The sequence below is a fragment of the Pieris napi genome, chromosome 21 (genome assembly GCF_905475465.1).
Source record: "Pieris napi chromosome 21, ilPieNapi1.2, whole genome shotgun sequence".
NCBI classification, from domain to species: domain Eukaryota; kingdom Metazoa; phylum Arthropoda; class Insecta; order Lepidoptera; family Pieridae; genus Pieris; species Pieris napi.
In genome coordinates, this window is record NC_062254.1 from 8,694,411 (window position 1) to 8,838,589 (window position 144,179).

At 34.1% G+C, this 144,179-nt stretch overlaps 5 protein-coding genes, 1 long non-coding RNA gene and 1 pseudogene across 6 annotated transcripts; 6 read left to right on the forward strand and 1 right to left on the reverse strand.

Annotated features, from left to right (window-relative positions):
• Positions 1–7,810: 7,810 nt before the first annotated feature.
• LOC125060413 (4-coumarate--CoA ligase 2-like) lies at positions 7,811–34,573 on the forward strand. Its single transcript, XM_047665314.1, has 9 exons — positions 7,811–8,056; positions 18,995–19,205; positions 20,024–20,386; positions 22,614–22,799; positions 25,690–25,811; positions 27,448–27,618; positions 30,045–30,215; positions 31,270–31,351; positions 34,248–34,573. Exons 1-9 carry the CDS (start codon positions 7,871–7,873, stop codon positions 34,454–34,456), a joined length of 1,701 nt encoding a protein of 566 aa, XP_047521270.1. The 5' UTR covers positions 7,811–7,870; the 3' UTR covers positions 34,457–34,573.
• LOC125060563 lies at positions 24,345–24,463 on the reverse strand (annotated as a pseudogene).
• Positions 34,574–35,083: 510 nt separating the features above from the next.
• Positions 35,084–45,253, forward strand: LOC125060417. Its single transcript, XR_007118855.1, has 2 exons — positions 35,084–35,244; positions 44,754–45,253. It is a non-coding gene; the product is annotated as an uncharacterized LOC125060417 (long non-coding RNA).
• Positions 39,557–44,121, forward strand: LOC125060416 (4-coumarate--CoA ligase-like 4). Its single transcript, XM_047665317.1, has 4 exons — positions 39,557–39,751; positions 40,469–40,639; positions 41,216–41,297; positions 43,764–44,121. The coding sequence occupies exons 1-4, from the start codon at positions 39,689–39,691 to the stop codon at positions 43,970–43,972; spliced, it is 525 nt and encodes a 174-aa protein (XP_047521273.1). The 5' UTR covers positions 39,557–39,688; the 3' UTR covers positions 43,973–44,121.
• Positions 45,254–50,042: 4,789 nt separating the features above from the next.
• Positions 50,043–71,764, forward strand: LOC125060414 (4-coumarate--CoA ligase 1-like). The gene is made up of 9 exons (XM_047665315.1): positions 50,043–50,203; positions 53,080–53,367; positions 58,994–59,204; positions 61,089–61,451; positions 63,472–63,657; positions 65,777–65,898; positions 66,983–67,144; positions 68,371–68,538; positions 71,182–71,764. Exons 2-9 carry the CDS (start codon positions 53,176–53,178, stop codon positions 71,467–71,469), a joined length of 1,692 nt encoding a protein of 563 aa, XP_047521271.1. The 5' UTR covers positions 50,043–50,203; positions 53,080–53,175; the 3' UTR covers positions 71,470–71,764.
• A 4,449-nt stretch (positions 71,765–76,213) lies between these two features.
• LOC125060443 (4-coumarate--CoA ligase 3-like) lies at positions 76,214–96,822 on the forward strand. Its single transcript, XM_047665349.1, has 8 exons — positions 76,214–76,445; positions 81,928–82,138; positions 83,655–84,011; positions 85,580–85,765; positions 88,884–89,005; positions 91,192–91,353; positions 94,160–94,330; positions 95,043–96,822. The coding sequence occupies exons 1-8, from the start codon at positions 76,263–76,265 to the stop codon at positions 95,334–95,336; spliced, it is 1,686 nt and encodes a 561-aa protein (XP_047521305.1). The 5' UTR covers positions 76,214–76,262; the 3' UTR covers positions 95,337–96,822.
• A 14,632-nt stretch (positions 96,823–111,454) lies between these two features.
• On the forward strand, positions 111,455–118,288 carry LOC125060435. The gene is made up of 3 exons (XM_047665340.1): positions 111,455–111,648; positions 116,212–116,332; positions 117,034–118,288. Exons 1-3 carry the CDS (start codon positions 111,555–111,557, stop codon positions 117,152–117,154), a joined length of 336 nt encoding a protein of 111 aa, XP_047521296.1. The 5' UTR covers positions 111,455–111,554; the 3' UTR covers positions 117,155–118,288.
• The last annotated feature ends 25,891 nt before the right edge of the window (positions 118,289–144,179 follow it).

Sequence of the window (144,179 nt, forward strand, 5' to 3'; positions counted from 1 at the left end):
AGCCGATTCTCAGACTTACTGAATATGCATAAAAAAATTTCATAAGAATCGGTCGAGCCGTTTCGGAGGAGTATGGGAACGGTTATTTAGACACGAGAATTTTATATATTAGACTAGCAGACCGGCCAAGCGTTGCTGTGGCTAAGGTTTTAGTTATATTACATAGTAGTAACCTATCCAATGGAAACGGTAGGAGAACACCAGTCATGGGGACCACCATGCTTTTTTGGTGGTAATGCCATTAAATTTTAGCTTATTTCAAACGTTGGTACTTTCAACACAGCGCCATCTGTTAGAATTATGACTATCAAATAATAAAGAAATATTTTGCAATAAAATAATATAAATTGAGATGTAAGCTATCCTATCTTTTAAGTTAGATCAAACTGCACGGTGTGCAAATTTGATTGAAATCGGATTGGTAGTTTAGGAGTCCATAGCGGACAAACAACGTGACTCGTAATTTATAATATATTAAGATAATAATACACTGTATAGGTGATATAATTTTGATATCTGTTCTGTGTGTGATTGGTGAGTTAATACAAGTTTTTATTGATTTATAAGCTTTCACGCTAATTCGAATAACAACTTATTTTTTGACGTGATAACTTATAAATCGATGAACGCAAGCTGCACGCACGTAAAAACATGACTCATTGTCACGTTCCGCCTGGGCCACACATAAAGAAAATTAAATCAAATTTTAAAAGTTTGGTCCCTGTGGCAGTGTTTAATGCTTTTCCTCGCTGTATTGCAATACTTATTCGTTGAGCGAGGAAAGCACCAGCTCTGGGCTCACCGGTACTACAAGGCGCCAAATTAAATCTTTAAATAGCGCTTGTATATAAACCGACTCAAAAGACGAAGAACCTTGGAGCTCAGCAGCATTGACTGAGCTAATATTATTATTGAGGATTATTATTCCTAATGAGGAATATCTCCACCCGCAAACCATCCTACAACTCATCTGCTCATAGTCAGAAGACTGATTGCACGATGCGCTCCATTAAAAAAAAAAAAAAAAAATAGCGCTTGAACCCCACGCCCCAAGAGGGAACAAAATTCAAGTTGGAGGAAAGACTCTTATATATGTGCCGTTTATTATTAGAAATGTTCCGTTGGCTTATTATTGTATTTGTTATCGAAAATCGTATTTATAAATCCCAAAATCGGAGTTTTTAAAGTTTCAATTTATTTATCTGCGGAGTAAATTTTTAGAGAATTTTAAGTCAAAGACAAAATTGTAACAAGAATTCTAAAACTTTTAAAATAATGCCTATTCTAAGATAAACTAAATATTGGTGTTTTAAATAAGAATTTGTATGTTTTTATTTTTTGTAAAGGAAAATATATTCTTGACTATTCGTTTGTTTTCTCTTACGTCCTTATTTTAAGGAAATATATAGAATTTATACGAAAAAATCTTAATTTTATAACTTAATAGCTTACTTGGCAAACTTTGTTTTGCCCTGTATAGTGTATATTATATCTAGGAAACATTTTTTATCAATAATAAAAAATGTAATAATCGTAGAGGGGCGAAAATTAAGGGTTTTATGTATTTTTGTATAATGTATCGTAAAGAAATAAAAACAATTTTTTTTAAGGTGGTGGTTTATCACTTAGGGGGTGTGAAAGATAGATAATAGCCGATCCTCAGACTTACTGAATATACATAAATTAAATACCGGTCGAGCCATTTCGGAGGAGTATGGGAACGAACATTGTGACACGAGAATTTTATATATTAGAAGATATAGCACGACTAACACTAGTAAATTAAAAACAGATATCATGGACAGTCCAGCTCAGTCGAGTGCGTTCCTGACAACAAGACGCATTTCAACTTTGGTAGGGTGACCAAGATATTTGATTGGAAAAAAATATATATTTATATATTTTCCTATATATATATTGTCCTAAATTATATTTCATTATTTAGGAATATTTTTTTTGTTTTATGTTTCTTTAATTAAAAAAAAATAAAACCTGCTCTGCTGCAGATATTTGGTACATTTGTTTAGTTCGTTTTACCTTTATTAATGGCATGTTAAGTATTATTGCTCAACCTAAGTATAAACTAGATACTAGCTAGAACCTATTCCACAAAAATTGTATGGGCGAGACATGGCATACAAAAAGGAACTATAAAATATCTTCAAAAAAACAAAATTAAAATCAACGATACAAATGAAAAATATGCTTACTAACACAATTAAAATTACCAATTACCAATAACACAATTAAACCTAACATATCCTAACCATTTAAAACGCTAGCGACTTTATTAAATATCGATCTTTAATTTACTGTGTAGAGATTCAATTAAAACTCTGATTTAAATACTTCACTGCGACATATCTATTGTATGAATGTGGGAATCACTAGTGTACTTACCCAATAAAACCTAAAGATCCCAATAACATTTGACCGAGGCGGGATGTGGCAACAGGAACCTTGTCTGCACTCTTCCACTCCATTGCCATTAATGTCTTATGTAACTTGGTATAGCATTCCCTTATCGGCCCATTTGTCCTGGTTACTTAAGGTTTAGATCTGGTCCAGTGCTTATAGGGATAAATATTAAAAAATCATGCAGGAATAGCACCACGCAAAATCTTTCCCAGTAATGTGCCGAGACAAATCTATATACGTATATAAAATTATGTTGGTTTGTGTACGCTTCAAAAAACTCAAAAAGTTCTGAAATATCGCTTGCCTAAGGAAACAAAGAGACATCCTCGTGTTTTTTCATAGCAAAATGTTTGCAAAAATTCTGAAATAATTACAGTTGTATAGTACATCACACAAGGAAGTGTAAAATGAGAAAACATTAAAACAGTTGTAATAGTTTGATAAAATAAAGGTTCAAAACTGAAGGGGTGGTTATCAATTGGACGTATTTATTTAAAGGCTCTAAAATTAGTACGTTTAGCGTTTCAAGGTAGTTTTTTATTGATATAGGACACCCATGTGCATGAGCAGTGTTGGCCTAGTGGCTTCAGTGTGCGACTCTTATCCCTGAGGTCGTAGGTTCGATCCCCGGCTGTGCACCAATGGACTTTCTTTCTAAGTGCGCATTTAACATACGCTCGAACGGTGGAGGAAAACATCGTGAGGAAACCGACATGTCTAAGACCCAAAAAGTCGACGGCGTGTGTCAGGCACTAGATGATGATCACCTACTTGCCTATTAGATTTAAAAATGATCATGAGACAGATTCAGAAATCTGACGCCCAGACCTAAAGAGGTTGTAGCGCCACTGATTTATTTATTTTTTATTGGCCCAAGGTCTGACTTGACACGTGATCATTCCAAAGGTACAAAATAGCAGGATAGCTTCATCATTGACTGTAATATATAGAGTATTATCACTAAATAAATTCAAAGACCTCGTTAAACGGAAATTAATCAATAAAGCGTTTTATAAATTTGAGGAATACTTAAATGATCCTAATCCTTGGGATTGATTTGCTCCAGTTCAAACAATTTGTATGACAATACTTGTCGATTAAAAAGAGTGGCGGAAAGTTTCTTGCCTAGAACTGGTAGTAAATGTAAATTTACAATTAATTTAACTTGACAATTCAAAAGTGTACTTGGTTACCCACTTGAATAAAGATATTTTGAGTTTGAGTTTGAAATAAAAAAATATTGAAGGTGTGACTGCATAATTAAAAACGTAGATTACAAAGATATACTAAACTTAATCAATCATAAGTTTTCACTGTAAAATATCGCAATGACTTTGCTAATTACTATAATCTAAAAGTGTGTAGAAGATTTGTTATCTTATCAACTCCGAAGGTGGAATCGTCTTATCAAGGGGGCAATGTCTTACTTGGTGTATCCGGGTCGGATTTGATAAAAAACTCGCAAACATTTCTCTATATTTATAATACAAGTTTATTGGTATTTTCAATCCACTTCATCCATCCCACTTTAGGTCGACAACGCACTCGCTAGCTCTCTGCCTTGCGATTCTGTAACTCACTTTTCGAACTCACACAGCGGTTTTCGCAGCGGCGGTCGCGCTCAAATCAGTCGTGTGAGTGCCGCTGTGTGAGTTCGAAAAGTGAGCTACAGAATCGCAAGGCTGGCATTGTGTATGTCCATGCACGGCGGTATCACCGTGCATTGCCCTTTCTATAAAAAAAACATATGGTTTGAGTATCAAATGCCCATTAACGTAAATTAATTTTATTGTATAATAAATAGTAATAAGGGCGAGGTTTGGATATGGCCATTGGGTGAGACGCAGAAAGAGGATATTAATCGGGAGTCACTAATTCGAATTGGAGTCATAGTGTCTGGGCATCGATTTAGATTTCCCTTCGGAGCGCAAATTAAATGGGCGTCACAATATTTCTTCGCAATCAAATCTCATAATAACGCTAACATTGAATCACAAACACTTAAATTAGCAGTGTGTGCAGTTAATGTTTCTTTATTGTTTATGGACATATTGTCTGCCCCAAATTACTTAAAATATTAAACTTAAATTAAATAAAGCTCGTCATACTGAACTGTTTCATATCCCCAATCTTGGAACAAACTATGTTTGAAATATACCTACTTAGGTACACGTATTTAAAATTAATGCAGTACCTACTCGTACCATATTATCTCCGAACGCGTTTTTGTCGAAGAATTAAGCAATTCGAAATTCGAATAGATTTTTAACACATAAAAACACACTCACACACTTACACACTTACACACCTTTACAAATTCTCACACCCACCTCAGCCAATAAAATTGCAAATTGCCTTGGTTAGTACATACTTCCTATATCCTGTAAGCCGTTTTTGCTATATTTTTATCTTGGAACAAACTATGCTTGAAATATACCTACTTAGGTACACGTATTTAAAATTAAAGGAGTACCTACTCGTACCTTATTATCTCCGAACGCGTCTTTTCGAAGAATTAAGCAATTCGAATAGATTTTTAACACATAAAAACACACTCACACATTCCCACACCCACCTCAGCCAATAAAATTGCAAATTGCCTTGGTTAGTACCTACATACTTCCTATATCCTGTAAGCCGTTTTTGCTATATTTTTATCTTGGAACAAACTATGCTTGAAATATACCTATTTAGGTACACGTATTTAAAATTAAAGGAGTACCTACTCGTACCTTATTATCTCCGAACGCGTCTTTTCGAAGAATTAAGCAATTCGAATAGATTTTTAACACATAAAAACACACTCACACATTCCCACACCCACCTCAGCCAATAAAATTGCAAATTGCCTTGGTTAGTACCTACATACTTCCTATATCCTGTAAGCCGTTTTTGCTATATTTTTATCTTGGAACAAACTATGCTTGAAATATACCTACTTAGGTACACGTATTTAAAATTAAAGGAGTACCTACTCGTACCATATTATCTCCGAACGCGTCTTTTCGAAGAATTAAGCAATTCCAATAGATTTTTAACACATAAAAACACATTCACACACTTACTCACCTTCACAGATTCCCACACCCACCTCAGCCAATAAAATTGCAAATTGTCTTGGTTAGTACATACTTCGTAAGGTGTAATCAGTGTAAAAAAAAGTGTATAAAGATGTGGATTATTATCAATAAACTGTTAAAAAATTGTTAACAACGCTATTGATAGTATTCAATATTTGATATGCTTCCTCTTCATGGAACGTAATCGTCATGAAGGTTACGCTAAAACGTATCAAAATTGTTGTTTTATTGTTTGATTCAAATAATTTCCTTATACTTATCGTTAATACCGCATGTAATTTTTTCCTGGTGGGAAAAAGATTGCATTTATATCATCAGCTGAGCACGTTCGGATGTCGAGGATCAATACGAAATCCAAGAATTCCCAACTAGCTCGAATTATTTTCGATATCTAAGTATTTTCGGATCAATGTTCTAGAAAAGAGCGTACCAACTATTATAAGGAATTTAACTTTCTACAGCTGGTACCAGCCGCGAGCTAGGGAGTTACCTTACCACCTAGCGTTAGGTCCTTTCTCCACTGCTCCGGTCCGGCGTCGGATATCGGAATGAATCATGGGAAAAATATCGCAACGCCGGATTGCGCTTCTCCACTATATCCGATCCGACAATAATCGATACTTGTGTATTATCATGCAACACTTATATTAACTAAAACCCATATACTTCGTTCTAAATTCTGAATATTTTATTGCCGTGGCAAGTTTATTACTTTTTTTATATTGTCTATCTTGAAATTTTCGGATCGTTAAAAACCGGATGCCGGAGTAGTGGAGAAGCACGTAAGTACTGTTGTGAGTTTCTAAATCGGATCGGTAATTAACGTTTGCCGGATCGGAGCAGTGGAGAAACGGCCTTAGTATCCGGATTCCGATTTAAATATAGACTTGTAATTCTAAGTTTGCGACGGTTACCGCTAGATGTCGTTATCAAGGTTTTTTTGTTCTCAGTGCTAAGCAATAATTTAAGTTACGTGGTAAGCTTGCAGCGATCTTAACCAAAATTAGATTTTCTCCGGTTCGAACAATTTGTGTGACTCGAAACTTAGCGATTAAAAAGAGTGGCGGAAAGTTTCTTGCCAGTTCTTCTGCGACTTGCGAACTGGTAGTAAATGTAAGTTAAGAATTAATTTAACTTCTTTTCTGACGTTCATTTTGACTTTGACTTTGAAAAGTAATTAAAGTTATAATAATAGTTAAAATACAAATCAGTCGTCATTCGTTAACTGTATAAGTTTAAGTATCAAGTTTCTTCAATTTCTTCAATGCCGTGTTTCACCTTTTAACGGCATTATATATTATAAATTAGCTAGTACATTATTCATTGATCTGAATATATTTTATGCGTGTTACAGAAAGCATAGTACAATTATCATAATACAATAACTAATTAAAAGAAAATTAACTAATTAAACTCACGGTTTGGTTTGTTAGAAATTGTAACCGAAAATAGACCAAAAGTAGAATCTAATAGGGCATGTATAGTATGAAGTTTCTGAATACCTCGTAGCTTTATACCAGAATTTGTTTATCAGAAACCGTTCTTTCATCAGGATCTGAATACTTCAATATGTTCCAAACCAAAAAAGTTGTGAGACAGGGTAGCATATTTTCACCTACTCTATTTAACATACATGGAGAGTATATTATTCGGAAGACCATTGACCATTGGGAGGGTTTTCCAGTCGCCGGAAATAGAATAGCAAACTTACACAGTTCTTCTGGCAACATCCGTGGAAGATATGGAAGAACTGTACCAGAGAACCGAGCTAGAAAGTAGAAACTAGAAGATAGAAAGACCCATCATCCTCAAAACTATAAACCGTCGTAAGAGGCGCTGAACAGAAACCGGTGGCAACAAATAGTCCGCTCCAGGTGCTTCCCAGCTGACCACGACACTCAGATATGAGCTGCCGATTAAAGAGAGGGAGTATTGACCTATATAATGTAAAAAACAATAACAATTTAAACTTTAGACTGCCAATCTTCAACCACTATAAAACGATATTTTTAAATAAACAAAGTCCCCAGAAATAAGCTTGGAGTCACTGACCTTTCCAAGGTCGTGATCTGAACCTGACGTATCGTTTTATTTTTATGTTTCACTGAGCGTGCGTTACATCTATGTCACCTACTTTTTATAGGGAAAAGTTAATCCATTTGAAAAGGCGCAAACTGTTTTTCAAGTTTCTAATACATAATAACATTGATTACGATTTTATCTATGATGATATCAAGTTGTTTTTTATAAATACATTAGTACTTACCTCATCATTTTACGGATTAAATTAGCGCGTTTTGTGTGCGTAAATTACACACGCCCGCTCAGTCGCTAGTTGCTTGTTGCGAATAGCGCGCGCGAATTGTTAAAAAATGGCGCGTAAATTGTTTTTACGTGAACTAAAAGAATTGAAAACTATTAGGAAGTTATCAGCTAGTGCTGTAAAGAAAGATGTTTTAATTAAATCATCTATACCAGATCTAGTTATTCCTGAAGTGAATTTTTTGGATCAGCTCTGGGAGAATTCACATCGTTGGGATAGCGCTCATGTTGCTCTGGTAAGATATATTTACTTTTTAATGTCGCTTCCGTGCGTCACCCGTATATTAACAAATAGAAATTTTTAAGCCAATGAAAATCGATTATAAGTACGTATAGTTTCAGAAAAAATCAAGCATGTGGTGGTACAAGTTTTTGTAATAAAACGCGAGATATAAAACATCAATATTTCACACTTTATTTTATACTATTTGTTAAAGATTTGCACTACAAGGCTAATTTTGATTTCCGTATGTCAAAAATGTATGTATTGGGTCTGACATACGGCTGGTCTCGATTCTTAATCTTACTCTATTTACCTTCTACTGCTTATCACCGTAAACGCGGAATAGTTTGATAACGTGCGGGCATTTGTGGTATTTCTTACACATGTAAAACTATGAAGTATGATTGTTTAATATACATACAGGCTTTATATTAAGTATTTGTACACCCGTCTCACACACGTTAAATTTTAAACTGGATGAAAAAGAAATATCGAGATTAAACCACAAAACAGCTGTTGAGGTTAGATGTATAAGGTAAAACACAAGAGTATTTCGTAATTCTACAGCTAACATAAATTATATATAACAAAGAACAATTATACTAATGATATAGCCAAAGATGGAATACATAATATATTATACAAAAAGGTTCAAACATTTACGAAAGGAAACAAACAATAAAAAATATTGAATACATTTAACTAAGTAATACCTAATACGGCTGTGTTGTTTGATGTTGTCAAAGTAAGAGAATGTACGTGATTTATCGTTATGGATATTCTTAGTACTTCATTCAAGCATATTCAATAAACAAGTGAAGGCTTAAAAAGTGGTCGTTGTATGTCCAACTATACAAAACTGAGTTTTTTGTATAGTTGGTGTTGACGTGAGAAACGTAAGGGTAGGATAAACTAGCGAATATTTTGAACTTTAGCTATTATATTAAATAAATGTAATAACATTTTAAAGTCAAGGTATTTAACAAGGAAAATTATTTAGAAATGTTGACTGCGTAGATAGAGTAGATGATCTTCTAAAATAATAATAATAACTAACGAGAGAAGGTATTAACGTGAAATACTTAAGTGCGAGCGAAACAGAGTATAAGTTTTTCTGTCTCTTTTTGACTAACGAGTTTTATTTGTTTACCACCGAGCCCTTGGTGGTAAACAAGTTTTCACCGCTTACTAATAAATCTGTGAAACCCAAGTCAAACCCATATTTTAAGACTTTATCCTTATAAGAGGTGTATTTAAAGAGTCAGTCATGGTGAATTGTTGCATAATTGACTGTAAAAGCTATAGTGAACGTAAAGAACCAAACATAACCTTTCATCGGTAAGTAGCCTATTTTGTCACGACTCAGTAACTTTGTTCAAGAATTATTCATTCGAATGTGTATTTTGGTCAATAATAAGGAATCTTCAATGAATTAAAACTGTAAATACGACATATGTCAATCATTCGCTATCTCACACGCTGTACGCTGATGCCTGGTCTATACCATAGTCCGTCTACGGTTGACTGCAATTATAAATAACTTAACTTTTCTTATGACAATTAATACGACATTTGCATGCCTATTTTTATATGGCTGATTGTGCGGTTTGTTTGTGATAAATCAATCTGAACGTGCCACGTTCTTTGTCAATAAACGGTTTATTAAATTTATAACTAGTTATTAATAATTACAGCACGTCATTGGAATTTTAATGGACCTATAAACACTATTGGTGCTACCTTTGGCTAAGGTCTGGGTCTAGATGTCTATGTCTGCTTCGTATTTAATAGATACTTATAGAACTTCTTGATTCAACAGGCACAAGACGCGTAAAAAGAACTAAACCTTAAGGCCGATTTACATTATCTTAGTGTTTAGGAGAGTGCTTTAGGATAGTACTTTAGTTGAAACATGTAAACGCTACTTGCTTTAGTAAACGCTACGCTAAAGAACTTGCCTTTCAAGTTGTACTAAAGCACTCTCCTAAACACTAAGATAATGTAAATCGGCCATTATGGGTTACTAAAACTCGTGTAGTGAATATAAGTGCAAGTGCGGTATCACGGACACACGAACATAGTGTCAAAACATTCTAGAACACTATGACTGTTGACATTACCTTAGTTTAAGCTATTCACTTGTTTATTAGAAAATGAAGTCAACATAATATTACTTATTAGAAATAATTATTGTATAGCCTAGATTGTAATGCATGTAAAGTCGCACTCTCTTTTGTGAACTTTATTCTAGGAAAATAATTGATATAAATGATAACAATAATAAAGACAATAAAACCCACATAGTAATAATAATTATAAATAAATAAACTATATAAATATAAATTTTATTCAAAGTATATAAATGGTTTGACTTTGACTACTGTTAAACTTAACATAAACTAAAATATATCATTAAAAGGAGTCCCTGTAGGCAAGGTTCCGAAGATACTGGCAGCGTTCCCCCTTTGAATTGCTAAAAAATGTATATTAATATGTAATTATAAACTCTCACAACAAAGTATAGTACCCAATTTAACCGTACGTAATTATTAATTAGTTACAAATACAATAATTAAACAAAAACATATTGTAATCATATAGAAAACAATATATACAATATATAAATTAATATATATATATATATATATATATATTTATATATTTTTAAAACAGCTGGTTTATAAAAATTTGTAAAACATTACAGGAAACTATATACAAAAACATCGAAATGACGCCGTCATGTTAACATTTATGTTAATTATCACTCGACACAAGGAAGTAGACATAACAGTCAAAAAACAAAATAAGCCGCATCTCGACCTTGTTCGATCGCCAAACATCATTTTAGAATATTTGTTTTATATCCTAACACGTTTGATAGAAGTTTTTTACTATTTGGCCTGTAGTGTGCAGTGCAGTCGTAGGTTCGGTAATATATATATATATATATATATATATTAATTTATATATTGTATATATTGTTTTCTATATGATTACAATATGTTTTTGTTTAATTATTGTATTTGTAACTAATTAATAATTACGTACGGTTAAATTGGGTACTATACTTTGTTGTGAGAGTTTATAATTACATATTAATATACATTTTTTAGCAATTCAAAGGGGGAACGCTGCCAGTATCTTCGGAACCTTGCCTAAAGGGACTCCTTTTAATGATATATTTTAGTTTATGTTAAGTTTAGTTATTTATTTCAATGTATATTATTTTATTATTAGTTTTATGTATAATTATTTCCTATATTTTAAACGTCTACCTCACGTTTGTGCTCATTTAATGGTCCTGTTAACAGATTGTGTCGGATTTACATTAAAACTTGTTAGAAAAATGACTCGGTGGCAATTTTCAGCAACTTCATAAAGACTTTTCGCCGAGTAGTTTTAGCAGCCTAGATGTGTTATTTATTTGCTATTATTATTATTTTCTTTTGCATAATCAGTGTTGGCATAGTGGCTTCAGCGTGCGACTCTCATCCCTAAGGTTGTAGGTTCGATCCTCGGCGCATTTAACATTCGCTCGAGCGGTGAAGGTAAACATCGTGAGAAAACAGGCTTAAACCCAAAAAGTCGACGGTGTATCAGGAACGAATACGAATCACTTACTTGCCTATAAGATTGACAAATAACCATGTAACAGATACAGAAATCTGAGGCCCAGACCTAAAGAGGTTGTAGACCCACTGATTACTTATGTACATACTATTTACATTGTATATTCACGGATGTTTGGCGGACCCATGCGATTTCAATACAAAGAGTCCCCTCGTGAGTTGTGGTGCATTGCGGGCTACACGATTGTGAGGAAGTTGCATGGATCTGGTTAGAGCTGTGCCTTCGTAAGTTCTCATGTAATTTTAACACGTGTATATCACTTCTATAACATATTATCAGAAGTCCTCATATTAATATGTGCGATATTTCAGAGCAAAAATAAAATAAAACACTATATAACTTATATAGTATTTATTTTTACACTATGCGTGCGTGGTGTTTCACTTATTTAATTTTAGAGAATTATAGATAATATTTAAAAAATTTGGTACTGCCTACTCATTATTTTTTGATAAAAAATCCAGTAAATAATAAATTATACGCATATTTGATTAATTTAAATGATTTTATCATTTCGGTTACCGCGGCTTTTTTAAAACATTTTTGCATTTGATGTAATTTAGATAATGATGTTGATAATAACAAAATGATACCTAGAATATTTTATCTTAAGATAAGAAGAATTTTCACAATTACTTTCAAGGAGAAATTGCTTTGTTGACAAACTTGAAGAACGTCGTAATGCATGTTTATCGCTACATGAGGGCACATCAATGCCAAGTCGCAAGCAAATATGCGACACAACCGAACCATCTATTTCTCGAAGCAGTTCAGACTGCTATAGTTATACAACAAAGTTTTGTTGTTGCTAAAATTAGAAGCTTACATTTTAATGGCCAAGTCAATGTTTTTAAAACATAAAAGATTTGTTATATTGATAAGGCCAGTGAAATTTTGTTAGGTTAGCCACTTACGTAAATATGAAATACAGAAAAAGGCTAGAAATGCATCCTAATAAGCTTGCCACGCAACTAACCATACCGGACCTAATATAAATAGGCTTAAAAGGCGACAAATCCTAAGTCTTGATAGACACGGTTGAAAGAGAGGAGCAGTCTCGATGGAGATTTTGCTCTGAAAAAGCTAATTACGTAATAACTGACAGAAGGACCCTTAACAGACAGAATTATGACATGAATCTCACAACTTTTTACGGTAGTTTTTTACAATTTATGTTTTTGAGGGCATTTTCAGATTACATTTCGGAATTATGGACCCTATAAGCGAGGCTGGCCTCTGTGTAAATTTTCTTAGCTCCAGACTGGACGAACCAGTAACCTGACACGCCCCTTTCGCGCCCATGATTATGCGTAATCTATCGGCTTTTATTTCGGTATATCTGCGAAAGGCGGAAACTGATAAAAATAAATTAAAATCCTTGAATTATAGTTAATTAAAAGATAAGTTTATGTTAAAAATGTTCACTCATTTAATACGATGTTTTTAATTTCGTGACAAAAAATCCAACCGTCAATTTTTTCGGCAAACAGATGTAGAATTGTATTGAATACATATTGTGTACCTGTCTTATCCAGTCTTACCAGTATTCCCTATCTTCCTGTGTGGAATAGAAACGTTGACTATCTTGGCTCAATAATGGCAAAGGAGTAATGCCTTTGATATGTGGTGTTGGAGGCAAATGCTAAGAATACCACGGACTGCGAAGCGCACTAATACATCGATCCTGACCCAACTCCGCATACGGACAGTCTACCATATGCCGACAGCGAATTGTATCTTATTTCGGCCATACAATGCGCTGGGGCGTTGAGAACTTGGAGGAACTGATCGTGGTTGGTAACACAGAAGGTAAAAGATCACGTGGTCGTTCACTAACCAGATGGAGCGATCAATTGATAGAGTCATCGTCCTCAAAACTACACGCTATTATGAGAGAGACGCTGGACATAAACCGGTGGAATTAGATAGTCCGCTCCTTGCTGACCACGACGCTCAGATATGAGCTAACGACTGAAGAGAGAGAGACCAGCATCTACCTAAATATCTTACTAGTATGACGAGTGGGTGATTTAAATGTTTTCACCGCGAATCTCCTAAACTGCTGTACAACTTTTACAGATCTAGTTTAGCGAGGAAATGCTGCTAGAAGAGATTTTTTTTTTTAAAGACAATTCACACCAATTGACCTAGTCCCATGCTAAGCTGGTGAAGCTTGTGTTATGGGTACTAGGCAACGGTTATACATACATAGATATTACAGATAGATAGACATATAAATACATATTTCAAACTCACAAGACCTAAGCACAACACCAAATGCTCATCACATCGATGTTCGTCTCAGCCGGGGATCGAACCCGGGACCCATGGATTCGCAGTCAGGGGTACCACTAGACCAATGAGTCGTCAAAGAGAATTTTCTAAAATTAACTTACATATTAATAATAATAATAAAAACTGATAAATATAGAATTAAAACAAATTTAAAAAGTTTGGCCCCTGTGGCAGTGACCTTTGCAACATTGCGATACTTATTCGTTGAGCGAGGAAAGCACCAGCTCTGGCGTCACCGGTAGTATCAGGCGCCTTGAATCTTTAATTAGCGCCTGTGCACTTGAACCCCATGACCCAAGAGTCTCTACTCCAAAGGAAACAAAATTTAAGTAGAAGACTCTAATATTGAGAGAATTACATCGGAATTGCATACAAAAACGTCACGATTGATATCGCTACTGGAATTTAAATGGGTGTGTTCTGTTATCGAATCACTTGTTCTGGCCTTTTAGAAGTTGCTAGGCTGCGTAATAAAAATTGTCAGACTGTATTATTATCTTTATATATATAAATTACGTGTAACGTTGTTTGTCCGCTATGGACTCTTAAACTACCGAACCAATTTCATTCAAATTTGCACACCGTGTGCAGTTTAATCTAACTCAAAAGATAGGATAGCTTACATCTCAATTTATACGCGCAATGTTATTTAATAGCATAACCACCAATAAAGCATGGTGGTCCCCATCACTGGTGTTCTCCTACCGTTTCCCTTGAATAGGTTACTACTATGTAATATAACTAAAACCTTAGCCACAGCAACGTTTGGCCGGTCTGCTAGTTTATAACAGACTGTTATTACTAATGATGTAGACTAACAACTATAGACCACAAGAATTTTTATACTTTACAGATATATGTGAGAATTAATTTTAATTGCCGCATAATTTTCTTGGCCGGTAAGAGTGTCGCTGTCATCGATTTGGTTTTGCCAGTGAATAAATATTATCCATTATAAGGGGAATAACTTGAATTCATGCAGGGTTCTTTTTTTTTTCTTTTTTTTTTCCTTTTTTTAAAGACAATTCACACCAATTAACCTAGTCCCATGCGAAGCTGGTGAAGCTTGTGTTATGGGTACTAGGCAACGGATATACATACATATTATAGATAGATAGACATATAAATACATATTTAAACACCCAAGACCTAAGTACAACACCAAATGCACATCACATCGATGTACGTCTCAGCCGGGGATCGAACCACCCATGGATTCGCAGTCAGGGGTACTAACCACTAGACCAATGAGTCGTCAAACTTGGGTTACTTTATAATTTATTGACTAGACTTAATAAAACAATGTATACTAGTATCTAGAAAATACAGTTTAGGCTTAAATAAATGTGACACAAACTTAGGAACAACAGCCCTGCGATTCTGTATTCTGATTTGAGAGAGACCGCCGATGCGAAAACCGCGGTGTGAGTTCGTGAAGTGAGTTACAGAATCGCAGGGCAGATATGATAGGTTTTGTTACTCATACTATTAATATAATATCTTTTAAGATACCTAGCAATTCTAGCACCGTTTGAAAATTAACATTTTGCCATTATAATTATGCGAGGAATAAAAATAAATACATTTTAGTTGGATATTTCTTAGGTGATGATGGATGATGATACCAAAATGGTGACGGTAGTAACAATTTTAGCCACAATTTTAGCCACAATTTTAGTGGCACTTTCCGGTGCATTATTTTTGAGGCACAGCTTGAGTTAAAATTCTTTTGTCTGTTATTATCTGTTATAGCAAGACAATTGAAGCTAAATTAATTGCCCTTGGTTTTTAACATAAATTAGCATCTGTTGGCACGTGTTAGCGGGATCTAGTAAACAATTAGTCCAAATGTGAATAAAACTTGTCATGTTTACGAGTAATATAACTTTATTCTCTGAATGGATTTTTTAAATACTTGTTGATTTTAAAACTTTGGACTTTGAAGTATTAAGTAAAAAATAAATACTGATAAATTTCCAGATAAGATGTTTCATTCTAGATTATAGGCGACATGATTCACACATTATCGTGTTTTGCAAATTTCAGTTCATTGACGTTGGGATAAATGCTTCTCTTATTATTAATACCGGATGTTGTGTCTAAGGAGTTAGGTTATCGGAATAATTATATTGTCTTTGGTATAATTAAGTAAAAATAAATAAATCTGTGGCGCTCAAATTTTTGGGTCTATCGGTTTCATGATCATTTGTATATTAGATTGAATATAGACAAGTAAGTGATCAACCTCCTGTTCTTGACACACGTCGTCGACTTTTTGGGCTAGCCGGTTTCCTCACGATGTTTTCCTTCGCCGTACGAGTGAATTTTAAAAGCGCACATAGAAGGCCATTTCTGCACAGCCAGGGATCGAACCTATGACCTCAGGGATATCAGTCGGACGCTAAGGCCACTGGGCCAACACGGCTCTAATTAATGTAAATAATTGGATAAATCTTAAGCGGTTTTTGCGAGTAAGGATATATGTATAGCGTCATATTTTTATTGGCGCTGAAAATTTGATGTTTATTAATAATATGTTGGTTAATTAAAGGAAATCGTTACTAAGATAATATCTTTAGCAATTTTGCGTTTATTTTTAGTTTAATTTACTTTTTACTATTTATACTTTATAATATTTTTTATAGTAGGTATATAAGTTTAAAAATTAATGATCCTTAATGGTAATTAAGAATTATTATAAATTTTAAAGAATGTCCAATAAAAATTTAAATATGAATACTTTTCGAAAACATCTTACATCGTCGAAAATAGCCTTTATCAATTTCTTTACCCAAATCTTATGCTTGATGATAATTCTTTAATGAAAAATAAATAAACTGAAACATAAGTAATATTTAAGAATTATCTTGTAATAGATATGTAAATATAGAAGTCAGAAATGCTTAAAATAAAAACAGGTCATCGCACACATGATGAATGACAACAATGAATGGCCTTAGCGTGTTAATAGAATTACAAAAATCTACTAAATTCTAACAAACCGAATAATCTTAACAATTAAAAAAGTATTGTTTCATGTGGCGTTAAATTTGAATTAAGAACTCGAAATCAAAGATGACGTATTTCGTACACTATTAAAGTGCTTAAAATATGATTTTATGATATAGTTTGTAACTTTTTTCACAAATAAAGACTAGTCAGTCATCTAACAAGATGTACTAGGTACTAAAATAGCACAATACTAGACTAGACTATGTCTATGGTTTGTTTATGCTTGTCTATGGTAAAACCGCGTCGTCGTGCTACGTTTTGGCGCGAATTTGGCATTTTATTGTTACGTTGTATTGTTTCTATCTTAAAATGTGATGAGACTTTAATTGCTGCTGTTATTTAGAAGAATTGACGGAAATGACTATCCAAGCCGAGAAAATTATGCAACATTCCATGACTTGCAAGTGTAGAGGATAATAAAAATAGTATAGTCGGTTTGTTTGAATTTACGATTTAAAATTGTGTTCTAAAATACATAATCGTGCTGAAATTGTTACATGACGGGTAATTCTCTTACATTATGTTTTTATATTCTTAGACAAATAACCTTATTTCACAAGTAGTTGAAGAGTTATTTATCTGTGTGATTACTGTGTATTATTTTCATAAGTGTCGAAGTATGATCTTTAATGATAACAGCTAAACGCATCTCTATCGTATTTTCATACAATAATGGACGGTAGTGCAAGATTCGCACCAAGCTTTTATATATGTCACCGTAAAATTGTAAAAACCGTTAGATTGTAATCTATCTCGCGAGATTGTAAACTGTCGAAAGATTGTGAACCTCAACGAACTGCTTACAAATTAACGTATTATTATTCGGTAGTTATATGAAATTGTTGGGAAGTAAAATTAATCTGTAATTGACCTAAGAAGTTTGAATGATAACTAAGTTAGTGTAGTACAATCTACCGAATACCGATAACCGATAGATTACAATCTAACGGTTTTTACAATTTTACGTTAACATATATATTCTCAATAGATATTTAGAAGACCTTCAGTGCAAGTCGATTTTTCGAAGATATGTCGTTTTCGTAATCATGGTTAATTGCCCGAGCAAGTCCAGATAGAGAAATAAGAAGATAGATAAAATATAGATTTTCCGTAGTAAGGAAGCGTTCAAGTATTACGTCACGCAATTTTTGGAGATTATTGACCCCCCCCCCCCATGTAACGCACCGTAACGTCTTCTGTACCCAAGTATAGTAAAACGTTTCGTGACCACCTAGTGACTCTTTATACCTAACATTATGTGGTGTAAAGTACTGGAAAGTCGAAAATAATATTAACAGTAACGCGTAATTCAATCCCCGCCCCGCATCGTAACGTTTTATAAAAGGACCCCCCCAAAATTCGTTACGTAATACTTGAACGCTCCCTAATTACATACATAAGTATCGAGGAAATGCTGCCGGGTTTTCTATTAATTAATGTATAATTATTATTACTATTACTATACGCACAACGGACCAACCACGAGTCTAATTGCGGAAAAAGGAGTCCTTCTACCCTTCTACCCTATTACTATTACTATGATTGGTTATGGTATGGTTGGCGGACTCAGTTTCCGCATTTAGACTCGTACTCGATCCGTTGTGCGTAAAGTCCTGGCTAAGCCAGCCTAGCTCCTTCTAGAACCACAGAAGTCTCCTGGGCACTTTGTAGGCTTGCTCCGAGGACTTCTGCACGTTGTTTAGCCAGAGCCTCGCATTCCAGGACTACGTGGGTGGGTGATTCTTCTGCGCTGATACATCCTCTGCACATGGGGCTGTCTGTCGCGCCTAGGACAAAAATATGTTTATTAGGAGTGGCCCGTGGCCCTACTATGATAGGTTAAGAATATATATATAATAGTATTTATATATTACAGATTATTGTTAGTATATCAAAATAGTAATAGTTTAAAATACAAAAAATTACGTAAAGAATACTCTCTCGACTCGAGTCTTGCAAACCCTTGACACACTCATACTCTGATAGCTTTGACTCATAAAATTATTTTTTGCAGAAATGCGCAGAAACACACAAAAGCTATACCTATGCTGAACTATGGAAGAACATTGCGATATTTGGGACATCGCTAAAAAAGAAATTCGGACTTCAACCTAATGACATAGTTGCGGCAATGTTGCCCAACTGTCCGGAATATCCCGTGGCAGCTTTTGGCACACTCAAAGCTGGCGGTGTGATGACAACCATCAATCCAATTTATAAAGAATGTAAGGTATTTTTACGATGTAGTGTAATTTTTTTTTTTTTTTTTAAAGTCAATTCACACCAATTGACCTAGTCCCATGCTAAGCTGGTGAAGCTTGTGTTATGGGTACTAGGCAACGGATATACGTACATATTATAGATAGATAGACATATAAATACATATTTAAACACCCAAGACCTAAGCACAACACCAAATGCTCATCACATCGATGCTCGTCTCAGCCGGGGATCGAACCCGGGACCCATGGTTTCGCAGTCAGGGGTACTAACCACTAGACCAATGAGTCGTCAATTAAATGATGCCTGGTCCCCATTAGTGTAATAAAAAACCAGTAGCGCAACAAGATTTTTCGGTCTTGGCCTCAGATTTCTGTATCTGTTTCATGATCATTTTTCAAACTTATAGGCAAGTAGATGATCAGCCTCCTGTGCCTGACACACGCCGTCCACTATTTGGGTCTAAGGCAAGCCGGTTTCCTCACGATGTTTTCCTTTCACGCCGTTTGAGCGAATATTAAATGCGCACATAGACAGAAAGTCCATTGGTGCACAGTCAGGGATCGAATCTACGACTTGAGGGACACTGCTGAATTAGTGTCTATACTCAAATGAAATATTATCAAAATAGATTCAGCCTTTAAGCGTATAGACACTCTCACAGATATGTAACTTGCACATAAGGAGATTTTATCAGCATATGAAGATTTTAGCGGACCCCCAACATATATTGTTACTTCATAGAACTTCACCGTCTATCAACCCATTTTAATATACCTAAGTTTTGCTTTAAATAAACTTTGAAATGGTATTTCCGTTTCAGTTGAAATAACTCACCAAATCTCCCTAACGAATCCAAAAATTGTGATAACAATACCAGAATGTTACGAAACAGTTAGACGGGGACTTCAAAATGCAAAAAATGACGCGAAAGTAATAATACTAGATAGAACAAACAAACCTATACCAGAAGGAACTATACGTTTCTCTGAAGTTGCTGAAAATGGAGAGGCTGATTATGCTCTTCTTGATAAAGTTGAGAGGAAATTGGATGACGTGGCTTTTATTCCATTCTCCAGTGGAACAACAGGATTGCCGAAGGGCGTAGAAGTGACCCACAGAAACCTGGTTGCAGCTAATCTTATAATGCATCATGAGAGAGTTGATGACTCTGTTATTGCTAATGGTAAGTAATTTAAAGTCATTGATAATGGAAATGACGGGAAAGATTTTAAAATAGCGATTTTGTCTTTAATGTTTAGTAAAAAAGGGTATAAATTTCGACGCATGTTTTAAAGTTTGGTGGTCTAAGAAGTGTTCGGTCTTTAGTCAAACAAACATAAACTCTTACATCGAAGTGAAACGAATTAATGTTGTGCCGGATACCGAATATTCGGCCAACCATGAAGCCGGATATCCGGATGAACATAGTCAATTGGTCACTAATGCTGTACACTACCCAAAGGAGGTTTACTAATAAGCTGGACTAATAACTTTTGGAAGCTGGCCTTGTATATGAAGACAAGCAAATTGGTTTATATTCATCATAATTTGCCCTTAGTGCAGTTAAAGTATTTAATTTGGATCTGTTTTTAAAAATTCATGTTAAATATAGTGCCTTCTTCAATCTTTATTTCGTATTTTATGAAATCCGGTAACCGGCCGAAACTCGCTTCGTATTATTATGCCGGATTTAAAATTTGAGCCGGTTACCGGATAGTTACCGCATATCCGTTTCATCTCTACTCTTAGAGTTAGATACATGTAAATCTCGAGGTTTTATTTTCAAAGGAACTTAAATAATGTCGCAGAATTCAGTGTAATATATAATTCTAGTTATAAATAGAAAATTGTGTACTCCAAGGAGGCTAAATACGGAAAATTGCAACTGACCCAAATACACGAGCGATACAAACTTGTTTCTATGATCTAACTTATAATTACATAAGTCAATCATATAATACGTCGTATTTAACTAATACAATTTAGCGGTAAAATGGAATAGATGGGCTTTAATCGTTTATTAAAACCTATTAATTAATTCGTGCATGCGGTGATGTTAATTATTTCGACTATGTGTTTGCGTGTTGTTCCCACGAGAGAAGTGCGTGCTCCTATTTCACCATGCCTCCTGCTGATAGAGGACAAGTCATTGTATTTTAAATTTATGTTATTATTATTAATTACTTAAGATGTCATGTGGTACATGGTATAATGGTTGCAGCTCTTTACAAACGTTGTGTAAAAAAATTGGCGATTAAAAAGTGTGGCGGAGAGTTTATTGCCAGTTCTTCTCTTCCGTTCTACGCCCTTGATTTGAGAACTGGCACTAAATGTAAAATTAGAAGCATTAATGTGTATTTCTTTACTGACAAGTCATAAGTGTACAATGTGTTACCTATATGATAACATTATTTTTTAAACATTACAATAAAATATACAGTTTTTTTTAAATTTTCTTCATCTAGAATCTAGATAGTAATAATAAAAATTAATAAAAAGAAAATAAAACAAATGTAAAAAAATATTGGTTGTTTGTAAAGTAGGTTTACGATCGAGATGTTTACGTGATTTTTTTCAAATTTTAAATTACATCTATCGTTTTATTCACACTTTTGATGATAAATTTCGGGTGTAAAATGACAAGTTTACTTATTCGACTATGATATACATTTTTCTTCATACATTCACGGAATGACTGGCAGCGCTCGAGATGAGACGGGAGATCGGTCCGTCTCTCTCTCGTTATACCTGCGATCGCGCTCGTGAGGTTTTGGTGTGACACAAGTTTCTGAACATGTCACCCGACTAAAACGATTTTAAAGACGTTATCACGTCAAAAGTTTGGTCCCTGTGGCAGTGTACTTTAATGCATAATTTCTTCGCTGTATTGCGATACTTATTCGTTGAAAGACCAGCACCAGCAAATAAGCATTCCCTTCGTATCCTTGTCACCGTTCTATCTTAATATATATAAATTACGTGTCACGTTGTTTGTCCGCTATGGACTCCTAAACTACTTAACCGATATCAATCAAATTTGCCCAGCGTGTGTAGTTTGATCCAACTTAAAAGATAGGATAGCTTACATCTCAATTTATACCCGCAATATTATTTTATTGCAAAATATTTGTTTATTATTTGATAGTCACAATTCTAACAGATGGCGCTGTGTTGAAAGTACCAACGTTTCACATAAGCTACAATTTAATGGCATAACCACCAAAAAAGCATAGTTCTCATGGGTCCCCATGACTGGTGTTCTCCTACCGTTTCCCTTGAATAGGTTACTACTATGTAATATAACAAAAACCTTAGCCAGAGCAACGCTTGGCCGGTCTGCTAGTTACTTATAATTATTGCATTTATAATATATTAATTATTATTGTCTCTAAACATTTTATACATTACAGGATCGTACCAAGAAGTCCTGCCTTGCTTCTTGCCTTTCTTCCACATTTACGGCTTAGTAATCAATTTGATTGGTCACGTGGCTAAAGGATGCAAACTCGTTACAATGCCTAAATTCTCTGCATCAACATTTTTCAATATTTTGAAGAATGAGAACCCAACAGTCATGTACGTGGTGCCGCCTATAGGTAAGTTTTTTTAGGTTGATGCTATTAAATTTACTTACATATGAATCAGTGTTGTGTATTTTAAGTATATTCTACCAAAATGACATAGACATAGACATAGACATAACATTTATTACAAACGAAAACACACACACATAAACACACAAAATAACAATACTTAAAGAAAAAAAAAAGACATCAAAAACAATAAAAATTAAAAATAAAAATAAAAAATTCCCTTTTGCCATTCAGCTTCCAGTATGTGGTTGTCATTGCTAGTAAAGTAAGTTAAAATGCTAGTTAATTGTTATATAGGTGAGTTAACTTACAAAGTAACCTTGGAGTTCAGGCACCTCTCATTCGAATTCACGAAGAATAACTACTAATCCAGAGTTTGACATATTCGGTAGTGGGCTGTTAAATTTAATACAAGTACATTGTTAAGTGCCTATTTGATACCTAATCCGCAGTTTTGTGAAAACTAATTAATTACTTGATATGTCATGTGGAACATGGTGTAATGGTTGCAGCTCCTTACAAACGTTGTGTAAAAAAATGGCGATTAAAAAGTGTGGCGGAGAGTGTGTTGCCAGTTCTTCTCTTCCGTTCTACGCCCTTGATTTGAGAACTGGCAGTTAATGTAAATTTAGAAGCATTAATATATATTTCTTTACTAATGAGTCTAAAGTGTTCATTATGTTACCTACATGATTAAATGATTTTTACGTAAAAAGAAACTAAAATTAGACGTTTATATTTTTTGTAACATTTATTGATACCATAATTGTCATCTATTTTAGAAAATATAGCTTGTAACATATACATTAGATATAGCATTATATATGATGAGTTGAACTTTAGTAAATAAACTTACATTAAAATAATAATGTTCACCGAAATTACCTACTATATATTTCACTGTTTCGTTTAAAAGACATAATTAAAACGCCTGTTTAAAGAATAAATCACAGAAATTCAAATAATGAAGTAATCTAGTTCATTAATCTTTAATTAATGATGACATTACAGTTTAAACGTAAATTCTACTAGAGTCTTTGTGAAAAGAGAACCGGCGTGGTGTTCATTTCATTTATACACAAATATTACATACTTTTAATTTTTTCATACTCTTAAGATGTTTACTGTCGAACTACGTAACTGACCTCGGCCTCCAAAAGTGATGCAGACTCCTACAGATTCCCCTAGAATCTAGATTATTGAGAATTAGAGCCTAGATTCTAGAACCAACTTCAAATACTCCTATATCGATAAAAACCCCTAAAGTTTTTGTTGTACACTCGGTTTTAGAGGTAATTTTAAATATGCATTAAACATATATTCAAGTAGTATAAAATACCTTTAATCCTTTTGATATTTCAGTTATATTCTCGCTTGGAGTTTATATTTCCTTTAGTTTGTTCGTGCGTTTTTAAAAGAAATAAAAACTTTAGAGGTGTCAAGGGACACCCGGATGGAACGAAATTCCTTTCGATTAATTTATATGTTAATTGGTATCATAACAGTATGATAGATTTTCTCGACACCAATCTTACGACGAAAAAAAAAAGCCAACATCACGAGGTGTTCCCAGGCGGTCACCCATCCAAGTACTGACCTCGCCCGACGTTGCTTAACTTCGGTGATCGGACGAGAACCGGTGTATTACAATAGCAAATAACAAAAAAGTGTCGTGACAACTTTTCGTAAGAATTTTTTCCGTCTAGCCCCCTATCACAACGCGCGATAAGGAACTTCGTTCCAAAACTGATATTAAAGAAACACTGGCCTCAAGTCCCACATTTTTTTTCTTCTGCACACACTTAATATGTGTATAAAGAAATTACCATATTTTCGTGTTCGAAATGTGTAATTTCTATAGTCTATGGAAAAAACCATTTTACTAATCTGTATCTGTGCTCGTGTCGCGCGTTTAGTTTTATTACATTGACCTATTAATGTCGTTCAATCCCAATTTATGAGATTAGATAAAGTAGGTACTAAACAATCATTTGATATTAAAACCTAGGTATTAAAACTAATATTTCAAAAATTATACGTGTTTTTCCGTTTTTATAGTTTTTTATTTGCACTGGTTTAACTTACGCATTCTTCATTACGATAACAGGAAACGGATCATTGCTTTTCTTTCTTTATATATTTGGGTGGCTTTAGTTTAAAAGTTTAGAAATATTTCGATTAATTATTATATTTATTTATATAGTGACAACTTCTCAAATGTATAATATTAAAAGAATGACGTCATGAACGGCCTATGGTAGTGAAATGTTATGTTAATATTGTGTTTGTAAAAGTGCGACTAAATATATGCGGCCGTTTTCGCAATTTCTTTATGCTGATTTATCGACTGTAATGCTTCTGGCAAGCAAACATTTGTCCATACAGAAACAATACAAATAATATTAGATTTTGTATCTTAGGCTAGCATCTACTTGCAACTCGAAAAAAAGATTGGCGTCCGCCATTTTGTTACTTTGTACAAGTTCCAATTTAAACATCAAAAGTTTTGCTGAAATACGTATTTCAAGAAAAAACATTTAGAGTTTGTTATTTTACTTGAAAAATATTTTTCCTATTTCTTTTATAATCCAAAATGTTCTAACAAAAAAATCTTTCAGTTAAAATTTAAATGACAGACCAAAACTAGCGTCTTTTCCACAGACTAACAAAGAAATTAATGATACATCAGTTAACACATAATAGATAATTAATAATCTAAAGAATCTAATCTAGGAAATATCATTATTTCATTACATTTCTTAATATTTTATTATATGAATAATTTTATAGATGTTATAAAAACTTTGTTTAAAAAACGTTTTGTTGTTTATTATATTTGTATAAATAACGCGTTAGTTTCTTCTGCATATTATTAAGAAAGTATTAATTCCAGTACTTCTGTTGGGAAAGCACCCGGACGTAACAAAAGATCATTTAAAGTCTTTAAGACGAATTATTTGTGGAGCAGCGCCCCTTTCTAGTACTGACGTTGAAGGTGTTCTTGAAAAGACTGAGGTAAGGTTCTTTAAATCTCTAAGTAAAACTTATTAAAAAAATCCAATGGCGCTACAAATTCTTCGTTATCGGATTTCTGTATATTTTTCTTCAATTTGTTATAGGACACACACAGTCTATTTTTAGGTCTAAGGCCGGTTTCCTAAAGATGTTTTCCTTCACCGTACGACGAGTGTTAAACACGCACATGACACTAAGTTCATATGTGCTCGGCCGTGATTCGAACGCAGGACCTAAGGGTGGAAGTCGCTAAACTATTAGGAAATATAAAAAATAGAACGCTGTTAAAAGAAATCAATGGCCCTACAACCTTTTTAGGTCTGGGCCTCAGATTTCTGTATCTGCTTCATGATCATTTGTTAATCTAATAGGCAAGTAGATGAGCCTTCTGTGCCTGATACACGCCGTCGACTTTTTGGGTCTAAAGCATCTTTTCCTTCACCGTTCGAGCGAATGTTAAATGCGCGCAGCGAGAAAATCCATTGGTGCACAGCCGGGGATCGAACCTACGACCTCAGGGATGAGGGTCGCACGCTGAAGCCACTAGGCCAGCACTGCTCTAGGAACTTGGGGTGGCGTTGGTCAAAAAGTGTACCTAACAACTCTTTCTTATGAAAGACACTAATTTTATTACATAAAAAATATTTAATAAAAACCCACAACAACTTTATGGGTTTTAGCCTCAGATTGAATGCGTTTCTTTTTGATCATTGTTATTTCATAGAACATAGACTGTCTGAGACATGTCGGTATTTGTATATGAGACAGCCGGTTTTCTCACGTTTTCCTTTTTGTTAATTGTATATATATACAAAGTCCATCGATAAGTAACCTCAGAGTTGAAAGACGCACGCTAAAGCCACTAGTAACACTGCTACTCCATTATTTATAATTGTTTAATCTTCAATTATTTCCATACATTAAATGCTTTAACAAAAACAAAAGGCGTCTTAATTCATTAATTCCTAAGTCTTAACAATTACGCATAAGACGCTTATTATAGCCCTCCTCCTCTTTTTGAATTTTTAGCCAATTGCTTTAATATCGTCTTCCCATATTGTATTTTCCATATTGCTAACGACTGAAAGTCCTATAGCCCCTAGAGGGGGCAAGGGGCGTCCAGAGCGAGATCTCGTTCGGTCATGAGTCTCGTATCTGTCTCTCTCTCTCACTCCAAGTGTTTCCGGCTCTCTTTGCATCATGTACGACGCCAAGTTTGCTTGGGACGTCCATGCTTCCGCTTTCCTTGCCGGTTCCAATCAAGAACCTGCTTGGGGATAACCCCAATTATAAAATTGAAATCTCTTCGGAGCGTATTGCCTATTCAATTCCACTTGCGTCGCTTGAGCTGCTGGCTAATCGGGGTTTCTCGGCAGCGCTCCCAAAGTTGCTCGTTAGAGATCTTCTTGTACCCAGAATAATTTGACGTTGGATCCGAATATTTTAACCGGATTTTATTGCTAACTGATGATATGAACCAATTCGACTTAGGGTCCTTCAAGCGTACAAATTCTTAAAAGGCCGGTAACGCATGAGCCCTTTGGCATTTAGAGTGTCCAAGGGCGGCGGTATCACTTAACATCAGGTGGGCCGTTTGCCCACTGTTGTATAAAATAAAATGTTCTTTTAATTTCAGGGTAAATTAGTATTTGGTCAAGGTTACGGTGCGACTGAGACGTGTGCGCTGGCGTCAACTACGTTCATAGGTCGGACGGTCCTAGACAATTCGTCTTGCGGCGAAGTAATGGCTAACACTGAGATGAAGTTTGTTGAACCTACGACGGGTGAAGACTTAGCGATTGGTGATGTGAGTATATCAAATTTACTGGAAATATCTTTAAGAATTCCATTGAGACTTGCTTTGAGATTTTCACAAGTGTTACACATACATATATCGTCATAGTCGTAGAATAGTGACGGATCTGACAAATAGTAAACAGGGCAGCCATTTCAAAATTATATAATCATGTTAGATTGTATGTTAGTTTTTGTGATAACATTTTTAATTGATATTCTGTAATTATGAAAATTGGCATACAAGCGAACAAAAGTGTTTGTTTTGAAATAAAATAAAAATAAAAACATTAAATTACACAGTTTTCTAGCAAAATCACATGCTTCTATGAGCGTACCTATCAAATCCGTCACTTTATCGACTGATTAATTTGAAATTTAAAACACATGGAATTTTTTTCATTTAGTCATTGTAAAGGGTTTTTCAACAAGAACTTTGTTTTCTAAAACAAAATAAAACAAAGAATTTAGAGGAAAATGAATAAAATTTTTATTGTATTACAAAGAGAAAAGTTTGGCAATTATGAATGAAAAATGATATCTGGCAAATGTCCACCACGACCACGCTGACAGATGTTGATTCTTTCATCAAAATTTTTAATCACTTTTTGGCAAAATGGAGGGTCTATTTCGTTAATGACATCACGGATTTTGAGTTTTAAGGCTGCAATCGATTCGATTGGCTCCGTATAGACTCTGTCTTTAACATAGCCCCACAAAAAATAATCCAGTGGTGTTAAATCATACGATCTGGCTGGCCACTTAACAGCTGAATTTCGCGAAATTATGCGCTCGGGAAATTTGGTTTGCAATAAATTGATCGTTTCATTGGCTGTGTGACATGTGGCACCGTCCTGTTGAAACCACATTTCAGTGATATCCATGTCATCAATAATAGGCCAAAATTTAGTGGTTAACATCTCGCGATACCGTGATCCATTGACTGTTACCGCATTTCCAGCCTCATCTTCGAAAAAAAACGGCCCAATCACGCCTCCAGACCACGTAGTGCACCACACAGTAACACGTTGAGTATGCAAAGCCTTCTCATTAATTGCTTTAGGATTTTCAGAAGCCCAAATGCGACAATTTTGCTTGTTGACGTACCCTGACAAATGAAAATGGGCTTCGTCTGAAAAAATGATTTTTTCAGAAAAACCAGCAGGTTGTTCCTGAATGAACTGAGCGAATCTGCGGCGATTTGAATGGTCGATCAGCTTTAATTCCTGCACCAGTTGAATCTTGTAAGGCTTCAAAGCCAAATCCTTTCGCAAAATTCGCCATGTTGTGCTTTTGGATAACCCCAATTGTTGAGAACGTCGTGAAATTGACAAATTTTGATCTTCTTCAACACTGTGGCTCACGGCGGCGATGTTTTCTGTTGAACGACCCGGTCGAACACGTGTTGGTGTTGGCACATTTTGTACCGAGCCTGTCGACTCAAATTTCGCGACCAAATTCTTAACAGCGGTATCAGAAGGACGATTATGCTGGCCGAAAATATCGCGAATTTTACGAAATGTAACTTTAACAGAACCACCATTTTTATAGTGGATTTGAATTATTTTAATGCGATTTTCGAGCGAAATTGAATTCATTGTAATAATTGCCAAAGCACCTGCTACGAATACCGCCAAAAACTAAATGTCAAAACTATCACGTTCTCGGTGTTGCCACAATTGAAAAACAAACTTCTTGTTGAAATACCCTTTAGTATCCAAGTATGATAAAAAGTGGATTTTGGATTTTTTTCAAATCCGACATTGTTCTACGATCATACGATATGTCATTTAATAGATGACAATAAGTATAAGAATTTATAACACCAGTGTCTGACATACCCGCTGTTAGCTGTATCATGAGAATATCTCCTTGTCACGGAGGTGTTTGAATACCGGCAACTTCCAAATTTAGTGCTATTCAAATTTTCTTTGCATCTAGCATATTGGACCTTACGATCTGATCACTTAGGAAACAGATACAGACTTCAAACCCTTTCTTTTTATATCCGAGGTGGAATTTCATTAGCGCATCCCCTGCCTTCAAAAGTTGACTGTGGGACTTGACCCACGCCAAAATCTTTGCTATTCAGAGACTAAGTGAGCAACACCCACTAAACCACTTAGAGTTGTTCCTACAAAGCCGCATTACAGAAGCTCCGGGGTCGCTGTCGCATTCTACCGGGACCTCAACGGCATGTTACACTCAAAAACCTCCCGTGCAGTATACACTACATAGGGTAGGAGATATATATCTTCTCCTATTTACTCCCCGTCTTCTACCCCTAGAATTCGTCCTAAAGCGCTCCCTCTCTCGTTCTGCTGTCTCCTTCTGTAAGACTTCGAACCCTGGTAGAGCACCAATTTCAAAGAATTCTCCTCATACTAGTTTTATTAATAGGTACTTTTTAGTGAATGTGAATTGAATGTCTTTTTATAGCAAGGTGAGCTGCTTATTAGAAGTCCGACGGTGATGAAAGGCTACTACAAGAATGAAAAGGCCACGAAGGACTCAATAACTGAAGATGGTTTCTTTAGAACTGGGGATTTAGGATATTATAAACCGAATGTCGGTCTGTACATCACAGACAGGATCAAGGAACTTATAAAGGTAATTTTTTACGTAAAGTTGTGCAATTTGACACTTAGTGTAAGAGTCAGAGGACTTACGGACCTGGCTTATGTCAAAATGCAATGTGGTTTTGACAGTTTGGGGTGTTTTTTTAATGTTTTTTAGTCTAGATCTTCCATGATGTCTTTGTATAATATTTGGTAGAATATTGTAACTAACACAATAATATATGGGATTTATGGTTGTCTGATTGATTTTTTATATTTAATTTCAATCAATTAGGATTCTAATTTTAATATAGAATTTTCTTATCACGTACTTGTCACACGTAACTACAATTATGAAAAAATTGTGCTTTGTTATATGATACCATAATTGTTCGAATTTACACTTTGTTTCAAACAACCAATTATTAAAGAACGCAATGATTTATTTATTTATACTTCATTGCCATAATACACTTATAGAAAAAAATACAAAAAGTAAGTAGGTTACAAGTTATTAGGCAACGGGCGGCCTTATCGCTAACAAGCGAATTCTTCCAGGCAACCCTAAAATGGAACAATAGAAAAAAAAATAAACACCTACAGAGGGTAAAGTACAAGAGATGCATAATTAAATAACTAAAATAAAATAAAATCTAAATCTACAGAAAAAGTATAAATAGTAAAAGTATAAATAGGTTAATTGACTCACAATTAATATATAAAAGTAGTAGCTAATCACGAAAAAGAAAAAAGATGATCAAAAAGGAGATTTTTAAATAAATTTAAAGACTGAGCTCGTCTGATATGAATAGGTAAGGAATTCGATAGCAGGATACTTAGCACGGTGAAGGAGGAGTGATACAACTCAGTTATATGAATATATGTAAATCATATAAAATTATATGAATTACGTGAAAAAACATAGTAAGCAAAATTTTTAACCTTATACTAAGTTAGTTATTCCCAAAATATTTACCATTGTAAATGTATCAATCAGTAAACAATCATTGTGTCGAATACAATGGCACTGTGATGAGAAAATTCATTCAAGTGTCATTGGAGTAGGATTTCACTACGCAGCTTCAAATAATAAATATTATTTTTAGGTAAAAGGTATGCAAGTGGCGCCAGCTGAACTGGAGAGTTTACTTCGGACTCACCCTGCCGTACAAGACGCGGCTGTTATTGGTAAGTGGACTTTGAGATCTCGTATTGTAGACTCACGAAAATATATAGTATTTGGAATATTCTTAACATAATACATAGCCATGAAACGAGAGTAGGGAGGAAGCAAGTGAGAAAGATCGAGAGAGAGAGTAAGATTGAGCGAACGTCGCATCACGCACAGTGCCATGGAGTGAGAGGTGGGAGAGAGCTATAATGAGAAAGATTGAGAGAGAGAGAGAGAGAGTGATAGATATAGAGCTAACGTCGCTTCACACACAGGGCCATGGAGCGAGAGGTGGGAGAGAGCTATAGTGAGAAGGATTGAGAGAAAGAGTGATAGATATAGAGCGAACGTCGCATCACACACAGTGCCATGGAGCGAGAGGTGGGAGAGAGCTATAGTGAGAAAGATTGAGACAGAGAGAGTGATAGATATAGAGCGAACGTCGCATCACGCACAGTGCCATGGAGCGAGAGGTGGGAGAGAGCTATAGTGAGAAAGATTGAGAGAGAGAGAGAGTGATAGATATAAAGCGAACGTCGCATCACGCACAGTGCCATGGAGCGAGAGGTGGGAGAGAGCTGTAGTGAGAAAGATCGAGAGAGAGAGAGAGTGATAGATATAAAGCGAACGTCGCATCACGCACAGTGCCATGGAGCGAGAGGTGGGAGAGAGCTGTAGTGAGAAAGATCGAGAGAGAGAGAGAGTGATAGATATAAAGCGAACGTCGCATCACGCACAGTGCCATGGAGCGAGAGGTGGGAGAGAGCTGTAGTGAGAAAGATCGAGAGAGAGAGAGAGTGATAGATATAAAGCGAACGTCGCATCACGCACAGTGCCATGGAGCGAGAGGTGGGAGAGAGCTGTAGTGAGAAAGATTGAGAGAGAGAGAGAGTGATAGATATAAAGCGAACGTCGCATCACGCACAGTGCCATGGAGCGAGAGGTGGGAGAGAGCTGTAGTGAGAAAGATCGAGAGAGAGAGAGAGTGATAGATATAAAGCGAACGTCGCATCACGCACAGTGCCATGGAGCGAGAGGTGGGAGAGAGCTGTAGTGAGAAAGATCGAGAGAGAGAGAGTGATAGATATAGAGCGAACGTCACATCAAGTTTAGTAGTTACATATTTTTATCATCTTTAGATGGCAATTCTATCGCATAACGTCTTGTGCAGTAAACGCAGATTTTTTATTTATTTATATTATCATTAGCACGTCGTATACAGTGTGAATATAGATATACAAATACAAGGAGTGATCATATACTTATGATTATTTTTTGGGGCTTTTACTTTAGTAATGATTAATTTACAAAGACGTTTCACTTCTGACATGTGTAGTGTGTACTTTGTACGCACGCACTTTTTTATTATTAACATTAATTGAAATTTTAAGTATTTGGTCCCTCTGTATCTTTGATGCAGCATTTTCTCGCTATATTTCGATACTTATTCGTTGAGTTAGAAAAGCACCAGCTCTGGGGTCACCGGTGCAACCATGTGCCAACTTGAATCTTTAATTCGCTTGTACACTTCAACCCCACAGCCCATGAGTATCTACTCCAAAGGGGAAATAGAAAGATGTTTTATTTTCTTGATCTCTAAAACAAACTAATAAATATTTAATTGGCTTCATCAGTGAAGTATCCAATAGCTTTTTTAACAGCCTATATTTAGATTTCATTTTAATATAAACAACGTCACGCGGATGGTCAATATTTTGTACAGATGTTGTGCGCGGAAAATTTTATGATTATTAAAAATCCTCCTAAAGACTACGGCTTTTACCTGGATTGAATTTTAACTTAGCTTTTTTGGACTCGATAATACAAAATGTTTATGTATTTAACTAAATATAATTGCTGTTCTCATTTAAGTTAGTAATTCTTTTTTGGGGAAAGGGATACTCTTCTTTAATAAAATCCCAGAGGCTCTTTTATCACTGCCTTTCAATAAATTTAAGAAATGTATTAAAGAAAAGCTGTGTAAAAAGGCTTACTATAAAGTCAACGATTATCTAGTTGATAAAAGGGCCTGGGACTAGTGCTAGACAGGCTACTTCTAATTAATTTGCGATATTTGTTTTAAATAAGTGTTGTTTGATGATTTGCTGTTTTAAAAGAGTACCGAGAGTTTTTTACGCCGGCTTTTTCTCTCGGCCTACACCCTCTGTCTTCTTTGCCGATGAGTAGGGATGCCTTCAAATTTAATGACGTGGAATAAGTGATACATGTATCTTATGTTCCATAATCAACATATTTTATTTTTATTTTTTTTATTTTATTTTATTTATTATTTTTATGACATTATTTAATTACAATAATTGATTAAACGTGTGAAGAGAAGCAGGAAGTAATGGTTGTTTGCATTTAGTAAAAAACCTTGGCAGTTTCTCTCGTCCCTTCTTTGCCCTTGACTTGAAAACTGGCAGTAAATTTATAAGTATTAATTTTGTTTACTGACATTCGTAAGAAAGCAGTGTTGGCCTAGTGGCTTCAGCGTGCGCCTCTCATACCTGAGGTCGTAGGTTCGATCCCCGGCTGTGCACCAATGCACTTTATTTCCATGTGCGCATTTAACATTTGTTCAAACGGTGAAGGAAAACATCGTGAGGAAACCGACGTGTCTTAGACCCAAAAAGTCGACGGCGTGTGTCAGGCACAGGAGGCTGATCACCTACTTGCCTATTAGATTTAAAAATGATCATGAAACAGATTCAGAAATCTGAGGCCAAGACCTAAAAGGTTGTAGCGCCACTGTTTTTTTTTACATTTAGATTTGACTAAAATTAACAAAAATCGACTAATAACCCTGCTACATTTACTAACAATGTCAAAAATATCTAGTCTGTAAAGCACCATAGATAACAAAATGAAAATAAGCTGTCCAGATTATACTTAGCAGTAATTTACTTTCAGGCGTACCTCACGAATACCACGGTGAGGTGCCAAAAGCGTTTATAATAAAGAAATCGGGCCAAGACACGACCCCTGAACAACTCCAAGACTTTGTAGCAAGACAAGTAGCTGCGTTTAAGAAAATAGAGGAAGTGGTTTTTGTTAATGATATTCCTAAAACTAACACTGGGAAGATATTGAGAAAGGATTTGAAGAAAATGTACGCTTAGAATATAATGTTTAGTCTAAAAGTTATCTAATTATAAATGAAACTTGTGTGTACTAATGTACATGCGTTAGAAGTTATACTTCTTTGGCGTAACAAGATAAAAAATCTTTTCAAAAATTTTATACTACGTTTGTTGAAAAAACTACACTAATAGAAAAAAGGTATTTAATACATTGAAAGTATATAACGCATTATCTAGTTAAATAAAGTTTATATAATTATCACAAAATAAAATGTTGACTATAGCTAACTTTAGGGTGTCGGTTTTTTGTGACGGTGTGCGCATCGTAAAAATTTACGCTCATCATCATTTAACGCGCCAAAAGAAGTATAACTTTAGTAAAAAATTTGATTATCCTTAATAGTGATTATGACTGAATTAGATTTTTTTTTTGTCTTTGAATTTGTGTAATATGCAGTAACGTTTATTACATTGCATCTAAGTGAAATTTTGCAGTATAAATATAGATTACCAAGCGGAAAAAAGTGACGTCATACAAAAAATGTCTAGAAGCTAGAAGTCAATAGTGCGGTTGATATTTTGTATGAAGTATGATTAACAGTGTCAAAAGCCTTACCAAAATCGTTTTAACAGACTTAGTTCCATACAAAGAAGACTTTACTTTACTTTAAATGATTGTGATTATTAATATCCTAATTAGATTATATTTTATTTGTAAATTGTTGGAGTGATGTTAGATATATTATGGTTTTATAAAATTAGTATGTAAAGGTGTTTTATGTGTATTTTGGACATTATTTAAAAATAAAAAAGATGATCGATGCCAGGTTATCATTTACCAGTCTAAGGTTCGATTCCCTACATAATAACTATGTAATGGATGTGAATGTGTTTCCAATGTGAATAATACAATACATATTATAACATATTTGATTAATAAATAAAAAAATGAAATAAAAAAAAATATTTATATAGTCTATCATTATTCTACAAAAATCAAATAAATTCAATTGCACCGTTTCGACTATCCTGTCTCTTTCCACCAAAACGTAAAGACAATTTGATAGTAAGAGAGAGAAGAGAGAGAGAGAAGAATGCAATTAGAATGATTTAGTTTTTATAGTATGTATATTGTAATTTTATATTCTGATTACAAGAAGCTATATATTGTCACCGAAGAGTGTTGGCAACTCTAGCCATAAACAAAAAAGACCTTTTTAAATATATTTTTCTTTGTTATTATCTTGTAAATAATGGAAATGTTTTGTTATATTAAAATTTACTGTTGATTATGTGTTTGATTTCATAAATTAATGTCCCAAAACTATACTAAGTAATAAAGCAAATCCAATCAAAATCGATTTAATCATATTGGTAAGTACACTTGTGAACGTCAATATTATAGAAAAGAAGGAACTTTATTTCGACAGCACAAAGTCAACAAAAATATTTTTTTTTCTAGTCTGCAATAATTCTAGTGTAGTATAAATTAAGCAATAAACTTTAGTGTAAATTAATACGTAGTGGTAGACAGTTTTTTTACGCTTGTAACTAGTACACTACAGTGTGGCCTAGTGGCTTCAGCGTGCGACTCTCATCCCTGATGTCGCAGGTTCGATCCCCGGCTGTGCACCAATGTACTTTCTATGTGCACATTTAACATTCCCTCGAACGGTGAAGGAAAACATCGTGAGCAAACCGACATGTCTTAGACCCAAAAAATCGAAGGCGAGTGTCATCACAGGCTGATCACCTACTTGCCTAATCGGCTATTAGGTGATCAGCAATTGAAAAGTTATCATGAAACAGATTCAGAAGTCTAGCCAGACCAAAAGAGGATGTAGCGCCACTGATTATTTTTTTAACTACTACACTAGCGTCTATTAGAGAGACCTGACAACTTATCATAATCATGTCGATGCCCCAATGAATTTTTCTTTATGCGCATGCGCCTCAGTCCTAAACAGCGACAGTGTGTGTCAGGCACAGGTGACTGCTCCACTTCTTAACAAAAATAATCACGATACAGATACAAAAATCTGAGTTTTTACGACTGACGAATAACAATGCTAAAATATTCTTCAAGGCGTTTAGGAATGTACAATAATATGTCTCTGATCTCAAATATGAATAAGGAAAAAGCACTGTTGGCCTAGTGGCTTCAGCGTGCCTAGTCTACAGTATACTCATTAGTGAGGTCGTGGGTTTTATTCCCGGCTGTGCACCAAAGGTGCACTGGTCCGACTGGTCGTACTTGAATTCGTGTATGCGGTGATGTTAATTATTTCGACTATGTGTTTGCGTGTTGTTCCCATGAGAATGTAAGTGCGTGCTCCTATTTCACCATGCCTCCTGCTGATAGAGGACAACTCTTTGTTTTTAATTTATGTTATTATTATTAATTACTTAAGATGTCATGTGGAACATGGTTTAATGGTTGCAGCTCCTTACAAACGTTGTGTAAAACTAAAAACTTGGCGATTAAAAAGAGTGCCGGAGAGTTTATTGCCAGTTCTTCTCTTCCGTTCTACGCCCTTGATTTGAGAACTGGCACTAAATGTAAAATTAGAAGCATTTATATGTATTTCTTTACAGACAAGTCATAAGTGTACAAAGTGTTACCAATATGATTAAATGATATTTGAATTTGAAAGGACTGTCTGTCTGCGCACCTTAAACCTGCTCGTACGGTGAAGGAAAACATTGTGAGAAAACCGGCGTATCTCAAATAAAAAAAATTACTTTATAAAATTATCAGAGAAACGCTTGCAATCGGAGGCCAAGACCTGAGAAGATATGTTGACTATTACGTAAGCACAATAGGGGGGAGGGGGGGTCTTTGTTTTTCTTATTTGGTGATTACGTCAACAGTAATTATTTAGGTACTTTTTACACATATTACCCAGACATTGTCTATGCTTGAAAACGAAATGCATTTTCGAGGATTCCTACAAAAAATTAATATCTACGTTTATGTATTTACTTTTGTTTGGGGTGTTATAAATTGCAGTAAATCTGCTTACGTAATACTTGAACGGCCCCTTAGTGCCACTGGATTATTATTATTTATTATCGAATCATCATCTGAGAGAACGCATAAAGTTTACGCATATAAGTAATCCAGTGGCGCTACAATTTCTTCGTTATCGGATTTCTGTATATTTTTCTTCAATTTGTTATAGGACACACACAGTCTAATTTTAGGTTTAAGGCCGGTTTCCTCACGTTGTTTTCCTTCATCGTACGACGATTGTTAAACACGCACATAGACACAAAGTTCATATGTGCTCGGCCGTGATTCAAACGCAGGACCTAAGGGTGGAAGTCGCTAAACTATTAGAAAATATAAAAAATAGAACGCTGTAAAAAAATCAATGGCGCTATAACTGTTTTAGGTCTGGGTCTCAGATCTCTGTATCTGCTTCATGATCATTTGTTAATCTAATAGGCAAGTGGATGATCAGCCTTCTGTGCCTGACGCACGCCATCGACTTTTTGGGTCTAAGGCAAGCCGGTTTCACGAAGTTTTCCTTAACCGTTCGATGAACGGTAAATGCGCACATAGAAAGAAAATCCATTGGTGCACAGCCGGGGATCGAACCTACGACCTCAGGGATGAGGGTCGCACGCTGAAGCCAGGCCAGCACTGCTCTAGGAACTTGGGGTGGCCTTGGTCAAAAAGTGTACCTAACAGCTCTTTCTTATTAAAGACACTTATTTTATTACATAAAAAAATATGTAATAAAAACCCACAACAACAACTTTATGGGTTTTAGCCTCAGATTGAATGCGTTTCTTTTTGATCATTGTTATTTCATAGAACATAGACTGTCTGAGACATGTCGGTATTTGTATATGAGACAGCCGGTTTTCTCACGTTTTCCTTTTTGTTAATTGTATATATATACAAAGTCCATCGATAAGTAACCTCAGAGTTGAAAGACGCACGCTAAAGCCACTAGTAACACTGCTACTCCATTATTTATAATTGTTTAATCTTCAATTGTTTCCATACATTAAATGCTTTAACAAAACAAAAGGCGTCTAAATTCAATAATTCCTAAGTCTTAACAATTAGCATAAGACGCTTATTAAAGCCTTCCTCCTCTTTTTGAGTTTTGAGCTAATTGCTTTAATATCGTCTTTCCATATTTGATTTTCCTTATTGCTAATGATTGAAAGTCCTATAGCCCCTAGAGGGGGCAGGGGGCGTCCAGAGTGTGTCTACATCGCGTTCAGTCTTAAGTCTCGTATCTGTCTCTCTCTCTCGCTCTCGCTCCAAGGCTGTCCGGCTTTCTTTGCATCATCTGTACGACGCCACGTTTGCTTGGGACGTCCACGCTTTCGCTTTCCTTGCCGGTTCCAATCAAGCACCTGCTTGGGGTTATATTTGGAATCTCTTCGGAGCGTATGGCCTATTCAATTCCACTTGCGTCGCTTGAGCTGCTGGCTAATCGGGATTTCTCGGCAACGCTCCCAAAGATAGTCGATAGAGATCTTCTTGTACCCAGAATAATTTGACGTTGGATCCGAATATTTTAACCCGATTTTATTGCTAACTGAAGATATGAACCAATTTGACTTAGGGTCCTTCAAGTAAAGAGTGTACAAATTCTTAAAAGGCCGGTAACGCATGAGCCATTTGGCATTTAGAGTGTCCAAGGGCGGCGGTATCACTTAACATCAGATGAGCCTCCTGTCCGCTTGCCTCTTGTTCTATTAAAAAATCGGTTGTCTGTAAAGTCGGTTTACTGACGATAGTTGAACGTGACAACGTCATAAGAAAATCTGATGGAATGGTTGCATTTTTCAAAAGAAAATTTTAATTTTATTTGATTGATAGATATTTTGTATGGATATAGAGGAGGTAAATGGAAATCACAATTGAATTGATCGATTACAATATAATCGATATAATACGATATATACTTTATATAGAATAAAGTTGTAGAACGCTGCCGAACGCAGAGTCCGATTGTGCCTCTTTGTCGCTTGTTCCGCGCTCTCGCTTGCACTTCAAGCCTTAAATGGAACGCCTCAGAGCGAGGTAACGTTGCATGCGTCAAGAGCGATGTAACATCGCATGCGTCATGTTTTTTCGTGCGTGCAGCCGGCTTCATCGAATTATAAGACGTTGTCACGTCAAAAATATTTTAATTTCAGGGTAAATTAGTATTTGGTCAAGGTTACGGTGCGACTGAGACGTGTGCGCTGGCGTCAACTACGTTCATTGGTCGGACGGTCCTAGACAATTCGTCTTGCGGCGAAGTAATGGCTAACACTGAGATGAAGTTTGTGGACCCTACGACGGGTGAAGACTTGGCGATTGGGGATGTGAGTATATCAAATTTACTGGTAATATCTTCAAGAATTCCATTGATACTTGCTTTGAGATTTTCACAAGTTTACACATACATACGAGTATATGTTACATATAGGTGACAATAAGTATAAGAATTTATAGGACCTATCTCTGATATACCCGCTGTATCATGAGAATATCTCCTTGGCACGGATGTGTTCACTGTTCAAACACCAGCAACTTCCAAATTTAGTGCTGTTCAACTTTTCTTTGCATCTAGCATATTGGACCTTACGATCTGATCACTTAGAGGACAGGGATACAGACTTCGAACCCTTAGCGCATCCCCTGCCCTCAAAAGTTGCAGGGGTATGTGGTACTCGACCCACGCCAAAATCTCTGCTATTCAGAGACTGGGTAAGCAATACCCACTAAAACCACCTCGAGTAGTTCCTTCAAAGCCGCATTACAGAAGCTCCGAGGTCGCTGTCGCATTCTACCGGGACCTCAACGGCATGTTACACTCAAAAACCTCCGGTGCAGTATACACTACATAGGAGGTAGGAGATATATATCTTCTCCTGTTTACTCCCCGTCTTCTACCCCTAGGATTCGTCCCTAAGCTCTCCCTCTCTCGTTCTGCTGTCTCCTTCTGTAAGACTACTACTATTAGAGCACCAAATTCAAAGATACATCATACTAGTTTTATTAATACTTTTAGTGAATGTGAATTAAATGTGTTCTTATAGCAAGGTGAGCTGCTAATTAGAAGTCCGACGGTGATGAAAGGCTACTACAAGAATGAAAAGGCCACGAAGGACTCAATAACTGAAGATGGTTTCTTTAGAACTGGAGATTTAGGATATTATAAACCGAATGTCGGTCTGTACATCACAGATAGGATCAAGGAACTTATAAAGGTAATTTTTTACATAAAGTATGTGCAATTTGACAATTAGTGTAAGAGTCAGAGGACTTACGGACCTGGCTTATAAAAAATACACTCCAAACTCTCAAAATGTAGTTTTGACAGTTTGGATTTTTTAAAATGTTTTTTAGGCTAGATCTTCCATGATGTCTTTGTATAATATTTGGTAGAATATTGTAACTAACACAATAATATATAATACATTATTTTTTTATATTATTATAAAATAATTGGAAAATTATGATAACTATTAACTAAATTGAATTGAATTAGGATTCCAATTACAATATAGAATCTTTTTACCAAATTTAAAAAAAAAATTGTGCTTTGATATATGATACCATAATTATTCGAATCGACACTTTGTTTCAAACAACCAATTATTTAAAAAATTACTTTTAAAAATTTTAATACTTAGTATTTGCCAAAATATTTACCTTTGTAAACGTATGTCATCAGTCAACAATCATTGTGTCGACTACAATGGCACTGTGATGAGAAAATTCATTCAAGCGTCATTGGAGTAGGATTTCACTCCGCAACTTAAAATAATAAATATTATTTTTAGGTAAAAGGTATGCAAGTGGCGCCAGCTGAACTGGAGAGTTTACTTCGGACTCACCCTGCCGTACAAGACGCGGCTGTAATTGGTAAGTGGACTTTGAGATCTCGTACTCACGAAAATATATAGTATTTGGAATATTCTTAACATAATACATAGCCATGGAACGAGAAAGCAAGTGAGAAAGATCGAGAGAGAAAGATTGAGTGAACGTCGCATCACACACAGGGTCATGGAGCGAGAGGTGGGAGAGAGCTATAGTGAGAAAGATTGAGAGAGAGAGAGTGATAGATATAGAGCGAACGTCGCATCACGCACAGTGCCATGGAGCGAGAGGTGGGAGAGAGCAATAGTGAGAAAGATTGAGAGAGAGAGAGTGATAGATATAGAGCGAACGTCGCATCACGCACAGTGCCATGGAGCGAGAGGTGGGAGAGAGCTATAGTGAGAAAGATTGGGAGAGAGAGAGAGTGATAGATATAAAGCGAACGTCGCATCACGCACAGTGCCATGGAGCGAGAGGTGGGAGAGAGCTATAGTGAGAAAGATTGAGGGAGAGAGAGAGAGTTATAGATATAGAGCGAACGTCGCATCACGCACAGTGCCATGGAGCGAGAGGTGGGAAAGAGCTATAGTGAGAAAGATTGAGAGAGAGAGAGAGAGTTATAGATATAGAGCGAACGTCGCATCACACACAGTGCCATGGATCGAGAGGTGGGAGAGAGCTATAGTGAGAAGGATTGAGAGAGAGAGTGATAGATATAAAGCGAACGTCGCATCACGCACAGTGCCATGGAGCGAGAGGTGGGAGAGAACTATAGTGAGAAAGATTGAGAGAGAGAGAGAGAGTTATAGATATAGAGCGAACGTCGCATCACGCACAGTGCCATGGAGCGAGAGGTGGGAAAGAGCTATAGTGAGAAAGATTGAGAGAGAGAGAGAGAGTTATAGATATAGAGCGAACGTCGCATCACACACAGTGCCATGGATCGAGAGGTGGGAGAGAGCTATAGTGAGAAGGATTGAGAGAGAGAGTGATAGATATAAAGCGAACGTCGCATCACGCACAGTGCCATGGAGCGAGAGGTGGGAGAGAACTATAGTGAGAGAGAGTAAGGGAGATCGAGAAAAACTACACGCTATTGGTTGATGTATTCGTTTAGTAGTTATATATTAGAACTTTAGATGGCAATTCTGTGGCATAACGTCTTGTGCAGTAAACGCAGATTTTTTATTTATTTATATTATCATTAGCACGTATACAGTATGTAAACAGTGTGAATATAGATATACAAATACAAGGAGTGATCATATACTTAAGATTATTTTTTGGGGCTTTTACTTTAGTAATGATTAATTTAAAAAGAAGTTTCACTTCTGACATGTGTACTTTGTACGCACGCACTTTTTTATTATTAACAGTAAATTAAATTTAAAGTGTTTGGCCGCTCTGTATCTTTGATGCAGCATTTTCTCGCTGTATTGCGATACTTATTCGTTGAGCTAGGAAAGCACCAGCTCTCGGGTCACCGGTACTATCTACCAGTCGCCAACTTGAATCTTTAATTCGCCTGTACACTTCAACCCCACAGCCCATGAGTCTCTCCTCCAAAGGGGAAATAGAAAGATGTTTTATTTTCTTGATCTCTAAAACAAACTAATAAATATTTAATTGGCTTCATCAGTGAAGTAAATCCAATAGCTTTTTTAACAGCCTATATTTAGATTTCATTTTAATATAAACAACGTCACGCGGATGGTCAATATTTTGTACAGATGCTGTGCGCGGAAAATTTTATATTTATTAAAAATCCTCCTACAGACTACGGCTTTTACGTGGATTAAATTTTAACTTAGCTTTTTTGGACTCGATAATACAAAATGTTTATGTATTTAACTAAATGTAATTGCTGTTCTTATTTATTTATTATTTTTATGACATTATTTAATTACAATAATTAATTAAACATGTGAAGAGAAGCAGGAAGTAATGGTTGCTTGCATTTTGTAAAAAACCTTGGCAGTTTCTCTGGTCCCTTCTTTGCCCTTGACTTGAAAACTGGCAGTAAATTTATAAGTATTAATTTTGTTTACTGACATTCGTAAGAGAGCAGTGTTGGCCTAGTGGCTTCAGCGTGCGCCTCTCATACCTGAGGTCGTAGGTTCGATCCCCGGCTGTGCACCAATGGTTTTATTTCTATGTGCGCATTTAACATTTTCTCGAACGGTTAAGGAAAACATCGCGAGAAAACCCACGTGTTTTAGACCCAAAAAGTCGACGGCGTGTGTCACAGGAGGCTGATCACCTACTTGCCTATTAGATTTAAAAATGATCATGAAACAGATTCAGAAATCTGAGGCTAAGACCTAAAAGGTTGTAGCGCCACTGATTTTTTTTTGACATTTAGATTTGACTAAAATTAACAAAAATCTACTAAAAACCCTGCTACATTTACTAACAATGTCAAAAATATCTAGTCTGTAAAGCAACATAGATAATAAAATGAAAATAAGCTGTCCAGATTATACTTAGCAGTTATTTTCTTAATTTCAGGCGTCCCTCACGAATACCACGGTGAGGTGCCAAAAGCGTTTATAATAAAGAAATCGGGCCAAGACACGACCCCTGAACAACTCCAAGACTTCGTAGCAAGACAAGTAGCTGCGTTTAAGAAAATAGAGGAAGTTGTATTTGTTAATGATATTCCTAAAACTAACACTGGGAAGATATTGAGAAAGGATTTAAAGAAAATGTACGCTTAGAATATAATGTTTAGTCTAAAAGTTATCTAATTATAAATGAAACTTGTGTGTACTTATGTACACGCGTTAGAAGTTATACTTCTTTGGTGTAACAAGATAAAAATCTTTTCAAAAATTTTATTCTACGTTTGCAGAAAAACTACACTAATAGAAAAAAGGTATTTAATACATTGAAAGTATATAACGCATTATCTAGTTAAATAAAGTTTATTTAAATATCACAAAATAAAATGTTTACTATAGCTAACTTCAGGGTGTCGGTTTTTTGTGACGGTGTGCGCGCGCATCGTATAAATTTACTCTCTTCACTCACGTGCCAAAAGAAGTATAACTTCACTAAAAATATGATTATAATGGCCTTAATAGTGATTATGACTGAATTAGATTTTTATTTTTTTTGTCTTTGAATTTGCAATAACGTTTATTACATTGCATCTAAGTGAAATTTTGCAGTATAAATATAGCTTACTGAGCGGGAAAAAGTGACGTCATACAAAAAATGTCTAGAAGCTAGAAGTCTATAGTGCGGTTGATATTTTGTATGAAGTATGATTAACAGTGTCAAAAGCCTTACCAAAATCGTTTTAACAGACTCAGTTCCATACAAAGAAGACTTGTACTTTAAATGATTGTGATTAATAATATCCTAATTAGATTATATTTTATTTGTAAATTGTTGGAGTGATGTTAGATATATTATGGTTTTATAAAATTAGTATGTAAAGGTGTTTTATGTGTATTTTGGACATTATTTAAAAATAAAGATGATGGTCGATGCCAGGTTATCCATGCATTTACCAGTCTAAGGTTCGATTCCCTACATAATAATAATTGGAGTTGGTACCGTTTAAAAATCCATGGAACTATGTAATGGGTGTGAATGTTTCCAACGTGAATAATACAATACATATTATAACATATTTGATTAATAAATAAAAAAATGAAATAATTTTTTTTTATATAGTCTATCATTATTCTACAAAAATCAAATAAATTCAATTGCACCGTTTCGACTATCCTGTCTCTTTCCACCAAAACGTAAAGACAATTTGATAGTAAGAGACAGAAGAGAGAAAGAGAAGAATGCAATAAGAATGTTTTAGTTTTTATAGTATGTGTAGGGTTTACTTTTATAATATGATTATAAGAAGCTATATATTGTCACCGAAGAGATGTATGCAACTCTAGACATAAACAAAAAAGACCTTTTTAAATATATTTTTCTTTGTTATTATCTTGTAAATAATGGAAATGTTTTGTTATATTAAAATTTACTGTTTATTATGTGTTTGATTTCATAAATTAATGTCCCAAAACTATACAAAGTAATAAAGCAAATCCAATCAAAATCGATTTAATCATATTGGTAAGTACACTTGTGAACGTCAATATTATAGAAAAGAAGGAACTTTATTTCGACAGCACAAAGTCAACAAAAATATTATTTTTTTTCTAGTCTGCAATAATTCTAGTGTAGTATAAATTAAAAAATAAAACTTTAGTGTAAATTAATACGTAATGGTATAAGTGAGGTTTTAACGCCTGTAACTACTTCACTACAGTGTGGCCTAGTGGCTTCAGCGTGCGACTCTCATCCCTGAGGTCGTAGGTTCGATCCCCGGCTGTGCACCAATGAACTTTCTTTCTATGTGCGCATTTAACATTCCCTCGAACGGTGAAGGAAAAAATCTTGAGCAAACCGACATGTCTTAGACCCAAAAAATCGAAGGCGAGTGTCATCACAGGCTGATCACCTACTTGCCTAATCGACTATTAGGTGATCAGCAATTGAAAAGTTATCATGAAACAGATTCAGAAGTCTAGCCAGACCAAAAGAGGATGTAGCGCCACTGATTTATTTTTTAACTACTACACTAGCGTCTATTAGAGAGACAAGACAACTTATCATAATCATGTCGATGCCCCAATGAATTTTTCTTTATGCGCATGCGCCTCAGTCCTAAACAGCGACAGTGTGTGTCAGGCACAGAAGACTGCTCCACTTATTGTCTGTTAAGAAATATAATCACGATACAGATACAAAAATCTGAGTGTTTACGACTGACGAATAACAATGCTAAAATATTTTTCAAGGCGTTTAGGAACGTACAATATGTCTCTGATCTCAAATATGAATAAGGAAAAAGCACTGTTGGCCTAGTGGCTTCAGCGTGCCTAGTCTACAGTATACTCATTAGTGAGGTCGTGGGTTTTATTCCCGGCTGTGCACCAAAGGTGCACTGGTCCGACTGGTCGTACTTGAATTCGTGTATGCGGTGATGTTAATTATTTCGACTATGTGTTTGCGTGTTGTTCCCATGAGAATGTAAGTGCGTGCTCCTATTTTACCATGCCTCCTGCTGATAGAGGACAACTGTTTGTTTATAATTTATGTGATTATTATTAATTACTTAAGATGTCATGTGGAACATGGTTTAATGGTTGCAGCTCCTTACAAACGTTGTGTAAAAAAAAAAACATGGCGATTAAAAAGAGTGGCGGAGTCTACGCCCTTGATTTGAGAACTGGCACTAAATGTAAAATTAGAAGCATTTATATGTATTTCTTTACAGACAAGTCATAAGTGTACAAAGTGTTACCAATATGATTAAATGATATTTGAATTTGAAAGGACTGTCTGTCTGCGCACCTTAAACCTGCTCGTAAGGTGAAGGAAAACATTGTGAGCAAACCGACATGTCTTAGACCCAAAAAATCGAAGGCGTGTGTCAGCACAGGCTGATCACCTTTTTGCCTATTAGTTTGAAAAATTATCATGAAACGGACTCAGAAGTCTGAGGCCCAGACCTAAAGAGGTTGTAGCGCCACTGATTATTTTTTTAACTACTACACTAGCGTCTATTAGAGAGACCTGACAACTTATCATAATCATGTCGGTGCCCCAATGAAAAGTGAAGGAAGAGGCATGCCTTAGTCCTAAACAGCGATGGTGTGTGTCAGGCACAGAAGACTGCTCCACTTCTGGTCTGTTAAGAAATATAATCACGATACAGATACAAAAATCTGAGTTTTTACGACTGACCAATAACAATGCTAAAATATTCTTCAAGGCGTTTAGGAACGTACAATATGTCTCTGATCTCAAATATGAATAAGGAAAAAGCACTGTTGGCCTAGTGGCTTCAGCGTGCCTAGTCTACAGTATACTCATTAGTGAGGTCGTGGGTTTTATTCCCGGCTGTGCACCAAAGGTGCACTGCCCTGCGATTCTGTAACTCACTTTTCGAACTCACACAGCGGTTTTCGCATCGGCGGTCGCTCTGAAATCAGTCGTGAAGCAGTCATTTTATGATTTGGCATTCTGATAAACAATAAACAACAAGCTCCCTCCTTTTCAGAATGCCAAATCATAAAATGACTGCTTCACGACTGATTTCAGAGCGACCGCCGATGCGAAAACCGCTGTGTGAGTTCGAAAAGTGAGTTACAGAATCGCAGGGCTGGTCCGACTGGTCGTACTTGAATTCGTGTATCAATTATTTCGGTGTTGTTAATTATTTCGACTATGTGTTTGCGTGTTGTTCCCATGAGAATGTAAGTGCGTGCTCCTATTTCACCATGTCTCCTGCTGATAGAGGACAACTCTTTGTTTTTAATTTATGTTATTATTATTAATTACTTAAGATGTTATGTGGAACATGGTTTAATGGTTGCAGCTCCTTACAAACGTTGTGTAAAAAAAAAAAAACATGGCGATTAAAAAGAGTGGCGGAGTCTACGCCCTTGATTTGAGAACTGGCACTAAATGTAAAATTAGAAGCATTCATATGTATTTCTTTACAGACAAGTCATAAGTGTACAAAGTGTTACCAATATGATTAAATGATATTTGAATTTGAAAGGACTGTCTGTCTGCGCACCTTAAACCTGCTCGTACGGTGAAGGAAAACATTGTGAGAAAACCGGCGTATCTCAAATAAAAAAATTACTTTATAAAATTATCAGAGAAACGCTTGCAATCAGAGGCCAAGACCTGAGAAGATATGTTGACTATTACGTAAGCACAATAGGGGGGAGGGGGGGTCTTTGTTTTTCTTATTTGGTGATTACGTCAACAGTAATTATTTAGGTACTTTTAAACATATTACCCAGACATTGTATATGCTTGAAAACGAAATGCATTTTCGAGTATTCCTACAAAAAATTAATACGTTTATGTACTATTATTTTTGAGAGCTTTGCTTACTTTTGCTGGCTGGGGGGGGGGGGGAGATAAATTGCAGTAAATCTGCTTACGTAATACTTGAACGTCCCCTTAGTGCCACTGGATTATTATTATTTATTATCGAATCATCATCTGAGAGAACGCATAAAGTTTACGCATAAGTTATAAGATTTTCTTCAATAAAACCTTTATTCTAATCTGTTTAATATTCTCTTTTTTATATTATTTCTGCATTTGCTTTAAGCATTTAAAAACTCTACTTAGGGCCGGCTTTAGGGGAGGACAAAAGAGGGGCCCCCACAATAAAGACTTTGATTTCTTTTTTCGACGAGTAAATAATTTTTCTTATGATATTTTTATATGTTTGTTAAATACTAAAAGAATCTACTTGGTTTCACAATAAATTATTGATTAAAAAATTCGACTGAGTTTTTATTTTATTTTATTTGGAAAATAATTTGGGGACAGCCTTTGTTGCCTCCAGGGCTCCAGACCCTTAAATCCGGCACTGATTACGTTAAAAATCTGTAAAAAATTGCATTGCAGTAATACTGGTATTCCTATTACATAATGACATAATTATATGCAAGCGCGCGTTTTTATCTTGGTTATTTGTATATTACGTAACATATATTATCATTTGATTATGCAAAGCCATCCACAGTGATGGCTCTGTACTTCTGTAGGACAAATAATAATAATAAAAGCCTTTATTGCTGTAATTACTTAAACTTCTACATAAAAATGTGAAGTATTAATAAATTAACACTAAAAATTAAAAATAAAATAAACACTAGATAATAATTAATCGGCAAGCCGGTTAATTTCTGTCATATAGCTTGTCCTTGGACATAGGCCTCCTCTAAGAACTTCCACTCTTACAACACGCACGCGCTCTTTTACGTAGCAACATAGGGCCAGCTGCACATCATCTTCCCATCTTTTTATTTATCTTCCTCATTTTATTTTGTAATACGACTATTTGTCACACGATGTCGTAGGACATATACGACTTCTATAATTAAGGTTAGCTGATTATTACTTGAAATTGAGCGTAAAGTAAAAATATCGTTCTTATGTTTATGTTATTATGTTTGTTTCCGTGTATGTTCCCACGAGAATGTTAGTGCGTGCTCCTATTTCAACATGCCTCCTGCTGAGGACAAATCTTTGTTTTTAATTTATTTTATTATTATTTATTGCTTAGGATGTCATGTGGAACATGGTGTAATGGTTGCAGCTCCTTACAAACGTTATGTAAAACTAAAAACTTGGCGATTAAAAAGAGTGCCGGAGAGTTTATTGCCAGTTCTTCTCTTCCGTTCTACGCCCTTGATTTCAGAACTGGCAGTAAACGTAAAATTAGAAGCATTTAATTAATATTTCTTTTTTGACGTTCATAAGTGTACCTACATTGTGTTACCTACATGAATAAATGATTTTTGACCTGACTTGACTTGACATTGTACTTTCACTACATGGATAAAAATGTACTTATTAATGTTTATGTATGATAGACATTTTCTTATAGCTATGTAAAAGGTTTTTACTTGTTCTTACACTATATCCAAATTACGGGGATCTCGATTCATCGAACCTCTACCAAATTTTTAAGCGCCTGTGCACTTGAAATCCCACGGCCCAAGAGTCTCTTCAAAGGAACAAAATCGAAAATGTAGTAATGTTGGGTATTAAAACAAAAAAAACACTTGTTACTTTTCGAATAAGATTCTGGGTTGCAACTTAATCTTAAATGTTACTAAATTATAGTTAAAGATAGAATTTGAAAGTTAAACGAGTCTCCTCAGAGCAAGTAATACATATGTACCTACAAAGAACTGTTTGCATCAAATACACATACATAGCAAAACTTCGCGTTTAGTAATCAGTTTCAGTCTGGTTCCGACCGTGCTTGGACGACATGCCATTGCGTAAATATGCGAATAAATATAGCAGCATGAGTCAGTGATATTGTGAATCGTTTGCGGTTTGTATCCTACAAAGATTAGAGCAATCACAATCAAGCAATAACAAACATAAATATCGTAAGTATTTTTTACGAGTAATAGTAGGTTGCTAGTTTTAAAACTGACATTAACTTTCTATATACATATTTCTGTAAACTAGTTTAAAAAATATGATACAAATAATTTAAAACATATACTGTCTTCAAACTGGCTATTAATAATCAAAACTCATGTGTACAATACTTGAATAACAATGATCACACGCAAAATATCTATAGTATGGCATGCATGAGATAGCAATAGCAGTAGCGTAGGTATTTTTCGTGTTTACATGCAAATTTAGATAATTCTGGAGAGTAATTTTATAAATGTTGGATTATTTCCCTCGCTACCTACTACTCGTATACCGGTACTAACTTGGTAAGCCATCATCACCAAAGCATTTAAAGGTATTATATCTGAATTAAAGCTTCTATTGTCTGCCACCAAGCAAAAATGCAAATAACAAAATGCAATGTACATATGCGTCGTCTCACTTCAGTATTGATAAGGTGACCAACTATTTTTTTTTTCAAAAAGAGTACACTGCAAGTATTTCATAGGTGAAGATAAAAGAAGAAAAAACGATAAAAAGTTTATTTTCTTTTAAAAACATATTTTTCTTCGGAGTGGATGTTGCTAAATGAGGATGTTCGTCTCATAATGTAGCCATATCCGAACAACTTTCATTTTGCATATTAAATTTGACTGTTAAGACGGCAGATAATGTTTTTACAGAAAGTTGCGACTTCTCCAATAATCATTCCCTAGTGAAAATACCCTTATAACAGCAGCATTAGTGCCCGGACAATATAACGAAATTTCTATTAAAACTAAATTATACAAATGAGTACTTTCAGAGTACAGGATTTAAAAAGAGTACGGTTTGCGAAAAAAGAGTAAAAAACTCAGTATAGTTGGTCACCTTAGTATTGAATAACTTTACCTTTTATTATCTGTCTTCACGTTCATTATCACATGTAACAAGTAGAATAATGTTTACTATGTTTGGGTAGTACTGTGAAACCCCGATGAGACATCAAGCACATTCAGTTTTGCTGATAATTTAAGTAGAGCAATCTCCTGTGCGCTCCAATTTGTTACTATTATGATTGGACACCCAAACAAGACTAGATTTAGTATTTTTCAAATATAAGTTTGAAATACCAAAAAATATATCTCTACCTTCTGTTTATTATAACTTTAAATTATATGATAAGCCTCTCGATTGGCATGAATTTTAAAATTGTTTTTTACGACAAACAATTCAAACATTTGTATCAGTCAAATTTGCATTCAACAGTCTGTGCAGTCTTACGATATGGATTATTTATTATAAATGTTTGAAGGACTTTTAAAGGTGGAAGTTTTTTCGTTATTAACTCTAATGGATTAAAATTTAAAAGTCATACAAATGTAAATGTATTTAATTTATACAAGTAACTCTTATAAGAGCAAATATTTTTAATATCAGTCTGTGAAGATCACCGTGATTGCTCATGGCGATGAACGTATTTATTTTTGAAGCGAAACTTCTTTAGATGCATGAGGGTAAAATTTTTACGGATCGTCACGAAGCTGTGCAGCGTGTTTGTCGAAGAAAAGGGAGAGACCGATTGAGAATCAGTGAGAGAGAGTGAAAAGAGCGAAGTAGCTTACAGAAATACTATTTTTAAAATTAAAATTTCGTAAAGAGAATTTATGAAATATTAGTATTTTATATTTTATGCAAAATAAATTATTGAAATCTCAAATGACGAATTGTAAATTAAAAAGCCACGTGTATCTATAATCGAAAAAATAAATTTAAAAAATTAAATTCATTAAATTCCTAACATATCTTCCTTTTTCACTCCCTCAAAGTCTCGGAAATCTAAAGTTTTAGATTTGTATAAATATGAGAGTTAAAAATTAGTTCGCCAAAGAAGTTTCACTTTTGACATGTGTACTTTGTACGCACTTTTTTTTCTTCACTGACACCAAAAAATGTAGAAGGTGATTGAGGATCAGTGGCCTGAGAGAGAACACTTATTTTAGCTATAGGTTTTTTATTAAATATAAGGGTAAGTTAATACCATAGCTGATATAAATGCAATCTACAGCAATACTGTTTAATTTTAAATATACATTATCAACATTTGACATTCGTTATAATTGAATACGTTGGGGAATGAAGTATCATATCAGATAAGTAATGTGCGTGAAAAGGAACAATGTATCTTTAATCTGTGAGCACAAATATGTATAATTGTATATGATAGTGCGGGGATAACTGATTAAATGTTTGAGGTTGCGAAAGTACAAAATATGTATGTTCCGTAATGCAAATAGTCCCAAAAACAGATACCTAAATAAGCATAAGACAGATAAACAGAGATATAAATGGTATCAAAAATCACTCGAAACTGCCAAGTGCGAGTCGGAGTAGTCTATGAAGAGGTTAAGTACCAAGTAGCCGAAAGTAGCAGACATAGATTAGGCATATGTAAATAAAGATTTTGCATATTTTTAAATCTATATTAGGGAGCGTTCAAGTATTATGTAACGTATACAAAATATATCGATTCACTTTTATACTAACCGTAATGCTTTTATTATAAATTTGCTATATTTAAGAAACAGCTGATAGTCAATAGTCAAATCATTTATTCCAATTAGACCACCAAAAATGACACTTTTGAATGTTAAATAAAATTTATAGATGATTAAGTATTAGGTACTTAAAAATTATACATTTAGACAGAGACATTTCGTTTTCACTGAAATATATTTTAGTTATTTTTAAATTAGAGTCAACCATATTATTCATAAAACGGCTATGGAACCTAAAAAACCACATCCGAACAAATTTATTACAACATCATTAGATGGCAGGTTACACAAAATAGATTTGCATTATCTACATATAATTACAGATAATTAGCAGTACGAGCGGTCAGCGGCGAGCGGAGGCCGGCGAGCCTCTCAGCATCAGTTATTAAAACATCAGCAAGGCATACAGTCGTGTCAAAATGGCGAGGAGTTTGCGTCTACTTCAACGGACATTTAATAAGTTTAATGAATCCTGTGTGAGATATAATAGTGTGTGGACGAGTGATGGAATAATAAATTCGCCATATGAAAAAATAAAGGACATACCAAATATTACACTTTACGAATATATATGGCAAAATTTGGATAAATGGCCAGAAAGGACGGCTTCGGTAAGTTAATTAAGAATTATAAATAATATTACTGTGTAACTTATGTATACATAATATGTAGAAGCCAAATAACGATTTTTAATCTGTATGTCAATTGTCAACAATAATAAACCATAAGCTACAACGCCCTATTTTATATTTTAAATAATCAACACGTATTTTATTTTGTTGGGTATTGATTGACACGAATTCTATCAATATGTAGCAAATACGATAACAAATTAAATGAAAAGCGACTACGGATTCGATGGTCTATAAATAAGTGTCATTACTATATTAGTTGAGTTGTCTAATGGGTAATTTTAATGTTTAAAGTAGATAATTTTAAAAGCAGGTCAATTTATAAATAATCAACAACATTAAATCGTTTATAGATTCGTGTTAATGTATTCTGCGCACCAAAACATGGTCGTACAAAGGTCGGACGTCGTCGAATTTTGGAGTGACCTTGATTGTTGAAGTTAACAATTTCGCTGTTAAAAAACGATTTAATTTGTCTTAATAGAATTAACATTTTTAATTTATTAATTAAATAACCGTAAAGCATTAAAAAATACAATTAAGAGGCGCGAGTGAGATTTTAAAAGACCTTTCAATTGGTGAAAACCATCCAACTGAACCATTTCTATGGGACTTCGGACGGCCTTGTGATGTATGCAAATGATAAGGTCTCGGGTTCAGTTCACAGCCGAAAATTGCGGTCGGAGTGTTTTAAAACACGACAGGGTACGACTTAAGTTGTCATGCCGACGATGCTCTCATTGTACTCCGACCGTACGTCCCATTATAGAGAATACACACTTTTCCACTTCCAGGCTATATATCCTAGAGAATTTGAGACCATTTCGTAGTAGAACCGAACCATTTATCACTTTTAGCAGCAGATGTATATTACATTAACGAAGATGATATAACATAAAAAAAACCTCTCAGATTTCTCAAACGGGTTGTACTTTTCACGGCGTCGAAAAGGGCTGTCTGAGCTGGCTGAGAGACCCACGGCCCATTGTTGTACTCTCATTCTCTTTAGGTGACCAGTCCAAAACCAGTTCGTTTCCCTATGATGTTGGGTTGCGGTACTATTTCCTCATTTCTCCCCCTCCAACTCCATCTTCCTTTTTGGACTAAGAGTTCCTTCCGGCTACAGGTAGTACGGATTCGCCACATGGTTATTATTATTCAGTGCCTGCGATAGTGGAATTAAATTGGATTATAAAGTAAAGTCAAATCATTTATTTCAATTAGACCACCTAAAATGGCACTTTTGAACGTCAAACAAAATACAAAGAAGATTCTAGTTGCCCCTTCCAAAAGGTAGTTTCGTGTGGAGAAGAATGGGCAAGAAACTCCACACTTACTCTTTTAAAATAGGTTTACAATATTTTGTTTACATTAGTTAAATAATTATATGTGAAGACAATGTACTCTTAGAATAAAACATGTTAGCCCTGCATATAATTTATATGAACAATCGATTGTGATCCTACGTCATGTTTGTTTACTCGAAAATAATTTTAATCTATACTAAAAATAATCGTAATTATTTGTGTTGCCATGATAACAATGTTAGTTTAAAGTAGATAAATTGGATGATAAATTTTACAATTCTTGTGATGGTGATAAAAACATTTTATCATACCAGTTAAAATGGATAGAAAAAAATTAATTTAATGTAATTGATGTTTTCATTGTCTTATTAATTGCCCTTATATGTTACTATTAGGTACTACTAAACTTTACCTTGAACAATAACAATTTTACTTCAATTCTTTTGTTCTTTTCAATTTTACTTCATTATACCACTAATAATTATTTATCATTGTGGTATATATGTCGCAGTCAACTAGCTTAATTAGCCGTTTAATCAAGAGCCTAGGCTCTTTACTAAACAGCGCCGTTTAACTAACGGCCTGAACGATATTCAGCCGTAGCATTTATTACAACATTTAATAAACTGGCTGGCTAATGCTTAGGAAATGAACAGGATAGGCAAGTAATGTAACGTCATGGATTCAAGTCATTATCCTAGCTCTTTGATCAAATGGCTGAATATCATTCAGGCCGTTAGTTAAATGGTGCTGTTTACTAAAGAGACTAGACTGTTGATTTAACGGCTAATTAAGCTAGTTGGCTACGATATATATACAGCCGAGGTCAAGGCGGGAATAATAATCGAATAGCTATAGTAATAGAAAAGTCATGGTACATTTTTGTATTGAAAACATAGGAAGCGCTCCGTGGGCGTATTTGCAATTATAGTGCCAACTTGGGGGATTTCCTCTTATACTTAGGGGAAAACAAGATGTCCAGGGGGATTTTTAGGGGTAAATTTTACAATTTATATTAATCCTCGAACCCAACCAACAACTAAACTAAATACAAAGTCCAATCGTGGCTATAGCTAATACTCCAAGATATAAATAATGGCTCAACGGTTAGAAAAGTACAAAATACTCTAAAATAATGTATAAAATATATATACCAAGAAAAGTTAAAAAATATAATCATTACTTGATACATATTATTAGCTCTTCAATTAATATATGTAAATGTGTAAAATACAGCCGCATAACCACAACAGAAATTTTATACTAATTAAATTTATTTTTAATTCATATTTGAAATTACCTATCAAACTATACAATAAAAAAATTAGGGATTTTTAATCAATATTTAGGGATATTTGAAGTTCGTAGGGGGAACATTCTGTAGGAGACAGGAGTTGGCATGAGGCATCACTGAAGGAAACTGGGAAGTCTTAACTTAACTCTTAAAGTCTTAACCTAAAGTCTGAACGTCATGTGTCGTGTGTGCACTGTGCAGTTGTAAACTAGAAAAAAAAATGGAATGTCGAAGCTTTTCGAAACTATCGTTAATGTGCCATAGCTCATAAGAATTAAGAATAATGAATAATCTTCAAACTTTCCACTCACGGCTACGTGTTCATACGTGCTATTTGTATAATATAGGTAAGTTATAACACAAAACCCTTAACTGTTTTGGTAAGATTTTTACAAAACTTAAGTGTAAGTATCTTTGATATGTTTTTTATGATTTTACATAGGTTTTATAAAATAGAGGTACGAAAAAAAAAGCGCTTAGCGCCTTTGCTTTAGTATTTAAATTGTTATTGCTTTTTTGGAAAATAGTCTACATATGGCTTTTTGTTTATGTATTCAATGATATAAGATCTAATTAAAACGGACAAATACAGTCAAGCTGTTTTAGGATTAACCTAGATCATCTCTGTAATCTTGACCATAGAATAGTTAATAATTTTCATGAACAATACTACTATTGTGAAGCCAACGTGTCTTGCTGAGGACAATAGGAATCATAGTCGCACAAGAATTATAATTAACATTTCAATTTGTAGCATGTGCAACATAGCTATTTATTATTGAGATCCTTTCCCTGAAGATATTAAATAAAAATATAGATCATGATATTAAAAGCATCCTATAATCAAGATCAATTGATGGTTAATGCCATAGTGAATTTATATAATTTATATTAATACTAAACAATTATTTTCAATATATGTGTTTTGCTGTCTATTCATACATTAAAGACTATCTAGGGTAATAGAACATTCTCATATAATTTTATGATTCAAAATTTTAATCATGTGATCAGGACGGGATAACCACCATCTAACAATAATACCAACTATTAAAAGATCTTAGAACAAAATAATTCACACTCACTCTGCTGGTGCTGCGACACAAAACTTTTACTAAAAAACTATAAAATTACTATAGGACTACTGGATTTTTTTATGTAAATTAAATTTAAAGTGTACTTGATACATAACTATACAGAAATTTAATAAAATATAACAGTAAATCAACATGTAATATAACATAAGATATCCAAAGAACTATTAATGTATATAATTACTATAAAGAACTGTAATTATGCACACAACTTACCTTACAGTAAATCACAAATCACTGCTACATTTAAAATAAAACAGAAAAAAACCAATATGGTTTATAAAACACCAGCATCCAAATTACTTTGAGCTGTATCGGCCATAGCTTTTGCTTCCCTAAGTATTCCAACGCATATATTTTATTCTTAACATGACTATGGCACTGCAGAAGCTATTAGTTTCTATAAAAACAGGTGCAGTTGATATTGAACAATGCGGTTGGGCCCAATTTGTTCAGTTACTAGTAGTTGGTACTTGAGACTTAAATTTAGCTTATTGTATGCTATTACAGAAGATGTAGAGGTGTCCTTAGTTGATGGGCACCTAACGGCTACACTTATATAAATAACCCAGTATCTTTGTTCTCAAATTCTATACAAATATGGTAATTGCTCGAGAGAAAACTTAATTTCTTTTAACTTAGTTATTTTACTACTACATAGCATCTGAACTATTGGCGTTTGATAGTTCCATTAATATTCCTGGTGTTATTTCTGTGTTATGTTGATGTTTTCACCAGCGCGGCGCCTGTTGCCATTTAATTGACGCCACACGCTCAACATTTTAATTCGCAAAGTCAAAAATCATTTATTAATGTAGGTAACACAATGTACACTTATGAACGTCAAAAAAATAAATACACATTAAATGCTTCTAATTTTACATTTACTGCCAGTTCTTAAATCAAGGGCGTAGAACGGAAGAGAAGAACTGGCAATAAACTCCGCCACTCTTTTCGCTTGAGTCAAAATCTTAAGTCGCAGGTTGACCAACGTTTAAAAATGAAAACTGCGCTTGTAATCCACGATCATGATTGCTATTTGAAGAAATAATTATGTGGTTTATATAAAAAATAAAGAGTTAAATATAAGAGACTTTCCTCCAACTTTGATTTTGTTCCCTTTGAACTCTTGGAGCGTGGGGTTCAAGTGCACAGGCGCTAATTAAAAATGTAAGTTGACGCCTGGTAGATAGTACCAGTGACCCTAGAGCTGGTGCTTTTCTCGCTCAACGAATAAGTATCGGAATACAGCGAGGTAATGCTGCCAGCGTTAAAGGTACACTGCCACAGGGACCAAACTTTTTAAATATATTATTATTATTTTTTAATAAATAAATGATCAAATCATAATTTACCAGAATATTGGCGTAAGTGAAGTTTGATAAAAAGAGAAATCTCTGCCCTACTGAAAACTTATTTTAGGAATTCTGTTACCTTAGATGTTGTCACTGGAGAATCGCAGAAAATTAATTGATGTATCGTTTGCCATTAAGATACTTAACAATCAGGTAGATTGCCCCAACCTTTTAACAAAATTTAAATTTCGTGTACCCAGTAGACATCCCAGACATCCCATTATCCCATTTGTCCCTCCATTCCGGAGAACGCGTATTGGCCAAAATTCACCGATGTCCAGATTGAGCACTCTGTTAAACGAGCTGGATCTGGATATCCATAGTTTCTCCCCTCACACATTAAGAGCGATTTTCGTTTAATGTTTATTTAAATTATATTATTGTTTTGCTTAATTTATTTTTATTATTTCTTATATGCTATGTTTGTCTGTAAGTGCTAGACACATTAAAATTTTTATTTTTATTTTGCTTTTATCAATGTATCAGTGTGCCGAGCGTTGGCAAGCTTTTTTATTTATAAATAAATAAATTTCTTGAATACACGTATAATTGCAGATATGTTCGGCCACTGGACGTGGATACACCTATGAACAAGCATTCAAATTATCAAATACTTTCGCTGCTAATCTCAGGAGAAAATTAAACATTCGTGATGGCGACACAGTTGCGGTTATCCTGCCGAATGTCCCAGATTTTCCACTGGTTGCTTTGGGTATTTTGGAAGCTGGCGGAGTTATAACAACCGTCAATCCTATTTACACTGCACGTACGTTGTTCTTTTAACTATTAAACGTAATAGAACGAGATCCGGCTGCAGGATTAGTGCGTTCATCTGTTTTTTTGCTAAAAACCAAATTTTTATGTATATTTATAATTAGGAGATTATGTATGTTTAATTAAAATATTTTTAATTGAATTGAATGGCTTAAAAGCGTCGCACAGCCGGCAATCGCTATCCTCGTCTAAGGGCCGATTTACATTATCTTAGTGTTTAGCAGAGTGCTTTAGGATAGTACTTTAGTTGAAACATGTAAACGCTACTTGCTTTAGTACGGTTCTACTTGCTTTAGTACGGTTCTACTTGACTTTCAAGTTTCAAGTCAAAATAGAATCGCTTTTTATTTTTGTTTCAAGTGATACCCCTCCCGCGCCCGCGCACCCCCCGAGATCTTCCTTCGTTGTGTGTAAACACGTAATTTAGTAAAATCTTTAGGAGAGTGCATAAGTGCCGTGAAACGCGTGCGTGTTTTTTTGATTTTTAAAGATGGCTAAATGGTCGGAAGATACAACTTTCAAATTTGTGTCTGAATATGTTGTTCACGAATGTTTGTGGAACGTTAAAAACAATTTATACAAAAACAAACAGGCTAGGCATTCGGCATACACTGCCTTAAAAGAAGCTATTTTGTTTATTATTTATATTTAGTTTATTTATTTCGAATAAAATCTCGTCTTCTATTTGTTCCATAACTACAGTCAGTATTTTGCGTAGAATAGAGTGTATTTGCCGACGTCGTTGCGCGTTCATTGTGGCGCTGTAATGATACTCTACTGGAAGAAATGTAAACGTTCACTCGCAACGCACTAAAGCACTAAAGAACTTGCCTTTCAAGTTGTACTAAAGCACTCTCCTAAACACTAAAATAATGTAAATCGGCCTTAACAAATGGTGTTATGCGTTAACTTTCTTTCACTCTACCTTAAATATTTATCATCTTTAACCAGCAACCCTTATTTGCAGCCATATTTAATTAGGCAACCATATTTGATAATTAATAGAAAAATATACATATTCTCCTAATTATAAATATACATAAAAATTTGGTTTTTAGCTAATAACAGATGAACGCACTAATCCTGCAGCCAGATCTTAGACTATAGTGGGAACCTTAAACTAAACGTTTTATTTTTTTGAGAATCGAGTTTTAATAGGTGTATTATTATTTTAAGAAGATCCTTAAAATTCAATTAAAATTTTGTATTTTTTAATACGGCTAGAATTACGTTTTAGTTATACAGTCAAAACCGTTTACGACGACATCGTTTAGAAAAACATACCGGTTTTATTGACCAAAATCAAAGGTCCCTGCTGAATTTTATTGTATTAGGTTCTTAATAACAATGTCATCGGCTGTTAATGCTATCGGTTTACGACGAAATATGAGTAGTCCCTTCGATGTCGTTATAACAGATTTTGACTGTGGCGTTGTCCTAATTGGCGAAGATCGCACGATGACACGATGCGGTCTCGTCGTGCGATGAGTTCAAACATACAGATTTCATCAGAGTGTTCTATTTGCCTCGCAAGTAATCGTGCGAGCACATGAAATGCTTTAATAACGATCGTACAATGCGTTTGATCGTGCGATCATGTAATCAAAGCAACAGATCTCTTTTGAGTGTCCTAATCGGTTACTACGCGATGCGTCGACGAGCGCCAGCCATCGAACGATGGCATCACACGATGGACATCGCGCGACCTATTAGGACACCTGTTAGGTCATCGCACGACCACTTTGATCGTGAGATGAAAAACGCATCGCGCCATCGTACGATCGCTCCCAATTAGGACGCCGCCTAAATCTCCAAAATAAAGGTTCTTGCCTTAATACAATAGTCATCATTCTAATCAATCAAGTTTTAATTTCAGATGAAATCCAACGTCAACTTTTGATGTCTGATGCAAAAGTTGTTGTGACACTCCCAGATAGAGTTGGTGTGGTTCGGGATGCTTTAAAAATAGCCAAACTTAATTTACCAATAATAGTTGTGAAAACAAACGGACAATCCATAGCTGATGGAACAATAGCATTTAATGAACTAAGCGAAGATGTTCACGTTGACAAATCGTGTCTAAAAGAAGTAAAACGAAATATAAATGATATTTGCTTTCTTCCTTATTCAAGTGGAACTACTGGGCTGCCGAAAGGAGTTGAATTGACTCATAAAAACATTATTGCTAATTGTGAACAAATTAATGAGCCAAAGATAATGTGTCACAATGAAACTACAGGTAATAAGGGTAAACTTATAGTATAAGATCCCGATATACAACGACCTTCACCGAGATGCTTATTTAATGAAACGTATTTTATATTTAATTTAATATGTCAATAAATATAATCCATATGGGTTGCCTAGCAAATTTCAGTCCAGAGTATGTTTAATTAATATTAAAAAAAAAATATTTTTTTTATAATTTGCATGTAGTAGTGGCCTTCATACTTTCGATTGGTGTAGAATTTATCTAATAATCATACCGGTGAAATGTTTAAAAAATATTTTTAAAAAAATATTAATAAAAATACTCTGGACTGAAATTTGCTAGGCAACCCATATGGATTATATTTATTGACATATTAAATTAAATATAAAATACGTTTCATTAAATAAGCATCTCGGTGAAGGTCGTTACATATCCAAACTAGTATTGGAAATTTAAACCAATTGGAAGATGGTTATGGGTCTCTTGTTTTAATTTTGGCTAGCGATGACAATCATAAATTAAACTTTTAATATTACTACGTATTTAAAACCAAATATTTTGATATAAATTGTGAAGTGCAGTCTACCTTGAAATTCTTATATGAAATCGTATTCACAAAAACACTTTTTTATAACAAGATGTTTTTATTGCATTATTTTTCCTGCTTTATCTTTAATATTTAGATAATAAACTTTTTGCAACTTTCAAATACATAGTAATAATAATAATTAAAAACATTATTGGTTACCTTTAAAGCAGAATTTTGTAATTTAACAAAATCAAAGTTGGAGGAAAGATTCATATTAACTGAAAAAAAAAATCTTTAGTTCAGTTCACTTACAAGGGCACACCGTGTCTTAATAATTAAATTTACTATACGTAATTATACATAAAATACATATCAATATTAGGTGCATACGAGGGTGGATCCAAAAGTTCTAAGCCAGACCAAGAACGTGAAAGAGTAGTTCGTGTAAATAATTTTTCATTTTTCGACATAAGCTCCATCTAGCTCAACACACTTCACTTTTACTTGACTAACTATTATTTCAATACTCCTCTTAGAAACCCCAGTCGCATCTGATGTCAAATTAAATATAATATTTTTTCATTAAACTGTTTTTATTAAGATGCTTAAAATAATTAAAAATATTGTGCACCATTTCACGAGATTGCCCTGGTAATGTTTGAAAAAAGATCAACATGTATAAAATAATAATAATATAAAACAGTAAAGAAAAACCATAACTGTCTCTTTTATACTCATAAGCTTGACCGAGCGCGAGAGAGACGGACAGTCTTCATGATGTATTTGTGATTGTATTTCAGTTTGACATCACGTCTCGCGCTTATTCAGACACTACACAAGCACAAAGTGTAAATGTGTTGAAGCCGCCAGCTTTAGATAACATACCTATATTTCAATATGTCTAATAATACCAAATATTTATAACAATAATTTAGTAAAATTAATAATAATTTATACATTATTATTGCAGACGTATGAAACTAGAAATTGATTTAATATATATCGATAATGATAATATAACCTTATTACATTTTTCACCCAGTTTACAGTGTTTTTGTAGTGAAAACATTTGATTTAATTCAATAATAAAAATTAATCTGTCCAATTGCAGCTAACTAAAGTGCTTTTTTGTCTCTTTCCATCACAGCGTAAACACAATTTGTTAGAAAGAGACAAAGGTATTGTCTTTTATTGACATAACTTTCACACATTTGATAGTAAAACGGATTGAAGTTATGTATTTACAATAATTTTTCATAATTTTAAATTTAACCGACGTTTCGCGTTTACAGCGTGCGTGGTCACGGTGACTGAAAACAAAAGGTGTTGAATGTCAAAAAGTATCACAGCTGTAGAAAAAGTTGCATTATCTGTATTTGTCTTCGCGGTTTTTTTCCATCTTTTAGTCGATACTAACTCCTTCATAAAATTGTTTTATTATCAGACACAAAGGTTTCAATAAAAGAGTGCATTTGCTTTGGTTTATGAATAAGTAAATAATTTAATTTTAAATTACAGCAAAACACCAAGATTCGGTTTTAGCGGTTCTGCCATTCTTCCATATTTATTCAGCATCAGTGCTGATGTTCCACAAGATGTCGCAGGGAATCAAGTTGGTTGCGGTTCCGAAGTTTCAGCCGGAGGCATTTCTACACGCTCTTGAAAAGTTCAAAGTTAATATCCTGTTCTGTGCTCCTCCAATAGGTGAGTTTTAATAAAATCCGACAATTTTTTTAACAACGTGCTGACGTTAAGGCAGGTGGGTAAAACAAAATTCTTACAAAATCTTAACAGTTACCACTAATGCGATAGAACGCCACAATAATACCTACACCGATTATCCTACAATTAAAAAATATATACATATGTACTTAGATCTTATAACTAATAATATAGCATGCAACTGTCGTGAACTCAGCCAGTGTACAAACAAATAGGTCTACCTCGACAGAGATTTTATTTATTGAAGTTATACTTCTTTGACACAAAATTAACATAATGAAGTTAGTTCTAGGTGGCATGAAAATCGATAATAACTATGTTCAAGTTGTATATTCTAGTATTTTATATTTAAAACACGTGTTTCGTAACAGTACAATTAAAAAGTGTGAATAAATAAATATTATTTTGGTGTTTTTATTAAATCAATTTCATATACGACGGTGATAGTAGTTACTAATAATAATTTTATTGATTAATTTTAATATTTATCGTTAATCACTACTGCATTTTAGTTATTTTTTTTCCATACGCCAAAGAAGTATAACTTCTAACGCACTCTTTTTTTATTTGTATTGCTCGCATGAGTGGCTCTTCGCTAAGCAAGTTATACTGATACATAATAATATTATAAATAAAAGAAAGAACCGACAATCACATATATAATCAAATATTAATTAAAAATACCTTATAGGTTTTTAGTATGATTTAAAAAACTATTTATTAAAACACGTTTCATTATCACAATTCTGCCCTGCGATTCTGTAACTCACTTCACGAACTCACACAGCGGTTTTCGCATCGGCGGTCTCTCTCAAATCAGTCGTGAAGCAGTCATTTTATGATTTGGCATTCTGAAAAGGTGGGAGCTTGTACTTTATTGTTTATCAGAATGCCAAATCATAAAATGACTGCTTCACGACTGATTTGAGAGAGACCGCCGATGCGAAAACCGCTGTGTGAGTTCGTGAAGTGAGTTACAGAATCGCAGGGCAGATGTTTCTCTACCCATTAGTTGACTCTAAATAAATAAAATTGATAAGAATAACGTCTGAGTTTAGTCTTTCAGCATATTACTCGACGCGTTTTGTCACGCGTTTGTACGTAAATATCTTGTTTATGGTTTCATCTATTGAATAAATAAAATAATAAATAAAAGTGCCTGACACACGCCGTCGACTTTTCGGTCGGTACTTTATTATACACAATAACAGGCGCTCAACTAGTTCTAGGTATATGTGAACGATGTAAAGCAAAGAAAAAACTTTATTATACACAATATACAGGATATTTAGGTAAACTAAAGTTCACCACACTAGGATTCCCTGTGTTGTGAGCGCCAGTCTCTTCCTTTTGACATGTTAACTGTACTTTATGATTTCTACATAATACAAATTTATAACACAATATAATACTATTTTTGCACAATAAGTTAATAATAATATTTTCTTTATCAGCATGGGACAGTTGATAAATTATTGTTTGAGATTTTTAGTAATTATATAATGTGAGTTTTGAAATCTTAGTGATAATTTGTTTTTAAGAAACTGGTTAAAGATGAACTATAAGGATTGATAAGCCTCTTAACTCTTTTAACAGTATTTAAACATTTTTCCACGGATAAAGCAACTTCAACGAAAGACTCTTAAACAAATCTCATAATTTAAACAACCTTGCAATTTATAGAAAAGATGGCGGCTGTTTATGACCAGCTGTGAATCTATGATTATATTTGATTACCTTGATTAATTATTATTATTATTTATTTTTTAATTTCTTTATTTTACAAAGTAATATAATATAATCACAATATGTTACATTAGAAAACCTCTGTGGTTTGTATTAATGTAACCATAGCAGTCTTGTTTAGGAGCGCGACAAATGCATATAAAAGTAGTTTTTTAATTTACTGTTTATGTTGGTTGGCGGTAGGCAATCTAATATATGATTTGGTAGACCATTTATTAGCCGCGGTAGCAAATACCTCAACGTTAGTTCTCTATCTATCTATAATAATGTAAATAAATAAAAAATATCTAGTTATATTTGTTATCGGTAATGAAGTAGGTAATTTTTATCTAAGAAAATTGTTCGATAATTCCAGTGTTTCTGATGGCGTCACACCCGGCGGCGAATTCAAAGACATACCAATATTTAGACATAGTAATAAATGGTGCAGCTCCCTGTGCAGCGTCTGATGCTGATCGGTTTCTTGCTAAAGTAGAGGTAAAAATACTATCTGTAGCATTTCCTTTCTTTTTTCTCTTCTTTTCTGAGTATTGTCAAGTATTTGTTAAAATAAAACATTTATACTAGCTAGTTGTAGCATCCACGGAGCACTTTAAATTTTTCCATCCGATTTTTTTCCACGAATCAATTACGATTCCTTCTTCATTTTACATAAAAGAGGGTAGATCTTAGTGATGTGCATTCAATGTCTACCATTGACAGTTATAATGCCTTTATAACTGTCAATGGTAGACACCATTGACATATCTAGAGGATACATGACGTACGGAAGAAAGCGTTTTGACCAAATAGATATAATTATTATAAATCAGTAGCGCTACAACCTTTTTAGATCTGGGCCTTAGATTTATGTATCTTTTTCAGTCTAACAGGCAAGTAAGTTATCAGCCTCCTGTGCATGACACACGCCGTGGCCGTAGACTTTTTGGGTCTAATTCGAATTTTTCCTTCTCCGTTCGAGCGAAATTAAATGCGAAAATAGAAAGAAAGTCCGTTGGAAAGCCGGGGATCGAACCTACGACCTCAGGGATGAGAGTTGTTCGCTGATGCCACTAGGCCACCACTGCTGCTATAAAATATAGATAGATAATCGTATTAAGCAATTGGATTTTTGAAAAAAAAAAATTGATTTTTTTAATGTATTTTAAAAGTTTATTGTTAATAATATTGATGTTTAATGCAAAAAACTTAAAAATGCGCCATGAATGATCGATCACCATGTTGTGACGTCATAATGTTAAAGCAATCTAACATATATATAGGTATATAGTATGTTTAATATATTAAATATTAATATTAATTAACAAAATTAAATAGATCAAAACACTGTATTTATTATTTTTCTATCAACTGCATAAGTGAAAACTAACATTATGACGTCACACGCGCTCGGGTTTGTTCGGCGTGTTTTCGGTACTGGATTCAAAAATTATTTATTATTTTGAAATAACTTTTGTATTATTGCGAAAAAAAATAAAAAATAGTTTTGTTATAAAAGTTATACATCTTTCCCTTTATCACAATTTTTTTTTTCAAAAACCCAATTAAACGCATTTTTCAGCGAAAAATCCGTTTTGGACAAGGATACGGCCTTACGGAGACTTCACCAGTTGTGTGTATAGGTGCAAAGGGGTGTACAGACTATAGTGTTGTTGGAAACGCTGTACCTAGTACGGAGCTTAAAATTGTCGACCAAGACTTGAAGACTTTGGGACCTAATCAGGTAAACGTCTTAAATATTATTTAACAATACAATAATTATTATTTATATTAGGGCTGTTTTACATTTGGATCCCAGTGCTAATCTTTGGGAAATTATTATTTAAACAACTGGTGTCTAAGACCCATAAATAAAAATAAAATATGTTTATTAAGGAATATAAGATACAGGTATCACTTATCATTATTTAATTTGAATAGGTAGATATCCCTACTCATCGGCAAAGAAGACAGAGGGTGTAGGCCGAGAGAAAAAGCCGGCGTATAAAACTCTCGGTTCTATCAAACTAGTGATTTTCGACATAATTTTGGCTAGAAATTGTCAGGATTTATGGGGAAGATTCAGAAACAAGACTATACCCAGAAAATACCATCCGTATCACCTCGACGCCCGTCGTTCCACAACTGAGCGTTTTTTAAGGCAGTTTTTGCTGCCGCGCACCACCACTGTGTGCAACCAGTGAAGTATTTCCGAACCAATTCGACTTCGGGTCCTTTAAAATTCTTAAACGGCCGGCGCTTCTGGCAATGTGAGTGTCCATGGGCGGCGGTATCACTTAATATCAGGTGAGCCTCCTGCCCGTTTGCCTCCTATTACATAAAAAAAATGGGTGCGTGTACTTATGTACGCGCGTAAGAAGTAAAACTTCTATGGTATTATTAAAAATAGTTTTTGATTGCATGCAAATAATAAATTACAATTAAATAATCAAAGACTGGAAAAGGAGTCATTATAGTCAATAAAGTTCAGTTTACATTTGAAAAATTAAATAAATAAATATATATTATTATTCTACATTAAGTGTAACATAAATTCTATTATTATTCGAATGTTGTTTTTAAATTATGTCCAATGCCGTAGCATCTTCCGTGGGCAACTTCATTCTGTTAATTTTGTGTCACGGTGCGCGCGCATCGTAAAATTTCACGCTCATCAATTTTTCATAACGCGCCTAAAGAAGTATAACTTCAAAAATGTCGAATATATTTCCGACTCATTTCTTCACTATGCGATCTAAAAGTCCTATCAGTCAAACCAAATCAAATCCAATATTTAGGTTTTGTGCCGTATATTTAATAGATTATCTTCTAGTTTTTTCGATATAAGTTACTTTTTTATTTTATCATGGCGCCGGTATCTATTAACATCAGAGCAGAACATCATTATTTTTTATGTAAAAAAATTAAATTAAGTTTTTAATAAATCTAATTTAATAATCATTTTCGCAGCTCGGTGAGCTATTGATACGAGGTCCTCAAGTCATGAGAGGATACAGGAATAATCCTGAAGCGAACGCTGCAACATTCAGCGATGATTGGTTTAGAAGTGGTGACGTCGCTGTTGCCGATGAGAATGGAGTCATCAAAATTGTTGATAGATTTAAGGAGCTTATCAAGGTAAAAATAAATTTAAGTGATTTACTAAATATATATATTTAATATGTATAACATCGACTTGGCATCCCTGATGTCGTAGGTTTGATCCCCGACTGTGCACAAATGGACTTTGTTTCTATGCGCGCATTTAAGATTCGCTCGAACGGTTAAGATAAACATCGTGAGAAAACCGGCTCGCCTTTGACCCAAAAAGTAGACGGCGTGTGTCAGGCATAGGAGGCTGATCACCTACTTGCCTATTAGATTGATAAATGATCATGAAACAGATTCAGAAATCTGAGGCCAAGACCTAAAGAGGTTGTAGCGCCACTGATTTATTTGCATTTTATATATTGAACATAGTTCCTGGTCAACGGAATTCAAATAATAGAGGATATTATTTTTACTCCTTATAAACCACTCATGCAAAACAAAAAAAAATAAAAAATACAATATATGTAAAGCGGCCAAGGTAAAATAACCTAAACGGAAAGAGAACATTCAAGTGTATAATTAAAACTTTAATTAACTCATCAGAATCACTACATGAAAAACTGACTAACAAAGGGAGCGTTCAAGTATAACGCAATTTTTAACAATTTTAGAGGCTCCCTCCCCCCTATGTAACGCACCATAACGTTTTTCTGTAACTAACGTTACGTAACATTTAAGTGATCATTAAAGACACAATCATGTTAAACAAAGTAATACCTTGGTTATTGTATTAATTGCGTTTGCAGTTGTAATAAACAAAAAAAGAGATTTTTAAGTTATATGTATAACATCCATTATATGTTCTAATTACTTTTCTTTGTTTTTTTTTTCTTTAGCCATTTTCCAAATTTTGTTGGCATTTTTTGGTACAATTGTGCTGGCAAGTTAATATGATAGCTTTTATATGCCATGAACAGCTGACGATGCAAATTTTCCGCTTTCGAGGACATTACACAATGACAATGTGCTTCTGTTTAAAACTTTAATAAAATAAAAATCACTTACACACAGTCGAGGGATTCCCCGAAACATAAACTTAGGAAAGCAAAAATAAAAGTAACGTACAATACAATAAAGGGATTCCCCGTACAAAACGAAAAGGGTTGTCAATTTATCCCCCCGTTTTTTTATTATGATAAAAATGTTACGTAACGCGTTGTTTAAATAAAAACCCCCACCCGCCCATGTAACGCACTGTAACGCTTCAAAAGACCCCCCCTCCCCCCAAATTGCGTTACGTAATACTTGAACGCTCCCCAAAAATATCAAAATATATAAGAGTCTTTCCTGCAACTTTCATTTTGTTCCTTTTGGAGTAGACTCTTGGGCCGTTGGGCACAGGCGCTAATTAAAGATTTAAGTTGTCACCTGGTAGATAGTTCAGGGTCCCCAGAGCTGGAGCTTTCCTCGCTCAACGAATAGGTATCACGAAACAAGGAAATGCTGCCAGGATCAAGGGTACACTGTCCCAACTTTTTAAATTATAACTAGCGGGTTCAAGGCACCGATCTCACTTTTAATCACAATCTTCTCAACCACATATCACATAGACCCAACGCCTCATCACCACAATGTTCCACTAAATATTCATTTCTTAACCTTATCCTATCCTCATCAATCGTGACTTGTATAATTCTTATGTTTCCTTTTACATCACTATTCGCTGTTCATGTATTTGTAAGATTAGCTTTTAAGTTTTTAGTTTGTTATTAATATTTTTATATTTTTGTATTACTTTAGATTAAGGATTCTGCACTTCTCGCACGCATGTTTCTTTTTTTTTTTTTAGTTTTTCTATTAACTAGGGTTGCCTGGAAGAGATCGCTTATTAGCGATAAGGCCGCCCGTTGCATCCCTTATAATTTTTATGTATTGTGTTTCTTTTATTTGCAACGAAGTGTAAATAAATAAATAAATATTCAATCAGAACTACCCCGCGTTCCCTGAACGGACTGTCCAAAGTCAAGACCCCATTTGAGGCATTAGCTCGGCTCTGATTGGTCGTATTTTTATTCGTTAAGTAATGATTCTACATTACATATATGAAATTTTGATTCTTAAAAGTAATAGAAGAAATCTCAATTGTTAAGGGGCCATCCATAAAGTACGTCACACGTTAATGGGGAGGGAGGGTATCACCGAAGTGTGACATCGTGTGACAAGGGGCATGGGGGGGTCAATACTTTTGTAACGTCACATTTTAAAATTTAAAATACTAAAACCATTGATATACAAAAAACCCAAGATGCACAGTCTCGAATAAAAGTAACGCTCGAAAGTGTCCCGAAACAATATTTCTGTCTCTTTCTATAAGTTACAAGCATATATTATTGCAAAATCAACCTTACGCGAATTGTTTAAAGCTGTTATTACAACGATTATTTTTAAATACATACATAAATTTAAAAAATGTGTGACATCACATCAATAGGGGGGGGGGGGGGGGGGGTTATAAAAATGTGACAACCTGTGACAAGGACGGGAGGAGGGGTTCAAAAGTCCTAAAATTCGTGTGACGTACTTTATGGATGGCCCCTAAAAAAAGCAACAATAAAAATCAACTGTCAATTGACTCGATCAGAACATTTTCTGATCATCAGAGCATTCCCTGATTTATAAACAGAATCAAGTTATCTAAATATTTTCTAACCTCAAAATTCCTCATTCCAGGTGAAAGGATTCCAAGTACCTCCAGCTGAGCTAGAGGCAGTACTTCGCGACCATCCTTCAGTGAAAGATGCTGCTGTCATTGGAGTTCCACATTCCAGCAAAGGAGAAGCACCGAAGGCCTTCATAGTACTTAAAAATGACGCCAAAGCTAACGTTAAAGACATCACCAGTTTCGTCAACGAGAGAGTAGCTTCATACAAACAAGTGAATGACGTAGTGTTTATAGATTCTATACCGAAAACAGCGTCAGGAAAGATACTCAGAAAGGAATTGAAGGAGATGAATTGATTTTACTTCTTTGAATTTTGTATTTTGATGCTTTAAATAGGTTGAAATGATTACAGTTGTAGGTGAAGAGTTTTATATTTGAAAACAAGAAATAAATACTCTATTTTATTAAAGCGAAAACAATTAATACAAACTGAGAATAGAGTTGGGGCCCATTTTGGATTAAAGTTATTTTCCCTAACTCGGCTTAAAGCTGCTGTCACTAGCAACACTGTTTTTCAATTGATCAAACTATCTTGGAGTGACAGCTGTACTAAACAAAACAGAAACTTAACAATTAAAAAAAATATAAAGAAAAAATAAAATCAAATATGTATTTAAAAAAACAACATTTAGACTTTGTTATTTTACTTGAAAACATATTATACTACATTTTATAAATATTGCTAAATGTTCTAACCAAAAAATCTTATTCAAATTTAAATGACAGGGCAAAACTAGCGTCTTCTCCACAGACTAACAAAGTAAATGAATCATCAGTTAACACAAAATAGATAATTAATAATCTAAAGAAGATTCTTCTAGGTTTAGTTAGACAACCTAAGAAATATAATTATTTCTTTACATATATATAACTATTGCAACTGAAGTCCAAAGCCAACAGCCATACCAAAAGATATTTTTTTAAATCTTGAATGCCTTGGATCGCTGATTGGAAGTGGCAGGTTTTTACAGAATTTGGTTCAACCGTAGAGTTTTCGATACAATGCATTGTATCGAAAACTCTACGGTTTATAGAAAAATTAATATAATTCCACTAACAATAACATGTTTTGACGTGATAACGTCTTTAAAATCGTTTTAGTCGGGTGACATGTTCAGAAACTTGTGTCACACCAAAACCTCACGAGCGCGATCGCAGGTATAACGAGAGAGAGACGGACCGATCTCCCGTCTCATCTCGAGCGCTGCCAGTAATTCCGTGAATGTATGAAGAAAAATGTATATCATAGTCGAATAAGTAAACTTGTCATTTTACACCCGAAATTTATCATCAAAAGTGTGAATAAAACGATAGATGTAATTTAAAATTTGAAAAAATTGTTATCTTCATTAATTCCTTACTTCCCAAAAACTTATATCACCAATAAGACGTTATCACGTAAACATCTCGATCGTAAACCTACTTTACAAACAACCAATATTTTTTTTGTATTAACGAATTCTTTTCAATTCAATTTTGGTCACCAGTCAAATTGGAAGACGGTTTTCCAATTTAAGCTTCTAATAAAGGGACAACTTTTTATTATTGAAAAACTATGAATTCTTATATCAAATAAGAGGAAATGAATTATATTTCTATAAGGGTATTATTATATTTCACTGTTGTAGTATAAATATGTATATTTTGTTGATTAAAAAATTATATACAAACTAGGTATTAAGCATTTTATATATTACAAATGAAATTTTTTAAAATTATGACGAATATTTTTGTTCGGTTTTAGATATATAAAAAAAAAATATATATAAAAGTATTAAAAAAATAAAAATATGTCCATGTAAAAAATATTCGAAATATTTATTTGTCCTGATAGATTTGAAGGTTGATTTTCTACCAATTAGAGGTGAATAATCGCACTCATGTACGCAGTCATTTGTTTTTGTTAAAATATATTAATATTTTTTGAACGCGGTTCATATTTGAAAATTTCTATGTATACATAGTATTTTTATAATATATAATATTCTTGTACAACATTGTAACTATGGAATTTGGGCACAAACTTTGGACTGGTCGTCTTTAAGAATTTACAGTTTTTTATTAAATTATTTTAATTACAAATTTTATTTCATTTTACACATTAAATACCTTATCTTACCTATTTTCGTTCCACAACTGAGCGATTTAAGGCAGTTTTTGCCGCGCAACACCACTATGTGAAACCATCTGCCCACTGAAGTATATCCGAACCAATTCGACTTAGGGTCCTTCAAGAACAGAGCGTTCCAATTATTAAAAGGCCGGCAACGCACTCGCGATCCTTCTGACATTGAGTGTCCATGGGCGGCGGTATCACATAACATCAGGTGAGACCTCCCGTTTGTTGTGTTCTATAAAAAAATGGAATCAGACCTTATAAGAGCCATATCCGAAAATAATGTTTTAAGTAAAAAAAAAATAATTACATTTATGTAAATGATATATAATTTTTTTTGTTTGTTAAATATTATTTTTTCTGCTTTTATGATGTGTCTCAGTATTTGTCGCCCATACTAGACCTTTTGAATAAATAAATCATATAAGGGTCTGTTTCACAATGTACGGATAAGTTCCACATAAGTTCCAAATTAGCTATTTATTACTTATTTGTAGGATAAACACTATTGTTGCGTTTCACGACTGTCAGATAGCGCTATTCGTCACATAAAGTCCATCATAAGTTATGAATCCTATGAATGTCAAATAGAACAATTTATCTTCCAAATAATTTATGTGTTGCATAGCTATTTGGTACTTTATCCATAAATTGTGAAACAGACCCTAAATCTATTATATATTTGATATAAGTGTTAAATAAAAAAAAAAGTTTGTCTATCTTAATACTTAATCATCTTCTTCGTTAAGGCATCGGGAATAAACACGTTTCAAATATATATTGTGCAACATTGATAGTAGATTAAAAATAATGCAGAGGTCAAAAGAATTGTGACAAGGCCGAATAAGATACAACTACGAGTCCCATGCGAGTCTAAATATATGTTGAAGAGGCCTTGAATTAAAAAGTTGATACGCTATATAGACGATATCAATAGTAGATAACCAGCTGTGTTCTGCGTTTCATGTCACTCTGTCTTTTAATGTATAAGGGAGCGTTCAAGTATAACGTCACGCAATTTTTGGAGATTATTGACCCCCCCCCATGTAACGAGCCATAACGTTTTTCTGTACCCAATAGTAAAACGTTTCGTGACCACTTAGTGACTCTTTATACCTAAAAGTTACCATTATGTGGTGTAAAGTCCTGGAAAGTCAAAAAAATAGTAAATAATAGTAGTAATAGCATGGTAATTAAAAGTAAACTTATACTGCTTAAACTAATACTTGTATAAGCGTACGACGGCTCGATCTGAAGTCTAAACCACCGACGCTAATCTCGAAATGAAACTCTAACGCGCGAACCCAATAATCAATCCACAACCTCAGATTGAAAATAATCTGAGATAAGACCGTGACAGTCGATCGATCTCCTATCTGCATCCCAATAATCAAACCCTACGAAGACAATCCATTTTTAGCGACGGGTTTAATGTTCTTTGTCGTTCCTTTTTACCGAGTTTTCACTCATAATTGATAATCAATGTAAACCAAATAATGTAAATAAAACCGTACATGTTATGTGTATGTTTAACAAACATTTTTTTTAATTATTAAAAAACTGTAAGTGTAAGTTAAAATCTGTTAAAATAATTAACTGTTGAAATCGAGTTTTCGTCTATCCACAGACACCGATACGACCTCCCTTGGATAGCTTGTATCAACAGATGGCTATTACAATCCGTCGATTGGTTATTGGCACACTTTTTACAACATTTGAATATAGATTACTATCGCAGATGGTGGATTGAGATAGGTTATTGGGTTCGGGCGTAAATGGAGTTGTAAATTATTGGTCGAACATTAGTGGTGGTCAAACACAATTATAAAGCGAAGCAAGCTTATAACTAACGTCCGTCCAGCGCGGCTGCGTAAATCTATCTAAAGGTATACAAATAAATAATAATAACTTATAAGGTATAACTAAGCCTAAACTACACGCTTGTAAAAGGGACCGACCGACCCTTCCGCTACCTGCGCACCCGCCGACCGATTCCTAATTCCTAGAACAACATCTGGCTGGCATCTACGTTAACCAGCTTTCTAATTATATTGTTATTTGTCCGTAACAACTTGTGTACTGCACTAACATAATATGTATCTCAATCTTGGGCGCCTACTAATGCGCAGCATACAAAACAGGTGTGTCAAAAATCGATGGAACGAGGTATCAATATATAAAATAAATTCATTACGAAGAATAACTAACATAAAAAAGAAGAACTGGAAAGTGGAGCAAGAAAGTATTAAGCTGGTGCGCATTAACGTTTAAGACGAAGACAATTTAGAAGGTGGATAGACCAGATTAAGGAAAAAGCAGCTGGTACATGGCAGAGAGTGGCATAGTGCAGATAGAAATCGCGGGATTTATAGGAGGCCTTTGCCAAAAAAGTGCACTGATGTCTAAAAAGAATGAGATGATAGAAATATAAATGTATTTAAATGTAAAGTATACAAAATAAAAGGCTTTAATTATTATTATTACTTCAGCGTTTCAATAGGTAATAGATAATGTTTGAATGATGCCTAAAATAGTTAAAAAATCGATTGGGGTCGAAATATTTGTTTACACAGTTGAATCGTAGTTCGTAGTTAGTCATTGTGTCAAGCTTAACAAAAGGTTTAAAATTGAAACACTTTATGATAAACCTTATATAATAATCAAAGATGGATAATTAATATATATATTTATAATTTATGGATCTTTTTTAAAGTATTTTATAATTTATTAAATTGTAATTAATTTGAAAGTTAACGCTTGATAAAGTAACTATAAACCCTAGCAAATTAACGCAAGAGTAACACAAAAAATTTCCTATACATATTAATAGTGGAACTTTTTAAACTAATTCGTTGGATATTGTATTATTATAACACCATTTAATTGTCGATTAGAAAATATGATAAAACGACTTACGCTTGAAGCCGGCTTTTTCATTCGAGACCTATATCTTATATACGTAACACATATAAAATGTTTGTGTCGCGGTTCGAAAAAATCGTGGAATGTCGTATAGTGAGTTTTCTAAGAAGAAATCATGTGTGGACGAAAAATAGAATTGTGAAATCACCTTACCGTGATATTGAAATAACTAATTTTTCTGTGTCCGAATATATTTTAAGTAATATACACAAATGGGAGAACAAAACAGCTGTGGTATGTATTTCTATAACATTTGTTAAGATAATTAATTATTATTTATTATTTTTTTTCTTATTTAATATAATTACAGTTATTTAATATATTAAGTTGATGTAAAAACTTTCACTTGACAGACGATTTACTTAATTCGTTTATTAACTAAATAATTTTGGGTTTAATATTTTTATTTTACATAATTATACTACTAATAATATAGGCTACTGATATTTTTAATATTTTTGACAATTTATGTCGTAAATCATGGATTATATTTATTTATTCATTTCGTTTTATTCTCTGTAATTAATAATTGTATTGCCTTATTAACATACTAAAATCACATTTAAAAATATTGTTAAAAAAGTAATATAAATGCGAACAAAAGAATGTGTGTTCGAATTCAATTTGTAGCTGTGTATTCAATGTATTATAAATGTATATACCTACAATTATCTACGGACTAAACGTTCCGAAGTGTGTTTTGTTGAGGAATTATTTTAAAATATATTGTCTCCTATTGATATTCACTGATATCAAATAATACCAGCATTTTGTTTAAGCGACTTTTGATGTGAAACATCTATAGCCGCACGTAAAACCGATTTCTGGCGTGGCGACGCGTCGCCTATATACGCTATATGATGGTATATATATATATATATATATATATATATTATATAGTCTATATGCAGTAGTGTGTACGGTGTGTGTATTTCGAAGTCACTGATTAAACGAATTAAGTAGTCACGTTTTGTAATACATTCGTACATTTTTGTATTTAATGAAAATAAATGTTTATTCAATAAATTATGACATATTTAGTTCTATCACAATCTGTTCTTTTCTGCATATTACTTTTACAAAATAATGTCGATGTTTCACATCTGCCAGGCGTCCCGTGACGGCTCACATTTTAAAAAATTATTTTTTTAAGTTTTTGTTTCATCTCTCCTACAACTAATACTTCTGCGGTAAACTATGCCAAATGAAAATATTTTTTCATATGCAGTAGATCCTATGATATTATATCTAACTTATCAAACAAACTTTTAGACTCTATAATATTGGAATTAATATTAATTAGATATTATTTTTCTACGAAATCTACTTTCTGTTGCCCTGGTACTTTTCAATCCTTAAACTGACGTGGTCTTAATACATTTCAACTTATAAAAAGACAATGAAGTTATGTAAATCATTAGTTTTTTATAATGAATTCCTATTAAATATTGGTAAAAAGTAAAACTAATTTCAGATACAAGTAGTTAACAATACGAAGTTTATTCGTAAATTAGTTAACCTTGGTTTTATGTGCTGTTGTTTCAAGATTGTAGAGTTGTTGGTAATTTCCTGCAAGTAAATACGATACACTGTCATACCACGAAGTTAGCTTTGCACATTGTATTCTATTAAAGAGGCACGCACATAGCTTCGTTTAAGACTGCGCGTGATTTATAATAAATTTATTTAAAACAAAAAAAGTTCTATGGACAGATTCTAAGAAGAGACTTAGCGAGAACTACTACTCCACGTATTGACGTTTGAAGTACAAACTTAGCTCAAAGACGTCACTCTGTAGTACATGTAGGTAGATCTATTTCGAATTTTGGCAGCTTAAAAGTATCGCCTTATAATTTGGATAACAACAAGCAAAACTGATAATTTAGATATTTTTTTTATCTTTGTTCATAATAAATAATACGGTAATTTTGTCGAGTCACGGCTTGACCTTAACGCTGGTCATAGACGGACTGCATGTTACAGCCGATACCGACTGCTCTAAGCGGTCGCCGCACGGCGATCTGCAGTTTCCATACAAAATTCATATTCGCAATACACGGACCGCTCGAGCAGTCCCTAAGCAGTCGGAGCAGTCGTTCTTTGGTCGAGTTTCGCCGTGCGGTCGACTGCTTAGAACCGCCGTACCCGGATACACGGACCGCTACAAGCGGTTGCTGCCAACCGCACGCCACTCCCTCAAATAAAATACTAACTAATTCATCAAATTAAAACCACGGACATTCTAAAGTAGTTGAAAAACTTTTTAGTGTTCTCAGCTGGTGAAACAAAGTATGAAATATTCCATGCTGTTCTCTTGATTGTAGTATTGGACGCACCCATAAACTACGGTGTCTTCTACACCTACGCTTGCGTAATGATAGTACAAGTAGCAGTGTTTCTTCATCCACACTACGACTTCAACGCGACCTCTCCACAGCAGTCGGTCTTGACTGCAACATGCGGTCCGTATATGGCCAGCTTAAGACAGCTCCAAATTTGTTTCTACATTTTCATCTCTCGGCAATGGTGACCATAAAATAACGTGGTGGCGCATTGTCTTTAATCCCATAGAAATTTATTAAAATATCATTTTTAAAATGAATGAAAGAAGGTTCAAATATTTGACACTAAACCAACATAACCTTACCTTTTTTAAACGTTCTTTACGATTTGTATGTAGTGTCCCAATTAAGGATTTGATTTTTTTAAGGAGGCTTTAGAACCCTTAAAATAAATAAAAAGCTGATAATATTACATGCATGATATCAGTTATTATAGATCTCAGTTCCATCCGTCCATCCAACAAAATATATGTATTCAAAGAAATAGAAGATCATATATGTTTTTTTTTAATGTTTTCTAGATAATTCCCGACTATGTAGTCGTCGTAGAGGTATTAAATAGCTTACGTAAATGGTATTGGTAACCCGAATGATTAAACACTACTACCTATTTCTTTTAACAACTTTTTGTATGACCGTTATAGCAAATCCTAAAAAGATATATGTTTTAATAGATATTTCTTATTAATTTTCTTGAGAGTAATCCATTATTATTGACTCGACACATCGTTACGTTTGAGTTTATAGTTTAGCTTGTAGTAGTAGTTTCCACATTTTGTGTTATTACATAGTCAAAGTCAAAGTCAAATCATTTATTTCAATTTCAAACCGCCTAAAATGGCACCTTTGAACGTCAAAAAAAAATATAAAGAAGATTCTAGTTGCCCCTTCCAAAAGCTAGTTTCGTGTGGAGAAGAATGGGCAAGAAACTCCACACTTACTCTTTTAAAACAGGTTTACAATATTTTGGTTACATTAGTTAAATAATTATATGTGAAGACAATGTACTCATAGAATAAAACTACTATACTAAAAAAGTTAGTATACATGTTCCTCACATATTTACAAATATCGAAACCGTAGAATATTATACATTAAAGAGTAATAAAAATAATATAAACACACAATAAAACTGTGTGTGAGGGTTACCTAAATATAATAAACATAATAATAATAATTTATTATGTATGTTTTGAGCGAGAAGTTTATGTACTGAAAGGCTCCTGGCATTGTTTATTTATTAATTGTTTCTTTGTATAATATGCCTTTTTTATCGAATAGAGACGAAATACTTAAGGCCGATTTACATTATCTTAGTGTTTAGGATAGTACTTTAGTTGAAACATGTAAACGCTACTTGCTTTAGTAAACGCTACGCTAAAGAACTTGCCTTTCAAGTTGTACTAAAGCACTCTCCTAAACACTAAGATAATGTAAAGCGGCCTTTAGAGGTAACCAATATTGATTGTTAATAAGAATTGTGTGTCAACCACCGAACCGTTCTTTGTGTTATACTATTAGTTTGTTATTAACAAACAGAAACATTAACAGAAGTAGATTTTTTTAACTTAACTAGTACAATAATAGGCTGCAAAGTAAAACTTAAACTGTCAAATACAAACTAGTTTTAAAATGAACAAACTTTTCCCACTAATTAGTAAATTAACTTATTAATACGATGACTTGAGTTTTAGTGCCGCGCGATCTTAAAGTTACGTAATCAGCGCTACGGAACGAAATTAAATTGTATACAATATCCTTATCTGTTTCAAAACTTACTAAATCTAAAAGTCTTTTATTCTGTTTTGTAACTTGTATGTGTTGTATTATTTAATTATAATTGATCATAAAGGGCCAGATTTAGATATATGTATAAATAAATGAAAAAGTAACAACAATGGTGTTATATGTATAATATCTAGCCGATGAGATACATACACACATACATTACAATAACGTCAACAAGATGACGATGGCAAAATTGTATTCAAGGTTACATGTGTCATTCACCTTTACATGTGCGATTTACGCGTATTTTGCATTAGATTTGATCTGTTATCAAAGTCTGTTTAGTTGTTTAGTTTACTACCACACTTAAACTTAGTACTGACCCCGCCGTTGCCGGAAATATCACCATAAACACTCCAAAAATTTTCTTGCGTTAGGTTAATTTTCACGTGTAAGAAGAATTTTAGATTTGCCGCCAATTCACAAAACCAAATGACAAATTAACGCAATATACTACATTAGGTTACCAAAGAGTTCTAAAATTGAAATTCAAAAAAGTTTTCATTAGCAATGTTTCTGACTGGCCAGTTCTAAACATTTTCCGGGCGAGTGCTTAAACCATACATGGAGGACACGGTCGAATTTTTAAAGACAAGCACAAATTATAAAAAATCCTATACTTGACGCTGGCTAATGCACAAATCGTGCCAGAGCCAAAAAAAAAAGAACATTTTCAGTGTTACCCACGTACCATATATTTTCCGTTATATAGATTGACTATGCATCCCTTTAGAGACAAGTCCCAGGTTAGATTCTCGGTGAAACAGCAGTTGCTGATTGCCAAAATTGCCAAGAGGAAGGGGGGGGGGAAACCAAGTGCAGTAAATCTGCATCGCGTCCATACGTCCATACGTCCTGGGTCCAGTTCTGTATAAAAAAAAACTAATATATAAAATTCTCGTGTTCACAATGTTTGTTCCCATACTCCTCCGAAACGGCTCAACCGATTCTTATGAACATTTTTATGCATATTCAGTAAGTCTGAGACTCGGCTACTATCTATCTTTCAAACCCCTAAGTGATAAGGGGTGTCCACCCCAAAACAAAATTTTTTTTCGATAAATTTTTATTTTTTATTTTTTTATGATACATCTTACAAAGTACATATGTCAACGTAAAATTGTAAAAACCGTTAGATTGTAATCTATCTCGCGAGATTGTAAACTGTCGAAAAATTGTGAACTCAACTACAATTTAACGTGTTATTATTCGGTAGATAATAATCTATCGAAGTGAAATCGTCATATTGTGAAACGGTACGCACATCGCGCGCTGATTTATAATAATACATAACTTCAATCCGGTTAAACAGTTTTTTCTTTAATACGTTAAATTGTAAGCAGTACCTTGAGTTCACAATCTTTCGACAGTTTATAATCTCGCGAGATAGATTACAATCTAACGGTATTTACAATTTTATGTTAACACATACAACCCTTAATTTTCACCCCTCTACGATCAACCCCTATTTTTATTACTGATAGTTATTTTTATTAAGCTAAAAAAATGTTTCCTAGAAATAAGATACATGGCAAAACCACCTTTGCCGAGTCAGCTAGTATAACATAAAAATTTCTGATTTGTAGGTATGTGGGATCACCGACAGACAATATACATATGGGCAGCTTTACAAACATTCACGGACATTAGGGGCTCATTTGAGACGAAACTTCAAATTACAAGATGGCGACGCTGTTGCAGTAATGATGCCGAATTTGCCGGAGTACCCCATCACGTTACTCGGCATATTATCAGCAGGGGGTGTTGTTACAACTCTCAATCCAGTATATACATCGTGTAAGTATAGTATAAGCACACTCGTCTGATTGATGTTATTTAAGAAAAATCGGAACAAATTGCTAGAAGGACAAAAAATACTTTAGCGGACTAACAAAGACTATATAAAAATATTAAAACATCGGTCGTTATTATTAAGGACAGCCCTTTAAATACCATTAATCAAACTGCATATTGAATAAATAATTTTATCATGGGCCTTCCAAACAACTATAATAGAAAGAAGAGAGAAGAAGAAGTTTGCGAAACAGTATTTTTTTACCGGATTATTTGACTTAGTCAGTGATTTGTAGAATTATTTGGGTTGGGTTTTGGGTCTCTGTTGGCAATAAAAAAGGATGTCTTGCGGTAGTAGTAAGTTAGTATATATCTTTCATAATATATGTCGGAACTCTGGCTGTTGTACTCGTATGGCTAATGTTAGCTGCCATTGCCATTGTATGTTTATTATAGATCTTATAATATTTGAAAATCGAATAAACATCAAGTATTAACGGTTTTAAACTTATTCTGTGTAACGCTAGAATCTCTGAACAAAACAAATGAGTTAATATTTTTGCTAGTACACAGCGTATTAATATTCTTCATAAGTTTAGTTCCTAAAACGTCTACAGAGCGCTTCTTAATATTTCTCTTTTTATATGACGATAGCGAACCCATTTTATGCATTGTTCGACATGACTGTTTTCTTGTCTCTTATAAGGTTATTACACAGAAACCTTTGCTGTACGGTCACAAATATTATTCCTCTTACAATTTGTCTAAATTATATAGCAATAAACAGTTTTAATCATAATTTTACACAAAGTATTAATTAATTTCATGCAAGGTTTATATTAATGGAAACGGGAGCTAAAATTCAATCGAATTTGATTAAAATTGATAAAACCGATAAAGAGCTTAATTTAACACGACCACTATTCAAATGAAGAGTTGTTGTTAGTAATTAATATGCTCCATTTTAAAGTTATAATTTAATATGAAATAACATTCATGAAATTTTAATATATATATTACGATCAAGTATACAGTGTATTTCTTAACCTACAAAGTAATAATAAAAATTATTAAAAAGAAAATCAAAACATATTTAAAAGTTTGGTCCCTGTGGCAGTGTACCTTGTGTGTCCACACAGGTAGCATCCCATACTAAAGCCCGTCCCATTTCCCAAGGGATCAACGACATCCCATCCGGCCGCTTGCCATTGTCTCTTGCGATGGCTATTGGCTCCAAAATTGCTGGAACATTGACGGTTTTTTGTTAAAATGTTTAATGACTTTGATGTTCGGTTCACAATTCATAAGTTCGCGTCATATTAAAAAAATTAATGACTAACAGTTTTTTTAATAAAGCATGGAAATTTAAAAACTGTTCCTAGCAGAAAACCCTCGTCGTTAAACGTTTCCGAAGTTGGTCCAAAATAATAGATACCTTTGCAGAATAATCGGTTACCTATTAGGCGTTAGATATCGTCGAACAACTATAGTAATTAATAAACCTAATACTTGCTTACAGATGAAGTACAAAGACAAATAGCAATGTCAGATACTAAACTTATATTCACAATCCCAGAAGTAGTTCCCGTCATTCAAGAGGCTTTATCTCTAGCAAAGAAAAACATTCCTATAATTGTCATGGATGTGGAAAACAACCGTCAAGACGGCACAATTTCGTATAAAGAAATCGTTAATAACACAAACGTTGATTTAAGTATTCTTAAAGAGGTTAAAAGGAATCCAGAAGATGTCTCTTTTCTTCTATACTCTAGTGGAACTACGGGATTGCCTAAAGGCGTGGAATTAACCAATAGGAATATCGTTGCCAATTGTAAGCAGCAAGATACAGATTTAAGAATGTATGACTTTACTACTGGTGAGTTTTAGTTTAATTTTCGCTTGAAGTCTATAGAACATATTTTTTTAGATTATAAAGCTTAAGATAGTTTAGTTAGTAATGTAATAGGAGACAAACGGACAAGAGGCTCATCTGATGTTAAGTGATACCGCCATGGACACTCACATTGCCAGAAGGCTCGCAAGTGCCTTGTTGTTGCGTTGCCTTTTAAGAATTGGTACGCTCTTTTCTTGAAGGACCCTTAGTCGAATTGGTTCGGAAATACTTCAGTGGGCAGCTGGTTCCACATAGTGGTGGTGCGCCCCAAAAACTGCCTTAAGAAACGCTCAGTTGTGGAACGACGGACGTCGAGGTGATACGAACAGTATTTTGTATTATGCCTTGACGTCCGATGATGAAACTCAGCTGTAGGTATTAGACTGAACAACTCCTTTGAACACTCTCCATGGTAAATACGGTAGAAGATGCAGATACCCCAAATCTCTACGCAACGCCAAGAGATCAAGCCACACTTATAACAAAACAATGACCAACAACAAACAAAGTTAAAAAATTGGGGAATGGTGGCAGAAAAGTTTAGACCTACCCTGCGATTCTGTAACTCACTTTTCGAATTCGAATTAAGAAGGGAGCTTGTAGTTTATTGTTTATCAGAATGCCAAATCGTAAAATGTCTGCTTCACGACTGATTTGAGCGAGACCGCCGCTGCGAAAACCGCTGTGTGAGTTCGAAAAGTGAGTTACAGAATCGCAGGGCTATTCTTAAACCGAATACACAGAAGAACTTCCAAGCCAATCCGGTGGATATCGATGCCTAGGATTTTGGTCCAGTTTGACCGATATGAAGATAGTCGCATAATACTAATTTTACGATCGGACCATGTATTCCTATAAAAGAAATTATAGTATTTTTTAATAATAAAGTTAGAAACATATAGGTATGGTTCAAGCGAGCATAGCCTTTTGTCATTTCACCCTTTCTGATATTTTTTCTGAAGACGCAAATAACAATAGGACGCAGCTTTTAATCCCGCATTCACACAGACTAATCACTCTTACACTTCTCGAAACACGTTTCTTGGTTTGCCGATCTTAGATAGTTGTTAATCAAATAGAAGAGCACAATTCTGGGCATGTTTAATTTGTTATTCCTTAATGGACACTCTAAGTAATGAAAAACAGTGTTTATATATGAGATCTTATTCTAAAGCAATGGTAAAATGTATTGTAATTAATGGTTAAAAGTACAGAATTGAAGAATTATTTTTGTGTTAGTCAATTTATTCCTCAAGGCGCTCTAAGTATATGTGAACCATATAAAGAAAAGAAAGAATAAACTTTATTATACACAATATACAGGATATTTAGGTAAAGTAAAGCGCACTGGCCACACTAGGATTTTCTGTGTTGTGGGCAACCATTCTCTTCCTTTTGACATGTTAACTACACTTAAAAGTACACTTTATGATTTCTACATAACACAAATTTATATTTAAACTATTTTTAGTAAGTGTATGTAATGTGAGTTTTGAAATGTTAGTGATAATTTTTTTTTTTTTTCGGTTTGAAAGATTTATTTTTTTCAGAAACAAATCAAGATGCTGCTCTTGCAATAATTCCAATGTACCATTCATATGGTTTGACTGTGGTCACCCTTCACAAGTTGGCAGTTGGGTTGAAATTGGTGACAATGCCGAAATTCAAACCGGAAACATGCGTCAAGGCTCTGGAAAAACATAGCATTGATTTGTTTTTTTTGGCCCCACCACTCAGTAAGTATTCACAGATTTGACAGCATAGATGGAGACAAATGCTATCTTCCATCTGTGCCTGTCCAGAATTTTTGGGACTAAGGAATGTTTTTCTCATGCCTATTCAATGTGAGCAGTGTTGGCCTAATGGCTTCAGCGTGCGACTCTCATCCCTGAGGTCGGAGGTTCGATTCCCGGCTGTGCACCACTGGACTTCGTTTCTATGTGCGCATTTAAAATTCGCTCCAACTGAAGGAAAACATCGTGAGGAAACCGGCTTGCCTTAGACACAAAAAGTCAACGGCTGATCACCTACTTGCCTATTAGATTTCCAAATGAAACAGATACCGAAATCTGAGGCCCAGACCTAAAAAGGTTGTAGCGCCATTGATTTATATTATTTTTATTCAATGTGAATATCGAGAGAAGAAAAGAGATCTGTCCCACAATTTTTTTTAAGGACTCTAGCCGCTTTATCGTACCAGCTGCTACTCTAGCTAATTTTAAATCATTATTACTCCACCTACACCTCCGACATTGCACTTGCAATTCTGATGTTGCAGTGTCCATGGGCGGATGCTTAAAAAATCTATTTGGACTACGACAAAGACTCACACGGTTAAGGACTAGGATCCAACCTCAGATACACGTGTTAAATAATCATATTTTTAATTTATTTCAATATCACTACGATTATTATTTACGTTCCCCAATAACTGTGTAAATATTTAAATGTAATATGAATATTATTTGACATGAACAATAAACGAGCGGCGTAATAATAGATATATTTTTTTATAACATGTGTGCATAAATTTTTATATATATTACTTATATTATTAAGTAGGTATTACATCAAATACTAATCTCTAATCTAGGTCCTAGCACTATAAGGTTTTTTAAGGAAATATCAAATAGGTTAGTCGACATCACAGGAGACCGAAGAGCTGGCAGCTACCTCGGACAAAGAATTAGACGCGCTATTCAAAGGGGGAACGCTGCCAGAATCTTCGGAACCTTGCCTAAAGGGACTCCTTTTGATAATATATTTTAGTTATTATACTATATTTGTTAAGGTTATTATCATTATATGTATCCCTCATAGTTATATTGAATATTATTCTGTAAACAAATCACACATTTCGTAAACATTTTCGTATCTAAATTCCTTTATCATGAAGATATAATTGTGCAATTTAATATTACAACATAATTCAAATCAAGATAAGGAATATATGCATCTTGTTCGATCACTAGGCAAACGAAAGAGACAGGACTTTGATAGTGAAGAATTATCAATGAAGACGTATCGAAAATAGTGATAAAGTTGAAACACGATCCGTAACTGGCCTTTGTGATAAAACTTGTATCAGCCACGGTATTATGTTACTTGCAATAGCTACAGATATCCCCACGGTTTTGTATGAAATTTAGATGGCCTTAAATATATATAGTTATCTCAATATCCGTACAGCTTAGGTATCCTAGAAAAGCGGTGCCGTTAACTAACGGCCGTCATTTTACGGTTGTTAATAACGGCCGTCATTACTTTTTAATATAATGCAAAAAAACAATCATTTTCGCTCGTCCAAGTCACGTTTCCACTTATTGTATTAATTAAATACGAGCACCGCTACACGCAAAAAACGTTGAACTAATGTTTATCACCGTTATGACGTCCGTCATGCAAATGACAGCACTGCTAGTTGACGTTACGGTGACACTACGTTCTTTAGGAATCCTACTCCGATGTTAGCTATAGACAACGTATGGGTGACGTCACCCAACGTTACATTACGGCCGTTAGATAACGGCATCGCTTTTCTAGAAAACCTAAGCTTTAGGCAACCTTGGGATCGAACGCCACTGTAGATTAATTATTAATTAGATTATCAATTAGCGACAATTATAAACCTAAAATTAAATAGGGATAATTTCAAAGATAAGTTGAAATGTGATAAAAGTTATTTGTTATTACTAGAAATATTCTTAATAGAGTGTTGCCCTTACATTCCTGTGCCTGTTTCTTATTCGTAATAGGCAAGAAGATGAGCTTTCACTCACGTGCCTCATAGAGTGTATGAGTCTAAGGCCGGTTTTCTCACGAGTTTTCCTTCATTGTATCAGTGAGTGTTTAATGCGCACAAAAAGTCTATTGGAGCACAGCCACGCACACCACTAGGACAATACTCTCTTAGATTTAGATCTTTGGGGACAAAAATACCATTTTTATCATACATGATTATATAAATAAATAATTAACAAAACCTACTTAATAGATATTACAGTTCCAACAGACTAGTTTTTATATTTCTTTGGCTCCTATATTGGAGCCAAAGAAATAGAAAAACTATCATACCGATAGTTATAGGCGCAAACGGAGTAGTAGCTAAAAGTATTACTAAATACATTCAACAATTAAATGCCTGTACCATCACAATTCTCCAGAAATATTCACCTCACACCTCAACCATTACCAATAGAGTGCTTGGAAATACAGTCTTCCTTGATCGAACTACACCACAAAACAACAACATAGACCTTTATTATAATATGTATTTGGGGACGTCAGTGCCTTTTCTCTTGAGGGTCACAAGACGATACTGACGATACACCGGCTGTACGCTATAAAGGCTGTAATCAACTTTTCATTAATAATAGTTATATTATTAGTGTTGACAAGATTGCCACGTGCAACAAGATTGCCACGCAATTTAATAATATTCGAAGAGTAGAAAATGTAAGATGTCGCAAGCCAAATCAAAATCAAATCGGTTTATTCATTATTGAGGTTCCAAGAACTAACAGGCACACCGCACTATCATAATAACTCTCAGCTACACTCTCAAATTCATGTGCATACACACCCATTCACACACTGACACATTCACTCATACTTAATGTAAGATAGTTGTAACACTAAACTTACTTTTTTTAAACTATTTTAAACATGTACCACGGAATAATTGTTATCGAGTAACCCACAACACAGGAACTCCCAGTTTGGGGACTAGCCATACATGAATTTTGTCATAAATAAAGTTTATTATTGTTATTACTTATACGTGATTTCGTTTATCGTCACTCAGTTCACAGACAATTCCGAGATTCGGATCTTAATTTTGTATAAAAATTTCAGTGCTTTTCCTGAGTTCGTATCCTGGAGTGAAGGCAAAGCATATTGAGCGTTGCAGATCTGTCACCATTGGAGGAGCACCGTTACCCAAAGCTGATATTGAAGCGTTTCTGAAAAAAGTTGAGGTAATATTATTAATATTAATAATAGGCTATTTTTTAAAATAAGTTTACTTTTGGAAATCAAAAATTATTTGTCTCTTGCATAAGAAATAAGTTTATTAGGTGAGGTGATGAAATTAGATTGGCGAACAAAACTTAGCGCCTGCAGAAATCTATAGATTTTATGCCGTCAGCAACATAACTTGTCAAAAATCAAGTCTCGCAACGCGAAATGCGTTAAAAAGTAATGAGATCCATGTAATACCAAGTCGGTTATTTTATTCAGACTCTTCTTAAGGACCATCTGTCTTTATTATTACATAATTAGTTAACCTAACAACATCTTGTCGTCAATGTAGAATGATAACCTCGTATGTCAAAAAACCATTAGACTCTTATGTCTCGTTTAACTTGTATAACCAAGAAGTAAGGACTTATTTATGTTATCAATAAATAAGTAAGGACTTATTTATATTATTAATAAATAAGTAAGGACTTATTTATGTTAAATTACCATCCAAAACTATGGACAACAACACATAATATTTTAAGGAACATTGACGTAATGAGACATTTTTTTCGTTTCTTGTAATGTTTGGTTCTCTGGACATACAAGTTTATCATATAGGGACGTTATAAAGAATAATCGACGGGCGCACCGTGCCGCTAGATACAAAAAAACTTAAAAATGAACTTCATGCCATAGTCATACCTTCAACAGCCTAAACTGAAATCTCGTTTAGGGCAATCGTAAATATTTGAAACAAAATATACTGTAAAATAAGTCTTCTTCAATTCACAACTGTTTTGAACAAAGGTCCTGTTGTATCTAGTACACAACAATAACCTTACCATTTTAATATGTATCAAAATATTTATTTACCCCTTCATAAGTATTAATGGTTTGGTCAAAGCACCAAGTCATTGTTTAGAAGCGCGGCATCCAAAATTAAAATAGCCATGATGATCGCCAACCTTCGCAAGGAGATGGCACTATAAGAAGAAGAAGTATTTATGGCTACGGTGAACATTTATTGATATTTATTGATTAAGCGGGAAGCAGTCTACAATATAAGTATCTGCATTGACGAATCAATGAAGTACTATATAAATTTTAAAATAGCAAGATTTATTCTCAAAATGTCTGAACCCTCATTGACATTAAAAATCTCTTGTTATTTTTCGTAGACGTTACCAAATTACGTTAAGGAATAATTTAATTAAATTAATAACATAATAATTATTTTAAGCTTCACGTAGCCTTAATTACATTTTGTTGAAGATTTTTAAAGTATAAGCAGGCCGAATATTCAATAATTTAGAATAATGTTATCTTTAATTATATTTTTGTTTGGTATAGAAAAAGGATAATAAATTAATTATTTGATTTTCACATCAAATAGCGTATCCTTACACTCGATAAAGCCAATATTCATTGATTCATAAGCCGACTATATAGAGAGGTAGGCAACTGAGTACGCGCGTAACTTTGCCCATGTATTATGGCAAGATTTTTGGCAACCTTTTTAACTTATCCTTATAATTTATTCTATTAACATAAAACTATAATATAATATAATAACCTTAAAAAACCAGTGACGCTACAACCTTTGTAGGGCTGGGCCTCAGATTTCTATATCTGTTTCATAATTGTTTGTCAATCTAATAGGCAAGCCGGTTTCCGCACGATGTTTTCCTTCACTGTTCGAATGAATGTTAAATGCGCACATAGAAAGTCCATTGGTGCACAGCTGGGGATCGAAACTACGACCTCCGTCCACTGGGACAACACTACTAAATTAAACCATACGGAATCATTACACTATCTATGGCTGAATCGTTCTTAAATTCATTCGGTAGTTCTTAAGTTTCTCGCGATTATACAGAGGAACGCACCAGTAAGCATGTGGCGTTTTACGAGTATAATATTAACAATAAAAGCCCTTTATTCACTGACCTTTTAACATGCTACTCTTATTTAACAGTAGTATCTTAAATCTAATTTACATAGCGAAAATAATAATTGATTAGCAACCACTTTGGTCAGGTTGTCTGTCGAGATAGGCCTTCCCCAATTGTTTCCACGTCTCTCTATCCTTGGCAGACCTTCTCCATCCTTTTGGTAGATCGTCCTCCCATCTTTTAATACCACTATAATGAATGATGTAAGGATATACACAGTTTATCTGTAAATGAATTCTATTTTTCAGAGAGATGTTCACGTTGGACAAGCGTATGGATTAACGGAAACAAGTCCAGTAGCAACATTAGCACCTCTTGGCTTCAAGAACTATACATCTGTTGGTTATGCTATACCAAACGTCGAGCTTCGGATAATTGATAGCGAATCAAATAATTTGGGACCTAATGAGGTAACACACAACTCTTGTAGGTTTTTATATGCTTCATATGGCCTCAATGAAATTTTCTTAAAAATAATAAATCGTTTATTTTCAAGGAAAGCGGTACATTTAGAGAAAAAAAGCACAATCAGCCATATATACAAATAGTCATGTCATTATTAGGGTCTGTGTCTACATAAGTTCCAAATTAGCTATAAATTATTACTTATTGGTAGGATAAACACTATTGTTGCGTTTCACGACTGTCAGACAGCGCTATTCGTCACATAAAGTCAATCATAAGTTATGAGTCCGATGAAGTGTCAAATAACACAATAATTTATCTTCCAAATAATTTATGTATCCATACCAAATAGCTATATTTGGTACTTTATCCATACATTGTGAAACAGACCCTTAATATCATAATGTCATAATACAGAACAGTTAAGATATTTATAAATATTTATTAAGACAAAGCTATTGATGAATTATTTAAAATAATTTTTTATTTTGTTTATTTTTATAGAAACATCTGTCGAAGCAAGTTTGACAGTTAAATTTCAAAACTTACATAGAAACCTGAAACTAAATTATCGTTGTGTAGTTCGGTCTTGCGATGCCAATAAACAGCTTATAGGCCGGTCACGGTACGAAAAAATGCTATTGACTTTAGGAACCTAAACTCATCAGAATCTCAACTAGATTGTTTTAAGAAAGCTATTAGTTGGCCCCCAGTTAATTTATTTATAATTGTTGTGTTATATTCGACAGTATGAAAAATAAATTGTTATGGTAATCTGTATGGTTATGGTAAAACATGCATTTTGAAAGCGTTATGGAGTAAAATAACATACATCACAGAGACTGGTACGCCATTTTGAGTTTTAGCAGGTTCTTGTTATTACTAAATGAAGAATCTTTAATATGTTTGAATAGGTTCTATAATAAAGACCGTTTTTCTAATCTTTACAAATCTTTAACATTATATTAAAACTTTTCTCGTTATTCGACATCCTAACTTCCTCCAGTACTCTTTTATCTTCTATCTCAGCTTTTTTTATCTTCTATTCCGTTTTTATAGGCGCCCTCTTCCCCTTCTTCCCCTTGGCCCATTGCCACTTCTGTTTTCGGGCATAATGTAAGACATCTATAACTTTTGTTTTTCGCTTTTTACTTTATTCTTCTTATTTTTGCACGCGTCTTTCCATTGCTTTCTGGCACGCCACGTTAGAATGTCTTAATTAAACGTGGGTGCTAACCTATTAGCACCATCAAAAACATCTAATTATAGCACAAACGAACTTTTTTAGTATCTGACCTCATATCACGTGTAAATTAATGTTTAAACAAAATTATTATAGAGTTTGTCACACTCTTGTTTGTTTATGATTTACTCAGCTCAACTCTTCTCGAATCGTCTAAACTTGTCATGGACTAAATTTATATATTATCTAATCTTCTAATAGTATATTTATGACAATAATTCAGTTGAATGAATCAAAATAAGAATATTTCCAACAGTACATGAATGGGCAAATGGTAAGAGAATATATAAGTGTAGATTTATAAATAAGGTGTACCATTAGTCCGACGCACTATGGAAATTCGAAATCAAAAATCGATAACTTTTTTATTTTTCAAGAAAGACGATTAAATTTTTGCACACGCATAGGGTGTTAAATAGGGCTTCAAATAAAAATGCTTTACTTTTATTAGAGTATGTATGTACTATAAATAAATGATAAAAACAACAGTTTAAAGAAACTTCCTTTACCTTATTTCCTTATCGACAATATAGTGAAAAAAAAGTTATTTTTTCATTACTATATTATAACACAGCAATAATAAAGGTTATAGCTATTTCAATAAGTATATTTAAAGCACCGGGAGACGTCGGAAATTGTCAAAAGTCTCGACGAAGTTAAAAGATTGAAGCGAATAGATCTGAAATAGACATTCTTTGACATACTTACTTTGCGGAATTAAAGAAAACATATTCCAAATGAAAATCATGCAAAATTACTAACAAACCAAAACAAAAATTTCTTTATTAAGTAAATAGTCTTAAATCTATATTTTAGTACATCCCTTTTAGGTTCAAGAACCTGTGTTAGGGATGAACGCTCTTTCCTATATGTTAATACTTAATCTACTTAACAAAGCAAAACAGTAAAGGTACTTAAATAGTTAATTAATTATATTACATACTTGAAAAACCAAACTACTGGCGATTGTTGATATTAAATCGTAATAACAAGTGAGGTAGATTAAAATCAATCACACCATCGTCTTTCTTTTATTTTTACTAATTACTATATTATATTTAAGTTTCACTCTTATACTATTCAATAAAATTTAAAAGTGCGTCAAAAACAACATTAGTAAAATATACTTAAAAACTAGAGATAGGAGTCTGTTTTATATTTATTTAATTGTAACATTGTTTGGAAATAAAAAGCTTTATTATTATTTTTATACCTTTGAGGCAAATTATTTAATTCACAAACTGTAAATCTTTCTTATGTTTACGAGAATACTAAATAGCCAATTTTTTTTATTTCTATTTATCCCTTTTTTATTATTGCTATATACGTATGCTATGTGTACTTTATAATTTAATTATTAAAAAGAAAATTGTTTATGTAAGATTAGCAAATTTTGAGGACAATCATACACCGACGATTAACTCACGTGTTTTGAAGACTATCATCATTTCAATATTATCTCATTCCAACAATATCAGAAACATTGGTACATATATGTTATATAGCAATGACACACTTTTAAGTCGGTTAAAAATATCTGTAATAAATACTATTAAATTTCTTTATAGGTTGGAGAATTACTAATCAAAGGGCCTAACGTTATGAAAGGATACAAAAATAACCCCGAAGCCAACAAGCAGGCGTTGGTTGAAGATGGCTGGTTCCGGAGTGGTGATTTGGCCAGTATTTCTGATGATGGAGTACTAACCATTGCTGATAGGTTAAAGGAGCTGATCAAGGTATAATATACAACATTTCGATAAACTTAGGTATAATACCAAAATTTAATTAAATAATTTAACTTGACTTGAATTTTTTATTCACGTATAATCTTGAGAAATCCACTAACTGTACTTGGACTTAACTTCTAATACATTATAACCTCTTTAACATATATAAACGCGATATTATACTAAATAAATACATATATTTATTCGAGTTTTTCGGATATTACGGTCCACAAATACGCGTGCAAACTTGTCTAACGTCTGCGCTCTGCGTGCTCATAGCGTCTACATTGAGACATCATGGAACATTACGATCTAGCCTAACTTAAGACTAATAAGTAATTTAAGTCTAACCTAATTCACTAATAAGGATAATTAACATAAAAAAGTGTCCAATATCACTTACAGTCTCTATTAAAGGGAAGACACTCTATTCTTATGTACTATGGTTTCACTTACCACTGTTTAGCACTTAAGACTAACGTTCACTAACACTGAATCACTAATTCCTTGCCCAATCTTCTCAATAGCTTAACAAACGAATGATTCTTTTTAATTTAATTCAATTTCACTTGTGAGATCATTCTTCTTTGACGTGTCAACTACTAAACCAAAAAAGTAGTTAATTACCGCTTCTACTTTATTACTCGTAGTAGAAATAGCACAGCAAAAATAAATTAAGTTATGGAACTTATCGATGATGTTATAAACAATCCTTTTCCAGGTCAGCGCATTCCAGGTCGCTCCAGCTGAACTAGAAAGTGTTTTAAAAGAACATCCAGATGTCTTTGACGCAGCAGTTGTACCTATACCAGATCCAATCACTGGGCAAAAGCCAAAAGCCTTTGTAGTGTTGAAAGACAACAAACACACAAGTGATAATGATATCCTAGCATTTGTTAGTAAAAGAGTTGCGCCATACAAGCGAATTAAGGAAATTGCTTTTCTTAATGAAATACCCAAGAACCCGTCGGGAAAGATTATGAGAAGGACACTTGTTGAAAAATATTGTTCGTAGAAGACTTATCTCTATTCATAAACATACACCCATATACACATTACTTGTATATATAGGTCTGTTATCTAAAGCTGGCGGCTTCAACCCATTTACACTTTGTACTTGTGTAGTGTCTGTGAATAAGCGCGAGGCGTGACGTCACACTGAATATGCATCATGAAAAGACTGTCCGTCTCTCTCGCGCTCGGTCAAGCTTATGAGTATAAAAGAGACAGTTATTGTTTTGCTTTAGCTACTGTTTATAAATACATGTTAATCTTTTTCTCATTATTATTTTGGCTGTGATTGTTTACTTATTTGGTTGGAAGTTAGAATACTTAGAAAAAATGTCTTATGAAATAATTGGTTCCGGCAGAACATTAACAGGACAATTTCGTGAAATAGTGTACAATATTTTTCATTATTTTAAGCATTTTAATAAAAACAGTTTAATGAACGAATTGTTAGTAAAGTACGCAATCAAAATAATATAATATATTATCGTATAATATATCATATCCAGAAAAAAACAAAACCCAACCTTACTAAAACCAAAGTAGACTAAATATAGCTTGGCAAAAAAGTCGTATTTTTAAACATACTGTATAGTGAAATTGCATTAGTGTGAGTATTGTGAACGCGCCAGCTTTCGATAACCGACCTATACAGTCTGAATTGCGTTCGTGTCACTCCAAATTCAGTGCGACAATAAAATTAAGTTTTCATATGAGTTATGACAATTAGTTTTTAGAAGACTTCAAAAGAAAACAGAAGAAAAGCATTTATAAGACGTGTAAATTTTTGGTGTATTTTCATAACCCCTCGTTTTCCCAAATATGTATACGTCCTAATTGGATCCTTATATTCCTACACTATTTCTTTTGTATTATTCGGTTCATCGTCGAACATTGAGGCAGAATAAGAAATTCCACCTGTATCACCTTGACGCCTGTCGTTCCACAACTGAGCGTTATTAAGACGAGCGTTATTGAGCGTTTTGCCGCGCATCACCATTATCAACCTTGCGATTCTGTAACTCACTTTTCGAACTCTCACAGCGGTTTTCGCAGCGGCGGTCGCGCTCAAATCAGTCGTGAAGCAGTCATTTTATGATTTGGCATTCTGATAAGGCGGGAGCTTGTAGTTTATTTTTTATTTACTGATATTTACTGAAGTGTTTCCGAACCTATTCGCTCTGTCATTTGAGCGTTTCCATACGTTAGTTTGGCTTGGGTCACGCCGTAATGTTTTATCTTAAAGTCCTTGGCCATATTAGATATGATTATACTGAAGTTATTTCTGTTTACTATTGACTTCATATCAAGCAGTAACCTTTTCTTTGTCATATTTTATACGCACATGTTTCAAGAAAAGAGCGTACCAGTATAGGCTCTTGCAAGCCCTCTGCCATTGAGAGTGTCCATGGGCATTACTTAACATAAATTGATTCCCCTGCCAGTTTACTAGGAGAAATAATTGTCTTAAATACAATGTCAATCAATACAGAGTAACTATATTTTTTACATTTTATTATAACAAACACCCTGACGACATAAATTGAACTGGGCAGAGAAGGCTGCATTTCTCGCCGTTTGGGTAGTTCGAGATTAACAAGTACACATCGGTATGTATTTGATTTGAATAAAATCGATATTTTCTTATACAAAGATTGGAGTAAGACGTCATGTTAGCATTTAATACATTGTTGTTAGAGCTAATCGTTCCGATATAATTTAAATTATGTGGATGGAATTGGAAGAAATGGGGGATTGTTATACATTTGTAAATAGAAATAAGTAATATGATTAAAAATATGCGCATAATATGTAAATGAAATGAAATAATATTTGTGTTACCAAGAAATATACAAATTTGACAGTTTAATCATAAGTTTTATAAGATATTACTTCCTTATTTTGATATTAGTATCGTGATTAGAAAATAAACATAATTCGCAATTCCATATATTTTTTATTGTACTAAAACATAATGATTCAACAACATTCAATTTATTGTACTACACCGATTTTCAATTATAAACCTTATTATTAAGCACAAGTAGAGAAAGATTTAAAGTTGAAACAAAGTTGCATACGAGAATCATGTAAACTTTTGGAACATTTTAAGTGAAGATTAATGTAGAACTTTAGCCAATGATAAATATCTTGGCATAAATTTCAATCCCAAAAGTGGAATAATCCGTAAATCTGTGGTTTGCCTTGCGGCGTTATCAACTAGATTTAATGTAAATGGATTTGTAATGTCCGTCCGATTTAAGTCTCGTAACGACACCGTGAACGTGAGTTAAATTATTTTTATCGTTTTACAATTATCTTTATCTTTATATTGTAGACTTGAATTCGAAGAGTTGCAGCTCCTTACAAACGTTGTGTAGAACAAAAAAAAGGGTGCGTGTACATATGTACGCGAGTAAGAAGTTATACTTCTTTGGCGTTATCAAAAATAGTTTTTGATTGCATGCAAATAATTAATTACAATTAAATAATCAAAGACTGGAAAAGTAGTCATTATAGTCAATAAAGTTCAGTTTACATTTGAAAAATTAAATAAATAAATATTTATTTATTCTCTTACAATAAGTGTAAGATAAGTTCTACTATTATTCGAATGATGTTTTTAAATTATGTCCAATGCCGTAACATCTTCTGTGGGAACTTAATTCTGTTAATTTTGTTTCACGGTGCGCGCGCATCGTAAAATTTCACTCTCATCAATTTTTCATAACGCGCCTAAAGAAGTATAACTTCAAAAACTTGGCGATTAAAAAGAGTGGCGGAGAGTTTATTGCCAGTTCTTCTCTTCCGTTCTACGCCCTTGATTTGAGAACTGGCAGTAAATGTAAAATTAGAAGCATTAAATCTACGTATATATTTCTTTTTTGACATAAGTGTACCTTATTGAATAAATTATATTTGATTTTGACTCAAAACGAACACTTTGTAAACGTCACTAAATTTAAAAATGGAACAATATTTTATATAACGATGTCGATGGAGATCTCGGTCAATACATTGAATTAATAATATAAAAAAAACAGTGGCACTACAACCTTTTAGGGTTTGAGCGTCAGCTTTCTGTATCTGTTTCGTGATCATTTGTTTTTTCTAATAGCCAAGTAGGTGATGCCTTCTGTGCTTGTCACATGCCGTTAAGATTTTGCCGAAGAGATGTCGATTTCCTAACGAACTTCACCGTACTAATGAATGTTTAATGCGCACAGCCAGGGATTGAAACTACGATTTCAGAGATGAGAGTTACACGCTAAAGCTACTTGGCCAACACTGTTCACTTTATAATATAAAGCTAAATCAAATAAGAAACATACCGTTCAGACATTTTTGTCTATTTTGGAGTCGCTTATATTAAAAAAGTAATTTCTTTATAATTAATGGGCATAAACAAGAAGGAGATTTCATCACACATTTCTAGTAAAATTTATTGGGCGTAGTATTTCTATTCTATAGAAATAATAATAGCCTTTAATTCATATACATTTAAACACATTTCCTTTTTAATCCTCTTCTGTTGTATCTGTGTTCCTTTTTTTTGGCAAATTCCTCCTCCAAATCCCGCCATTCCTCTCTGCACTGTGACTACGGATATAAACGAAGATGTACGCTATCCTATCTTTTAAGTTAGTTCAAACTGCACATGGTATGCAAATTTGATTGAAATCGGTTAAGTAGTTTAGGAGTCCATAGCGGACAAACAACGTAACACGTAATTTATATACCTATATTAAGATACTAGCAGACCGGCCAAGCGTTGCTGTGGCTAAGGTTTTAGTTATATTACATAGTAGCAAACTATTCAAGGGAAACGGTAGGAGAACACCAGTCATGGGGATCCATGGGGACCATTCTTTTTTGGTGGTTATGCCATTAAATTGTAGCTTATGTGAAACGTTGGTACTTTCAACACAGCGCCATCCGTTAGAATTGTGACTGTCAAATAATAAACAAATAATTTGCAATAATAATAATATTACGGGTATAAACGAGTACATCTTCGTTATCCTATCTTTTAAGTTAGTTCAAACTGCACACGGTATGCGAATTTGATTGAAATAATTTAAGTAGTTTAGGAGTCCACTGTCCATAGCGGACAAACAACGTGACACGTAATTTATATATATTAAGATATATATCTATAGAAATTAATCATACCTTAATACTAGATTATTACTTTTAAAATACAGTACAATTAAGGAAGCTTACGTATTCTTATATATGAGCATTATGGAAATTGATGTTCAATTAAAATTTCCGAGGATTGCATAAACATAACGTAGAAAGAAAAACGAAACATAAAAGCTCGGCTTTATTCAAACATAACATGTTGAATATTCTATTTGCAGGGAGTGTATCATTTTTTGTCGAGTTGAAATGAAAAATATACTTGCATTTAGTTTTTGGTATAATTTGAGAATTCAAATTTCTAGTCAGGTAGGTAAAATCTTCAGATCTTTTCTACAAACTACGAGATTGCGGATTTAGCAGGTGCGAGAATTTGTGGTTAGCATCCAACCCAGGCTTGAGTTTGCCTTCTAGCGTCAACTTTCAAAGGAGCTGGGATGAATTGTAAATCTGAATTCCAAAAGGTCACACACTTCAATTATAGACTGCCAAGTCTTTCCTCCAACTTCGATTGTGTTCCCTTTGGAGTAGAGTCTCTTGGACCGTTGGGTTCAAGTGCACAGGCGCTAATTACAGATTTAAGTTGGCGTCTGGTAGATAGTACCGGAGACCTCAGAGCTGGTTCTTTCCTTCCTCAACGAATAAGTATAGCAATACAAGGAGGAAATGCTGCCAGTGTTAGAGTTACACTGCCACAGGGACCAAACTTTTTAAATTTGTTGTTATCTTCTATTTATTAATTTTTAATTATAAATAATTGTATTAATGATTATTATTATAGTATGTAGGTTAAGGTATAAGGTGAAATGGAAATGGGCAGGTCATATTGCTGGAGTGCGGGATAAAAGATGGACATTAGAAATACCAAAATGTATTGGACCTACTGGAAAGAGATATAGGACGACAAAAGAAAAGATGGACAGATGACATTATAGAACTAGCGGGGAAAAACTGGATGAATGTTTCTAAAGTAAAAGAGAAATGGAATAATATGGAGGAGGCTTTTACTCTAAAAGGGTCATACAAAAACTAGACCACTAAAAAGAAAAAAGGAATCTAACTTAAAACTTATACTAACACAACAAATACTAATATTAACGAATGTAAACTAACTGTTGTATGGATTAACAAAGCTTTAATAATAATAATGTATGTTAAGAATATTGTAAATACTTAGTTATATTAAATTTTCATTATGATAATATGACAGTAAAAAAAGTTTGAAATCATGATACATAGAAAAAATTGATGTAAGTCGATTGAACATGTTTTTTTATAATCCTCTTTTGTAGGCAAGAAGCTTAACTAACATAGTTTTTCATCCACTATGCGTCAGAGCAAGCATATATAATACTGACCAAAATATAAATTATCAAATGACTGATAACTATAATGACTTTTTGTAGTATCAAGCTGTACATGTTTTCTCTAGATCATGTATCTCATCGTTTGTGAGAAACATTTTTATTCGACCGTGTTTTTTTGTTTTTGTAATGAGTCGCAAATAACGCGGCTTTCTATAAGTAGAAGACCTGTCAAAATCGATTCTGTAGATGCAGAGATTACCCTCTACAGTCTTACAAACTCTAGCGTTTTGCAATTAACAGTTAATTGCGCATAATAATAGAAAATCGATAGTTTTAGAGTCGCACGCTTAATCACGCCAATAATCTTCGCTATAAGTATGACAGGAAAAAGTAATCCCAGCTTAGTTCCTTTGCTTGTCAAACCGTCGTATTTTAGACCTGTAAAATTATGTCATTTCTAAGTAATAATAATACGTCTTTTATTTATTTTTATTTATTCACACTTTGTTGCTTTATAATATAAAAATTTAACATTATTACATGTAAAGGAAAGGCAACTGGCGGCCTTATCGCTTTCAAGCGATCTCTTCCAGGCAATCACTGTGAGAAAAAAAATGTATTAAATTACATAGGTAGGCAAGAAGTGCAAAAATACATGTATTACATATAGTTGTATTATTTCTCAATGAGTATTAAAAAACTTACAAGAAGTAAAAACTATTTACGTAAAGTAAATAAATTTTCATTATTTACAATCTAAAGAAAAGTTATTGCGTCGTCCCACAATATTTATTTTGCCTTAAACATTTTTTTCTGCAAATTAAAGATCGTACTTCGATTCGGTATTAGTACGGAGTTTACCCAGTTACGAAAGAATTTGAAAATCTCACAATGAAAAGCTTCAAAGGAATCGCAGTGGCCGCAAAACGACGAAGAATTAATTAAAATATTCGGGCTTAGTAAAATCGTACTATTCAATATTTTTGTCATGATCTCTCAGGATTTTTGTACATTTAAGGCTTTAAATCTAACGTGGACCAATGGTCACAACCAAGCCAGGCTATCTTACCAGGGTTGTAAATTTTCGTATGGTTATTATGGATTAAAATTATCGTATCAATGAGGATAAAGATGAATATGAACTATTTCACCCCGACATCACCTCAACGTCCTTCATTCCTCAACAGAGAAGGAAATTTTTGGCACGCACCACCACTATGTGTAACCAGATCCCTACTGCAGTTTTTTCGAACCAATTCTACTTACGTCGATAAAACAATGTGATTCGTGACTATGATATTTGAAATTGCCACTTAAATAAAAAAATAATTGGATTTTTGATAATAATAGTGTTCCATCTTCGTTTGAAATTATCCCATTATATTATCATGTACGATAATTATGGTGAGGTTGCCAACCCTGACGTGGACTAGCAATAGTACCGTTGCCATGGTTACATGAAACTTCGTAAACCCTTTTTCTCAAACTCAAAATAACTTTATTCATACAGGTAAACAAGTACACTTATGAACAGAAAAGAAGTTAAATTTATTGTAAATTTACATTTACTATCAGTTCGCAAGTCAAAGGCGTAGACGCAAGAAGAACTGGCAAGAAACTTTCCGCCACTCTTTTTAATCACTAAGTTTTGAGTCATACAAATTGTTTGAACTGGAGCAAATCAATCCCAAGGATAAGGATCATTTAAATATTCGTCAAATTTATAAAATGCTTTATTGATTAATTTACTTTTAACGACAGTTTTAAATTTATTTAGTGATAATTCTCTAATTTCGCTTGGGAGTTTGTTGTAAAAACGAATACAATTTCCATATAAGGAGTGGTTTATCTTCTGGAGCCTGGTTGGTTTTAGAATCTGTGGTCTACTCATAATGTAGTCTAGGTGTAATTCAATACAATGATCACTTAAAATTTATAAAGTTAATCTGTGCGTATTCTGGCATGCATAGAATTTAATTTTGCATTATGAATGCCTGGACGCATTCTTACTGATTAATTATAAATTTGGATATCGGTCCAGCCGTTGTTAGAACATTAATATAAAATAAAATAGTCGACTTCAACCTGTTAACTAAAAAGAAAAAAACGTTATGTATAATATAACATGACAGGCAATGCGTCGATCCTCATATCATAAAAACACACAACAAAAAACAGTTGGTATACCTGGTTCTGATATTTAAATAAAAAAGGATCATCTCAATTTGATTTTAATATCAAAGAAATTGTTGGACATACATACAATCAAAAAATCCAAATCAAAATATGTTTATTCATTTAGATGCGTCTTAGCGCATGCTTATGAATGTCAAAAACGTTTACAAAATTCGCGTAAGAACAAGACTACGCCATCCGTTCGCAAAACTACCAGGTGGCCTTGTTCTGAGAAGAACGGGCAAGAAACTCAGCAAGTCTTAATACATCGTCCATACCCTTACGAAATTTAGCACACTTACAAGTCTAATTAGATTATCATTCTTCAATATTATTACTGATAACCTTGTTGAAATCAAAACAACTTGATGGCGATCATAAAGAACCGATTTTTTGTCAGTTTTTCTAAATATAATCTGTGTCAAGTGTTAACTCAATCGACCTTCACATGGTAAATCATCGATATATAAGATATAATCCTTAGTTCACGTTAGTTAGCTTGAAAGTCAGTACAAAGTTTACATTGATACTATATACATATGGTATACATCAAATTTGTAACGCGCGTACCACGCGTAAGTTCGTCGTCTATCTTAGCGACAACCTTTGGAGTCCCAGTGCGAGGCTTTTGTTATATAAGTCATTCACAACTACCAATTAATAATTACATCAAAATCAAATTTAGTTATTACCACGAGATGGTCAGTCGTAATATTTTCCATATTTTTGTATGGATCAGCGTCGTGGTCAATTTGTGCAGCAGAATGAAGGTTTGAGGTGTATTGCTGGTGGAGAATGTTGCGGATACCATGCCATAAAAGAATAAATTCATTCTTAACTAAAGATCACCACAGGACTGACAACAATCATTTAGAAACGGATGCTTAGCTTACTCGCCACATTGCTAGGAGAGAACCAGATAGTCTCTACAAACTGGTAATGGTATGAATTGAGGGTAGAAGTCGGGGTCAATCGCGTTAGTCTAATCAAAACAAGACAATTATGGGTCCAAAATCCCTAATGCAAAGACAAGCAGAGGATACAGTGGAGGCAGCAAAAGTATCGGTTAGGGCCGTCCTAGACTGGCACAACCTTCATTAATAAGGACTACAAGTCAAACACATTAAAAGGTCAAAGATAAAAATCACAAGAAACTAAGAATAGGTATAAAAAAACATAAGAAGAATTTCGAATTAATATTCGTCTGATAATAAGCTCAAAACAACGTATGTTTTTACGTAACATTGGAATGTTGGCGCCACTTTTTTATATATTTATGGGATACCCAAATTGGTTGAGACGATTTATTCGAATTCCGATTTAGATTCGGAATTTGAAATTATTATATTGGTATTTTGTTTACATTTCGCAGTAGCTTTGACATTATGATCGCTGTGACTCCGAGGGCTCAATTTGAATTTTTGTGATATCCTTCAAAGCGGTTTCGATAAGATTAAATAAAATCAGGTTTTTGTTTTGATTTGGAGAAATTGAAACGAAATTCTTACCGGTTTTGCTAGTTATATTGGGTTTTGTAAACATTTGAAATGTATCATATATTTAAGGCATGTTTTGAGGGGATTAATACATTTGTGAAAAAGCGTGTGATTCTCAAGCCTGATATCTTGAGTTCGAATCCCGGCTTTGATTATTCTTTCCATGTCCTTATATTGTCGTATTCCAATCACAATCAAACGAAACGTTCCGCCTATCTATATATATTTATCCGAAGCAATTCGACTTAGGGTCCTTCAAGAAAGGAGCGTACCAATTCTTAAAAGGCCGGCAAGTTATTTGTGAGGTGTTTAGCATTGAGAGTGTTCTTGGATGGTATCACTTAATATCAGATGAGCTTCCCGCCCGTTTGCCCCCTGTTCTATAAGAAAATACCTCTTCTATCTATATCTTTCGTCCAGTTCTCATCTTCCCTTTTGTCCTTCTAATTCTCCTATTGTTTTAGCCTCGACATCTAATTACTAAGAGAACATGTATTTACCCATAGTTTCCGTTATATCAAGTTTCAGTACCGATTTCCGTATTCGCAATCGACTGATCATAATCAAATTAATATACAATATACATAACTCTAACCGTTTGGCGTGCTTAACGACTTAATCAAGTTCTAAGTTAATTAAATTTTGTCATAAACATACAAGAAACAATTGTGTGCAAAACACAATTATACAGTATTTGCAATATTCTTGACGTACATGGTAATAATAATAAAAATTTTAAATAGAAAATTAAAACAATTTTTATAAAGTTTGGTCCCTGTGGCAGTGTACCTTTGTGTTGGAATAGTTTCCTGTTAAATCTACGGTTTGGTATTTAACAGTAGTAACCAAATTCAATGTTTACGAAGTTAGCGAAAAAATATTTTGTGATTATATCTAGCATTTCTGAATAAATTTCGTATTTTATTGCTTTTCATTAGGATAGCTGAGTCGGCAATCAAGCATCGGCGACGTGTATTTATTTAGTTATAATTCGTTACCGAAACATACATATAAGGATTACATAAGTTATTAGGCAACGATCGGCCTTATAGGTATCAAGCGATTTCTTCCAACTCTAGTATGGAAAAAAAAGAAACACCAAATGAGGGTACAAGAAGTGCATAAAAAATTAACATAAAAACAATATTACGTATGTAATTAGAAATACTAAAACTAAACTAAGATCTAAAAAAAATATTATTTAAAATATTCCAAGTACCAGACATCCAAGTATATTTTGTAATATTTTTGAAGTCTTAATAATAATGTTAAAGATTGTATTATTATACAAAAAAGAAACTTATCTAAAAATAAATGAGAATATAAACGAGTTTTAAACCGTCATTTTTGAACAATCAACTTACCGCTCAAAATAGAACTTAAAAAATATCTCGATGACGTAGGTCCACATTCCAATATATTGACATTATATTATCTTTTGTTAGGCGCCAATAATAAGGAAAAACACATATTTAAGGTGAAATCTTGCAAACGGGTTAAAATTCAAAAATTGCTTGAAACCTTAATGGCTATTAATTCCATGAATATTGTTGTTTCTACTTATTAGATAAACTAGCCGTTTCGCGCCCGCTTTGCTGGACGAATTAAAATAAATTTTATGTTTCATTATTTTATTTTTTTTCATATTTTTATTATTCTTCTTTTTAACTTCCCGCTAAGAAAATTGAAATATTTCGAAAATCGAGTTTTTAACAGATGTTGACGTTTAGAGGTTCTAGGAAGCCTCCCCGAATGTTTCCGCGGTGAAGTCCGTATGGATAAATTTTCATAAAAGTAAAACAGCAATAAAAAAATGAAGGAACGTTGGAATTTCGCATCGAATGGTGGTAGTTTCATGTCGATACGATCAGTGGTTTAGGCGTGATTGAGCCTCAAACGAAGACCATTTTCATTATATATATATATAGAAGATATATATATTTGAAACATACCTGTCAAAGGTAAATCACCTTACGGATAGGAATATTTGATTTAAAATAATACTTTTGTCTAAGGTCACAGTTGCCAATGCCAGTCTTGTGTAATAGTCTTGCATTCGTAATGACTACAATTTTAGTTAGTTATTTGTTGGTGAATAACGTGTGAAAAATACCAATACAGATTACCAGGAAACTATTGACAATAGAGGAAAGTGATGTTACACAGTGTTATAGAAGACATCGATCTACATAAACCTCCGTGATACCATGCCTAACAAAAAAAAAATAGGTTTAAGAATAACTTTATTTCTCATAAGAATTGCATACATACTGAGAAACAATATTTAAAACTAAGATTAAAGATTAGAAATAAGGGAAATTATAGCATTTTTATATAGCTTTTAAAAGTCTATTCACCAAGGTAATCATAGCTTATAGACCATCGTACTATCTAACTAATGCGGGTGGAACCGCAGAACACAGCTAGTTATATAAAATTTTAGTTACCACGGTATAAAATAAAATAAATTAAATTTTTTAGCACAGTAGCATAAATCTCAGCCAAATTAAAGTACGTGAAGCAATTCATTTGAATTTAATTAAAGTACTAAATTTGGACGCCATCTTAAATTTAAGAATATGTACCAAGCTGCAACTTGTGTCAATAAATTAATAGAATCACCCTACTCTTAATTATTCAAAGTTATAAGTATTAAATATTAATGATAAACTTCCACGAATCAAAACATTACAGCAATTTCATTATCATCAGATATCATATCCATCTAACCAAAACATAAACAATACAGCCTACAAAGGTTTTTATTAGGTCAATACTCTCCAAAAGGATCCGTTTAAATTAAATCTTATTACGACCAACTTGAACCGGATCTACTGTGGTGTTCCCAACATAAACTGAATAAAAAATATCCCACGCACCAGGGTAACCAGGCGTTGATGATTTTGTGAATATTCATGAGAAGAACTGAGGTTTCAAATACAAGCGAGAAATTATAAAGTTACGTTTTGTATAGTTTGAATTGATTTAAACGTAATAAGCATATTAAATACTGCTGAACACACAACACAACTGTAAAAATTTAATAGTGCTGAACATACTTAAATTTAATGACGTGGAATAAGTGATACATGTATCTTATGTTCCATAATAAACATATTTTATATTTTTATATTTTATAACAATAAAAATGTAATAGTGCTGGACACACAACTATACAAAATTAATAGTGCTGAACACACAAGTATAAAAATTTAATAGTGTTGAACACTGTGATATGGGTGCTAGGTATAAGACAGTTCTTTGAAGACTTTGAAGTAAAAGACAATATGTTATGTTTGACTATAACTGTCTATTAGCCTGATTAGGCTAGATTACAATAAAATAACTTATAAATACAGCCTCCGCGAAGTACTTAATAACGCACTTGACATACGAAACAGAGCTCCTCTTTATCTATCGCAATTAAAATTATTTTGAGTGCTTAGGCTCAGCTTTAGCGACTGCGAAATTGGTCGTGTCTCATATAGCTCATATATCGCTCAGCAGGACTATAAAAGAGACTAAGACCCCCGAGTTTGTTTCGACATTTCTTCTCAGGGCAGTCAGTTAGGAAATGTCGACTTCATCTAGTTTAGGAAGACATTGTAAAAGTGATTTATATAGTCCTACTTGCAAGAATAAACTATTTCATTTCATTTCTATTTCATTTGAAAACTATGAAAAAGAATCAAAAAAGCGGAAACATGCCTGGCCTAAATGCATTTTTATACTTCACCAACTAGATTATCAACGCTTGAGTGGTCATGAGAACTTTTTTAAAATAAAAGACCAAAAATCTTAAATTTTGAAGCACCTTAGTCACCCTACATAAGCGTCTTCATTTGCGGAATGCAAATCCCGAACATTGGAGTATGCAGCGTTTAGATCTGGTTTCTTATCAGAGATGGTAAGCAGGTAAGTGGGGGTTTCTGAAAGTATTCAGGTCGCGTAACAATATTTCTGATTGGAAGTTACAGTGGAATGAAAATTTGTAGTGTATCTACTCTGTTGATAATATTAAATCAAAGTAAAAGTCTATTTAATCATTTCGATCACTATTGAAGAAAAGGAAGATCTAAACTCCAAAATCAAGGGGGTAGAACTGGCAAGGAACTTTCCCCCACTCTTAGTCGCTAAGTTTGATTGCCAAAAGTGATAGAATATGCAGTGTCTGCAGGTTTTATCTATCGTCATGTTTTGATAAATATATATTATTTGAAAAAAAATCAGTGGCGCTACAATCTGTTTAGGTCTTGGCCTCAGATTTCTGAATCTGTTTCATGGTCATTTTTTAAATCTAATAGGCAAGTAGGTGATCAGCCTCCAGTGCCTGACACGCCGTCGACTTTTTGGGTCTAAGACATCGGTTTCCTCACGATGTTTTCCTTCACCGTTCGAGCAAATGTTAAACGCGCACATAGAAAGAAATACCATTGGTGTACAGCCGGGGATCGAACCTACGACCGCAGGTATGAGAGTCGCTCGCTGAAGCCACTAGGCCAACACTGCTCCTTATACATTATTAAAGGTGCTTAAAATACCATGATAGGTCTGCGGCCCGAACCCAAGATATTTCATCCAAACGAAAGTATCACTATAATAATAATTTAATGTTTTGTCACATGTTAGTTACAATTTTCACTTACCAACTAAATATAATGAGACAATCTCCGTTGAATGCAAGCATGCATTGCATATGGACGCAACCCTTCTCTACCAGATCTAGGATAAATAGTCAATTGGCTCGGAAAAGATTTCATATGAGACACGATCAATTTCGCAGTCGCAGCAACAAAGATTATCTTTTTTAGTTAAACACAACATTCTGAAAGTAACTTAAAAATACAATTAGAAAACTTTTTACTATTTAATTTTTTATTACCATTATGACTTCGTGCTTTGCTTTAATACATGATTAAAAAAAAAAACTTTTAATTTTTACAGCTTTAGTAATAATTTCCAAAAATTATTACTCATTTCGTCTTAATTGCAGAAACAGTCAAAAACAATCAGTCACGTGTACATCAGTCTAAACTTTTTGTTTAAAATAATTACGAAACATGACTCGCAGTTCAGACTTTTGACTAATACCTACTTTTATACTGAGTTCATTTTTAATAATATACTTGAGGCAATCGAATTTTAATAAATCATAATTTTCTTCTTCAATTTGTGAAATAACACTGCCTATGCGGTGTACGGTTCCTGGGTTATTGGTGTGCTTTAAATAATAGAGGATTATTTACACTATATTAACCACTCGCGTACAACAATAGAATAAGTGGAACAATGAAATGTTAATTGCTATGAAACGAATGCATGCAACAGGTGAAGAGAGCCTACGTCACACTTATAATTCTAAGAAAGCCTGAGTGAGCAAAAATTCAAAATTTAAAATTCAAAAATCATTTATTCACGTAGGTAACACAATGTACACTTGTGATTCGTCATTAAAGAAATACATATTAATGCTTCTAATTTTACATTTACTGCCAGTTCTCAAATCAAGGGCGTAGAACGGAAGAGAAGAACTGGCAATAAACTCTCCGCCACTCTTTTTAATCGCCATGTTTTTTTTTTACACAACGTTTGTAAGGAGCTGCAACCATTACACCATGTTCCACATGACATGACATGACAAAAGCTTTGGCTTACTTACTAACATATAATAGTCAATTATATGTTAGTTAGTAAGCCGAGGCTCTTCTACTTCAAGGATTTTGATGGTATGAGTGGTCTATCGAGTAACTCTCATCCCTGAAGTCGCAGGTTCGATCTGCGGCTGTACGCCTTTGGACTTTCTGTCTATGTGCGCATTTAATACTCGCTGGTAATGTCAAGGAAAACATCGTAAGGATACCGGTATTTCTCAGAGCCAAAGTCGACGGCATGTGTCAGGCACAGAACAGATCACCTGTTAGAAGAAAACGGGTATAGAAATTGAGTCCCTGACATAATAGGTTGGCCAGAATGAGTGGTATAGTACCCGTCAAAGTCAGTTTTGATAGCTCCATTCAGAATTCATACAATTTGTATACTACACAATGCATGTACAAGATTTCCGTTACTAATAGAAGCTGCGCTCTATTTCATACAAAAAATAGTATCGGAATTCTCTCTAAGTATTTGATTTAGTGAATTGTCCGTGTATGTGTGTGTATTGAACTTCTGTTCACCAAATCTAAGGACATTAACTCACGGATCTGTGAATTGGTAATAATATAAGTGACGTTTGTTTACATCGTAGTGATGAATCACTTGTATTTCCCAAAATTCTTTAGCGTCGCGACCTTCATTAGGCCGTTTATACACGATACGACGCTTTCATTCGTTGTTGTCATACATCTTCAAATGATATTTGACCTTGAGCTTTTTATTAATTGATAAGCCAAAGCTTACATTATAGCGACGTAAACGTTTATTAACTTTTATTCATAATTCGAAATTCAAATTATTTACATTGCCAATTCATTTCCTCTTTTGTCCTTTACATCTATTAATCATTAAGAAGAGATCGCTACGTGATTATTTTTTGACATTTTAAGAACCCTATTAAATTTTAGATATGGATTTAAATCCATAAACACCAGTTAGTAACAAAATGAAGTTAATAGTACCAGTGCTCATAAAATTATAAATTCAAGGTCCGAAAACGTGGAAGAAAAAAAATTAAATGACTTCCTTCGAATTTGAATACGAACAATCATATTGAATATATTAAACATTATCAAAAATCGATTTTGTTATATATGCGGATTTAAAATATAATTGAGGTTAACCTGGTATTAAACGCCAAATAAATCCATCAGATTTCGTGTTTCCATTATTTTTAATGAGATTAAGTAATAAATGAAAATTAATTTCGCGTAAATCGCGAGAGGTAATTGCGTGGGATGATAAATTATATTCTGTACTCAACCTCAATATCTGAGAAAAACATTGTGCTATTATATCATGACGTGGGATTGCTATGACCACTATTTGCGACGTAGTCGACCGGTATGTATACGGCCGATTAAGCATAAAAACATGTGTAAGATAGCCAAGTAGCCAGTCTCGCTTGATACATCTTAACGAACGAAGTCTTACTTGGTGTCAGTAAAAATGGTGTCTAGGATTATGTGTATCACATTGTTAGTGGCTGTTGCAAGTGGTGCAACGTGGCGTGGCAAGCTTCCCCTAAAACCAGAACATCTTTGTAAGTATCTTTATCTTCTTGACTTAAAAAAAACGTTTGTTAAGGTTTTTGTATACTACGTTTGTTTGAACGTGAAGTTATGTTATAAGGAAGATCAAAGTTGATAGGTGATATGCGGAAGTACTCTTCAAACTATGAATTTTTGAATTTCGAAACATTTGAATCTCTTCCGGTAAATTATAAATGTTTGACAACTTATTATATATAATATATAAAATAAAGAGTCACACATGTCGCAGCACTAGTAATCGAATAATATGATATTTACTTTAGTTATTTTAGTTTCTATAACAACTAGAATACATGTCTGTGTATTTTTACTGTGAGTGATTATTTTAAAACATATAGTAATATCACAAAAATAATAATTTACGTCCAATTTTCATGTCAAATTGGTCAAGCACTTTCGGAGAAGTTTGTTTACAAATATTGTGTCACGAATTTTATATGTTTGTATGTTTCAAAAAATATTTTGTCATTAGAACTACTTTATACATTGGAAATATTTAAAAAAGGCCGTATATAAATTACTTCACTTTCATAAGAAGAACAACAAAAATTGTCTATAAACAAATATTTGTTCAAGCTTTTAGTATCGTGTAATAAACAAACAAAAATATTCTGACCTTTAACCGCACCATTCAAAACGCAAAGTTTTTTTTTATAATTTGCTAATCAGGTTTAAATGCGTCATGTAAATAAAATATCGCACATTCCTTATGTTTTTACGTAAAAACGTAAGAAAATCTATTCGGAACACAGTTTAATATGTAATTTAAGATACTGTATTTAACGTTATTGCGATTTCAACACGCCTTGTATAGTCACTAAAGATGGTGTAATGAGAGATCAATGTAATTGTATAAATTAATTAAATATAATAAGCTGTATTTAATTTTAATTAATTACAATACAAATTACAGAGATTAAAATACCATTCAGTGTAAAGGTGGGAACTGACCAACGTTACGAGGTGTAATGTAACATGTAATGTAATGTTACACAGCGAGCATTCGTGCAGTCAGTACGTCGTGTTACGTCGTGTTTCCCCGTAATACGACGTACTGACTGCACGAATGCTCGCTGTGTAACATTACATTACATGTTACATTACACCTCGTAACGTTGGTCAGTTCCCACCTTAAGATATTGCGACGTCATATACTTCGTAGAATCTTCGAATATTTTTGAATTTAGAATGTGGACGAGGTAAAAGAGTTTATAGTCGTTTTTGAATTTAGAATTTTCTAATTTAAGAAACAACTTTCCTTATTTGTACTTCCTTTAAACAAATCGTGGTAGGGCTTGAATTTTGGGGTCATGGAAAGAATTTGGAAGTTTGGAATATGGATGTATTTAAAACACAATATGTGTTTCATTTTGAATATGGAATTTTTTTCTTCAATTTGTTCCCAATATTGTATTAAATGTAAACATAAAAAGGTCGAATTACGATGTTCATTTTAAATATCGAACGAACAAAAAAGATTTTTTAAATTTAGAAAACGATGAATACCTTGAGTTTGTATTTCCTTAGATCATGTTCTTGTAGTGCTTGAACTTTGGGGTCATGTACTATTGCTATCTGTCATTCCGATAATCGTGAGGAAAGGTCAAGTACTTGTACTAATTGGGTAGCCATCGGACCTGATTATTGTGAAGGTTATTTCGAATTGTGTATTTAAGAGTATTTATTTCTGGTAAGGCATTTTATCAGCGCGGGTTTTTATCGCAACAGTTGGCGTAATTAATCGATTTACAGTAGTAAAGTAATAGATTTCGATTACTTTAATATTTGAATTGTACCTATTGTTGCGGAAATCTTAATATATATAAATTACGCGTCACGTTGTTTGTCCGCTAAACTACTTAACCGATTTCAATCAAATTTTCACACCGTGTGCACCGTGTCATCTAAATTAAAAGATAGGACAGCTTACATATATATATTTCTCCTATACGTGTGTATATCGCTGAACTCTTCTTCAACGGCTGGACCGATTTGAATGTTTTTTTTGTTTGCGTTTGGGTGGAGCCTAAGATGGTTTTGATCAGCCCAGCAGATGGCGCTGCAGTCGGTACTTTCATACTTTGTTTAATATCCTAATCGCTTGAAATATCATGCAGGACGTCTGTGGTGTCCGCTAGTATAATTAAATTCAAAACATAACCAATTTTCAAATGTTTTGGGGTTTAGATGTAAAACCCTCTGGTTTAAGTTGCCGGGATGACAATGTGTTACTAGACACAATTATTACTTGACTTTTTTATGAAAGGGACGAATATGTCTGGTTGTGGCATTTCAAATACAACACGTTTCGTATTGATTTTTTTTTAAAGACAATTCACACCAATTGACCTAGTCCCATGCTAAGCTTGTGTTATGGGTACTAGGCAACGGATATACATACATATTATAGATAGATAGACATATAAATACATATTTAAATACCCAAGACCTAAGCACAACACCAAATGCTCATCACATCGATGTTCGTCTCAGCCGGGGATCGAACCCGGAACCCATGGATTCGCAGTCAGAGGTACTATACCAATGAGTCGTCACAATTGATATTGGCGTGATGTAAATTTTATATAGACGCAAAGCAAGAATATTTTCCAAAAGTAAAACGTTGAGTCAGCTATAAAACTGGTAGAAAGGGTAAAAATCCACTAAAAGTAAGGTAATATGAAAAAAATGAAAGAAGTCATTATCTCCCCGGAATATTCATCGCTCATTGATCGGCGTCGGATGGCATTTTTCAAGCAATTACACGAAATAAATGGCGCCAGAACGGCGCCGTGATTTTAACATCGATCCAGATTTTCAAGAGATTATCTTAAACGTATATTTACATATTAATAGAATTATATAAACGACTTGTCTAGTCTGGCGCCAATCTATGTATCTTTGTTTTTTAATATGCAAATTTATGTTTAAAAGATATTGCGAAATACGTAAATGGGTGAGCTTTTAGAGATGGATATTTTACATAATGTATTTTTAATATTTTCTATGATGATTATCGATTGATATGTCGACTTCCCGGAAATGAGTTAAAAATATTCGTTTGGCGGTTAATCTATATATATATATATTTAAGAAAAATGGTCTTCGTTTGAGGCTCCTTCACGCCTAAACCACTGATCGTATCGACATGAAACTACTGCCATTCGATGCGAAATTTTTCCTAGATGGTTTATGGCTATTTATTTATTTTTAATTCCAACGTTTATTGCTGTTTTACTTTTATGAAAATTTATACATACGGACTTCACCGCGGAAACATTCGGGGAGGCTTCCTAGAACCTCAAAACGTCAACATCTGTTAAAAACTCGATTTTCGAAAATTTTCAATTTTCTTAGCGGAAAGTTAAAAATAATAATGAAAAATAAAATTTTATTTATTTCCTATTTTAATTCGCCCAGCAAAGCGGGCGGGAAACGGCTAGTATGTTATATGTATACTGTTTTTATAAAAATAGTGTATTGTTAAAATTGTTTGTGGATATTGTGAATTTTTATTTCAAATAGACAATCACATTGTCATTGACTTGTTAAAGTAGTCAGTGTTCACATCTGTTCGGTCAATTAAATTAGTCTTAAGGAAATTAGTTTTTTCTTGAATAGGCCGTAGTACGCATTACTTGGCCGTCCGTCGTTCCACAACTGAGCGTTTATTAGGCAGTTTTTGCCGCGCACCACCACTATGTGGAACAATCCCACTGAACTATTTCCGAACCTTTGACTTAGGGTCTTTCAAGAAAAGAGGTTACCAATTCTTAAAAGGCCGACACTTGCGAGCATTCTGGCTATGTGAGTGGCCATGGGCGGCAGTATCACTTAACATCAGATGAGCCTCCTGCCCGTTTGCCTCCTATTACATAAAAAAAGTGAGTAGCTCGTGTCTGTTCAAATTAAAATACGTGAAATAAGGGCATACGACAGAGGTCACTTTCGCATTAATAACGGTTGTTCTTTATTTTCTCTTGTACGAAATATTCTTATTATTCTTCTTATTTTTCCTTCTGAATTCCACCAACCTAAAACTTTCCTACTGAACAGTAAAAATATCCTACTTCAAATGTTGTTCTAAAAATTTATTTGCACTATTTATAACGAAATGAAAATAAATATTTTAATTTATGATTATTTTATCCATTGTGGTTACGACTATTATCAGATCAAGTTAAGTAACTTATGATGACTTGATGATTATAAAATATTAGGTTATAGTTGAACCCGACTGATCTCGTAAAGCCGATTCGTACTCGATAAGGTGGAAAAGGGCCTAGTATACCTACTAGGAATACAGGAAAAAAGTTCGCCAACAAATTGTATTCTATGGCGCTTAAAAATAGTTATAATACTAATTTAGTTTAAGTAAGTTCTGTAGATTTTTACTCAAAATGTTTTTATTTTTAACTGACTTAAAATAATATTTGGTGTACCTATTTAGACTTCCAAGCCCAAGTAAATTAGGTCCAGGTTCTTTTGATTAGGCCAGGCCTAATTTTTCTATATTACTTTTCTTCTTATTAAAATAGACACTCTCTTTTCAGTACATAAAGAAGGGTGTTATGTGAAGGAGATTGGTGACGTCATCCCCTTCGGTGAATCAGTGTCTCCTTTGGGCATCTGCTACAGAATTGAATGTAGTCAGCGCGAAATCAATTATTCTACGTAAGTATTTGTAACCTTTTAGTTTAGTTACGGGTTGTATTGGCAAAATATTATTGTTAGTAGGAAAAAAGGCATAAAATATCAAAGATTAATTAAATATACATTCTTCCTTGTTTGTTTTACAAAACAAAATACTTCGCTGTTCTTCGCTGGTCATAATAATATGAAACCTTTTTAACCAAATTCCTTATCAGGTTATATCAATCATATATATTAGTAGCGCCTGTTTTGATCAGTGGTTCAGGCAAAAATATATTAATTTTAGTATTTCTCTGACATTAACACCCGCTCGTACGGCGAAGGAAAACATCCTGAGGAAACCAGACATACCTTAGTCCCAATATTCAACGTTAGCTACAGACGACGACGCATTGGTCTAGTGGTTAGTATCCCCGGCTGAGACGAACATCGATGTGATGAGCATTTGGTGTATATCATGAATATCTATCTATAATATGTATGTATATCCGTTGCCTAGTACCCATAACACAAGCTTCACCAGCTTAGCATGGGACTAGGTCAATTGGTGTGAATTGTCTTTAAAAAAAAAAAAAAAATCACATGCGATAATAAAATCTGAGGTCCAGACCTAAAAGTACAACCTTATAGATACTACTGGTTATTTGATTTTTTTATGATGTCTTTGGAGAAAGAGATGGAAAGTAGTGTGATTTGATTTGTAATCAATATTTCTTTTACAGGTGTGGCGGCATCTCAGTAGTAGATTCACCTAACTGCTATACTACGGATACAGATCTAAGCCAGAGTTATCCCAGCTGTTGTCCAGATGTCAAATGTGACTTTGACAATAACCTTATATAGTCAGCATGAGTTTACCCTGGTCGAAAGCACATTCAAACAAGTACAAAATATGTGACCCAATGAACTCGATTGAATTTTTGGTACTTCCAAATATGTGGGCAGATATGGACTCATAGACTGACTGTTTGTACTGTTTGGGAGTTCAGAAGGACCATTTTTGTAGCAGCTCAGTTGCAGCGATATTTTGCAAATCTTCACATTCGCCTTTTAAGTTGTCAGCTTGATTACTAGCTATGTTATAGTACGTCGGTCTAGTCCAGTGTTTCCCAACGCGGGGCCCACTCCCCACAGGGGGGTAATTTCAATTGTTAAGCGGGGCTTTTCTAAAATTAATTAAATTATTTAGAATTTCTATTATTTATTATGTTTTGAAAATTTACTTACTGTGTTTCGAAAGGGTATGGTGGGGCACAGCACAAAAAAGGTTGGGAAACACTGGTATAGTCTTATCTTAATTTTTGCGATATTTAACGCTGTTTAGAAATTAATGATATTACAGCAGTGCTTACGTGCAGCACTAAGAATTTCCTATATGGACGTACTTTGTATTGGCAGTAATCGAAAGTTAAAATTATATGATATATGTTGAGCTCCAAGGTGTTATCGTTTATTATTATTAATGCACGAATCCAGAGGATTTCGCGAAACAATAATTGGTCCAGATTGGTGGAACTTTTTGGACTTGTCAATTATTATCTATGTTTGTATTCTGTTATCGTTGCTTTTAATATGTCAATCTGTGTTAGACCAGGATTGCTCAAACCACCTCAACACCTCTCAATTACTCATTGAAGATAAATAAAAATATGTAGAGGAAAAAATGGTAAATTGTGAGATTAATTGAGAGACTATCGAGATTTTATAAGTGTTATTGATAAGAGTTCCTTAGAAGAGTTAGAGATACATAGCTATCGTCCGACTCAAGACGCTATCTTGCCACCAAATTATTGTTATTTATTTTATTAGTTGTAAATTTAAGTGTAATTGTGGCTTTGGAACACTTATTCAAAAGCGTATATATCAATGTTTTGTCTTTATCACACGCTAATAAATAAAATAGACAAAAATATTACGTTGATGAATAAGTGTTTTGTTTAGATGTATTTTTTAGATATAATAAAATTTATAAATATATTTATTTGTCTTTTATTTTGTTAATGATGATGATGAGAAATATATAAATGAAAATAGTTCTTACTATCGAAACCAATAACGAATATAAATATATGTATATTATTTAGGGAGCGTTCAAGTATTACGTCACGCACTTTTTGGAGATTATTGACACCCCCCCGCATGTAACGCGCCGTAACGTTTTTCGTAAGTATAATAAATAATAAAATGTTTCGTAAGTAAATAATAAACTTTACCATTATGTGGTGTAAAGTACTGGAAAGTCGAAAATAATATTAACAATAACGCGTAATTCAATCCCCACCCCTCATCGTAACGATTTACAAAAGGGAACCCTCCCCCCAAATTTGTTACGTAATACTTGAACGCTCCCTTATTTATTTTATCAAACTAACATTACACAAAATTTAAACCACATACAAAATAATACATACACAAAAAAAACTACACACATTAAACAGAAATAGATTAAAATATTTACATAAAGACTAACTATTACAATAAACTAACATGAAGCAAACCCTTTGTCAGTTCAATTAACGGACAATTTAATACGCCTGTTAATCATGGCAGTTCATTAATTATTTCCATATATTGTGACATGTGTGCTTTTTTCGAGAGGTTAGTTTGGCTGAGTACTAGTCAATAGTAACGGCGGTTAATGTCGCTTCCTAACGTAACCATCAGGCTCCCTGATGCCTAGACACTGGAGCACTGCCGGATTGTTTTACTTTCCACGTAACAACATCAGCAGATACGATTGGCGCACTCTGAGTTCGTTGTAAACAGCCTTGCGATTCTGTAACTCACTTTTCGAACTCTCACAGCGGTTTTCGCAGCGGCGGTCGCGCTCAAATCAGTCGTGAAGCAGTCATTTTATGATTTGGCATTCTGATAAACAATAAACTACACGCTCCGTCCGCTTGTCAAGACGTAATGTGAAATTGCTTAACAGAATCCCATGAGATTCCAAAAATGGAAGGGAGCGTTGTTAGTGCGAGGTGAACTCACGGATTAACAGAAACGCACGGCAGAACCTATTAACAACACCTTATTGATGACGTTGACTTTGTTGGATACCGGTTGAACAAAGTTGGATACCTGAGCAAACAAAATGGGATGATATAAATTATGTTTAAATACTCTTTGATACTTGCATATCTTAGTTGTATCGATACCTACACTTTTTTTTTTATATAATAGGAAGGCAAACGAGCTTGCGGGACGACCAAAAAGGGCAGTCTACGCAGCCCATAGACACCCATTTTTAGTGGGTGCGTTGTCGGCCTTTGAGAGAGGAGTAGACTCGCTTTTTGAACATTTGGAGGTCGTATCTCTGAGGGAAGACCCCCCCCCCGGAGCTGATTCCACAGTTCGCTAGTTCGCAAAAGAAAATGCCTTGTGAAACGGACTGTGGAAGACCTCCAACCATCTAGATGATGCTGGTGAAATTTAGAGGTCGTTCGGCTCGTACGGTGTTGAAAAGAGGCAGGAGGGATCAACCCAAACAATTCTTCCGAACACTCTCCGTAATAAACTTTGTAAAAAACGCAAAGAGACGCAATGCGTAGCGAGAGAGAATCAAGCCGATCAGTAAGACATTGGAGATTGACAATTCGACAAGCCCTTCGCTGAATTTGGTCAAAAGGAAGAAGCTGGTATTTGGGAGCACCGGCCCAGAGATGCGAGCAGTATTCCATATACTGCTACAATCACTATACTATACTGCGATAAGCATACCCTGAAACTCACTATGAAACTAATTCCGACAACTAAGGATATACACAACTTCCCGACCTTATCCACTGCGGTCTTCGGACCAGTTAAACTGGTCAAGGATACTTTAGGTAGAGGAAGTGCACACCTTTCCCCCAAATAGGCATCCACATTGTCATCAGTAATTTTATATATTTTTTCTTTGGACAAATGAAAACAATAAAGATTTGTCACGGTAATAAATCTAAAGCTGAGTACAACGACCGGCTTTATCACTTAAAAGCGACAGGTAAACACGTGCTAACAGATAGGTAAGAGTAATACAGATAAGTGCTAACAGAAGAAGCAAAAGTAAATTTAAACCGTTTGGATTAGTGAATTAGTGTGAGTGCATGTTAGTGTTAAACAGTGGTAAGTGGAAAAAAAGCGTGCGCGTGCTTATGTACGCGCGTAAGAAGTTATACTTCTTTGGCATTATTAAAATAGTTTTTGATTGCATGCAAATAATTAATTACAATTAAATAATCAAAGGCTGGAAAAGGAGTCATTATAGTCAATAAAGTTCAGTTTACATTTGAAAAATTAAATAAATAAATATTTATTAATATTCTCTTACATTAAGTGTAACATAAATTCTATTATTATTCGAATATTGTTTTTAAATTATGTCCAATGCCGTAGCATCTTCCGTGGGCAACTTCATTCTGTTAATTTTGTGTCACGGTGCGCGCGCATCGTAAAATTTCACTCTCATCAATTTTTCATACCTAACGCGCCTAAAGAAGTATTACTTCAAAAATAGTGCACAACAACAGTGTATTTCTCTTAAAAGAGACTATAGGTAGTGTTATTGGAAATTTTCTTATGTTAAATATCCTGTACGAGCCAAGTACAGTTTGCTCACTCAGGCTTTCTTAGTGTTATAAGCGTGGCGATTTTCTAAATCGTGGGAGTTACGCCCCGAGAGAATAGCCAGACGTAGGCACACTCTACTCTCACGGTTACATTGCATTCATTCGTTTCATAACAATTAATATTTTACTACTAGCTGCACACGACACAGGGAATCCTAGGCTAGGGCTAGTTTCTTTTCACCTAGTTTTTTCTTTCTTTCTTTTTTACTTATTACTTTTATTTATGAAACTATTTAAAGCTCAGCAAGACGAACGCTCCCTATTGTTTACGGGGTACTTCGTTAGAACAGTATTCGCTTGTTTTGAACTAAGAGAGAATGTAACAATGTGCCAATTTTCTTTTTAAATGTAAAACGAAAACGACAATCGAAGAACCTTTACAATTTATATATTGTCAAAGCAAACATCGAATAGTGTAAAAGAGACAAAGCAACGTTCATTCTTTTGAGAGATAAAATGTATGTACCGAGTTTCAGTTGATGTAAATTTATATACGTCGACTTTATTTTGTGTATTGCAGTGTGAATTCACAAACGGGCTGCATTTCACGGAGAGAGTACATTTTGAAAATAAACGACTATGATATTGAGGTTTTCATCTTTTGGTTACTGGTTGGAATTTAAATTTAGAATGCGCTTGGACGAGAGCAAAGTGGCTAATGGTTTGAAAAAAGAATAAGAATAGTATAATGGACATAGAAAAAGATCTAAGAACTGTGGTAGTTTGTAGTTTTTGAAATAGTACACTACACTGATGATATTGAGGAAAAGGATAGGATATTGAGGAGAGGATATTGCTTGAAAAAATCTTTTGGGTACTGTAGTTCGAAATTTAAATTAAGAATGTATGAGTACAGATATCAAAGTAACTTGATTGTAAGTTTGATTTTAAATGTAAAATGCGTTTGGACGAGAGCAAAGTAGTTTAATGGTTTGAAAAAAGAATAACATTAGTATAATGGACATAGAAAAACATCTCTAAAATATCTAAGAACTGAGGTAAGAGGTGGAAAGTAAACCACTATGATATTGAGGTTTGCTTGAGAAAATGATATGAGTACTGTGGTTCGAAATTTAAATTAAGAATATGTTTGAATACAGATGGCAAAGTGATTTGACTGTAATTTTGAAATTAGAATTATGAATTCGAAATTCAAAGTGATTATTATTCTAAAAGTATAAGCTGATTGTTATTCACTAATGTATTATAATTTAATACATTTTTATATGTTAATAGTAATTAAAGATATTTGCTAAAAAGTTACGCCTTATCAAAACTAGTCCTACAGTCGAAAGTTTTTACCTAATTTTCTTACAGGCGCTACTAATACGTTATAAGAAGCCTTAATAATAAAAAGTCACATTTAAATATCTAAATAAAATTACTTTAACTTTTAAGATCTATTCACCGCATTACTAAACTATTTTATGAGACAATTATGAAGAGCTCATTTGACATATTATCGAGCGGGAAATACAAAAAATTGTGATATAGTCATATCACAACTTTAAAATGTAAATTAACCGTTTCTTTATTTATCAAAAAAACATATGTCAAGGCACATACATAGTATTTACGAATTCATATACAGGTGAGGATGATTAAGAAAGAGAAAAATATAACGCCGTTAGTTCATAGAAAAACGAAAACAAAATAAAACGTCAAATAAATAACTGTGGGATTTCAAAGTTGCATACAGAGCATGAATACTCCAATAGTAAATCGATACACAACAGGATATCAAAGAAAATTAAAAATATTTTTCATATACAGCGGGAATTTCGATTTGAGGTTATCCGTGGCAAAAAAAAAACATGCATCCTTTACCGGGCTGCGAGCTGCGTTCGAAACGATTGAAAAAATAAATTGCGGCTTAGTGCATGAGCGTCGATTCGATCGGGTTTTTCCAATAGCAAGATTTGATCCCACCTTTAAAACTTTTCTATGTAATTTTGTACCTGTATATTAAACTCTTACAAACCTTCTTTCGGTTATCCTATATTAAGTAACACTTTAAAACTGATTTGCTGTGGATAATCCAACTATAACTTTCCACTTATATTTTGTTATTCTAGCAAAACCAATAATTATTTTTTATTTCTACACCAAACAGGATCTAATAATCCATTACGAAGAAATATAAATCTTGATCGAATTAATAAGGTATTCGGTTCGATTAACGGGTTGGTAGAAAATTTGTTTAATTACCAATTGTACCAATGGCGCTACAACCTTTTTAGGTCCGGGCCTCAGATTTCTGAATCTGTTTCAAGATCTTTCTTTTTTCTAATTGTCAAGTAGGTGATTGTTTGCCACACACGCCGTCGACTTTTTTTTGGGTCTAAGACATGTCGGTTTCCTCTCAATTTCTTCCTTCACCATTGAAATGTACACATAGAAATAAAGTCCATTGGTGCACAGCCGGGGATCGAACCTACGACCTCAGGGATGAGGCACGCTGAAGCCACTAGGCCAACACTGCTCTACTTTTTCTATATTCATAAAAGAAAAGAAATAGTCGTTAGAGTGAAATTAAGTTAAGAGACTTAGTTTTCCCGGGAGCTACATTTCTCAGTTTCCATTAAACTTTTAGGATTAATTCCTTCAATTATTTTCCTTATTACTTTCACAGCGAAAACAATAAGAGCTTTCTGTTTGAATGTTAAATAAGCTTCAAATACAAGGGTTGACAATTCGGATATATGTTTGTTTTGTGTACGGGAACAAATAGTTGTTTGATTTTTATGTGTTAGTTTATTAAACACTTAGTTGATTACTATAACAATTTCATTTATTAGGATGGCAGCGGGTTATCGACCAGTATTGCTAGAAGCGATTTTCTAACAATAAAATACAATCATTTTATGAAGCGGGAAGACTTTAGTCAGCAATAATTTGGTGTTTTATTTGAAATAATAAATATTAATAGTCTTGTGTTCTATATATATATATATAATAGTCTAGTCTAGGCTTGAATCTTAGAAACAGAATTCAATGTACAACGGTACGAAAGAAAACAAAAATAATAGATGCAGCTAAAATGGTGTGCTGCCTGAAATAGCGTTGGGCGGGGCACACAGCAAGAAAGTGCGACAACCGATGGAGCGAGAGAATGCTGCACTGGTACCCGCGCGACGCGCGCCGGCGCTGGGCGGATGACATCATCGGCGTCGCCGGTGTCACCTGGCCGCGCCTGGCCCACGACAGACACGAGTGGAAACGGATGGAGGAGGCCTATGTCCAACGGTGGACAAACCAAAACCTGACAAGCAAATGATTATTCCTAAATGTTAAAGTCTATTTTACGTAATGTTAAAAGTTAATTTTTCAATTCAAAATCAATGAAAGTTCTAATCTATTATAGTTAAGTTTTGGAAATAAGGCTATAATTATTATTATTTAATAGTCTTGTGTTAAAGGTATAATTTCAGTTTTATTTGTTTTTTATCTATTTTGTAAAGTACTTAGTTTTCTGTTTAGTAAACTGTTTTGGCTTTGTATATTGTCTGAGTGTTTTCTTTTATAATATGGATATGTGTCAGTTGTAAGATTACTTATAAATTAATAGATAAAAATTAATGAATTTTTAATATAATAAAACAAACGCGCAGGACGCTCACCTGATATTAAATGATACCGCCGCCAATGGACACTCACATTGCCAAAAGGCTGGCAAGTGCGTTGCCGGCTTTTTAAAATACGAAATTTTCTTAAAGTCGAATTGGTTCGGAAATACTTTAGTGGGCAGTTGCTTCCATGTAGTGGTAGGTTTAACACCTGTCTTAAAATACACTTAGTTGTGAAACACGGGACGTCGAGGTTATATGTGTGGTAAATTTTATGTTTAAATTTTTTTTATATTTATTTATTCAGAAGATACACAGCACAATACAGAATGTATATATATATATATATATATATATACCATTATGGGCCATTTACAAATCTTCACATATAGTTTTTTTTTAATACAACAAGAAGGTGAACATGCCAAATATTTTTAGTTTGTAATACAAAAAAGAAATAAACAGAATGTTAATCTCAATGCATTTCATTCATCATGGTTGAAATAATTTTGTGATAAAGCTTTAATTATATATGTTTAGAAAAAAAATAAAGAAGATCAACTTCCTCATAAGTAATTTTTCGGCTACCACTCATCCCCCCTACTTAGGCCTCTATATAAAATACTAGCTGATCCGGCAAACAACGTTTTGCCATGTATATTTTTAATAAAAAATAGGGGTTGATCATAGAGGGGTGAAAATTAGGGGTTGTATGTATTTTTTAATGCTGTGTCATTAAAAAAAAGTCTAATAAATAAAAATTTAGGGGGATGAAGAATAGATGTTGTCCGATGCTCAGACATACCCAATATGCACACAAAATATCATGAGAATCGGTCAAGCCGTTTCGGAGGAGTTTAACTACAAACACCGCGACACGAGAATTTTATATATTAGATTACACATTTTTAAAAACCTAATTACATATGTTGCGTTGTTTAGATAATCAATAAGTATTTCCGTAAAGTCAGTTTGATATTCAGCAGTAGCCCTAAAATTATAAGATTCTTTATGATTATTACAGCGAGGTGGTTTCCCAAAATTGTCCTATTTGCTTTAATGTCAAAAGTGGCATTTTGGCAACTTTTTCTGACTATATTGCCTCCCATTAAATTTTCCATTTCATAGAGCTTTATAGGAAAACTTTAGTATGAAAAAGGTTTTGGAAATGAAATATAATAGTTATTACATTTTTGTATTAGATATGGGTAAAGTACATCCACAGTTTCTCAGAAAAAAAAGAAGTACCTACTACTCAGTACGTTTTTATAATTTTAACAATTTGTTCTAAATGGGTTTTACTAAATAATAATCTAGTATAAGTAAGGATATTGTATATGCTGTACATAGTGTCTAGTGCCTAGTGGCTTCAGCATGCGACTCTCATCCCTGAGGTAGTAGGTTCGATCCCCGGCTGTACACCAATGGACTTTCTGTCTATGTGTGCATTTAACATTCACACGTACGGTGAAGGAAAACATCGCGAGGAAAACGACATGCCTTAGACCCAAAAAATTACGACGGCGTGTGTCAGGCACAGAAGGCTGATCACCTACTTGTCTATTAGATTTACAAATGTTGATAAAACAGATACAGAAATCTGAGGCCCAGACCTAAAAAGGCTGTAGTGTCACTGATTTTTTTAAAGTATTTAAAATAATCATTGATTGAAATGAATATTTGAGGTGATCAAGGTAAGTTTTTGTTATTTTACTGAAAAAAACGTTCGTTCATTTCATACGTTACAATTTAACAAAATTAACTTGAATAAAAACTGTAATCTCACTTCATTTTATATACCAGTGAAAAAACCTAAAACTTGTGAATACAAACCTTAACTCAGTTTAATTTGGATAGCGCGTTGCGAAAACCATTAGTCAAAATTAAAGTGGAAAATAAACCTCGCAGTAAAAAACAGTTTCCGAATAACAATGATTTAATGAAAACGTGAAAGTTTAAGCATTTAGTTTTAAAAATGATCCCCAAGAGAAAGAGAGACAACTATTAGTTTTGTGTACACGCTTTTAAAATGAATGAGAAATGTTTTGGATTGATTGTAAAAGAATTCTCTATTTGATATAGCACAAGAAAAGTCTTTATGTTTTTTATGCATAAATACTTTTCTTGTCTCCTTGAATCCCATCGATAAGATGGACCCACGACGTGATGAAGAACGTAGGCTGCAAGTGGGTGCAAAAGGCACTGTGCCGATAGAGTAGGAGAAGAATTTAGTAATTCTGTTTTGTTACTAACTGTTGTTAAGAGGCAAACGGGCAGGTGGCTCACCTGATGTTAAGTAATACCGCCGCCCATGGACACACGCACTGCCAGAAGGCTTGCAAGCGCGCTGCCGGCCTATTAAGAATTGGTACGCTCTTTTCTTGAAGGACCCTAAGTCGAATTGGTTCGGATACTTCAGTGGGCAGCTGGTTCTACATAGTAGTGGTGCGCGGCAGAAATTGGCTTAAGAATCGCTTAGATGTGGACGACGGACGTCAAGGTGATACGGATGATATTTTGTATTCTGCCTTGACGTCCGATGATGAAACTCAATTCAGCCTTGCGATTCTGTAACTCACTTTAAACAATAAACTACAAGCTCCCTCCTTATCAGAATGCCAAATCGTAAAATGACTGATTGATTTAAGCGCGTCCGCCGCTGTGAAAACCGCTATGAGAGTTCGAAAAATGAGTTACAGAATCGTAAGGCAGTTGACCCAAAATTCGGTGACATGCTTATAGTAGAGCAGTGTTGGCCTAGTGGCTTCAGCGTGCGACTCTCATACCTGAAGTCGTAGGTTCGATCACCGGCTGGGCACCAATGGACTTTCTTTCTATGTGCGCAATTAACATTTGCTCGAACGGTGAAGGAAAACATCTCCGCGAGGAAACCGACATGTCTTAGACCCAAAAAGTCGCCGGCGTGTGTCAGGCACTGGAGGCTGATCACCAACTTGCCTATTAGATTTAGAAATGATCATGAAACCGATTCAGAAATCTGAGGCCAAGACCTAAATTATTCATTGCGGCAGTCTTTATTTAACCTAACATACCACTCAAGAATCTCAAAAGTTATTGCAGGATTAAATTTTTAAATTAATAATAAACCTTATTTCGCTTTAATTTTACCCACAATATTGCGTCAAATTACACATCACAAGAGTACTTTAAATAATAATTAAGAAAGCTTATTAATATCTGAGGCACTCTTGGTAAAATCCTTTAAATTTTCATATCGAGCACTTGAAGCACACTCAGTTACAAAATTGTTATCCGCTTTACGAATATTATACAAGACTAGCGTTTAACCCTGACTTACCACTAGCGATCTCATATTTATTTAAAGGGGACTTTTTAAACCTGGTATCTGTGTGTCAGTGCAGTGTTGGCCTAGTGGCTTCAGCGTGCGACTCTCATCCCTGAGGTCGTAGGTTCGATCCCTGGCGGTGCACTAATGGACTTTGTTTCTATGTGCGCATTTAACATTCGCTCGAACGGTGAAGGAAAACATCGTAAAACCAACATGTCAGGCACTGGAGGCAGATCACCTACTTGCCTATTAGATTGAAAAATGATCATGCAACAGGTTCTGAGGCCCAGACCTAAAGAGGTTGTAGCGTGATTGATCTATTTTTTTATTTTATCTGTGTGTCAATTACGGAAAACGGAGTAAAACGACCAGGTGCACAATGGGATGTTTAGAACGATATAGGGAAATGTTTGTCGGCGGGTGACGCGGACGCATTGAAAACGAACGCAGAAGAGTGGGGGAGTTCTTTGTTAATGGAAAAGGGGATACGTAGCTTCGGTAAGATATAGTATCATTAGAATAATACTTAATATTGTTTAAAATTTATTGGCAGAATAAAAGGCTTTTATTATGTTATTTTTATGAGACAGAAGGCAAACGAGAAGGGTCACTAAAGTGATAACCGCTGCCCATGGACACCTGCAACGCCGGGGGCTAGCCGGTGTGTTGCCGTGTTTTTAGAGAATGGGCTATTTTCTTGAAGGCGTATGGGGTTGGAAATGGTAGCTGGTCCCACAAAGAGGTGGTGTGAGGCAGAAAGTGCCTGAAATAAGCTATGTTTTGGAATGTCGAGATATTATTTATGTACCATTCGAGTACATACATCGTTATGTATATAAAGACATCGTATCAGAAAATAGATGTATATGCCCGGTTGATGTGGACGAGAATAGAAGAGGTATAGGGCCTAAGATGGGCCTAAAATAATGGCTATCTGAAATAAAACACTTAGCGCTTTTCATAGCCTTATACAAACATCTATGGATCTAAGACAAGCCAGCATTGCTAGGATTTTTTTTATTGTATGGTATTCATCTAGAGATCGAACTCAGGGTAATTACTGAGTCCTAATGGATTGAGACCCGTACACTTTTCCGCCAACAGCTCTTCTTATAAAACGAAGGCTTAAATGCACAGACATCAGGCTTTTACGACTTTATTATATGTATGAGCCCTCGTGAGCGCTTAGAAATTAATAAAATAGAACGTATAAAGTTGCAAGGAATGGAGTATTTTGTATGCAAATTGTATGATTTTTTACGACTTTTGAAGCATCACCTTAAATATACCTTTATGGGTCGCATGTTATGACCTAAAAGTGTATTCTTAATATCGTAATGCATCTCCACTGGTACTACGTAACTTACAAAAGACAATAAATAACCTAAATCATAAGTCATATAAATAACGATTATAATTTATAAGTAACCATTATATCAACACGTTGAAATGCTTAATCCAGTTTTTCCAAACTTTTTTGTGCCATGCCATGGCTTTCTTATGCACCTTTGTAACATACATAATAATTAATACTAAAAAAAATTTTACTTAAGAAACTTAAATGATAGGTTTAAGGAAATTATCGAAACACAGTAGGTAAATAAATTTTCAAAATATATAATGCAAAACTTAAATTCAAATTCTAAATACTTGTAATGTAGTGGAGAATGGACTGTTGGGAAACACTTGCTCAATCACAAGTTTTGTTATATTCCAAGACATCAGGATAGAAGTAAAAGGTGAGTTCAACTTAAAAAAAAAACTTAAACCATTTTTACGTGAAACAAAATGCGACTCTGGTGGCTCAAACCGTGTATAGCCACAAAATCAATTTATTTATCTGTAATTTTAAAACAATTTATTGAACAACGGTTTCTTAGTTAATTAAATTAATATTATGCAACACGTGGTTCAAGTTCAACACGAATAATACAAGCTTAATTAAAATTATCGATTTGTTTAACACGTGTAGACACTTCGTCTTAGTTAATTAATTTTAATGTTGTACAAAAATTATATGGTGGTACAATCTAAAGTTCGCAAATTCTGCCACACATAATGGCGTGCAAATTTGTCTTAAAATGATTACATAGAAGTTACATACATTATAATCATATCAATTGGTAAATTCTTATATTATCTGTAGTGATTAAGTATCACATTATTAAGATATAAAATTACGTTATCAAATTGATATTAATTATACACACGCAAATAATGATGAATAGAATAATATTTTTTTTTCCAAAAGTAGTACAATAGGTCGATTATTAAAAACTCTAGTAGGATAATTCTTAAATGTTTTCGGTAAATTATTATAGATCTTGATTGGCATACTAAAGGTGTTTTGCCTAGACAATTCCGGATTATTTTTTGGCACAGCCAATTTCATAGTTACGTCCTATATATATGGATTGTGTACAAAAATATATACGACAATAAAACAAAAAAATTTAAAACAATTGTTCTTAACTTTCAGATAATTATTAATTTTCAATTGGATTTTATTTATCTATTTATTTACATGCCAGCTTCCTTAATAAGGCTCCACAAGGATTTTCTAGTTCCTTATGAAAGAAAGTATATGAGGCATCTGTATTCTAGAATATGTTTATAGAATACATAGAACGGTCATTTTAGCCGCACAAGTATCTAACCCTATAATAGGTTCAGTGGGCTACAGCGAGCTCAGAGTGCGATGAGAACTTGCACTTGCTATGTATCTCATAAAATTGATACGTGGAGCGGAGAGCAACCCGGCCGTGCCTGCCGTGAACTAAACTAACCTTTTGACTTTTCAAAAGGTTAGTTTTAGCTGACCTTTGGCACACATGAAACATTTAAATACTTAATGAACTTAGGTTAACGAACCTTTGACTGAACTGACAAAAGCTTTGCTTGATTAGTTCCTATATTGAAATAGGTATTTTCTAAATATTTTAATCTTACTCAAAAATCCCGTACATTTCATATGTATGCATTGTTACCTATGTTGTTGCCGCATTGGGGTGACCCGTTATAGCAACTTATTAAAAATTACCACAAGGTTTCTGTCAAGTTAATGATATTCAAAACATTTTAATGATTTTTTATTTTGTTAATATCATCACGCTCTTTTCCAGATGGGGTAGTCAGAGACCATGGATCTCCATCTGCTACGGACCTGTCATACCTCTCATCCAGTTTCATGACATTCACCATGCATGCTCGTCGGTTGTGGGTACTTTTAACTTGTCCCTTCTCTAGTAATAAAAAAAATAAAAATAAAAAAGCCTTTTCTTTCTAACAGCTTATAAAACAAGAAGTTAGATTAGATTAGGTTAGAAAATTCTATTTTAACGGATTTGAAGTTATGTTTTATTATAAATTTACAATTATTTTACATAATTTTAAATTTAACCGACCAAATTTTAAATGTCACCGTGACCACGCACGCTGTAAAGCACGCGAAACGTTGGTTAAATTTAAAATTATGTAAAATAATTGTAAATTTATAATAAAACATAACTTCAAATCCGTTAAAAAAGTGTTTTTCTATGTCTCAAACTTAATAAAAGACAATACTAGATTAAGTTACTTTGCTTACCTACAATAATTGTTCGTTTAGTTAGTAATTAAGTTTGTATGCTAAATTTACTTGTGGTAGTTTTTCCTTAACCCGATACTATTAAACTATTATTCTTCATTCTGTAAGAACTCCTCTGTAAGTGAAGACCTGCTCCAAAGATCTCCAGTCCTCTCTAGATTGGGCTAGATGAATCCAGTTGGGGCCAGCTGTCTTTTTGATGTCGTCTTGCCAGCTACCTCTCTTTCTTTTTCCCTGTGGACCCGCCCACGTGGTAAACGTTTGCGTCTATCTCTTTTTACGTAGACGCGCCACATGTCCGGCCCTCCTCCATTTTAGTGACTGAGCGTGTTTTAATCCATCCCTTACCTTGGTTATGTTTCTAATTTTGGTGTGCCTTCTCTAGTACGTCTTGGATTTAGTCCAGGTATATCCGATAAGGCCTAACCTAATCTAACCCGACCTCATCCTCCACGGTTGGCTTGTATATCCTTCTTGTAAGCAGCTTCTGATTCATCCGTTCGCCATGGGCAAACCTAAGCATTCCCATTCCTTGTCATTACGTCCTTTTCTAACCCACACTGCTCACGTATCTCTCTATTTCTATCATACACAATGTTACGACACATAAACTTAACGCTCTCATTTCCACGGCATTTATTCTACTTTCATTATTTCTTTGCCACATTCACTCCCATTAATTAACTTTTTATTTCGATTGTAATATGTGGTTATCCTACAGCGGTGTAGGACATCCCTTCTATCGTATAATGATAGTAATGGGATAGAGAGTACGCTTCAATATGCGCGAACATGGCAAGTCTCAATAGAAATAGATGCATTACCGTAGTTTCGTAGCAGTTCAATATTTCTTTACATACTGGGTATTCATATTTCACTAATACATCGTAATATCTAATATATAAAAGTCTCGTGTCGCGGTGTTTGTAGTTAAACTCCTCCGAAAGGGCTTGACCGATTCTCATGAATTTTTCTGTGCAGGCATAGCCAATAGGCTATGTCTGAGAATCGGAAAACATCTATTTTTCATCCCTCTAAATGTTAAGGGTAGTCCACCCCTAAATTATTATTTCTTTAATTTTTAGATATTTTTTTTTATGATACAGCATTAAAAAATACATACATCCCCTAATTTTCACCCCTCTACGATCAACCCCTATTTTTTATTATAAATGATATACATGGCAAAACGACGTTTGCCGGGTCAGCTAGTAGTCGATATAAATCTTCTAACATACATCTTTATTAACCTATTGATGGATTTAAATCGACAAGAAAATAATTCAAAGCATTGAATAAACGTTATAGAGGGTGAAAGTGCTTCAAAGAAAGCAATAATTTAAAATAGTTAATACCCGGACATAAATAACATTGTAAACCAGCAGTAGTCTTAAAATTTTGTAATGACAGATGTCATAATTTATACGTCAAATGAATGTTAAAATGTGCGGTGATTTACTAAATGTCAGCGTGACAGCTGCCGATGATCACTTAAGTCTTAAGCCTGATTCACGCTACACCGTGTCTCGACCGGGCCGTGCCCCGGCCGGGGCACGGTCTAACATTATTGATATACTTTTGTATGAAGTAATTCATGCCTGACCGTGGCTCGGCCGGGGCACGGCCGGGGCACGGCGTTGTAATGTCGGTGGGTATTGTTTCCCGGCTCCGGCACGGTCCGGCCCCGGCACGTCGTAACATGAACGTAGGCGCCCGGGCACCCAACGTCAAATCTTAGTGAGGTTGAATTTTTTCTATGTACGATAAATATGGCTTTTGAAATCTTGTAATTTTTTTGGTTAGATCTGGTTTTAATTTTTCAAGTAAATGAGTAAAGCATTCTTTAGATATTCTAAAATAACCATAAAACTTGCTCTCGTCGTATATTAATTCTTTGTAAAGTAAAGAAAATTCCCCTTCTGCTTCTCGCTTTCTCCAGGTTGGATGTACACCCGATCTTCTTTTAGTACTTTCGCTTCGTTTTTCTAATACTTCGTCATTGATGGCAATTGCAATAGCTGCCAATTCAAATTGTGAAAATTGCATAATTACTTAAGCGTCAAGTCTATCGACAGATGAAATCACTAGCTGACAAAAACAGATATAGTGGTGCAAGCACGTACGTGCGTACACCCAAACAGCCCGGTGTAACATGAATCAATGTCCAGGACGGCGCACGGTGGCCGTGTCCCGGCCGAGGCCCGGCCCGGTCGCGACACGGTGTAGCGTGAATCAGCCTTTATTCAGAAAAATTTTACGACACGAGAAATTACGAGCAATTTAGGGAACGCTCACTTTAACCGTAAACCTTTATCTAGTTATTGCAGGAGTGTGAATTGGTTTAATAAATTTACGGAAATTTTGATTTATCGATTGCTTTTATCTATGGTATTTAGAGATTTAAAAGCAGTGTGGGCTTAGTGGCTTCAACGTGCGACCATCTGGTGAGGTCGTAGGTTCGATCCCCGGCTGTGTACTAATGGACTTTCTTTCTATGTGCGCATTTAATTTTCGCTCGAACGGTTGTGATGAAACCGGCTTGCTTTAGACCCAAAAAGTCAAAGGCGTGTGTTAGGCACAGGAGGCTGATCACCTACTTGTCTATTAGTACACCAAATGATCATGAAACAGATACAGAAATCTGAGGCCCAGGCGTAAAAGGTTGTAGCGCCACTAATTTATTTTTAATAAGAGCTTTAGTGCGAATAAAAAAACTTGTTACGTGTCTTAATGTTGAGTGAGTTTGCAATTTTTAGCAATTTATTTTTGAATGACTTTTCTCTTAACTTCTAAATTTGATTAGTTTACAAAAAAATACGATTTTATCTTACGAATGTAATTCGATATTTCAAAAAACATATGAGCTTTGTAAAATTGGAAATGTATGTAATCATAATTTAATACTTATATACTTACATAAATACTGCTAACATATGTATTTTGCTTGTTTTTAATTATAACATCGGGTGCGGCTGAAGTAATGATATATAAAATTACTACAATTATTAAAACGTTTTATTATAATATAAAAAAATGTCTAAAATTGTGATCCGTGTTTTACCGCAATATTTTTTCATAGAATATAATCTATCACGATACATGAGTTGGTACATCAAAGCCACTTCGCTTTCTCAAACAAATATCATTCCGTTATAATATGTATAAAATACATCCTACATGTTAACGTTTTTATTCTTAAGTTTTTATGAATAATCCAGGGTATTATCATCGGCGAGGATTTATGTAATAGGTAATGTATCTCGAATAAGGGTTACCGGGTAAGTGAAAACTGTCTTGCAGTGGATTATCCTGACGCACCTCTTTCCCCCCTCCCCCCACGTGGATTAACTCCCCGCGAACTCGCATTTCAAAGTTTTTCTCGGAGGCTTTATATGTCAGTGTTCTAAAGAGGTTTTATATTTCGCGAGGAAATTGAATTCGGTGTGAATGTATTTGAATATTCGAATTGAATGATTCAATTGTTTTAGCAATTGATCCTTTTGGAATACTTAATTACCAAATAGATATGAAAATTTGATAACGTTATTAAGACTACGAAACACAGAACTGTTAACATATTTTATTTTAAAAGACTCTTGGGCCGTGGGGTTCAAGTGCACAGGAGCTATTTAAAGATTTAAATTAGCGCCTGGTAGATAGTGCCGGTGACCCCAGGGCTAGTGCTTTCCTCGCTCAACGAATAAGTATCGCAATACAGCGAGGAAATGCTGCCAGCGTTAAACACTGCCAAAGGGACCAAACTTTTTAATTTAAATTTTCCATTTATCAATTTTTATTATTATTACTATGTAGGTTAAGAATCTTGTAAATACTGTATCTTTTATAGCCGACTGTTTTTGTAATTGTCTTTTCAGTTCAAACTTACTTTTGTCTTTTAACTTAGTTTAAACGTATTGGATTTTTATATTCGGAAGTCATTAGTTCGCGCTAAGTTTACTTTCTAAAACTTGCCCTAAGTAAAAACTTCTAGTTTGCTATTTACTAAATCATCTCCGTACCTTCTTTTTAATTTTTGGAAGGCTCTGCTAGCTGGCATGGGTCATTGACATTCTATTTATATTTAAAAACCAAACAACATGTTTTCTTAAGCAAGTTTTGTAAATTTCCTCCAAAAACAGAACGTTTCCTCAGCTTAACATTGGACTAAAAGCAGTTGAAAAAAGCTATTATTTAATTGAAAGATTTAATAGTTTTGTCTATAAATAAGTTAGTTGTAACACTGATCCACTTATCGCAAAGGGTTTTATAACGCAAACACTTACTGATCCATTTGTGAAAATCAATGTTCAGAGGGGCACATTGATCGTTGGTTTTAGTTTGGGTTTGGATGTGGCATTCCAACGAAATATGTATAAAAGTCTTTGTCACCGTTTTTCTTACCAAACTCCTCTGTAACCGATTTTTTTTTGTTTGAGTGATATTTTCACCAAACCCCTTATAATTTTTATATAACAGCGTGCCTGCTAATATATGAAATAATAAATAATTAATAAGCGAATTAATAATTTAAATTTAAAAATAATTTTTATAAAGTTTCCGTATATTCATTAAATAAAGTAAAATTACCGAAGGATTTCTTTAATATTTTGTAACTAACATTAGTTGAACATTCAACTACTAAACCAAAACCGTTATTTTTTACCTATAATTAAAACATGGTTTCTTTTAACTAAAGCAAAGTTTATATACGCCATCTGCGCAAGTTTCTAAGTTATGGAGGCTGTATTCTTTATAATGGGATAGGTAACACCTCCGAAGCTAAAAGTATAAAGTTTCGAGTTAAGTATCCCTTTAATCTATCTAATATAAGAAAAACCAACGCAAATCCAAAACAAAAACCTTGATGTTGCCAGGCATGGATAGAAGCATGTTGTATTTAAGAAAATCAGAGTACGAAACAAAACCATCAGAAGTCACACTAAAATACTAACTAATGTTGCAACTAGACTGGAGAAACAATAAGAGTCATGAAAAGAGACAACAGAAGCGTAGTGTTTTAGTGATCAGAAAAAGAAAAACGAGGCTGGCAGATTCGAAGGTAGGAAGACCATAACAAAAAGAAACCTCTTAACCGAGTAGAGTGAAAAGAAGTGGGAATGGAATGCCAATGGGAATGATTTGACCAAAGTTGGGCAAACAGACGTAGTTACCGATGGCATCTTATTAAACAAAATATCTGAATAAAGGAGTATTTTTTTTTATGGCTCTGGCACGATTTGTGCATTAGCCAGCGTCAAGTATAGGATTTTTTTATAATTCGTGCTTGTCTTTAGAAATTCGACCGTGTCCTCCATGTACGGTTTAGGCACTCGCCCGGTACCGCACAAACCTCCCAAAGGCCGAGAACAAATTTAAATTAAATTAAAACTTGCCCTCGAACCGGGAATCGAACCCGGTACCCCCTCACCTAGCTGCTGCCACTTAATAAGACCGCTAGGCTATGAGGCCACTAAAGGAGTATTATATAAGAAGAAATAAAATTTTGCCGTATCAAACGTTTGTACATTACAAAAGTATTTTCCTTGTACCCGAAGTAACCCGATAAAGGTAGTGGAATCAGCCGCATCTGCTCAATTTTCCCGCTCGATCAGGTTTTGTTTCGGACATAGCCGATATTACGTCTTACATATTCATCGGAATACTAAACAGTTTATTGAGAAAACTGGATTTTGTTGTTCCAGAAATCAACAGATGTCGATATAACGAATATATTTCACGTGACGCGTAACTCTATATAACTCGGTTCAAAGGTGTTTACACCTTTGAACCGAGTTATCTTTGGTGGCCGTTGTTGTATGGATATGTTCAAATATAATATATATAAGAAAAATGGTCTTCGTTTGAGGCTCCTTCACACCTAATCCACTGATCGTATCGACATGAAACTCCGGCTATTCGAAATTGATTTTTTTATAATTCGAAAATGCGAAATTTTTCCTAGATGGTCTATGACTATTTATTTTTTAAATTCCAACGTTACTTCATTTTTTTATTGCTGTTTTACTTTTATGAAAATTTATACATAAGGACTTCACCGCGGAAACATTCTATTCGGAGAGGCTTCCTAGAACCTCAAAACGTCAACATCTGTTAAAAACTCGATTTTCGAAATATTTCAATTTTCTTAGCGGGAAGTTAAAAAGAAGAATAATAAAAATATGAAAAAGAAATAATATTGAAACATAAAATTTTATTTATTTCCTATTTTAATTCGCCCAGCAAAGCGGACGGGAAACGGCTAGTCTAAATATATAAAAAAAGTCGTGTTAGTTACACCACTTATAACTCAAGATCGGCTGGACCGATGTTAGTTATCTCTTTTTTGGTGGCTCTTTTCCGCTTCGAATAGCAGAATAAGTAATACAATATCGGATAAGTTATCGAATAACAATAAATAAATAATTAATTTTAAGAATGCAAGCAGCATGTGGTGCCATCTGTTGACTAAACTACGCATAATTTTACATCGAATTCGTGTCAGTTCAAGAAATTCCGATCTTGAGGTGAATGAGGAGATGCATAACCAGGCTTTGATCTTGATCGAAGACATGTGTTACCTCATCAAAAAATGTTGTATATCAGAAAGTGATTTAACATACAGTATCGCAATATTGGCGCTAGAGAGGAGGCCTAATGTGTAAAACTGCCATTCATCTTTCGCAATGGCAAGTAATAAAACATTTCTGTAGACTGTAAGGTGGAACGAAGTTCGCCGGGTCAGTAGTATGCTATATGAAACAGTTTGTTTGAAGCTAACATCTGGCTGAAGATAAGATTAGGGGTAGTGGGGTTGCAACGCTGGATCATCAAATACTAATTTGACTTATTGAAGAGCTCATAGTTCTAAGTGACAATTATGTTGACTTAGAGGGCAGATCTTTGTTTTTTTTTATTTTTATTCTTAATTAACTATTAATTACTTAAGATGTCACGTGGAACACGGTGTAATGGTTGCAGCTCTTTCTAAAATTGTGCAAAACAAAAAACTTGGCGATTAAAAAGATTGGCGGAGAGTTTGTTGCCAGTTCTTATTGTCCGTTCTACGCCCTTGATTTGAGAACTGGCAGTAAATGTAAAATAATTAAAAGCATTTAATATGTAGTTTTGGCTTTAGTGTCGTTCATAAGTGAAAATTGTTGTTATTGTTGAATTTGAATCTATAGTGTATCATAAAAACATCAATGTCTAATGTTTTTTTGAAATATTATTATTTTTTATTATAGCAGTCTCATCTGATGTTAAGTGATAACACCGCCCATGGACTATCTCTATGCCAGAGGGCATGCGTTGCGCGAGTGCGTTGCTGGCCTTTTAAGAATTGGTACGCTCTTTTTTGAAAGGACCCTAAGTTAAATTGCTTCGGAAATACTTAATTTAATTCGAACCATTGGTCCTCGCGTTAAGCGCAACCAAACACGTTAAGTGCCTATTTCCTCGTTGTGGTATACAAGAGCACAAATACATAAATCGGTTATTCATAGTTAATATTTCTAGACGAAAACACAGGACTATATGTTAATATCATAATTTTTGCTTTTCGCCAGCATCCAGCTTAAAAAGCTATTTTTCATGGAATTTAAATCCGTCCGCTCAAAAAGCTCTAAAAAATCAACTAAAACCTCTGGGACATGAATTTACCACAAGGTTCTAATCTCCCTCGCAATAAATCATTCAACCCTAAAAACGTTATTCGGGAGTCTTAAAGTATCCCGGTACAAGCGTGAACAGGATCGGAATCATGTGCATAATTAGGGCCCCAAAATACAATCAAATTTTAATACTTTTAATAAATGATAGATGTTTTTCATTTTAAATTATATATTATGTGGATATTATCTACTATATAAAAATAAGTCGAGTTTTCCTTCCTGACGCTGTAACTCCAGAACGCACGAACCGATTTCCACGGTTTTGCATTCGTTGGAAAGGTCTCGAGCTCCGTGAGGTTTATAGCAAAGAAAATTCAGGAAAAAATTCATCAGAGAAGCGGGATCACCAAACGAAATGTTACATAAAACAAAGCCATTTGGTGGCGAAACGGAGTTCGCCGAGTTTGCTAGTCATTTATAGAATCTTAAAAGAAAGCTATACATCTTCCTCTCCTTCTTCTTTTTATCCAGTCACTCTTCACAGAATGGTCGTGATCGCTATGTAGTAGTAATGTTAAAGCAGCAGATGTGATGCACTTCACGACGTTTCGCTAACGATGCCTATTAGACGTTGCCTGCTGCACTCATTGAGTGAACCTCCTACAGCAGACTTGATCTAGACAGTCCAACGCGTAGGTGACCTTCCGCGCTGTACTTTCCATCATCCCTTGGACGATAAGGGGTTCTATGGACTATTCACCAAGCTGAAATACGTGTCCGAAGAATGTAAGAATGTAATGTAATTCCTCTACTCCTTATTATATTGAAATATATAATAAGGAGCAGTACTACTAGTTAATATTTTTTTTACTATTTCATATTTGTGACTGATTTCATTATGTTTACGAAGAACACAAACGTGACCATACTAAGACAGTTCCAGGTAAAAACAAGTCTTTTGATACTTTCTTACCAACGGATCCTGCGTTCTTTGGACATGTAACAATAAAACTAAAAAAACACTGAGGTCAAGTTTGAAAAACTTATCGTGAATGTCAGAGTGGACGGCACCAGACCTCGAGGCTTCTTTCTCTTTTGGCTTTTAGTAAAGGCCCTTACAGGTCCAACACCCAGGACAGCTGAGAGTGGAGGAAGTCGTCTAAAAAATTTATGGATGAACCACCCTTAACAGTTAGGGCGATGAAAAATAGATGTAGTCCGATTCACGAAAATCGGTTGAGCTATTTCGGAGGAGTTTAATTATAAACACCGTGACTCGAGAATTTTATATATTAGATATTAAAATTACTGTAATACAACAGAACGCTCTAGCTACGTAAGCTCTCAAATTTGGGGCCCCTCGAAATACCATAAGCCATTAGACGTAGCCTCATTCCGTCCGGTAATATTTTAAAATTTCCAGACAGAGCTGCGCAGATTTACGATCGGATTGTGTAAATTGGAAACTTTTGGAAGACATATTGCGTCCGATGGCGAATTAATGCTTCTTGTGTGACGTTTTTTATAGTTCACCTCATCATTTTGTATCGAAAACGGCTTTTAATAAGCGAATACAAAGTGGAGTTAGCTGTTTTAATTAATGGTTACTTAATGAAACTTAAATACTTGCACTGAAGATGCATTCAGCGACAAACTGTAACCTTTTTACTGAAGAAAGTGGCATGAAATATATTTTAGTTTAGTAATTAACTTAGGTTTGCTTGATCAAAATTTTATCACAATTTTGATTTTTTTAAGTTAGTCTTTCTAATTTAATGAAGAACTTTAATAAGTTAGACAAAGTGTTAAACGTCAAACGAATTTGTGAAATGCATTTAGTGTCCCTTATGTACTATTTAAGCCGTAGAGAAAACATTCATAATCTCCTAGTATTTTTAATGTAATTTTTATATACAGCAATATCTTGTGTACAAGTTTTTCATATTCATATTTTATGTGGATACTTTTAAATCATTTTGTTTTCATGTCATGATTTTCAAAAAGATTCTAAATTTAAAAAAATACAACCTGGAATAGTAACAGCTTAGAAATACATCGCGTTGTATCAATAGGCTATGTTCAGATGGCAAAAACTTGACGCGCGTTTCCAAATGGCGCGACTAGACATTGTGGTATTTTCATACAACTGTTCACATGAGCGCGCGTTAACGCGCGTCAACGCGGCGCGTCTAGAGAAAAGTCTCTAGACACAGGTGATCGCGCGTTGACGCGCGCTTTGATATTAATGTAATGTCCGTTTGCTGTTCAGATGAGCGCGCGCTTTCATCGCGATTGCATGTAATTTTGTTAATTTTCGTAATTATATTTTGTTCTCGCATTTAAAATGAGTGAAATTGAAGATATTGACATCGACATACTAATCGATGAAGTAGAAAAAAGGCCAGCAGGTTGGAATATAGCAAATTTGTATAAAAAATATAATATAATTTGTATTTTTTTTTCAAAATTGATGAACCCAATGTGTACGTTTTCTTTTTCTATATTTTTCTTTATAATATAACCACAAAATAATAGCCAAAATAACAGCCACCACGTCCATTTTCTACGTTCTACCGAACTAGACTGACGAGTACTCTCGCAACGCGCGTTAGCGCTCATCATCTGAACGCTCTTCAAATTTGATCGCGCGTTGACGCGCGTTACATGTGAACATAGCCTTATTATTGTTAGAATATGTAATTTTAAACGCCACCAATTATTAGTTCCTAATTTGGCCACTAGAGGTCCTTTTACTACTTCTATACTAAATAGAATATTTCGTTTTTCATTCTAACAATTATAAAAATACATTTAGTAAAACTGCAATTTACACTGAAATTAAACTGAAGAATATACAAGAAACTTACAATGTACAACCTCCCTTACTTTTTACATTACAGAAATTCTGTAAAACTTCGAGGTAAAACACGTAACTATAATTCTCAATGGAAATTGCAACCATTCATAATAAGCAAGATCGGATGCATCGTTTGTCATATGATTTACGTGTCCCCAGCTTTGAAATATGGTGTAGCTTGTGTTTTTAAACAGAAATGTTAAAGCACATCATGAATATGGCTACAGAAATATAATAATTTTATAAAAACGTGTGTGTACCTACTTATGTACACGCGTTTGAAGTTATACATCTTTGGCGTAACTAGATAATCGTTTTGAAAAACGACAGTAAGACAACGACAGTAGATTGATATTGAAAACATTGAAAGTTTTAGTAGGTATATCGCATTATGTAGTTAAATAAAGTTTATTTAAATATCACAAAATAAATGTTGACTATGGCTAACTTCAGGGTGTCGGTTTTTTGTGACGCGTATCTTTAAAAATTTACTCTCATTATATTTACCTAACGAGCCAAAAGAAGTATAACTTAAATATACAATATGTGATTAATAAGACGGCATATTTTATACCCTAAATTCACTGTTGTACTCGTGTGCAAGTTACTAGCATGTGACAGGAATAGAAAGAGCTCTGTAGTTAACTAGTATTGTTCTATTTGTTACGAACTTAAAGATCATTTGAGATTATTTATTAGTGACTGTACAACCTGTATAGGTTTTCAATTTGTATATATTTGCTCGACCGGTGAAGGAAAACATCGTGAGGAAACCAACTTGCCTTAGATCCAAAAAGTCGACTGCGTGTGTGACTCAGGAGGCTGATCACCTACATGCCTATAAACCTATTGACAGATCATCCAGAATAGGATAACGATAATCTGAGGCCCAGCCTTGCGATTCTGTAACTCACTTTTCGAACTCTCACAGCGGTTTTCGTAGTGGTCTCGCTCAAATGAGTCGTGAAGCAGTCATTTTACGATTAGGCATTCTGATAAGGAGGGAGCTTGTAGTTTATTGTTTATCAGAATGCCAAATCGAGAGGCCCTGTGTTGTGGGTAACTAGAAAACAATTATTCCGTTGTAAATGGTACATGTTTAAAACAGATAAAAAATAATAATAATAAACTTAGTGTTATAAATTAAGAATGAGTGAATGAGTGAGTGTGTGAATGATCGTGCACTGTGTCTGTGTTAGTTTTTACAGACATACAATCACTACGGGAAACATTGCGGATCAATAGCGTAAGCTGTTCATCCTAAAATATTGATATGTATATTGGTAAATATATATGCGAAATAATCGTAAGCACGCCAATTGCCAACCTTCACTTCCGAAAGTAGTTTATGAAGCCTTTAAATCTAATATTAGGTTCTCTAAATGCGTGAAATGTTACTGAATATTATTCCTAGCATCTGGCACTGTTATTTATTCAAATCACGTTCACACAAAAGATAAAAAGTATTAATGCGTGTGAATCTATTTCAACTAAGTAACTAGACCAAGTCTGGGTCTAAAATTTTTGAATCTGGTTTCCTCAGGATATTTTTTTTCATCCAAGCGAGTGTTAAATGCTCACATAGAAAGTCCATTGGTGCACTGCCGCGGTCCATAGACCTCAGAGATGAGAGTCGCACGTTGAAGCTACAAGGCCAATACTGCTCTAGAACTAAGTGCTTCGTTGAAAAGAAAAGCTTCACCACTCTTAATAATCTTGTGCCAGTTCCTGCCAGTTTCTGGCTATCAGCAATAAAACAGACGCAGATTTGTTTTTTTTATAGTACAGGGATTTTATAGTTATACAGTCACACTATTGTAGTTACCAGAAGGCTCGCAAGTGTGTTGCAGGCCTAGGAACGCTTCAGTACGCTTTTATTTTGAAGGAAGGAGAAATATTTTTTAGTTGGTAGTAATTGGTTCGGAAATTCTTCAGTGGGCAGCTGGTCCACCTAGAGACGGCAAACAGTGCCTTAAAATGTGCTCTGGTTTTCTGATTTGGGTGGAGTTTCGTATTCTGCCTCGACTTCTGATGATGATATTCTGCTGCAGGTATTCAACCGAACAAAATTTTTGATGGATTTTAACATACATCACAATTAAGTGACAGTTCGTCCTAAGTCTCGCCAAATATTAAAAAAAAAAAAATCAAAAATCATTTATTCACGTAGGTAACACAATGTACACTTGTGATTCGTCATTAAAGAAATAAATATTAATGCTTCTAATTTTACATTTACTGCCAGTTCTCAAATCAAGGGCGTAGAACGGAAGAGAAGAACTGGCAATAAACTCTCCGCCACTCTTTTTAATCGCCATTTTTTTTTTTTTTT

What these genes read in the sequence shown, in the direction of transcription:
- LOC125060413 (XM_047665314.1), top strand. Translation starts at nt 7,871, where the DNA reads ATGGCGCGTAAATTGTTTTTACGTGAACTAAAAGAATTGAAAACTATT. An exon ending in TGACTCTGTTATTGCTAATG is followed by an intron (nt 20,387 to 22,613) that starts GTAAGTAATTTA and finishes TATACATTACAG; the next exon opens with GATCGTACCAAGAAGTCCTG. An exon ending in AAGACTTAGCGATTGGTGAT is followed by an intron (nt 27,619 to 30,044) that starts GTGAGTATATCA and finishes GTCTTTTTATAG; the next exon opens with CAAGGTGAGCTGCTTATTAG.
- LOC125060416 (XM_047665317.1), top strand. Translation starts at nt 39,689, where the DNA reads ATGGCTAACACTGAGATGAAGTTTGTGGACCCTACGACGGGTGAAGAC. An exon ending in GGATCAAGGAACTTATAAAG is followed by an intron (nt 40,640 to 41,215) that starts GTAATTTTTTAC and finishes TATTATTTTTAG; the next exon opens with GTAAAAGGTATGCAAGTGGC. An exon ending in ACAAGACGCGGCTGTAATTG is followed by an intron (nt 41,298 to 43,763) that starts GTAAGTGGACTT and finishes TCTTAATTTCAG; the next exon opens with GCGTCCCTCACGAATACCAC.
- LOC125060414 (XM_047665315.1), top strand. Translation starts at nt 53,176, where the DNA reads ATGGCGAGGAGTTTGCGTCTACTTCAACGGACATTTAATAAGTTTAAT. An exon ending in GTGTCACAATGAAACTACAG is followed by an intron (nt 61,452 to 63,471) that starts GTAATAAGGGTA and finishes TTTAAATTACAG; the next exon opens with CAAAACACCAAGATTCGGTT. An exon ending in AGACTTTGGGACCTAATCAG is followed by an intron (nt 67,145 to 68,370) that starts GTAAACGTCTTA and finishes TCATTTTCGCAG; the next exon opens with CTCGGTGAGCTATTGATACG.
- LOC125060443 (XM_047665349.1), top strand. Translation starts at nt 76,263, where the DNA reads ATGTTTGTGTCGCGGTTCGAAAAAATCGTGGAATGTCGTATAGTGAGT. An exon ending in CAATCCAGTATATACATCGT is followed by an intron (nt 82,139 to 83,654) that starts GTAAGTATAGTA and finishes ACTTGCTTACAG; the next exon opens with ATGAAGTACAAAGACAAATA. An exon ending in ATAATTTGGGACCTAATGAG is followed by an intron (nt 91,354 to 94,159) that starts GTAACACACAAC and finishes ATTTCTTTATAG; the next exon opens with GTTGGAGAATTACTAATCAA.
- LOC125060435 (XM_047665340.1), top strand. Translation starts at nt 111,555, where the DNA reads ATGGTGTCTAGGATTATGTGTATCACATTGTTAGTGGCTGTTGCAAGT. An exon ending in CCTAAAACCAGAACATCTTT is followed by an intron (nt 111,649 to 116,211) that starts GTAAGTATCTTT and finishes CTCTCTTTTCAG; the next exon opens with TACATAAAGAAGGGTGTTAT. An exon ending in CGCGAAATCAATTATTCTAC is followed by an intron (nt 116,333 to 117,033) that starts GTAAGTATTTGT and finishes TTTCTTTTACAG; the next exon opens with GTGTGGCGGCATCTCAGTAG.